This window comes from Sminthopsis crassicaudata, chromosome 2, assembly GCF_048593235.1.
Source record: "Sminthopsis crassicaudata isolate SCR6 chromosome 2, ASM4859323v1, whole genome shotgun sequence".
NCBI classification, from domain to species: domain Eukaryota; kingdom Metazoa; phylum Chordata; class Mammalia; order Dasyuromorphia; family Dasyuridae; genus Sminthopsis; species Sminthopsis crassicaudata.
In genome coordinates, this window is record NC_133618.1 from 451,803,212 (window position 1) to 451,923,011 (window position 119,800).

A 119,800-nucleotide genomic window follows, 5' to 3' on the forward strand; every position below is an offset into this window, starting at 1 on the left:
ACTCTTTTTGTCATTGCTTGCATTTTATTTTCTTTCTCAATTTTTCCCTTTTTGATTTGATTTTTCTTGTGCAGCAAGATGATTGCATAAATATGTACACATATATTGGATTTAACATATATTGGATTACTAGCCATCTAGGGGAGGAGGTAGGGGAAAAGGGGAATTGGAACCTAAGTTTTGCAAAAAATCAAGCCAATTTCTAAAGTGTAAATGGTTACACCTTGAGCTGGCCCCAGTATAACACTAAGCATTTCACCCTCTGTCCCAAAAGTCTTTCAGGTCACTGTAGTAATTCTCCCTAAAGTAGCTGATCAGTGTTAGTAAAATTTTCCAATTCTAATTCCTGAAACATCTAGGGAAAGCTGGGATTTGAGATACACACTCCCCACATGTATTTCAAGTACTAGGAAGAGAAAATTTTATTTTCACTGCTATATAAACAAGGTTTTATTTTAATTTTATCCATTTAATTTAATTTAATTTTTAGCTTTGGTTTCCCTTCCTTCACTCACCCATTGAGGAAGCAAGAAATACAAAAGACATTACAAATAGTCACCATGGGAAACAAATGTCCACATTAGGCATGTTCCAGGGGAAAAAACACAGAGAAAGAAAGAAAGAAAGAGAAAAGAAAATATACTTCAATATGTAGTCTGACAACATCAGTTCTCTATCTGGTGGTTGACAGATGAATTTTTTTTATCATGAGTATTTTGGTCATTGTATTGATCAGAGTTATTAAAAGTCATTCATACTTGATTATCTTTATAAAATTGCTATCACTGTGTAAATGGTTCTCTTGATTCTACTTATTTCATAATGTATCAGTTCCTACAAATCTTCTGAGATTTCTATGATACCATCATTTTTTGCAGCACAATATTATTCCATCATATTCATATAATACAACTTGTTTAGCATAAATTAGCAACTTGTTTAGCATAAATACTTATGTACATATGAGCTGAACAAACTTGAAAATAAAGAATTACACAATCTACAAAGATTTAAAGTTGAAGGTCACCCTATGTACAATGGAGAGGTACATGATGAACTTGAGCAGACTGAAAAACCAGTAAGGAATAATTCAGGAGAAGAAATAGAAATGATATCATTAGAGAGATCATTTTCTAGGGTTAGAAAAAAAGAATTAGGTCATATTTAGGGAGGGAAAGATAATCTTTGCACAACCTGTGGACTTCATTACTACCCATGCAATATCAAGAGATATGGAAGAATGTCCCTAGCATGTTGGGCAGATCTCCTTTGGAAGATTTACAAATGGACCAGAGTCATACAGAATGAGCAGGGTGAATGATTTGCAATCTGTATTACTGAGGGAATGCTCACTTAGATGCCATCACAAATCCATCAAACTACTGAGGAAAGCATAGAAAGTAGTTTGGACTCAGATAAATGCCAAGTTAAGGAATTTGTGTTTTAAGCTAGAAACTATAGAGAAATACTGAAGGTTTTTTTTTTTTTTTTTTAAGAGTGACATGCTCAGATCTGTGTCTTAGGAAAATTATTTTGGCAGTTGTTTGAAGAAGTAATTGAAGAAGGGGAAATATAGGTGACAGGGAAATAAATTTAGTAGGTTTTTATAATGGTTCGGGTGAGAGATTATGCATGTCTGAATAAGAAGGATAGCAGAAGACAGAAGAGAATGAATTTGAGAAATGTTATGGAGATGAAATTGACAATTGATTGGATTTAGTAGGTTGAAGAAGTCAGCTGATGGTGGAAGGGAATGGTGGTGATGCTTGAATGTGTAGCTATTTTTGTGGTGGTTCAGTTTCAGTTGGGTCTTTGTGGCCCCATTTGGGATGTCTTTGGGATATCACTGATACAATGTAGAGTAAGTAGAATCAGGAGAACCATTGCAATAGCAATCTTATAAAAAGAAGTGCTTCTTCAACTCATTTTACAGATAAGGGATTGAGGCAAGCAGGATTAGGTGACTTGCCCAGGGTCACAGGGCTAGGAAATGTATAGGGCCAGATTTAAATTCATGAACATGAGTTTTCCTGACTTCAAGCCTGGCCATCTATCCACTGTACCAAACCCCTGAGACCCACCCTCGATAGGGGTCTTGAACTGTCTCACCTTGCCATGTCTTTTCAAAAATCCCAGTCATGTCCCTGAGGTTAAGTTTTCCCTATATAATCTACTTATGGGCCATGGCTTTGCTGCTGCCTTTGGGTCAGTCTGCCATAGCACTTTGCCTCGGAGTGTCTTTCCCTTTCCCCTTCTCCCATGCCATGTGGTATCTCCCCTAACTCCACTATGCTTCCCAACCCCATTTTTCTTTACAGCTAATTATTGTGGGGTGCTAAGTTTCTTTCAGGATTTAGCTTTCCAGTTAAGGGCATAGGGTGCTCCCTTTCTACTGGGTAATTGAGTTCCACTGAGGAATTTGTCTTTCACATGCTTTCCCACTCTGTTTCATATTTACCATTCTTGGTGTCTGTTGTATTCCTTCATTTTGTCTGTATCTATTGCCCTAAATAAATCTACCTTTTGCCAAAGAGAATGGCCATTGTGAATTTTTCACACGACTGAACCCCAACTTTTGGTGCCTTCCATCATCTGTGTCTATATTACCCACATTGCACAACCCCACTCTCACATCTCCCCCACACATACACATACCCCAGACACAATAATATATGTCTGTCCCATATATATGTTCTCTTCTAGAAAAAATCAATAGTCTTTGGATTTAGATGTGAAAAGACAGCAAATATTTATGTGAACTTGTTGCAAGTTAATCTCTCCAAGACTCAGTTTCTTCTTCTGTAAATTGAGGGAGCTGGGCTTGATGGCATCTGAGGTCTTTGCCAGCTCTATAGCTATCATCCTATGATCTGGTCTAGGATGAGAGAGAGGAGCTTAGCCCATGAACTTATAGCATTATGTCAAACAATGAGGAGCCAGGAGAAATTGTCCATCTTAAGAATATAAGATGAATGATGAACAAGTAGTTATTAAGGTAAATAAATAAATAAAACAGGAGAAACAGAACCAATCTTAAGAATTTAAGACCAAAGATGAACAAAGAATCATTTGGACAAATATATATATATATATATATATATACATACATGCTTATATAACTATATGAATTTTCTTTATATGTATACATATAAGTGCAGTGGATAGAATGCCTGGCCTGGAGTCAGAAAGATCTGTTCAGATATGGCCTTAGACACTTCCTAGCTGTGTGACCCTAGGCAAGTCACTTAACCCTGTTTGCTTCAGATTCCTAATCTATAAAATGAGCTGGAAAAGAAAATGGCAAACCTCTCCAGTATCCTTGCCAAGAAAACCCCAAATATGGTCACAAATAGTCAGACATGACTGAAAATGACTAAATAACAAGCATGTCCACATGTATAAAGGAAATATACACACAAATATATTCCAATCAGTCACTTTTATAATACTACAAAGTTCTAAATGCAGGATGTGACGAGTAACATACTGGCCTTGCACTGAGAGGACCTGAGTTCTCTTGTGATTTTGGAGAAAACGCTATAACTCTTTAAGCCTCAGTTTCCTCATCTATAGAAAGAAGGGTTTAGACTAGATGACCTCCAAGAGCCTTTTCACAATTAACAGGGTGTGATTTATAGCAGAAAAGCTATTCCAGAAAAACCTGGAAAGATTTACATAAACTGATGCTGAATGAAGAAAACATTGTACATGGTGGCAATAAGATTATGTGATGATCAACTGTGATGGATTTGGCTCTTTTCAACAATGAAATGATTTAAGGCAATTCTAATAGACTTGGGATGGAAAGAGCCATCCACATCCAGAGAGACAACTATGAAGACTGAATGTGGATCAAAATTCAGTATTTTCACTTTTGTTGTTGTTTGTTTACTTGGTTTTTTTTCCTCCTTTTGATCTGATTTTTTTTACACAGTATGACAAATATGGAAATGTGTTGAGAAAAATTGTACATCTTTAACCCCTATTGGATTACTTGCTGTCTAGGAGAAGTGGGAAAGAAGTGAGGGTGTAAAATTTGGAACATAAAGTTTTGCAAAGGTGAATGTTGAAAACTATCTTTGCATGTATTTGGAAAAATAAAAATACTAAAATACCAAAAAAGGGACAAGGAAAAGTCAAAGGCAGATCCAAGTTTGCAAATTAATCTAACATGGAAGATCAATTTCTGGAGTGAAGGGAAAAGGGAAGAAATGGTGAGATCATAGAATTCAGAACTTTAATATTCCTTATATCTTACTCTAATTCACTTATATGAGTGGATATCTAAATTACTCCAAAAATTACATTCTGTACCTCTCTTTCTTCACCCAATGTGGGGACATGGTTTCTCAATTATATTTATTAAGAACCAACTATGTGTCAGGCACTGTGCTAAGCACTGGGAATACAAAAAAAGGTGGGAAAAACGTGGAATCGTACATGCTAATGGGGGAGAGAGCATAAGTACCTGCAAGATATATATTGTATAAATGGAAGGCAATCTCAGAAGGGACGCACTAGAGGAATGAGAGACAGTGAGAGAAAGATAGGAAAATCCTCCTGAAGAAGACAGAATGTAAGCTGTGTCTTGGTGGAAGTCAGGAAATCTAGGAAATAGAAGTAAGGGGAAAGAATATTCCAGCATGGAGAAAAACCCAGATTAACAAAATTGATTATCATATATTAGGATTAGCAAACAGGTTATTGTAGCTACAATGGAGAATAAAGAAAAGGAAATAAATTATAAAAAGATTAAAAGCTAAGGGAGCAGGTCATTAAGAACTTTAAATTTCAAATGGGGTATTTTATTTTGATCCTGAAGTGAAGATCAACCTATGCTTTAGGAAAATGATTTGGCCATTGAATGGAGAATGGATTTGAGACAGGAAGAATAATGAAAAGGGTCTGCACCAGGATAGTGCTGTGTGAGTGGAGGGAAAGGGATATATATTTTTTTTAATTAAAGCTTTTTATTTACAAAGCATATGCATGGGTAATTTTTCAGCATTGACAGATGCAAAACCTTTTGTTCCAAATTTCCCCTCCTTCCCCCTCCCCCCTCCCCTAGCTGGCAGATAGTCCAATACATGTTAAGTATGTTGAAATACATGTTAAATCATATATATACATATATATGCATTTATATACATATTCATGTACATTTATGCATAATAAAAATCAGATCAAGAAGGAAGAAAAAAAACTGAGAAAAAAAAAAAAACAAAATGCAAGCAAATAACAACACAGAGAGTGAGAATACTATTTTGTGGTCCACACTCTGTTCCCATGGTTCTCTCTCTGGCTGTAGATAATAATTCTCTTCATCACTGCACAAGTGGAACTGGTTTGAATCATCTCAATGTTGAAAAGAGCCACGTCCACCAGAATTGATCGTTGTATAATCTTGTTGCCATGTACAGAGATCTCCTGGTTCTGTTCATTTCACTCAGCATCAGTTCCTGTAAGTCTCTCCAAGCCTCTCTGTATTCCTCCTGCTGGTCATTTTGGTGTGGGCGTAGCCCCTTTTAAGATTTCTTTTTTCTGATCTCCAACCCCCTCTGGGACTGACTGACCTTTGTTTGATTTACAAAATCTGGTCAAAACCACCCTTTTGTATTCCAAGGGGAGAGATCCGGATCTGAGCCAGTTTGGGCTGTACCCAGCCCCCGTTCTAATGATCTGCTCAGGTTTCCCAACTCCCATCTGGTGGGTTCTGGCCCTCCAGGAATCAACCTGGAACTCCACCCTAGGCCCCAAGCTGGAATCATCTCTGGGCAGAGGGTTGAAACATGTAAGCACCATGCTTTGCATCACAGACTCTCTGTCCGCCACTTCTGGTGTATTTTTTCCTCTATCTAACTCCTTTTACTAACCAGACTTTAACCTTACTTCCAAACCCTACAATAAACCTCTTTTATCAATCTAGGTTTTCGGTCCTGTAAATTCATTTACAGGGGACTCTTGCCGCTGCTAGAACTCATTTATCCTTGCGTGGAATCTAAAGGGGTTGCAGGGGAGCTCCATTTCACTCCCTGTACCTGGAACCTGCCACTAGGCCTCAATTAATCCTAATTTTATTTAGGTAACCCTTATCTAGACCTCAACATTTGGTTAGACCTCATCAATTTCTTACAAAACAGTAGTGTTCCATAACATTCATATACCACAGTTTATCCAGCCATTCTCCAACTGATGGGCACCCACTCAGTTTCAGTTCCTGGCCACCACAAAGAGGCTGCCACAAACATTCTTGCACATGTGGGTGAGAGAAAGGGATATTGACGAGGCTTTACAACAGATGGAGTATGTGTGCCAAGTATGAGCAGTGGTTCAGTGGAAAAAACTTTGGATTTATGGGTTGAGGGGAGGGTTGGAAGTGGGAATTGTTGCTGATCACTATTTTTCCAAGGCATAACTCAGAAGCCGAGTCCCTCCCCACCAAAAAAAAAAAAAAAAAAAAAAAAAAAAAAAAAAAAAAGACTTTTAAGAAGTGTGAAAAAATGTCTTTAGTTGAATCAAGAGAAGAACTTGGACAGTAGGCAAGAGATTAGTCCTGTCCTGAAGCACCCTTTAAAACAGTTCGGGCGTTAATCTGAGAGACCCACATAGTTGAGATGCATTTAACAGGGACGCACATGAAGACACCGTCTCCAGACAGACAGACTCAGGGAAGGAGACTAATCAAGAAACTTGTAACCAAAACAATCCCAGGAGCGAAGAAAAAACTCCACTATGGACTCAAAGGAAATAGCCTGACAATGAGTCAAGCTGTGAGAAAGGCGGCCTGTAGGAGCCCGTGTGGGTAACCTGCTCAGCAGGCGTGCTCCAAAGAGGAGCAGCCCGGGAGAGAGAGGACATCAAGGCCCTACATTGGCACTGCTGCTAGATCCGTGTTCACTCTCCCCACTGTCTCGTTGGTGGGAATGCACGTTCCCGGCTTGGGACGCAGTGTTGTAACGCTCCTTTTTTGTATGCCACCTCACTATTTTCACTTTGGATCAATTGTTAAGAAGATGCTCACCAGGGGGGTGAACAGATGCGGAAAGATCCCGCAGACCTGTGGGGATCATGGCGAAGATCTGAAGGCTGAAAGAGCAACCTGCACATGGCTACTTGGATAAGTCACATAATCTACCAAACTGTTTGCACAGAAAAACGGCTAAAGCAGTGGAAATTTTATATAGGGCTTTAGCTTTGCAAAGTGCTCTGTGCGGTTCTCTCAGCCCCGGGGGGTGCCCATTTTACAGATGAAACGGGGCAGGCCCCAAACTCATCCCTTCGGAGTCTAAATCTAACCTGAAAGCGGCCGTACCACCCAGCTGCAGAAATTAACCGGAGATTATCTCTGGAGAGCTTTATTTTTCGCACAGTTTACAGAGATAACGGTAACCAGGGTGGAGGTGAGGAAGCCCCACTCTTCGCTGCAACCCTCCCCAGTTGCTGATGCCGCATTGGGCACGAGGGGCAAAGTACTTAACCGGGGCTCTGGGTGAGTCCCGGCCGTCCCGGAGGAGGAGACCCGAAGACAGCCATTTTCGCACCGGAGAATTTCAGCCGGATGGGGGCGCCGACGTACCGGACTTTTTCCAGCTTACCCTCCTACGAGCCCAGAAGGCGTCACGTGGTCCCGAAGGCCGTCCCACATTAGTTCCCACCGCCCCGCCCCCAGCGTGCGACCTAGCTTACGAGACCACGTGCGCTGCCGCGGTGGTGGCGCGTGCGCAGAGGGAAGCTGCCGGACCGCACCATCGCCGGTCATGTTGGGGCCCGATTCCGAGCGCGTGTTGCGTTACCTGAGCGAGGTGGAGGAGCTGGCCGAGGCGGTGTTGGCCGACAAGCAGCAGGTCCCTGATGGGCCCGAGAGCGAGGGGAATGGGCTTCTTAATCCCCGCCCCCCTCATTCCTGCACTTTCCCCTCCACGCTTTCCTTATCCCGACTCTGAGCCGGAACATTGGCCAAAGCTGCCCCCTGACCCTTTCCCCTCTCTGGGCTCCACCCTCACGTCTGGCTTTGGATTTTTTCCCTAGATAGTGGACTTGGACTTGAAGCGGAACCAGAACCGGGAAGCCCTGAGGGCTCTGCAGAGAGACCCTGGCCCGTCAGGTAAGTCGTGGCGTGGTGGGGGTCAGGGGTCACGGACGTCATTCCCTGACGTCAGCACGCCTTTCCAGGGGTGAGTCTGCAGTCCAGCTGGAGCCACCATTGCTCCAGTATCAAGTATAAGGTGCTTTCTCTTTAAAAAAAAAAAATTTTAATTAAATTAAATTTTTAAAAATTTAAAAGAGTAGCGAACAGGGAGGCCGTTTGTTGGAAGCAAAAGCCCGAAGGCCCTTATGTATAGTTATATGCTGTGATTCAGCGTTGTGTTAAGGACTGGCGGGGCTGTTGGAGGCGCTGTGCTTGGGAAACTTTAGCTTCTGTGGGACTCTCAATTCCCGAGCTTTTAGGAACACCGAGTAGGAGCAAGGCTGGCTTTTCTGTGACTTTGAGGGTCCATATCACTTAATTATCCTTAATTCCGCTTGTAGCAGTGTAGTGAGGAGGGGGGGGGAAGAACAAATCAAAGCAAAGGATATTTAGATCTAAAATTCACATCACTTCTTCACCGGGTCCAGAGCGTACTATCACAGATACAGGAAATACCTTTGAGGACACGGGTCCAGAGTCGCCTAACTTTTCTTTCCTGTATAGTTAAGATAGGAATTTGGGGTGTTTGTGTTTTGTTTTGTTTTGTTTTTATAAGTTTTTAAGCAACAATTCCATAGAAGAAGTTAGAGGTCTCCTTTCTTTGCTTGTTTGGCACCAAATTGGGTCTTATATTTTACCATCTTTCTCAGGAATTATGAATACCTGAAGTCTTAGAAGAATACTAATTAAAAAATAATAATAAATTACCTATGAATATGTACTGTCAAAGAAAATGTTATAATTATAAAAATTAAAATTAAAAAAATAAAAATAAAATAAAATAAAAGATGAGAAAGATTTTTAAAAAATACTAATAAATAATAGCTGGCACATAGCTCCTGAAGATTTGTTCAGCGCTCTGCATGTTATCTCACTCAGTTCTGATAACGACCCTGTAAGATATTATCTGAGTTAGAGATGAGGAAACCGGGGCTGGAAATAGCCTAGTTGACTTGGGAGGGTCAAACAGCCAGTAAATGTAGGATGAGGTCACGTCTTCCAGATGCAGAAATACTTGGTGATTTATCAAGCTGACCGTGGCATGTTTACCATTTCAGATAAAGTGATGGTTTGTTTTGGAAACATGTTCATCAAGCTTCCCCGACCACGGACGAAGGATATGATTCAGAAAGGTAAGGGACCCCAGATTGAACACTGTGGCGCTACCTCCCAAATCAATTTTTGCATAGTTTAGGCTTGGGGCTTAATTAAAACTTGTCACAAAGTCTCAGTTACAGAAGTTTAATAGCCTTGGTCCTAGAGATCCTTCTTTGGAGCATATACCTCAAAAGAGATTAAAGACAGAAATATACACCAAAATATTCAGAGTACATTTTTTTATAATAGCAAAAACTTGAAATGAAGCGGGTATGTGTTGGTTAAGGCATAGCTATAAGAAACAAGAGGAGGAATTCAGAGAAAGATAAGATTTGTTTGAATTGATGCAGAGTAGCAAGATAAACCAGTAAAATCATAAACACAGTGATTACAATGAAAAAAGTCTTAGCCCTCAAAACCTTCTTGGAACCAGTTTTGTTTTTTTTTGGAGGGGACATGGGGGGAAAGAAGTTGTAGGGTTTCAATGCAGAAAGATGAGGCCAAGAGTTGTATTCTTCACTGGAGAAGAAGGAATTGGACATCTACCATCCTGATACAATGGCTGATTTCTTTTCTTTTCTTTTTTTTTTTTCTGAGGCTGGGGTTAAGTGACTTGCCCAGGGTCACATATCCTGATACAATGGAAAGAGCACTGACTGAACAGTCAGGATCTGGGGTTCCAGGCCTACAAAATTCTGCCCGACTCCATAAAAAGATATTGCTTTCTGTGTGACCTTGGAGAAGACAATTTGTTGGGTCTCAATTTTTTCATTTAAAAAATAGACTAGATAATCTCTGATATTTCCTCCAATCCTGAATTTCTGATAACTACATAAAGGAATCGGAATTACCAAACAGGATAGAATAGTTTTGAAATTATTTGAAAACAAAGTAATTGACAGAATTCTTGGTGTGTAGTCCTAAAAAAGAAATTTCACAGCCTCCTCCAACTTCTCATCTCCTCGCTTGTGTACTATCCCTTCATTTTAGCTAGGTCCATTTCTTAGATGTGTCTGGCACACTACTCTGTTGAACTTGCTGGGTCCTTCTCCTGCATTGGTCTCTGTAAATTGTATATTAAGTTGTATTCTTAAAGGTTAACTCCAGTCCTTACTTCTGTATCTTCTCACTTGGTATGTTAATCTGTGCCACTCAATAGACATTTAAACATTTCCAGCCAGGTGCTCTTTGGACATTCTCATTTCTTTGGGTATTACATACATAGGCAGTGTTCTATAATTTTTTGTTAATGGTGAAGCTCTTGACATTTTGTCATAAGAAGACATCTCAAAGCTGCAAGGAATTTTATGTTGGTTTTTTTTTTGTTCAGTTTTTGTGAGGCAATTGGGTTTAAGTGACTTGCTCAGGGTTACACAGCTAGGAAATGTTAAGTATCTGAGGTAGGATTTGAACTCAGATCCTCCTGACTCCAGGGCTGGTGCTGTATCCACTTCACCATTTAACTCCCTCTCTTCTTCCCCCCCCCCAAGGGATTTTAGACACCATCTAGAACAATTTAATTGTTTTTCAAAGGTGGAGTCAGGGAAAGTCACTTGCCTGTGATCACCTAACAAGTTGTATGCAAGCTTTGTTTTATAAGTCTCTGGCTTCCTCCATGTTCCAGGCCAGTTGGCATTATGTTTATACATTCTTAAGTCTTAACTAACTCCTTTTCCTGTTACACAACAGTAAGCTTCATAAGGCTGGTTCCAGCAACATTGGACTGCTTCCCCTCCCGCTCCTCAAACACAACTGCCTTTTTTCTGCTATTCTTTGGGACCTTGGTAAAGGTCCTCCCATTCCCATTCCTCCAGAATATTCTGTTGATAGGCACTGTGGTGTTGTGTGAGGAGGTCACACAACTTGTTAGGACACCTGGAGTTGTCGTGACATTCCCTAGCTGTGTGACTAGTGGACAAGTCATTTGGTCCCAGCTTCAGTTTCTTCTTCTCTAAGGATAATGTTACTTGCACTGCCTGCTTCACAAAATTTGTGAAGAAAGTGTTTTTTAAATTGCAAAGTGCTCTGAAATTTTAGTTGCTATAATTTTTTTGTTGTTGTTTTTTCAGATCAGGAGCACCTGGATGAGGAAATAGAGAAACTCCGGAAACAGTTGAAAATGAAGGTCAACCGTCTCTTGGAAGCCCAAGGTAAATAGTTCCTTAGTGGGGACTGAAAAGTGGGAAAAGTCAAAACCTATATCCCAATTGAGCATGAATCTCAGAAGTTGAAGTAGAACAAAGGAATGTAGGCATCTGGAAAGTAAATAAGATGGGCATAGTGGACTGGAAAGTGCCAAAGACCTGGGCCCGTTGGAACTATTTACCTACCTTATTACCAATCATCTGTAGTTCCATTAAAATTTCCTCATAAAGTTGTATTCTCCATTGGTCACCAGTCACTTTGGTCACTTTGAATTAGCTCATGATAAAAATTGAATCTTGGAAAGAGAAAGTAGATGATATGACCCAGGGGAGATAGACCTTTATGACCTTGGGTGAGTCCCAAACTGGCTCCTCTTCCAAGGTAGTGATTGAAGTTTATGAGTAGCCAGGAAAGCCCCTGAGATAAATGATGAAATAAGAGTCTATGAACCCCCTAAGAATCCTTCCAAAACTCAAGCTGAGTGAGAGAATCACTGTTGCTTAGCGCAACAAAACTTTTTGCTTTGCTTTTCTTATTAGACCATCAGTCCTTCCCATGACAGTGTGTAGAAGCCAAGTAAGCTTTCTTTTGCCTAGCTAGAATGTGGTGGGACTATCCAGCACCTCCTTCATATCTCTCTTACACTCTCTCTGACTCATTGACTTGATTCTCCCCATAGGTAAACCAGAGTTGAGGGGATTTAACTTGAAGCCGTTGAGCCAAGAGGAGATGAGAGCCCTTAATGTCATCTTGAAAGGATGAAGTTCAGCAATCAAAGCCCAGCATGGGGACTTAAATCACTCACTCCTAAATGCCCACAGAACTGCTTTACCACTGTGTCAATAACGCATAGTAGGAACTAGCTTCAGAAATCTATCAGATTGCAGTTTGCTACTAAAGACTTTTTTGTTTACAAGATTTGGCTGCTCTAATAAGGCCAGAAACCTACAGCCTGTTATTATCCACCCAAGACACTACCAGGGTGGGCTGAAACACCAAGCCTATTGATAGTCTTTGGAGAAGATCCAAGATGAGAGGCTGGGGCAGCAGCAGTGGGAGCATTAGAATGACTGCCACAGGCACTTCCAACAATGTCCTGCTGTCTGGGAGGATGCGTTTTTCCTCTGCCTTAGACCCACAGCTTGACTATTGTTCTAGTTCTGGGGAAGGGAGTGGGAGAGTGTGAGCACTTCATTCCAGCATAACCCCTCCACTGTGGAGAAAGGATGAAGAAAGACTTCATAGGGCAATGACTGAGTTTATAGCAGGTATGAGTAGAACAGCAAAGCTCAATGGTGGTTTGTGATAGACAGGAAACCTTATTTGTGGTTCACCACACAGTTCATGCAACTAGTTCTAAAGACAGAGTTCACATTTCCCAACACAGCTCCCTCTTTTCAGTCCTTTTTGAGTTCTGATTACATCAGAGTTTCTAATAGATTCTTGTTAATACCTCATAGATCAAACTGAGGCTTTGTGTCAATCTTAGGCAAAAAGAATTGCTCCAGCAGTTGTTCCTTCAGTAATCTCCGGCTTAAGGAACATTTACTATTGAACATTTCTCTGTCTATAGTACTGTAGCTTCATGGAATTTCCCAGAACCTGTTCTTTGAAGTGGAAATACCTCATGATTATACCAAATTAATTTTTAAAGAGCCATAAAACAAACAAAAAAACCTGAGCAGAATAAAGGCCCCAAATGGAATTAATCTCCAGTGTCTGTGATGTGTTTGTTATGCTTGAAACAATTTCCAGTGTTTGCAAATGGTATACTCTTTTGCAGTCTTACTAGTCAGTGTGATCAGTGGTATCCCATTGTTAGAGATTATTTACTTTGCATGTGAACTATTGCACCTCAAATATGAGATCACTTTGAAAAAGAAAAATGTGTGCTATAATAATCATGTAGGAATGTACAATTAGAGAAGCTGAATTGTGGATTTCTATTAAGCCAGATTGGGAAGGTAGGAAGGAAAGACGCAAGGCCTGGAATGCAGCTAGTGGCTCTTGATACTGAATAATGCCATAGTTGCACTGATCTCTTATGACTCCTAGTTGGGACCTTACCCTTCTCACTTAGGCTCCATTTTCCCCACTCTAACATCATTATTGGCTGTGCTAGAGTGTGTGCCCCTGACCTTGAGTCAGATGCTTGGCCTTCTACTGGTAGGAGTGGGACTCTGAACCAGTCACTTCCTTTAATTTCCTTTTCTGTAAGATAGTGATACTTCAACTGTCTTCCTTACAAGGTTGTGAAGAAAGTGCTTTACAAACTTTAAAACTATATAAATGTATTTATGCCAGGATTTATAAAATGTATTCTGGAAAGCTGATGCTACAGTATTATCCATGAAGAAAGGAGATTAAAACTGGCCTTTAAAGTTAGCAAGTCCATTAGCATAGGTACATTGGATGACTTTGCTCTTTTATAGAGGAGAAGGAAACACTTTTCAGAAAGGGTAGGTGATACTTTGTTTTTGGATCATAAGCATGACCTCTATATGAAACCTTTCCTTATCTCTAGCAGTTTTGATATTTCTTTCATGGACTTTACTTAATTAGTCCTTTCTCAGCCCCTCAAAGCTTTTGGGTTCATGTTATATTGCAATCTACATTCTTGGATCTCCCTTTGGGCTATTAAAGAACTTGAGACAAGAGACTGATCTTATCCCTAACCCTTTGAACAATTTTTTTTCCTTTGGTCTGGATCTGTGATGATTGTAATGAAACAACTTTTGCAATAAAAATCAATTACTATTTTGTAACTTAACTCCTCAGGAGGGATTGTATCACTGATAGTACTTCAGTCCCCAACATGTATTAATCAGTGCTTCACATATGTAAGGGCATGAAGTGGTGATTGAATAAATGACATGCTCGGGGTCACATAGCCGGTATGTGTTATAAGTAGGACTGCTTTGCCTTAGAGTGTAATAAGTAGTTGATTGTTGACCTCACTGGGTAGATGTGAAAAGAAGTAGCCTAACATTAAATAAAGAGCTGACCTTAGAAGTTAGGAAAACCTGGGGTCCTGCTGCACTTCTAATCCATGACGGCTGAGACTGGGCAAGTCAGTTATTCTTTCAAGGTGCCAGGCAAACCCCTCAGACCATGAAGGAGCTGCCAGGTAGTCATGCTGTATTAGGAGAGGGACTTTCCTAAACAGATGGGAGTTGCTGACACCAGTGAAGTCACGTGTGGTCCATGTGTATGAGGAAATGAGTTTAAGTGGTTTATCTGAGTTCTTTTACCTAAAGCTGGACCTAGTCCTATAACTGAAGTCTTCTAACTCTGAATTCACACCTTGGCAACCTGATGGAAGCGGTGACTCCCTTGCCATCCCAGAGCGTTTCCCACTTTTCTAAAATGGGGGACATCTTGACTGTCTGCCTGGAACGGGGAAGAATGTCTTGTGAGTACATACAAGTGATGTCCAGCACATCAGCCAACAAATCCTAGCCAGATCAGAAACAAGTCAAATGACGATTTGTTTTTATTAAGAAAAGTTCTCTTTAAGGCTGTGAGGCTTGCTGAATTTCTCTCTATAGGTCAAATCCTTAGTTCCTGATCACAGACTAACCCCTGTCAAGGTCACAACCCATCCAGTTTCCCAGACTGGCACTTCTCCTAAGCACGCTTCACCGGCAGTGCTCCTTGGAGCCAGCAAGTCCAGAGGCTGATGGTCGGTGACATGCTGAGCCAGCAAAACTGTTGGCAGGCCTAAGAGAAACTGGAGGCACTGCTTCAAAGTTGGGAGGGGTCACTGGGCACCTGTTTGGGCTCAATTTCCGGTAACTTTCTTCCGGTTGTGAAATGAACGGAAGAGCTGTTTCAGCTGTTTCTTTCTATCGTTATTGCAGCCTGAAATAAAAGCAAAAATGGGCAAGACTTAAGAGTTGGTAAAGAGAAGAGCATGGCTGTGGGCAAGCCTCAGTGTTCTCTGTCAAATGGAAATATAGTACTTAAAAGTTTATAGGCACACTTCATAAACTCTCCAGGGTAGAGTGTAATCATTACCACGCACATCTGATTGATGAGCCAACAGGCCTAATGTGTCCTGGGACCAAGACCGATACTGTCCTCAAAAGGCAATTTCCAAGAAAGTGCATCGAAAAGTAAGGGTGAGCTGTTGACACCAAATCCAGTTCAAACTCTTACCTGGTTTTAAAGGTCCCTAGTGGGCCTTTTCTCACACTCCTTCCATCCAAGGGCCTGTGCTCCAGATCATTTACATTACCCTTTATTTCACGTTTGCCCCATCCCAGGCACAAAAGGAAACCCCACCCAGACCCAATGAACCAGTCTAAACATCTCCAAGAAGCCTTCGTTGGGTGTCCTAATCTTCATGATCTCTCCCTTTTTAGACTTCACCTGACTGGAAACACATGGAGACATTCCTACTTTAAAGAATTTAGAATGAAGAAAAAAGCTGGCAGTTTGATGTGGCCTTGGGTTTGGGAGGACTGCTACAAAGGGTCTCAGAGCAGGGCTAGATAGGGTCCCAGGACAAAGAACCTAGCGGAAGGGGAACTCAAGAAGAAAAGTACAAAATAAGAACATTTCTGGTCTTCACCAAATGTTTTCTAAAGACACACGTGTGTACAGAGAGCTCATGACTGATGGAGAAGAAATGCCCAAATCCAGTGGTTTGTCACACTCGCCTCCCCACTGTCCCCAGACCAGACCAGACTGGGAATACCACCCTCTGAGAAAGCCCCACGTACCCAGGTTGGTGTTGGCCACAAAGTACCCAGTCCCTGATATGTCGATGCCCTCTTCTCTGCTCACTGGTCCATCATTCCACATGAGGTCAAAGCCACCAACTCGCTTTTCTTTTCCCGTGAGCCTAGGGGACAGACGGTGTGGATGGGTAGCAAATCCTGGCATGGCAGCAGCCCCTGCAAGGGAAGCCGGCGGGGGGGGGGGGAGGGGAACACCAGCCACAGATCTCAAAGACCATTGCTGGCATAAACCACGGACCCGGAGGTCAGCAGTGTGAGGATCTTGACCCCATTTTAGAGAAGTCAGTCAAAGCTCAGACAATATGCTCATACTTAGAAAGCAACATTAGGACAAAGCAGAACTCAGGCCTAAGTTTTCCAACTCAAGTGTACATCCTCTTAGGAGGTGAAAGCTATAGAAAAGCTGTAGCAGGGTAGAGTTGAGGAGAAAGCACCAAGCTTGTAATTAACAGCCATTAACTGACATCTCTATAGCAGCTTAAGATTTCAAAGGCTCTCCATATCATCCCTTTTGGTCTTCTATGCAATAGGGATTAAAAACATTTTTTTCCAATGGCTGTGGAGTAGGGGCAGGAAGACCCCAACCTGGGATTCCATTGCTGTGTGACATAGGAAATTTACCATCTGAGAATTCTCTACTACCCTACCCTTATCTGTAACAAACAGCCTTAGAGAGCTACCTGGAAGCAGGATCGCACAGCCACTATGTCAGAAGCAGCTTTGGAATCCAGGCTTCCAGTTGCCCATTTTACAGATGGAAAAAAGAGGCTGAAGAAGTGACTTGCCTATACAGCTAGTATTTGACAAGAGTCCAGCCTCAAACCCAGTCCCTCTGATTCTAGATGCAGCGTTCTCTCACAGGGCCCACTGCTTTCACTGCTGGCTTTAAGTGCTCCACTCACCATCTGCCAGACATCACCTCTAAGACCTGTTTGCTCCATAAAGCCTGGAGAGGTGAGATGGCTGCTGTGTGTGTGGCAAGGAGCTCTGTAAAGTGCATGGGATCATTGGTTTTGAGCATTACAAAGACTGGTCTCCTTCCCCAAGGACCTTTCCTCCCAGCTTGCCAGCTTCCTTTTGTGTGTTGTCTGTCCCCCCAGTAGATTATAAGCTTCCTGAGAGCAGAAGCTGCCAGTGCTTGGCGCCCAAATTTCTCTGTGAAGCTATTCCTCCCCAACAATTACTCTTTCCCTAGTAGGAGGGAAAAAAGAGAGTATGGTTAGGTCAGCCTCAAGGGATCAAGTGCAAGGGCTTCCAACAACCTAGTTTAGCATCTGTTGAGAAGCAGTGAGAGAGCCTCCCTCAGAGTCAAGACCACCTTGGCTGGAGTATCCAATACTTGCTGTGTTGGTGTTAGGCAAGTCATTTAACCTTCCTCTCATCCTCCTCCCAAGTCTCTAAGACCATAAATTGCAGAGGAGGAGCTGTTCTTACCAAGAGTTCTCTATACCAATGAAATCACAGCTGGGTCTGGTTAAAAAAAAAATAGCTAAAATAATAGAAAAGAAAAATGACAAATGCTGGAGGGGCAATAAGAGGACAGGCCCACCTAACACACTGTTGGAAGAGCTGTAAACTGATCCAGAACAATCTGGAACTATATTCAAAAAGCTATTAGACTGTGTATACATTTTCAGTACTACTACTAGGTCTATACCCCAAAGAAATCGAAGAAAAAGGAAAAGGACCCATTTGTACAAAAATATTTTTAGCAACTTTTTGTGGTGGCAAAGAATTGGAAACTGAGGAAATCTCTGTCAACAGTGAAATGACTGAACAAGTTAAGGTATATGAATGAATGGAATACTATTGTGCTACTAATAAGAAGTGATGAAGGAGAGAGTTTCAGAGAAACTTGGGAAGATTTGTATGAAAGCACATAAAGTGAAGTGAGAAGAACCAGGAAAACAATGTACTTAATAATAGCAATATTTTAAGATAATCACCGTGAAAGATTTAGCAACCCCCGATCAACATAATGATCAAATAATTCCAAAGGACTCATGATGAAACATGTTGTCCACCTCGAAAGACAGACCTGATGGACTCAGAGGGCTGATGGAGGCATATTTTCTTTCTTTCTTTTTTTTTTTTTTTTGTTAGTGGTGGAGAGAGGGCTGGAAACATGGCTAATGGGAGAGGGTTTTTTGCAGGATTTTACATATTCTTAAGTTTTGTTTTTCTTTCCTCCCTAATGGATGAGTAATAGTGGGGAGGAAAAAAATTCAGAACTAAAAATCAAATAAAATTGAATTTTTTTTTTCTTTTTCTGAGGCTGGAGTTAAGTGACTTGCCCAGGGTCACACAGCTAGGAAGTATTAAGTGTCTGAGACCAAATTTGAACTCGGGTCCTCCTGAATTCAGGGCTGGTGCTCTATCCACTGTGCCACCTAACTGCCCCGTAAAATTGAATTTTTAAAAATCAAAATCATCAGGAAAAAATAATCATACATTTGTAGGCACTCTTTAGTAGAAAGGGCATTGGGTCGGGGGTGGGGGAGTCAGGAGAACTAGATAATGATCCTGTCTCCTAAGAATTAAGACATTATTTTGTGTAAATCAAGGTTTTCATATACTTAAAGGAGGACCCCCTAGGGGTCTTTAAGTTGACATCAGTGTCCCCACCTGCCCTCCATGTCTACAATGTGCAGTGTATCTTCCAGAAGGCAAGTCTTGAGCTGGTAGTCCTCCTGGCTGCTGGCAGCGAGGGATGGGGAAGCGTTGACTTCAAGAAGCCACCTGAATATTAGGTGAAAGGAGGTTTGGTGATCTCTCAGCCCTGGAGTAAGATGGCAGATAACCCCATTTGAACTCTTAGTTTATTCTCAACCTAGCCCACAAGAAGAAAATGAAAACCATTGCTTTGGGGAGAAATCAGCACCATTTGTCATGATGATAATAACAGACCTTTTTATGGCTCTTTTAGCACTTTCAGTATCTATGAACGTTTTATTCTCTGAATTCTTTGAAGCCCTGTGATCCTCATTTTAGTGAGAATTAAATTAAAGTGCATAGAAAGGAAAAGTACTCGTCTGAGATTACACAATAAATCAATGGCACATCCAAGGCTAGAACCTCCGCCCAAACCCCTTCCGCACTGTGTTGCCTCATGGTGCTCTGAGTTTCTAGATCTAAATTTTTAGATCTTTGAGATGTAGAATGCTGGTTGCCATATCTAGATGTTTTTGGTACCCCTTACTTAGCTCGTGACCCAAGCCAGCTGTTTGCTCACCCTCTCTTGCCTGTGTGAATGGAAAAGGTGGTATTGAGTGGGGAGTTGTTAGAGACTGGCCTTGGGGGTTCTCTGGGTTTGGGAATAATCCGAACATATTGAGGAGCTTTCTCCAAGCTGCATGACACATGCAGACACAGATTGGGATGGGACCAGACAGCTCTTACCTTTGTCTAGTAGTGATTAGACATGGGCATCCTGTAAGCTATAAAAGGGTCTGCCTTGTACACAGGCCATTCTATAGGAAGGACCAATCTGTGAAACATCACTTAGCTCAGACTGAACAATGGAACTGGCCATCCTCAGGAATGGCCCACTCTATGGACAGACTACTCTGAGCAAGAGCCAGCCCATGGGATGGGCCGTTGCATAGAATGGACTGTCCCTGCCCACACTAAGCCCCTTACGGTTTGAGGTTCTGGTCGATGAGAATGTCATAGCCATATAGCTCAAAGCAGTGCTTATCACTGATGATGACTTTCTGCACACTTTGCAGGCTTTTGATAAAGATGTTGTCCATGTCCTGGAAGAGCGCTTCCACAGCCTCAGGGCCATGCTTGGAAGTCAGGTACTGGCGAAATCGCTGGATCATCCATTTGCAGCCCTGCCACAGAATCACAGGCTCACAGGGATCAGGGAAGATAGAAAAGATTTCGACTTAATCCGACCCCATCCCACCCCTGTCATTTTATCGAGGCCCTGAGATGTAGAATGTTTGTCCTTTGTCAGATAAGTAACAATTAACAAAATATGGATTTGGACTTGGGGCCACTGACTCCCATTGTAGAGCTCTTTCCATTGAACCTTACTATCCTTTAATACCTGGGATGAGTTGGGGGTCCTGAATTATCAGGCAGAAGAGCCAAATGATTATGAAGTGAGCATATTAGGGTTTAACAAAACCAACTTTTAGGATGTATCCTTGCTTCAAATCACATTTAGTCCCACCTGCTAGTTCACGGTAACAGGGAAATCTCAGGGGTGGAGCTTCTGCTTAAGCCCTCAACTAACCAGAAAATTCCATTCCATTTCTGTTGTACTAAATCATCACTGTCTAGTTCTCAGACACAGGCCCTATCTTCTAGGAGGTTATAGTCAGGGACACTGGAACCTTCCTTTTTGGTTCCATGGCAGATGACGTCTCTTGGGCTCTCATTTATTGGACTAGATCATCTCCAGTCCTCCATCTCCACAGTCCTCATTCTTTTTCTCCTCTCAAGATTTGAGTAAGAAAAAAAGTCCATTAGCTCAGCATTTAACACCCTTGCCTGTCCATCACTGGTGAAACTATAAAGTTGTTTATAGAGTTTGTACAGACTCTGAAAAGAATAACCCAGAGCACAGAATCTTGAATCTAAAGAAGAATGAAGATCATCCATTGTTTGATTGATGAGGAAAAGCAGGTTAGGGGGATGAAGTACTCTGCTTAAACTCACACAGAAAGTTAGGAGTAGAAATGAGAAGTGAGCCCTTGCCTCTGAGACTCTTAACCTCTTCCTTTATTGTGGTAGAGAATTATATGGGCATATATCTTCATATGAGAATTGCTGGACATCACCATGGCTACATGGCACTGTGGCCTCCTGACATGTACCTGGTTGGCAGAGGGTTCCTAAAGCCTTGCCAGGGGGGAAGTCCTGTGTGGAAGGGCCCACATAGCTCTGAATGGGAAAAGTCTAAGTGCCTAGGTGGGGAGCAGCTTTGTGTTCTGCAAGGTGACTCGGCCTCCTGGGGCCATCTGCCAAGAAGCTGTAGCTCTAGGGTCACATGACAAGTGCCTATGTCAGATTCATGGCTCAGCCCCTCAGCAGTCAGAGGTATCTGTAAAACATCTATAGATGCTGGGGTTTTACTTCACTCCTTTCCAGTGCTGGTGAATTTTGGGGTTGAAGTGTGTGTGTGTGTGTGTGTGTGTGTGTGTGTGTGTGTGTGTGTATGTGTGTGTGAATGAACTAAAGAGAAGAAGCATGGTACAATGGGAAAAGAGAGAGAAGAAAAGAGAAAAGGAAGAGAGAGAGAGAGAGAGAGAGAGAGAGAGAGAGAGAGAGAGAGAGAGAGAGAGAGAGAGAGAGAAAGCGAGCGAGAGAGAGAGAGACAGAGAAAGAGAAAGAAAGAGAGAGAGAGAGAGAGAGAGAGAGAGAGAGAGAAAGAGAGAGAGAAAGCGAGCGAGCGAGAGACAGAGAGAGAGAAAGAGAGAGAGAGAAAGAAAGAGAGAGAAGGAGGGAGCGAGGGAAAGAAAAAGAGGGAGGGAGGGAGGGAAAGGGAGAGAAAAGGAGGGAGGGAGGGAGGGAGAGGGAGAGAAAAGGAGGGAGGGACTAGTCACAACTTCACTGGTCTTCAGTTTCCTCATTTGAAAAGTGAGAAGACTGGACTACACAGCCTTAGAAGTGCTTTTAATTTCAAAATTCATGATCTTTCAAATAAATAAATCAACTTTCACCAACCAGAGACCATCCAGTGGCAAAAGAGCGATAGAAGGTTTTTTCTTCAATAATTCTCTGGCCAGTCAAGAAAGGACAAGGAAGTGAGAGCAGAAAATAAGTGGGTCAAAACCCTTGATAGGTCAGGAATCTACCTTTCCTGTCTTTGGGCTCAGAGTCCATCCCAATCAAGCCCTCCAGGAGAATGGACTTCTGGGTAGAATAGGCTTTCTTCCTTGTGGGAAACTGTCCCTTGTCCCAAGTCCCCCAAGTCTTCAGATTCTGGTTATCAAGGATATAATGACTCAAGAAGCCTTGCTCCCAGGACCCTGACCTCCCAGGATGCTGTCTTTGGTCCATGCCCTTGGATAGGAGCGGCAGTTTCTGCTGCTCACTCACCTTCTCTGGATCATAATCAGGGGATGTCTTCTGCACAGCAACGTTGGTGAGGTGAACATCTGACAGAGATAAGCAGTCAAGGTCTAGGATTAGAAACTACAAAATCCTTCCCTCCACAACTGGGCAGGGAGCTAACCATGTCTCCCAACCTCCCACACTTATCTTAGTGGCAAGTTTTTCCATCCTCCCAAGATAATCTCAAGGGTCCTTCTAGTTCTAAATTCTTCCCATTTCAAAGTTAACAATCACTATTGTCTTTTGATGATTCATATGATAACTAATGATGTGACAAAAAAAGAACCTAGCATTGTCAATGATCCTAAAGTTCTATACTAAAAGCTGAAGGCTTTGTTGGTGCATAGGTAGGGTCTCCATTGCTATTGTCCGTCGGAGAATGGCAATTTATAAGAGAAAGAAAGATTCTGGACTTCTGGGCATGGCTTAAAATATAAGAATAGTGATAGAGCTGCTATCCAGGGATGGAACACACTGCCCAAAGGCCAGTTAAAAACATGGGGGAAAAAAACCTCATCAAGAAAGAATGGCAGGAAAGAAACTCAGCAAATCATAGACAAGAAGAGAACAAGCACAAGACTTCTGGATCAAAATATAGGTAGTTAACTTGGCCAACTAAAGATCCTTATGTAAAGAGGCAAATTTGATCTCACTGGTGTCAGTGAAACTTGATAGGACAAGACTATAACTGGTATATGACTCTAAAAAGGTTTACAGTCAAAAGGTAGTGAATCAATAAAATAAATAATAATAGTGTAATAGTAAATCAATAAAAAAAGAGGAGGAATTTAGTAGCATTACATATTAAGAAAATAGATATACTCATGAAATTCAAGAACCAGAGGGAATATATGCAAATCATTTGTGTTAGGATTAACTGCAGTGGAAGAAGAGCAATACTATTGTGACTTATAGGCCTCCTTTAAAGGAGGAATTAAAAAGGAGTTTGGGGACAGGTGAAATTCCAGACATGGTAATATAATATTACAGTTTTAAGGGACTTCAATATATGCAATATATGCTAAAACTCTTTCTCTGCCAAAAGCGAATAAATTTGTGATTTGTATTAATGATAATTTTATCCTTCAAAAGGTGAAGTAAGCAACGCTGTTCTGAACTTGATTCTGACCAACAAAAAGGAACCAATTGCTTAAGATGAACCTTGAGAACAAGAGATCATAACATAAGAAAGATGGTGATGGAGAAGAAAGCTGGCCACAACCTATAGACACCAGAGCGGATCCAAATGGGTCCAGGGAAAGGATGGCCTAAATGATATTGAAAGTAGTTGGCCTAAGAAGGATGGGAAATTCCCACGAATAAGCAGAAATTATTCCATCAAGGGGTTAAAATGGTGCCTTGATGTGGATACACAGGGAATTCATCAACTACCTCAGGTTACAAAAGGACAAGCACAGCAAATGAAAGCTATGGCAAGTAGTGAAGAATGAAAATAAAGCAGCAGGGTTCTATAAGAATCAGCAAGTGTGCTAAAACACTACAAGAAGTGCAAGTGGCAACCAAGGAGGACACAGTTATGTTGGAAGCAAAGGGAAGATCAAAGAAGAGTACAAAGGGTGAGTAGAAGGATGATGATTGATAACAGAGAAGGATGAACTTTTCAACTCTTATTTTGTTCCTTATTTTCTTCCAATGAGAAAAAATTTTGGATTGGTTTAATTAATGAAGAGTGTGGGTAAGCAGTAAGGAACTATCAGACAAGCAAGTCACTAGGCTGAGATGACCTACATATTGCAGTACTGAAAAAACTAGATGTGACTGATGAGCCATTGCTAGTGATTTTTAAAAGATCATGGGAGTCTACAACAGTACCTGGGACTTGAAGAAGAGCAAATATACCCATTTTAAAAAACGGGGATGGGGGCAGCTAGGGGGCAGCTAGGTGGCGCAATGGATAGAGCACCAGCCCTGAATTCAGGAGGACTAGAGTTCAAATCTGACCTCAGACACTTAACACTTCCTAGCTATGTGAGCCTGGGCAAGTCACTTAACCCCAGCCTCAGAAAAAAAAACAAAAAAAACGGGGATAGAGAACAGTGTTTTCCAACATAGATAAGTAAGCTTGACTCTAAGAAATTGTAGAACACACAATTAAATGCATTGAATGTGAACATTTAATTCAACACCAATTAAAATAGTTGAGGGTCAACTATATGCAAAGCATCCAAGAATTTAATTCTATTAAGGGAATAAAATACACAAATGCATAATAAGCAAATAAAATGTGCATGCATGGGAAGAAATTAAAAGGTAGGTTTAAGACAGAGAACACCAAGGAATGAATGTAAGCTCCTCTCACAGTAGAAACCTATTCATGCATTGCATTTGTATCTAACACAGTTAGCACATAGTAGGTGTTTTAATAATTAAGTCAACAAGCATTTCTTAATCTTAAGGCATTGTGGGTTAAGAGGAAAGGTAAAGGACATGCTTGTGAAGGTACTTGTGAGCTAAAAAGGAAACAATGGACAAGTGTGTATAATATATAAGATAAACTGGAAATATAGTTGATAGGTTGATAACTAAAAACCAACCTTGACTTCATCAAATCAAGCCACACCTAATTAAGTTCACTTCCTTTTTTGACAGAGCAACTTAACTGGTACTTCAAGAAAGTATCACATTTTGTCATTCATTTTGTTTTTTTTTATTTGTGCTATTTATGCTGTTAGACTGAGTGCCTTGAGAGTAGACCTATTTTACTTCTCTATTTGTTCCCCTAGTGCTTAGCACTGGTGTCATAAATAGTAAGCATGTGATACATTCTTAACTCATTCATTCCTTGATTTATACATTCATAATATAATTAGATTTTAGCAAAGTGTTTCACAAAGTATTTCAAGTTATGCTTGTGGACAAAATGGAAGATAATAGTACTGTTAGGAGTGTGAGATGGAGGTGATAGTACTATTAGAAGGAAGCAAAACTAATTGAATGATTGGGCTCCGGATCAATGTTGCCTGAGAAAGAATTAGTGGAAAAATTCATGGATTGTATGTAGAGCCACAGACAGTGGGAGAACTCTGGGTGAGGCAGAAGACCCTTCAGCCCAGAGGGAGGGAACCTGCTAACAACATCTGGTTCCGCTCCCATCTTCTCTAAGGGCTCTCGGACTTCCTGAGAAGTCAGGGGGCAGTGACCACCTGTGTTGTGATTGAAGCAGAATGATACCAGGTGGCAAACTACGTACAATAGCAAGTTGTTTATGTGGTCCCACGTGTGCAGTATATAGTGGGTATATGCCCAGTGTTTTTGTTAGTTAAGGGTATGAGGGTATAAAAAGGGGAAAGAACTGGGAATAAATGGACTCCATATTTTAACCATCCTCAGGAGTCCCACCTTATCACTTCTTCACTAGGACAGTACATTTTAATCACCCCAGCTTGGGGGCTCTAAAAAGCAGGACACAACATTTGTCTTTGGCCTTATTCTACTCATTATTTGTATCAATGACTTGGAGGAAGGCATCCACTTTGATTGTCAAATTTGCAGAATATGATAGCTAAAACGCTGTATGACAAAATACAAATTCCCCTATAGATTATTACAATGAACCAAATTAATTAATAGGGATAAATAAATGTGAAGTTCTACCCTTAAGTCCAAATAATCAACTTCAAGAGTACAGAATGAGGAGCTTTTGGCAAAACAACATTCTTATGGGAGAGATCTGGTGCTTTTAGTGAGCCACTAGATCAATACTCAACACTAGTGTGACAAAGCAGTCAAGAGAACAAATGCTATACTATATTTCACTTAAAAGGTAACAGAACAAGGAAGGTAATAATTCCCCATGTTGTCTCTTTTAGACTAGATTTAAACCTTGAGGGACATAAAAAATCTTTCCAGAGAAAAAATGGTAACTAACATAGGTGATAGGATTCTCAATGTTCCATACAAGAATGAAGAAGTAGAGGATGTCTAGCCTAAAAAAATATATAACTTGAAGACATAATCACTGTTTTGCATTAAAGGAAAGAACTAGGAACATCAAGCGGAAATTGCAGAGGCAGATTTGATTCAATTAGAGCTGGATGGGATGTGTAAGGAAATAGTGGTCTCTCTCAATCATTTCAATTCTACAAACATTAAATATGACAGGCATTGTTTTAGGTGCGAGAAGTCTCTAGGCAGAGACAGGACACTCTCAAAGATGTCACAGAACAGATTCTCGGTCTTGGATTAGATGGCTCCTGAGATCCATCTAGTAAATCCTGAGATACTCTGATTCAGTGATCTTGGGTCTGGAAAGAGGCTCATAGACTAGAATTTAAATGAGGAAAAGGAAAGAACACAGGCCAAGGAACACAGGGAGTAGCAGAAAGTTGTCTGGAGGAAATTCACCAGTCTACTATACCCAATTCTAATCTCTCTCCTGAACACCAAAGTTGCAACTCTAAAGGTCTGCTTCTACAGGCCTACCCCTGAGATTCCTCTGGCACCTCCAATTCAAGATGGCTAAAATAGAAATGATCATCTTTCCCCTTAAATTCTTCTTCCAAACTTCCCTATTTCTATTAAGGGCATTTTAATCTTCCCAATCACGTGGGTTCATAATCTCAGAGTTATCTGTGATTCTGCCATCTCTAATAGAGAATCTTTCATATACAATCAGTTGTTAAGATATTTCTTATTCTATACCTCCACAATATCTCTAGCATCCATCCCATTCTCTCTACTCATAGAGTCATCACCTTAATTTAGGCCATCATCTGGCCTTAGACTTGAACCACTGTAATGGAGTTTCCAGATAGTCTTCCTATTTCTAGTCTTCTCTCTCTAAGCCATTTTCCACATACTTGAAAAGATGAATTTCCCATGATACAGGTCTTGCAATATCTTCTATGCAAAAACAACAACAACAAAAAAAAAACCAAAAAACAAAAAACCTTCCATGGCTCTCTATTATTCCCATGATAAATACAACCTTCTCAAATCTGGTGTCTAAGGCCCTCCAGAAGCTGGTTGTAACCTACATTTCTAGCTTTATTTCATATCATTCCATCTCTATTCCAGCAAATCAGCTCCTGAGTAATGTCGAGTTCTCCAAACTCAGAATTTCATACCCAACCTCTGTGTAATTGCATAAGCCATTTCAGATGTATGGGTTCATTTGCACAAATCCGGCCTTTCCTACCTCCATGCCCAGAAAATATTCTCTCATTCTCTCTGTCTTCTCAGAATTTTTGAAGGTTCAGTTCATTATCATCTTCCCTATGAAACTTTTCTTCATTCCTTCTTCCTCTAGTTGTTAATATTCTCTCTTCAATTTTTGAATTTACTTGTTTGCATTCATATACCCATAGTAGAACATAAGCTTCTTGAGGACAAGGCCTCTGTCTTTGTCATAGTATTGCTGATACTCAGTGTTCCAACTAGGTACTTAACCAGTATTTGTTGAGGATACAGTGATCATCAATACTGCTCAGGGTGAAGCGGGTGTTGGAGAACCGAACAAAGCCATCTCGATACAACCATGCCCGAAGGGGGACGGTACTGTTGAAGAGAAGAGAAGTCAGAAAGAGGGAGGAAGACACAGGGAGACAGGAGGATTGAAGTAAGGGAGAGAAAAAAGAATGGAGAGACACAGAACAGATGAAGAGAAAAGACAGTAAGGAGAGATAGGAGAGGAAGAGACAGTGAAGGAAGGAGAGGAAAACAGTTGGGGTGAAGAGAATGGAAAGAGACAAGATAAAGAGAAATAGTGTAGAAGAGAGTATCAGAGAACGATGGAAAGTGGAAGAAGGAAGAAAGTGCGTGGCAGAAGAATGGAGAGGAGGAAGGAAAGATACCAGAGAAGAAAGCATGGAGGAAGAGACAGGGAGACTTAAGACAAATAGAGGCAAAGGTGAGGGAGTAATGAAAGGAGAACCAGGTTTCAGGTCAGAGAAAATTTTGTTCCCATTACCTGGAAAATTTAAGAATGTGCCTCCCTCCAGCTTTTCAACTTACTTCCTTAGTTTACAATAAAACTGGATAAGAAAGTTCATGCTGGTCACCAGGCCTGATCCCCAAACTCACACCACCTCCTACAGCAGCCAATGAATTCAGTTACTTACAGACATCACCAGGACATACACTCGCAGGTCAAATTTGCGCCCTATGGAGCAGAGAATTAATGTTAGGTATATATCACCTTTTTTATTCCATCCCCATCTCAAGCCAATTAGTGTCACACAGAGAGCTTGTTACGTTGTACCCCTAACCCAAGTCAGCTGGCTCACAAGTATGATGCCCTTCTCACAATGACACTGGAATAGCAGATATGGATGATTCAATATCCCCCTTGCCACTGCTAAAGACATGACTCAAAGCACAAGTACTACTTACACATGACTTCTCATTTCTATTTCTTTTAAAATTAGTTTCAATTATTAGTGCCATAATATATTATTCCTTGCCCAGTGGATGAAGTTAGGATCTCAGAAAAGAGAACCTCAGGCAGGAGTCAGGTCACCAACCAAGGTGTGCCTTGTGCTGCTATCACATAGGGTTGTACTATTGACTGGTTTGACTTAACTGTTTTTCTTGTTAGAAGGGAAGGGTCATTGGGAATGGGGGTGAGTATATCTGGAAAGAACTGCAATGAAAAAACAAAAGACCTTTTTTCAACCAATTTTAAAAATATCTTTTAAATTTAAATTTTAAAAAATCAGATAAATTGTATCTAGGGGAAAAAAGAAATCCGGCAACTTACTCCTGATACAATCAATGTAGAAGAGTACACAGACCTTCAGAAGCAACAAGAAAAAGTAATCCTACCCTCCAAGAAGACAAGATAATTGATTCTTCAAGAGGACAATTCAAGCATTGAGGTTTGTTCCACAGTAGGAGCTTAATAAAGTTTATTGTTGTTAGCACCAGGAGCTATCTCAGTGAAAGAGAAACACACACAGAACTCACACCTCCAATCAATTCCATTTAATTCAACAAACAATCCATCTGTGTGCTCCAAGCTGGCAAGACAAAGAGACAAAGACAAGCTGACCCAATCTCCTTCCTTAAAGAGCTTACTTTCTACTAGGATAAGACTGACAGACACTAGGAAGAGAAGGTGGGTTACTTCCTTGGGGCATACCAATAACGTGTTCCCAATATGCACCCAGCAAGAAACAATCTCTAAAAATAACTTGAGGATGGATTAGTGTAAACAGCCCATTAGAGCAAGGGTTCTTAACTAGAGGGCCATAGATCACTCTCAGGGAGACCTGTGAACTTGAATGAGAAAAAAAAAATCACACCTTTATTTTCTCTAACCTCTAACTGAACTTTGGAGTTTTCTCCAAATATTAATTCTGAATTGCTATTTAACTCCACATAGGCCTTTTAAATAGGGGGAAGGGGAAGGAAAGGGGAGAATCTTAAAGTCAAAATTTTTAAAAATGTTTTACATGTAATTGGGAAAAAATTATTTTCAAAAGAATTTCAATTGTTTATTTTTAAAAACCATCATTCTGAGAAGGGGTAAAAGACAAAAAAAGGTTAAGAACTACTCTCTCCACTGAGTGCTGTCTTTGTTTTTGGAAGCTTTGGGATTGAATCTTGGATGTGTATGCTATTTAGTGAGTGAGAGAGAGAGAGAGAGAGAGAGAGAGAGAGAGAGAGAGAGAGAGAGAGAGAGAGAGAGAGAGAGAGAGAGAGAGAGAGAGAATATTAAGTGTCATGTATGAAAAACATGTTAAAGTATATCTTAATACAATATATATATATACATATTTATACAGTTCTCTTGTTGCACAAGAAAAATTGGATTCAGAAAGGTAAAAATAACTTAGGAAGAAAAACAAAAATGCAAGTAGTTCACATTCATTTCCCAGTGTTCTTTCTCTGGGTGTAGCTGATTCTGTTCATCATTGATCAATTGGAACTGAATTGGATCTTCTTATTGTCTGGCTCTTATTTTCTTTAAAAAAATTTTATTGGTGTTATTTGTTTTAACATCATGTCATTCCTGGAAATAGACCTGCCACCCCCAATCTAAATCCTCCAAACCTGGAATTAAACCTCTATTGTAACAAAGAAAAAATAGTTAAAGGAAAACCTTTGCCACTATGACTTAGCTGGACCGTTAGGTAGCACTGGGGTTCCAGTAAAAAGAGAGAAAAAAAGAATAGCCCATTTCATAATGTTCTTCTGAAACCTTTGCGGGCTTCTGATCAGCTCAGCCTTGTCATCATTTAAAGTACTCTTTTCATTTACATTATTGTCATTGTGTGTATTATTTCCCTGGTTCTACTCTGATTTCACTCTGAATCGGTTAGTTCACATACATCTTCTAGAGTTCTCTGAATTCCTGCTATTCAGTACATTTTATTTTGCACAGTAACAATACATGATGTTTGTGATACCACAATTGGTTTAGCCACTGTACAAAATACTGCTATTAATATTTAGGCACATACTTCTGGTTCTTTGACTTTCTTGGGGTATATGTTCAAAAGGAGAATAGTCAAGTCAAAGTGCATGGATTGTTGGATCACTTTTCTTGCATAATTTCAAACTGATACCCAGAGCACCTGTATTCAGTCATCACTCTATCAATAGTAAACTACTGTGCCTGTCTTCTCATAGGTGCCCCAACTTTGGCTTCCGTTTTTTTTTTTTTGTCATCTTTGCCAGTTTGCAGGATGGAAGATAAAACTTCAGAGTGACTTTAATTTGCATATTTTTGGTAAATTATTTGAATTGTTCTCCTTTGGTCATATTTTGCATTTCTTCTTTTGAAAACTATTCATATTGACTCAAACTTATTAAGAATACAAATCATTCTCCAACTGATAAATGGTCAAAGAATATGAATCGACATTTTTCAGATGAAGAAATTAAAGCCATTTCTAGTCATATGAAGAGATGCTCTAAATAACCATTGATGAGAACAATGCAAATTAAGACAACTCTCAGATTGGCTAAAATGACAGGAAAAATTATGTATGTTGGAAGGGATGTGGGAAAACTTGGACATTGATGCATTGTTGATGGAATTGTGAATACATCCAGCCATTCTGGAGAGCCATCTGGAACTATGCCCAAAGGGCTATCAAACTGGGCATACCCTTTGATCCAGCAGTGTCACTCTCTGGGTTCCCAAAGAGATCATAAATGATGGAAAAGGACCTACATGTGCAAAAATGTTTGTGGCAGCCTTCTTTGTGGTGGCCAGAAACTGGAAACTGAGTGGATGCCAATCAATTGGAGAACGGCTGAATAAATTGTGGTATATGAATGTTATAGAATATTATTGTTCAATAAGAAACAATCAGCAGGAGGGAAAATTTGGAATAGAAGTGAGTGCAAGGGATAATGTAAAAAATTACCCATGCATATGTACTGTCAAAAAAAGTTATAATTTAAAAATTAATAAAAAAATGTTAAAAAAAAAAAAAAAAAAAAAGAAAAAGAATCAATCAGCAGGATGACTTTACAGAAGCCTGGAGAGACTTACATGAACTGATACTAGGTGAAATGAGTAGAACTAAGAGAATATTGTACACTGCAACAAGAAGTTTGTGATGATCAACTGTGATAAACATAGCTTGCTTGACTGCAAAGGATAAAAAGCCAATTCTGGCCCTCACCAGAGCTGTACAATTTCCTGTCTCTCGTTATGATAAAGCAAAGGCCAGATGATATCTTGGGGATATTCTAGAAGGAATCATGCATGATATAAGGAGCTGAACCACATAAAGTCTGAGGTCTCTTCCAGCTCCAAGATTCAGAGGCTAAGACTATGGCCAGCATATTCTTCCTCCATCTTTCCCTGAGTTTCATCCCACAAGAGACTTCTCCCTTCTCTGAGCTCCTATGGTCTTACTGTAAATCATCAATCTACTTGTTTTGCATAGAATTCTGGGAAACTTTGTGTGTCTGTCTGCACTTTCTCTTTCTAAGAGGGGACGGAAATACTAAGTTATTTGAGGGTAGAAACTAGGCTTTAAACCAGTCTGTCTTTCAGGGAAGTCCTGGTACCAGGCTGGACACAATGGGTTCCCAGTAAATGTCTGTTTCTTGACTAGTCAGAGAGAAGGGGGGGGGGGCCACAGGGAGCCACTCTACCTCCTATCAAATAAGGATTCTCGATGTAACGTTGGGCTACGTAGTTCTCCACCGGAATGTCATCTTTCTGGTCATCGGAGCGGCCCACATCCTGACAGACACAAAGCCCCAACTTCTGTTTTCTTCATGATCAGCACAAGCTAGAAGAGATATGACGGGGAGCTCCCTGTCCCAGCCCGGGCTTCCCTCTCCAGTCCACCTGCCCCCTGCCATTCTCCTTAAACACATGGCTTTCATGGGTTTACTGGCACTCCAGGCTGGCTACAGTGCTTGGCTAAGGGATTTCTTGGCAAGAGTGGCCTGTGTTGCCATGCTGGGAGTAAGGGGAACTCCCACACATATGGTGGCCCTCCTGTTTCTCTGTGCCTCTGGCAACTGCCCTGGGATGATAAGCCCTGTTTCCACTTTAGTTTTAGTTTTAGTTTCCACTGGTGCTCCCATATCCCACATCCATAGAAAAGGGCCAAGAGGGCAGGTTTTCCAATATTAAGTCACAGGGTGGGTACTTTTGGAACCATCCACTCTAACCCCTTCATTTTACAGAGGGGAGGACTGAAACCCCTACAGGTGACAAAGGTCACACAGGATGTCAATGGAAGAGTTGGGAACAATGGCGGTCCTCTGACCTACATCATATTGTCCCCAATAGCAAAAAATGAAGAATAAGCTGTCAGGGGCCCCAGAGATGAAGGAAAAAACTATAGACCAAAAGACATAGCGGGGTCATCTCAAAGCTAGGAACTAGGGGAGAAATGTCCTTTCATTTGTGGGGGGAGCAAAGTTGGTGATAGGGGAAAAAGGAAGAAGAAAACTGTACCTTCCTCCAGTCCATTATGTCCTTGAGCTTCCGGAAAAGGAAAATGCCTTTTCCCTGGGATCTGGCCACCTGGATCAGGGAAGAGGAGAGGAAAGCAAATAACAGAAAAGAGAATACTAGATTAAATCTTTTTTTTCCCCTGAGGCTGGGGTTAAGTGACTTGCCCAGGGTCACACAGCTAGGAAGTGTTAAGTGTCTGAGACCAGATTTGAACTCAGGAAGATGAATCTTCTAGACTCCAACCCTGGCACTCTAGCCATTGTACCACCTAGCTGCCACTGCATTCTACATCTTAACCATCTCCCCTTAAAGTCCAATGAAACTGACTCAAGACTAAGCCCAAGAGTCCCAAGAACAGTAATGTCATCCTAAACTACCAGTCTTGCTTCTAGCCTATCCCCTGTAGCCATTATTCAGGGAATCAATCCTTGTACATATGTGACCTGAAAGCTGTTTCTGCAACCCTTGACTCCTCAACAACCACAGCTTCTGAAGACCAAGAAAAGAAAGTTTTTGCCACCAAAGTCCTGGCATTGTCACATGGTTCCGCATCAGAAATGGATAAGATTTATCAGTGGAAATGACATCAAAGAAAAGATTAAGATACTTTTTACTATATGGGATAGCTCCTTGAGAAGAGAGAGAGAAGGATACTGGGGAAAACAATGATGTTAAAAACAGAAAACATCAACAAAAACATATATTAGAAAAGAATATATAGTACCATTTGCTTTGCTGCTAAGCCCTAAGGACCACAAGGCCTTTCAATTTGTAGCTGAAACTTTGAACATGAAATTCCTGAGAGCACATAGAAAGCACTTAAAAATGCCTTTTATTCATATGAATGTGAACATGTGTCTCAGTGCAAGTCAGTGTGTATGTATATATACATATATAGATAAACAGATAGATTATATAAATTTTTGTTCTGCCTAGTTGGGAAGAATCACTCATTTAGTCTTTAGTTAATTCCTCTCCTTCCTCTTCCCAATCTGAGTCCACCTGTCATGCTGATCAGGGGTCCCAAGAAACTGGGCCGTGGACAAGCCTAGGGTTCCTCACTTGAGTCAAATAAGCCTTCTGTCCTTGCTTCCCTCCTCTATACAATGCCATGCAGAAAGAGCCCCTGAAACAAAAGCTATGATTAGCAATCAATGCTCATTACCCAAACAATACTCAATTCACTTCTAATGTCTTTGAAATTCATGACATGACTATTTTTAGCAACAGATTTACTGAATAAATTTGTTTTTAAAATGTTCTTGCAAAATATTTGTAGTAGCCTTTTTTTGTAGTGGCAAAACCTGGAAACCAAGTGGATGCCCATTAGTTGGAGAATGGCTGATTAAGTTATGGGATATGAATGTTATGGAATATTATTGTTCTGTAAGAAATGGCCAGCAGGATGATTTCAGAGAGGCCTACAAAGACTGATGAACTGATGTTGAGTGAATTGAGTAAAACCAAGAGAACATTGTACACGGCAACAACAAGATTATGTGATGTTCAACTATGATGGACTTGGCTCTTTTCAACAATGAGATGATTCAGGCCAATTCCAATAGACTTGTGATGGGGAGAGCCATCTGCATCCAGAGAGAGGACTGTGGAAACTGAATGTGGATCACAACATAGTATTTTCACCTTTTTGATATTGTTTGCTTGCTTTTTTTTCTTTCTCATTTTCCTTTTTGATCTGATTTTTTTGTGCAGAATATTAAATATGAAAAGAAGAATTGCACATGTTTAATCTATATTGGATTACTTGTGGTCAGGGAAGGGAAGGGGAAGAAGGAAGGAAGAAATATTTGGAACATAAAGTTTTACAAGGGTGAATGTTGAAAATTACCTTTGAATGTATTTTGAAAATAAAAATCTATTATTAAAAATAATATCTAAAAAATAAAATAATATGTGCTTGTAATTCCTGAACTCAAATCAACTGACTGTGGTCAATGGGAGTGGGATGGAATAAGATGAAATCATTCAGGATGACAGCTGGATTTAAATAGCTATTCTGAAAAATTCACATCTGTGTCATTAACAGTAGCTAGAGCTGAGCTTTTCCAAGGCCCCAGATGTCATTTAATAATCACTAATAATCACTCACATGTGTAGAGTACTTTTCTGTTACACATTCCCATCCACTGTCTTATTTGATCCACATGATCAGGATGGATATTATCCCTATTTTAGAAAAAAAGGTTGAGGTTCCACATAATTTATTTGGGGAGGCCACATTGCTTGTAAATGTCAGAATCTGCACTCAAAGCCAGGGCTTCGAACTCCAATGCTGAAATCTAGGGTGGCCTTATCAAAGAGAGTTTTTCTGCTCTTTGGGGCAGGAAACAGGTACCATATAGTGGAATATGCTTTTAAAAATAGAGTAATACCCTGGACCACCATAACCGCACATTGGCCTATCAAGTCACTTATTAAGTTCCTACAATGTGCCAGACACTTGGACAGGTGCTGGAGATAAAAAGATAAATCATGAAATAGTCCCTGTCCTCAAGGGGCTTCTATTCTGACAAAGAATATAATTCGTATATATATGATTATATACAAAAAACATACAAAATGAAGACTTGTGGGACAGGAAAGTCAGGAAAACCTTCATGCTACCATCTAGGCAGCTGCGTCTGGAAGAGAACGGAATTCCAACAAGTGAAAGTTAGGATAGAGTATCAGAGCAAAGGAATATGAAGTGCACAAGTAACTGCAGGTAAGCCATGGCCTGATAAGTCAGGACGAATCAGGTGGTGGTAAAGAGATCCAAGTGTCCAACAGATACATTTCTATGTGATTCTAGAGATAAGAGGGCTTTACTTAATAGGGAAGCAACACCATTAGAGATATACATCAAGAAATTTGCTTTGACAAATCTACAGAGAGTGGATTCAAATGAGAGAAGACTTAAAGGTGGGACATTCATGAGGATGCTATTTTAATAACGATTCAGATGTGAGGTAATGAGGGCCTAAACTGGGAGGGGGATGTGTATGACTGGAGAGAAGAGGATACCCTGGGGAATTGTGGTGGAGAAAGAAATGACAAGATCAGGTAACTGATTTGGCATGTGGGAGTGAGGAAGTGAGAATGACACAGAGATTTTTGAACCTCGATGATGGAGAGGATGGTAATATCTTCAACAGCAACACAGAAGTTCACAAGATTGATGGGTTAGGGGGTGGAAAGGGGAAAGACAGTAAACTTTGTTTGGGGCAAGTTAAGTCTGAGATTCCATTTGAAATGTCCAACAAGTAGTGAATGATATGGGATTGGAGTTCAGGACAGAGAATCAGGCTGATGAACCAGTGTGAGATAACTGAACCTCTGGGAACTCATGAAGTCAATAATTCACAGAGTCTGGGGAGACAAAATAAGGGGGCTCAGGGCAAAGCCTTGGAGAGTACCCACAATGAGTGGACTTGGCATGGAGGATGATGGAGCAGGGGAGACTGAAAAGAAGTTGTTGGACACCAGGATAGAGCAGTGTGTCAAAAACTCCAGAGAAAAGAGTATCCTGGAGGAGAGGATGGTCAACAGTCACAATTTTAATTGCATGATGAAGTTAAAAGCCAGATTGCAAAGGAAACAGAAAATAGAAAGAGGAGAAGAAGTGAAGGCATAGAGAAGGAATAGCTTCTTCAAAAGTTTGGCTGAGGGTAGCCAGGTGGCACAGTAGATAGAGTACCAGTCTTGAAGTCAGGAGAATGCGAGTTCAAATCTGCTCTCAGACACTTAACACTTCCTAGCTGAGGGATCCTGAGCAAGTCACTTAACCCCGATTGCTTCAGCAAAAAAATAAATAAATAAATAAATAAATAAATAAATAAATAAATAAAAAGAGGCAGAGATTTAAAAATTGGCTGAAGAAAGGAGAGAAGATATAGAATAATGCTTGGGGGAATGGAAGACTATAGGAGGGGTTTTTTTTATTCTTAAGAAGATCTTGGTCTATTTGTATGACACAAAGAAAGGTTGTAATAGGGAGAAATTAAAATTACAGAGAGATGATGCTAGTAGGGAAAATTTGCTAGAGAAGATCAGAGAGGGTGAGATCAAAGACACCTCTTGAGAAGTTGGCCTTTTGAGCCTGGCCATCTCATCATTAGAGAATAAAGTAAGGAGGAAATTGGGACAGTGGCAGAATGATTTCAAGGAATGGCAAAATGAGTGAGATGAGAAGAGGGAGCTCTAGGCAAATGATCTAAGTTTTCTTGGTAAAAGATGAGGTGAGGTCCTCAGCTGAGAGGGTAGGTAGAGGTGTGCTGTAGGGAGAGAAAAGAGAAGGTTTGGGATAGTGATTGTGGAAAGTGGAATAAATAATCAATTATTTGAAAGGAATAAAAAGATAAAGGACCCAGTCACCATGGTTGCATGATTTTTATCAGTTTTGTTCAACAGCTTATGATTAGAAGAGAAACTGGATGAGGACTCTAGGTTTGGTGTTTGACAAGACACGAGCATTAATAAGACAAGGATACAAGGGATCCATGAATATGGATGGTGTAGAGTCGAGTTGGTTCCTTAATAGAGATCTGTCTTAAAAATGGAGATGTCCAAAGTAGGAGTGATGACATGGCACTGAGGGATGGAAGAACTGGTGATCCGAGTAAGGAACAGGGAGAGACAGATGATCAATTATGACCAAAGGAATTTCAGGTTCTTGAGGGGGTGTAAACACTCATGGGTGATGACAAGGTGACCACTCTGGACTGTGGCTGAGGTGAATCGAGTAGAGAAGCTGGTCAAGGCAGTTGAACAAACTGATTAATGGGAATGTCAGAGCACTTGAGGGAACATTGGCATGTATGCTGATAGCCTAATATGAAAGTAAGAGTTGAGATGGAGAGGAAAACAATGAGCCATATATCAAATTCATTAAGAAAAGGGGTGGGAGGAAAGGTTGTCCTGGGGGTTATCAGTTAATAACCACAATGGCCTGAATTGGGTGACAAATTTGGAGAGTGATCAGTAATGAATTCTGATCAGAATGAAATAGAATGGATGGAAGCAGCTCTGCTGATAAAGACAGGTGAGTGGAATGTTTCAGATCTCTGATCAAACTCTATAATTTGATAATATTTCATAAAAATTTAAAACATAGAATGTCAGAGAAACCCTAGAGATTGTCTAGAGCCAGTCTCTATTTTATGGGATGGGAATGGTTGTGGGGAAAGACAGAGGGAAGGGGGAGAGGGAGAGATTAGTACTATCCCCTCCTCTTGAAGAGGGAACCCCAAAACTCTGAAAAATCCTTAAAGGAGAAAACTTCCTTTGACTCTGCCTCAGTGAGGGAACTCCACCCCAAGGACAAACAGTTTCATCTTTGTTATCTGGGTGGGGATGGTTCAGTCCCAAAATCCATTGAATTCAATTCAAATTCTAACCCTGGCTGAAAGCTAGCCAGGAGCCAACCTGGGACTCCAGTAACAAGGCCCCTTCAGTTTGTAGCCAAAACTCCCTATTATAAAAGAGCCAGACTGGTGCCCTCTCTTTGCAGAGGTTCCAAACATGTTGGCACCATGCCTGGCACCCCAAGGATCTCTGCCCAATGCAATGTTTCCAGTGTCCTCCTCTCTTTATCCTCACCTATTTCCTTTAACTAGGCTTTAACCTTACTTCCAATCCCCATAATAAACCTCTTTTATCAATCTAAGTTTTCGGGTCTATAAATTCCTTTACAGAGAACTGCTTGTGCCGCCACTAAACCTCATTTTCATTTGATTTCATTAGATTTCACATCTAAACCTCATCACTCTCAACTGCGCTTTCCTATGTTCATTCATATTTATTCCCTTCTTAGATCTTCATAATAACCTGTGAGGTCAGAAGGATAGAGAGAATTGTTCCCATTTTGAAGATGAGAAAATAAATATCCAGAGAAAGAAATGTTTTGTCTAAGGTCACCTAGCTAATATGTAGTGGAGCTAGGATCAGAACTAAGTTCTTCTGTTTCTGAGCCAGTGTTTTTTTCCACTATTTGCCCCAGACTTGGTTGGAGGGAGGGAAGACAGCTTACCTCAGAGCTTGAGGTATGTCATTTACAAACCATAACTTTCTGGCTAAGAAGTGGAGGAAGGCTATACTACAAACCTCTTCTTACAGATTAACTCCTCCTCTTAATGATATTTTCTTTATTGTTGCTAATTGAGGTTCTAAGAATCAGTCTAATGCTGGGTTTCTACTTAACAATTAGCACAAATTACCCTTCGTCAATGTGGATAATAGCTAGTTGGAATCCTCCAAGCCCCAGATTCCAGTGCTCATTTGCATAATTGCCTACTGATTGTTCGGAATACAGAACCTTCCTTCTATTTCATTTCGGGAGGTCCAGTTTGAGGTCAAGCTCTCCCTCACTTTTCTTCTGACTAGTGCAGCTCATCACCCAATTCCCAATCTTTTCTAATCTGATCACTCTTCTCCCTCACTAACCCACCCAGCTGATAAGCTGCTTTTGTCACCTTTCTAACACACAAATTTGATCCTGATTCTTCAGAGTCTACAAGTTAAAGTCTAAATTCTTCAGAGTTTGACACTCTTTTACCTTTCAGCCAGAGGTTTTGTGAGGTTCAAATGAGATTATAGGTATAAAGCACTTTGCAAATCTTTATCAATGGCTAACAGGAGCAGTAGCAGCAGCCTCCAGCCATCAGGCCTCCCCTTTAGTGATGATTTCATTCTCTAATCCTTCTACTGCACTTTGCTTATTTTTTATTTTTATTTTTTTGAGGCTGGGGTTAAGTGACTCACCCAGGGTCACACAGCTAGGAAGTATTAAGTGTCTGAGTCCAAATTTGAACTCGGGTCCTCCTGAATTCAAGGCTGGTGCTCTATCCACTGCGCCACCTAGCTGCCCCTGCACTCTGTTTATTAAGAAATTCTGATTGGTGCTGATAAATGTTTACCTAGGGGGAGAGGAATGTATGCATTTTTGTTTAATTTGCAGTAACACTTTCTTATCTAGATAATAAACAAAACAATAAATGATGCCCTGATTTATAAATTTCAGATTTCTGAAGTATAAATGTTTACACTGAAAATTTAGCAATCTGGCTTTACAAAGTCAGTTAGATATGTTTTCATCATATTTCTGCTTCTAGTCCCCTCTCCCATTACAATATGTTCCATGCTCCTAAACAAACAAAACAGCTCAAGAGTTTTCTAAACAGTATAGGATTTCCTTTTTCCCTACCAGGTGTAACATTATTCCCTTCATTTGTCCAAATCCTACCTATCTCTAAAATACAGCATGGTCCCCAACTGAAGCTCTGGGTTTAAAAGGACTGGATATTATCCTAGGGCGTTTATCACAGAATTTCTGAATTAAAAGGGATCTTTCAGAGATCATTCAATTCAACTAATAACTAAAAAAGAATCTGGACTACCATCACCTGCAGTCATTTGGCCTTTTCTGGAAGATCTACACTGAGGGAAAATCCTCTATTTTTAGTCCATTCCTCTTTGGGACAGCTCTAATTATTTTGCTTTTTTTTTTTTTTTTAACTTTTTTTTTCTTTTAGTTTGAGTTCGAAAGTCTCTTTCTCGCTCCATTCTATTGAGAAGGCAAACACTATTAGATCCATTATACAAGTTAAGTCATACAAAACATATTTCCATATTAGACATGTTGTTTAAAAAATAAAGAAAAATAAGTAAATTTTTTTTAAAAGTTGCATCAGTTCTTAAAGTTCATCAGTTCTCTATCTGGATGTGGATAAAATTTTTCATCATGAGCTCTTTGCAACTGTCATAGATTATTGTGCTGACCAGAGTAGTAAGTCTTCCACAGATGATCATCCTTACAATGTTGCTGTTACTTTGTTATAGCACATGATGTTTTTGTGGTTCTGCTCATTTCATTTTGTATCAGTTCATATACATCTTCCCAAGTTTTTCTGAAACCATCCCTCTAAACATTTCTCATAGCCCAATAGCAGTATTTCATCATAATCATATACCACAACTTATTCAGCCATTACCTAATTGAAACGCATCCCCTCAATTTCCTATTCTTTGCCACCACAAAAAGAGTTGCTATAAATGGTTTTGTACATGTGCAAATTTTGTGTTTGTCTTTGATCTCTTTGGGACACACAGTCATTGCAGTGGTTTTGCTGTGTCTAAGAGTATGCACAGTTTTATAGCCCTTTAGGGGTAATTCCAAATTGCTCTCCAGAATGGTTGGAACAATTCATAATCCCACCAAAAGTGTATCAGTGTTTCCATTTTCCACATCCCCTCCAGTATTTGTCACTTTCCTCTTCAGACAGCTCTAACTGTGAAGAAGTTTTCCTTACATAAAGTCTAAATTTTCTTCTTTGCAACTCCCACCTGTCACTCCTACTTCTGTCTTCTGGGGCCAAGCAGAACAAGTCTAATCCCGCTTCCATATGACAATTTTTCAAGTAACTGAGACAGATATGTCCCAGCTGAGCTTTCTCTGGCTGATGCCCCGTTTCTTTAATAAATTCTCATATGGCACTGAATCTGGGTGGTTCATCATTCCAGATACCCTCCACTGGATGGCTTCCAGCTTATCAATACCTTTCCAGAAATAGAATGCCCCTACTTCTGCTGAGGGTACTCCCCCCCATCCAGCCACCTGGGATTGCAAGCATTCCTGACTTTCCCCCAACCACCTCCACATCCAATGAGTTATCAAGTCTTGCTGATTCCACCTCCACAACATCTCTTACATCCTTCTCTCCACTTACACAGCTTCCACCATAGTTCAGACCCTCACTACATCTTTCCTGGACTATTATAGTACCTTTCCAATTATTCTTTAGGCCTCTAGTCTCTCCCCTATCTAATCCATCATGTTTGTAAAGCACAGGTATAATCTCATCACTCTATTCAAGAAATTCCAGGGCCTCCCAAGTGTCTCTCTGATCAAATACAGATTTTTTGGTTTGGCATTAAATCTGTCACAATCTGGCTCCAGATGACTTTCCAGCCCTGCTGAACAATGCTCCCTTTCACAGACTCTCCCTCCTAGCCAAACCGGCCGGGTTATTGTTCCTTATGTTCCACCTGCCAGATATCTCTATGCCTTTGGATGGAATTCACTCCTTCTTCCTAGGTTGCTCACAGAACCCTCAGCTTCCTCTGGTGCTAATTCTAATACAAGGACCAATAGCTGGTCCCCACCAATCCCTCTGTATGGCAGTTACTCTGTCCAGGCATTTCATCATGGATGATCTCTGATTAGGAAGACCTAGGGTCAAGTCCTATCTCCGGCATATACTGGCTTTGCCAGTCTGGTGCCGCCCTGCAGAAGTATAGGGAGTTTCTTCATCTGGGAATTTTTTTATACAAATGAAATCACAAATCCAGTCCCTCTGCCTAATTCCTTTGTATAGATTTTATACTTATCTGCTTTCATGTTATTTCTCCCAACAGAAGCAAGCTCCTGAAGGACAGGGATGGGTTTTGGTTTGTAGCCCTAGCACCCAGAATACTGCCTGATACCATTGTTGTGAAGCCAGTTGTGGATTTATGTGAGATGTTTTCTTTTCTATATTTCATTTTTTTCAAATTACAACTCTTCATGACCCCATTTGGGTTTTTCTTGGCAAAGATCCTGATGTAGTTTGCCATTTCCTTCACAGCTCATTTTATGGATAAGGAAATTGAGGAAAATTTGGGCAAGTTGACTTGCCCAGAGTTACCCAGCTAGGAAGTATCTGAGATCTGAATGCCTGAGGCATTTAGTGATGTTTATGGAAAATTGGCTCTGGCTAAGTTCTGCACAGGGTAGACTTTGATAAACCTCTCACCTCTTCCTGAAAGTTCAATCTCTCAATGTAATTCACATTACATTTCCTGGCTGGCCTATCATTGATGACTTCTATTGAGCTTGCAGTCATAAAGCATTCTATCAGGCTTAAGTCTTCACCCAGGCTTTCCCATGAGAAAATCAGAATTTTTCTGCTTTTGCTCAGGTATCTCACGGGAACATCAAAATATGTAGGTCCTGTCTAAAGCATTTTAATCCAGCCAAAACAATTCTTTCCTCACTAATAAATCCTGTCAACCACAGAATCCTAATACAGTTCTTCAGACTTAAAAGATTTGTGGGTCTAAATCTCCCCAAAGGAAAAAATAATGGGGATGCCTAGAGAACTGATTTTCCTTTCCTCATACCTGTTTAGTTCACCGAATTCAGAGTGCTCAAATGAGGGGCAAGATCTGGGTGTTCTCTCCACAATATGGTTCTATCTCTTGCTATTTCTTGCCTGGCTCCTGCTTGGTAAAGGCACTTAAGTGTACCACTGACCTCCTTTTCTTTCAGGGGAGCTTGAACCAACTGTGCAGGGATCATCTGAGTCTAGGAATTCCTCCTCTTCACTCCAGGAGGTTTCTTCCAGGAATCCTTGCCTCTTTGCCGCTGCTTCTGGCTACTGCCATTTCTGAGACCAAGGGGTCATTGGGATATATGCTCTAAAGTGGTTTCTCTCTAACCATCTCTAGTTGTCTTCATTCTCTCCTGACCTGTCTCTGCTCTCAAGTCAGTTAAACTATCAGCCCAATCAATCATATTTCCTATGACATGATTTAGTCACCATTAATTGAAAGTCAATATTCTCAGAGAAGGGGTTGAACAATGTCCCAAATTGTGGACTTTATGTGAGATATTTTCTTTTTTTATTATATTTCATTTTTCCAAATACACGTGAAAATAGTTCTCAACATTGATTTCTTTTTTTAAATAACTTTTTTTATTGACAGAACATATGCATGGGTGATTTTTTTACAACATTATCCCTTGCACTCACTTCTGTTCTGACTTTTCCCTTCCCTCCCTCCACCCCCTCCCCTAGATGGCAGGCAATCTTATACATGTTAAATATCAAAGCTGATTTCTGCAAAACTCTGTGTTCCAAATTTTTCTCCCTTTTTCTTCCTCTCCTCCCTCCCCAAGACAGCAAGCACTCTGATATAGGTTAAAAATGTGTAATTCTAAACTTATTTCTATATGTGCCATGCTATGCAAGGGAAAAAAACAGACCAAAAGAGAAAAAAGCACAAGGATGAACAAAACAAAAGTGAAAATAATGTGCTTCAATATACTTTCAGTCTCCAAAGTTCTCACTCTGTATTCTGATAGCCTTCTCCAATACAAGTCTATAGGAATTAGCTTAAATCACCTCATTGTTGAAAAGAACCAAGTCCATCTATGTGAGATATTTTCAACACAGTCCCCCCTTCTTCAACCTTATTAGCTTTTACCAAGTTCCCTTTGGCCACTGCCTTTATAGAAAATTTTGCTGATATAGTTAGGTTGAAGTGCTCTCCTTTCCTCTGCACAGACTCACACTGCCAAAGCTAGAAAGGCATCTTAGAATACAAAAATATAGAATATCAGAGCTGAATGGAAAATCTTAGGGGCCATTGAGTTCAATCCTTTATTTTGTAGAGAAATAAACTAAGATCCAGAGAGGGGCACTTTCCTACATGATTTGGGAGCAGGACCAGGATAATCAATTGGCCCATACCACACTGTTTTACATATCTTGGTTTAACAACCAGATGGCAATAATGGCCACTATCCTGGTCCTGTTTAATAAGATAGCTCTGGTACTTAGTTGGTGTCCCAAGCTTACCCAGTAGTTACCTCCCTCTATCTCATTGCAAATAGTACCAAAATCTTTGTATTTTTACAGAACCTCTGAGCTTTTCTCTTGTAGTTCTATACCTCACTATATGCCAATTTGTCATCTAAGTGGCAAACTTTAGTGTGCATTTGGTCAATTAAAAAACCTCCATCCCACTGTAAAACCCTACCTCCTTCAGTTCAAAACTATTTCATCGAATGCTAGTAATGTGTCTTGGTAAAATGGATTTATCTCTCAACAGGAACAAACAAAACATGATGAGCAATATAATGTGAATTACTCTTGGCATGGAACCAATAAAAACCAAGAAACAATAGATAATAAAACACCACCTTTTTTGCTGCACCCATGTAGCAGCCTCTCCCATACTAGATCAAAGGCTATTCTAACCATAGAAGTTCTAATAAGTGCACAATTCACTTTGCTTGGCCTCCATGGGCACTCCTGTTATTAGCAGGCAATAAAGACAATATAGTTTACAACGGATGTTAAATTCATCTATTCAGTGGGGCCAATCTTGATATAAAAACTTAGGAATTATGGACCTAGAAGTTGAATCTCAACTCCTCCTTTGGTTTTTGTAGTTGCATACCCCTGACCAAATATATATATATATATATATATATATATATATATATATATATATATATATATATATATATATATATATATATATTTGAGAATGTATTTGCTATTTAGGAGTTTTGCAACTGCAAATGCCAACTTTCCATCCTGAATGTAAAAGAGTTTCTATTTCTTGCCAGAGAACATGTATAGTTAAACAAAACAAATTCCCATATTAGCCATGTCAAAAAGGGAAGGAAGAAAAGAATAAAGGAAAAGAGGAAAGAAAGAGAAGAAAGAAAGGGAAAGAAAGGGAAGGGGAAGGGGAAAGGGAAGGGGAAGAAGGGGACGGGGAAGGAGAAGAAGAAGGGGAAGGGGAAGGAAAGGAAAGGAAATGAGAGGAGAGGAAAGGAAAGGAAAAAGGAGAGGAGAGGAGAGGAGAGGAGAGGAAAGGAAAGGACAGGAAAAAGGAGAGGGGAGAAGAGGAGAGAAGGGGAGAGGAGAGGAGAGGAGAGGAGGGGAGAGGAAAGGAAAAAGGAGAGGAGAGGAGAGGAAGGAAGAAAAAAGGAAGGAAGAAAGAGAGGGAGAGAGGAAGAAGAGAAGAAGAGGAAGGGAGGAAGAAAAAGAGGAAGAAAGGAAGGGGAGGGAGGGAAGGTGAGAGAGAGAGGAAGGGAGGAGAGGGAAAGAAGGAGGAAAAGAAGAAAGGGGGAAAGAAGGTAGAGAGAGAGGGAGGGAAAGAAGGAAGAGATGAAGGAATAAAGGAAGGGAGGAGGGAGGGAGGGATTCTGAGTTTATGGTCTTAAGCAGCTCTCTCCCAATCCCACTCACTCCATTCCAACCCCTTCCAATACCCAAATAGTCATCTATAACTGAGCATCTGAAGTCTCTGGGGGGTTACAAGTCTCTCCTTCCTCACTAATTTATTGCTGATCTACTCCCCCCCTTCCTCTTAAGCTAACTACTTTCTTCTCCTGGACAATATGAGCCTTGCTATCTCAAACAGCTGGTGGCACTCCAACTCAAAGCAGGTCTGAGGAGCCTGTCACCTGAGACCATCCTGAGAACACTATAAATTACAAATAATACCCTTCATGAAAGATTTATGCGTGTAGCCTTCCTCTTTCTTGGCTGGCAGTGGCCATTATTTTATCACAAATCATTCATGTATGGATAAATTAATATAGGAATATTTTATCCTCCTATAGGAGAGTCAAATAGGAGTGTTTGATAAATCTTTTTATTTTCTTTGAACCTTAAGAGTAACCCTGATTCTTGGAAGGAAAATAAGCATCCCCACCCCAGGCAGAATGCCTCTGCTCTGTGTAGCAAGGGAATGAAGGGGGAGGATGGGAAAGGACAGAGAGAAGGAAGGTACATTGTTCCTCTCTGCACCCTCCAGGTCATACATGATCCTTCATGGCTGTCTTTGTGCTGCTGCAATGGCTGCCCACCTTCACCTACCCCATGCTTGGAATGTAGTCCCTCCCCATCTCCAGCTCTTGCAAATCCATGGTTTTCTTCAAGACCCAGCACAAGCAACACCTCCTCCATAAGCCCTTTCTTGCTCTTCTGGTTGCCAGTGCCTCCCCCTCTCCCATTAACTTCATATTTATTTTATGTCTCTATATATGTATGCCTCTGCTAGATCCCCATAGCATATATTCATGGTGTCTCCCAATAGAATGGAAGCTCTTTGAGGATGGGGACTGTTTTATTTTATGTCCACCTAGCACAATGCCCAGCACAAATGGAGCACTTAATCATTCTCTCTTTAACTCTGAGGCTTTCTCATTGTCTCTCATCTCTCCCTATCTACTGGCTCCTTCCCTACTGCCTTCAAACTTGCTCAAGTTTCCTCCATTATCACATCCCTCTACCAACCCGTCCCTTCAACCTATATCACCTACTGCTTATTGGGAATTTTGAAAGGGATGTCCAAAAGAGAAGTGATTGCCTTCTCTCTAAAACCCAATCCCATTCAAAACTTCCCTCCATGTGCTGGAAGCACCACTGTTCTTCCAGTCTCTCAACTTTATAATTTTGGTCTCACCCTCAACTCCTTACTCACTCATGGATCAGCCTGCATGGCCAATCAATTGTCACTTACCATTTCTATCTTCACAATGTTTCTCATATCCAACCCCTCCCACTCAGCAGCATTTCGCCTAGGCTGCTGCACTGGTCTCCTCTGCTTCACATCTTCCCACTCTAATCCATTCTCTTCATAGCTGCCAAAGTGATCGTGAGTGATTTTCCTTAAACACAGATTTATGTTATTTCACTTTACAATGTAGACTCTTATTGCCTCTTATGTCCCCTTCTACCAAAATCAGCTGGACCCTTGTAGGTCTTGACCAAATCAAATACTTCCAACCATATTCAAACTGAATCCATATTCCCCTGATTTCCAGTTATCTTTTATGTGTTGCTCTTCCTAGTATAAATCTAAGATTCTTGAGGGCAAGGTCTTTTTTGTTTGCTTGGATTTATACTTCAATATTTAGCAAAGTGTCTAGCCATTAATAAGCCTGTAGTAATGTTTAATCATTCATCCACTCACTCATTCATTCATTATTGTCTAGTTGAAGCAACAAGGTAGCCTGAGGGAGAGAGAGTAGGTACATGTGCCAATTGAGTCAAACCAATACCACCGCTTCAACTACCACCTTCCTCCCTGCAGCCTGACGGAGACAAGATATCTAAGACCCTGCACTCAAGAACTCCAAGAATAGCAATAATATCCCCTTTCCTTCCCCCAGGTCACAGGCTCTGCTTCTAGCCCACCCCTCAAATAAATCAGAGGAACCAACCCCTGTAAAGATATGTACTGGCAAATATCTCTGCAGGTGTTAAAAGTCTGACTTGCTGATACTCAGGAAAGGAAGTTCTCAACATCAAAGTACTTGATGCTGTAACAGGATTAAAAATCAAAAACTGATAAGATTTTATTAGTGGAAGCAACATTAGAGAAGATGTATTTGCCATCTGTTTTGCTGTTGCACCCTTCCCAGATGAAACCTGCAGTTTGAACTACAGTTGAAACCTCCTGTGTAATATCTCTCCCTCTAAAATAGGAGCTCTCTGTGAGCAAAGATCTGTCTGAGCTTTTCTATTTGTAACCTGAGCACTTATCACAGTGCTTTGCATATGTATCTAATAACTTATTTATACTTTACTCCCTTTCCCACATTTCTAGTCTAGAGAATCCTCTATCTTGCCCTCCATTCCCATCTATCTCCCTGCTGCTGTATTAACTACGCCCATTCCTACAATCCACTCTCTTCTGACCTCTGTCTTGAGAGAATATTTCACTTCCTTTGAGACTCCACTAAAGCATCAACTTCTTTTAGGATGGTTTTATTGATCCCTCTCAACTGCTGGTGTCCTTTTCCCTCCATGAGTATGTTAACTATCTAGTATTTATTTTATATTTGTACTCCTCCCATAGAACTCCCATAAGCTCCTTAATAATAGAAATAACTTCATTTTGTTGTTGTTTTTATATCCTTATCTACTAGCTCAGTGGCTGGCACATAATTAGGAACTTATAAAGTTTGTTAGTGACTAGCTTTTGATTAGAATGATTAAGAGACTCATTCAGTATAGCCTGCATTTTATTCAATTCTGTACTCAATTAAACTATTGGATTTAACATGAGTTATATAGGATTCAAACATTTAATAAGAACCACCAAAATTAGCAGAGGAGCTGCTAGAGAGGAGTTTCTCTGCAAACATACACTACAAGGTGAAGGTGGATGGATTAAAGTCCTCTCACCAACCTGGGAGATAATCTCTGACTTTCTATTTGGGATAAGATTATATAATAAGGTCTCTGGTATAGCCTGATGGAAGTTGGTAAGTTTCAGGTCCAAAATACCTGGATCTTCTAGCAGCATGTTTCCTGTTTTGAAAAACTAGACATTTCTTTCTCTTTTCCTACCAGGTTTCACGAATTGCTTAGACTTTAGTTTCTTGGATGCCATTTACTATAGCATTTGGCTGTGAAGTTTTCCCTCTTCCTCCCGCTCTCACTAGGCTAAAAGTCTTTTCACTTCTAATCAGAGTCTGCACCTCTTCAAAGTTAGTTGACCTCAATCCTTCTGTCTGCAGGCTATATCTGAGAAAAGGTCTTAGAACTACCTTTTGTCACATCCATTGTCTTCCAGCCCATTATTGTTTTCTCTGAACAATTAGGAGGCTGTCTTTGATACACTGATAGCATCATAGTTGCTATACAACTATACAACAGCTTTACAACAGATGATTTTTACCATGATTACTGTGGTTACACCAAGCAAATTGGCAAAAATGACTAAAGATGGAAAGAAAGCTACAAAAAGATATGCACACACAAAAAAAATTCTGTCAATAGAGCTGTGAATTAATCCTAAAATTCTGGAAACAATTTGAAGTTATGCTAAAAACAAGTGACTAAAATGTCCGTAATCTTTCAGCCCAGAGATTCCATTGCTAATCATATAATCTAAGGAGGTCAAAACCAATAAGATCCCATAGACACCAAATATTCATAGCAGTACTTCTTTTGGTACCAAAGAACTAGAAACAAAGTAGATGCTTATTGATTTGGAAATGGCTAAACAAACTGTAATATATGAATGTAATGAATTTATGCAAAGTGAAGTAAGCAAACCCAGAAAAATAAAATACACAACGATTACATCTATGTAAATAAAGAATTATAAAACAAAACTAAATGCTGTAGTCATGATGAGGTAATAGGGAACCTCAAAATGATGAGGTAACTTGAACCAAATCATGAGATAAATACCTAATAATGAAGTATATACCTCAATAGGATTAAGTGAGGTCTAGTGGCAGGATTCTGGGTACAGGGAGTCACATGGAGCTCCCTTGCAACCCCCTTAGGATTTGGCGTAAGGATACAAAGTTAAATCAGGTCTAGTGGCGGCGAGAGTCCCCTGTAAATGAATTTACAGGCCCGAAAACCTAGATGGGTAAAAGATGTTTATTGCAGGGTTTGGAAGTAAAGTTAAGGTCTGGTTAGCAAAAGGCATTAGATAGACGAAGATATACGCCGAAAGCGGCGGAGACAGAGAATCTCTGATGCAAGCATCTTGGCTGGCATCTTTCAAATCTCTGAACCCAAGATGGTTCTAGCTTTGCTCTTTTTATCTGCTTGAAGAAGTAATGGGCGGAGCTCAGGTTAATTCCTAGAAGGCCAGATCTTTGGCGGGCTTTATCCAAGCCAACTAGATCCAGTGGGGGGCTGGATACAAGCCCAGACTAGTTTGACCAGATCTTGTATCAAAGATCCAAGTCCCAAAGAAAGTTGGAGATCAAACAAAGAATACCAAAGGGGCTACCGCCCTCAACAGTCATATTGATCAAGCTTGGTCCCAGAGAACAGATGAGAAAATGCAATCTCTTCTTTGTAGAGCTGTATTACAGGGGGTGTGGCACAGAGGTGTGCTGCAGCTTCAACCAGCTTGAAAGAGTTGGTCATTAAATTTTCTGCCTGAGAATTTAAACCTCAAAAATTACCAAATGCTAGAAATCAAGCATGATCTATTGTTTTGTTAATTTCTAGACTTTAGAAAGTGATGGACTAGCTACATATTGCTGGTTAAGTTAAAGATCTTTGAATTTTTTTCAATGCTATGGAGATAATTAGGCAAATAATTATGCATTAAGTTTGTGAAGCTAGACTATTCTGTTACCTAATTTGAGAACTGTATGTTAAGGAAAAGAATATATATCTTGTAGGAGATGTAACATATTTCTGTTAAGAAACCTATTCATTTGAACAGAGCTGGAAGTTAAATGGTTTTAATGTAAATAATAATACGCATTGCTTTAAACTTTAAACTGGAATTACTTTAAATTGTTACTCAGTATATTTATCTCTCCACCCCAGAATCTTTTGTTAACTTTAGATAAATCTGGCAATTTTAGATAAATTCATTTTTGTATTGGAATATATTTTATAATATTAGCTTCTGATTTCTGTTGACAGAAATAGGTAATATAGATGATGGATATAGGTGATAGGTAAAACTGTGAATCTCCTAGTCTAATACAAAAAAATAAGGTGTGAGCTGACTCTCACTATTTACCTATTTATTGGCAAAGTGAACTGGAAGTTTGTTTTGAGATCAATTTTACAGGAAATTTCTACAAGTGACCTGAGATGGAGAAGAACAGACCAGAGCCACAGGACTGCATTAGATGCTTCTAGAGAAGGAAAGACATCTACTTTTTCCTTTGCACCTTTTATCTGTAAGGTCTACATGTATATAATGAAGTATTTCTCCCTATTTCTAATATTTGATTACATGTCTAATATTTGACATGAACCGTTATGTCACTGTCTCATCACCGCCCATGGTGATCCATGGAACTAGGAACTTCCAGAGGAAAAGACACCTTCTTTCTGTCTCCCTTCCAGAGTTAAGCAAAGGGCTGGGCAAATAGGAAGGACAAACTAAGACTGCTGAAAAAGACCTTAGGGACCAAGTATATACCTTCATTTTACATAAGATTAAACTGAGGTCAGAGAACTTCGGAGGTAGTGAGCAACAGAGCCTGCTTCAAACTAGGTACTCTTAACTCCTCCAAATCTAAGGCTCTCTCTTGATGAATTCCAAAGAAAATCAAATGAAAAAGAACAGGGAGCCCATTCATTATCTTTGAGTCCCACAGACTGATTTTTCTGTCCCCCTAGAACCATGGCCTCCCACTACCTGTGTATTGGGAATGGGGGGGAGGGGAGAAGGGAGGAATGACTCCCTTGGACTCACTGGTTTCATGATCCAGGTAATACCGGGAGTTTTTCTAAACTCTTCCACAAAGAGATGATAATCGGAAGGCAGTTCAAAGGTCTTAGGGAAGAAGTCACACTTAGCTGCTTCTAGTTTGCCCATCTCTCTCTCCAGCTGCTTTCGAAAGCGTTTCAAATTCTTCACCATGTAGTTCTTCCTTGTTAGCTGAGGGACCACATAGGAACAGGGTCAGCCAGATCCCTCTTCAGACTCACTTCTAGCCCCCAAAGCTATCCAAACCCTTGTGCCTAAGGGCCAGGCTAAGGTTCTGCCCCTGTTCAGCTTATCTTGCTGCCTGGAGAAAGCAATTCCCTTCAGCCTGGATATCCCAGAAATTCAAACAAGCTGGGAAGAGGAGACTTCCCAAAGACAACTCTAACCCTTCCAAGGGAGACCTGGGTCCTATTCATGGGGTACCTGTTACACTTCTTGGCCCTAGCCCCCAAATGCTTTACCTCGTAGTGATTTCGGAAGTGGCTGATTCGGACGTGTTCATCCATGTAAGTGTGGTCAAAATTTTCCCGAAGCCAGCTGACATCACACCAGTAGAAGTCCCATTCCCCCTCACTGTGGGGAACACAAGTTTTGTCACCAAGAGACTCTGAAAGACTCTGGTCACTACAATTAAGAGTGGGTGGGGAAAAGCCGGCAGCCCATCTTCCTTCTCTCTGATTACAAGGGGGCAGGGTCAGAGGCCCAGAGAAGGTCAAAAGTAGCAGAGAAAGACACCTCTGGACAAGCAATCAGGGAAACTGGACTTGGGTACTTTCCTAGGATTCAAACACAGATCCTCTCTCCAAAGCCAGTCCTCTCTCCACTTTGGAACACTGCCTAATTTGTGCATTAGTATAGATAATGGAGAGTTAGCTGGGAAAGGAAACCCCCATTCCTTAACAATGGGAGAGAAAACAGGAAAAGGAAAATGGTCTGGAATTCAGTGAAAAAGTCTCTCACAAATGAGTAGTTTCTCTGATGAGTGAATACTTAGACCTATATTCAAATGAGTTAGTGCTACAGGATCCAAAAAAGGTCCCTTCTGTCTCTATACAGAGGCAGGGCTAAGATTTTCCATCCAGATTTACTTTTGGCTTGGAGGGGCAACAGAGACGGGAGTTAGGGAATGGTAGGGAGGTGGGCTCTTGGCTTTTTCCTATCTACTCTCAATAGGGAAATCACTGGTGACTCGGAAAAGAGATTACAGTATGTAGGCACTTCAGCCACTAAAATGGGATCACACAGGGAGCTTAAACAAAAAGACCCTTAAGCACAGTTGGGTTTGAGCAAATTGCTTTCTTCATGGTGAATTCCAAGGTGTGAATGATCAAGAGCTGCCCCCTCCTCTCCTTAACCAAGGAAAAAGTGGGAACCCTGAGAGTGGAGAGGAGAGGGTAGTGCCGTCTTACTCCTTCACTTCCACCCATCCAGGCCGGCAGCGGAGGACGTCCAGAAGAGTGTTCATGACTGCGCACTTGAAACGGATACATACTTTCTGGTCTCTAAGAGACAAATGCACATCAAAAGTATCAGAAAGTCAATAGTTTTCCAAGGAAATGCAGAGTAAGGATATGAAAAGAAGGTTCTAAGTCTCTTCACTAGGACTCTACTTCCTTCCCTTGCCTACTCCAGAAAAAAACCCTTTTTTCAACCCCTTTCTAACTTCAGGATTTGGAATCCCAAGGCCTCAAGTTTAGGACCCCACAATTTTTTTAAAGTTAGGAGTGAACAACTAGGCTAAATGGGGGGAACTATGAATTAAGAAGATAATAAAACACACAACAAAGTTTATTTCACACACACTTAAGAATCCTAGACTTTTAGGGATAAAAGGGAATTTCTATGCTATCTAGTCCAATCCCTTCATTTTACATATGGGGGGAAAAAACAAAAGAGGCCCTGGTCAGGGAAATGGAATGTATTCTAGATCACCGGCTCACAGCTGGAAAGGCCCTTGGAGATCATCTAGTTGTCTGACCACGTCATTTTACAAACGAGAAATTTAAGGCCCAAAGCATTTAAGCCACATGCCCAATCACAGAGATAAGAAGGGCACAGACAAGATTTGAACCCAGTCTTTCTACTCTACCGCCAATCTTTCTTCCACCACTGTCAGCTGGAATGACAGAATATATATATATATATATATATATATATATATATATATATATATATATATATATATATATATATAAAAAGAACCCAAACATTTTTCCCTTCTAGTCTCCCAGTAACCTGAGAGTGAACACTTTTGAGCCCGGGCTTCCCATTTGGTGGGAAATGAGATTATAGAAAAGGAACAGCTTTACAAATGTGTGGAGCCATGTATTATAGAACTGCTCCTGGAGCTGGAACCGGAAAACCAAAGTCCTTTCCTTCTCGCCTTCCTCCAAGGCCAGTCCACTCACCGCTCTTTCACCTTTGATACACCATGGCCCTTAGAACAGTGATTCTGGAATTTAAAAAAAAAGGCAGCAGGAAATCAGCAATTTCACCAGCAGCAGGAGCTTTCTACAGAGAACCCTTTTCTTAGAGCTGTTCTAAAGGTCAGGAATGAACCCCACATATTCTACCAAAGATCAGCTAGGAGGCTGGTCTCTGCACCTGCAAGGATATGGGACCATTTTGTTCCTGGATCATAAACCTTGCTCTCTCTCTACCTCAATTTCTCCCCCTTTAAAATTGGAGACGTTTTAGAAGTCCCAGATTTAGATTAAACCAAATCAACCAATCAACAAGCATTTATTAATGATTTTCTGTGTCCCCACTCTCCAGGAGTTTATATTGTCAGTGAAACATGTACACAAATAAGCAGAGGATACACAAAATAAAATACAAAGTAATTTGGGGCACGGAGAGGAAAAGCCTCTAGGAAGAAGTAGTTCTTGAGCTAAACTTTAAAAGGCAGCTGGGAAGAATACGGATTAGAGGTGAGGAAGGAAGGTTTCCCAGATATGGGGGGGAAAAGGGAGAGGGAACAACCAAGGGGCCAGTTTGGGTGTAACAAATAGTGCCGAGACAGGTAGGCTGGAGCCAGATGGTGAGGGATTTAAGCACCAGAGGAGCTGTGTTTCAACCTGGGCCCACAGGGAGCCGCAGGAACTTTCTAACTAGGCCGCGGGCTGGGCAGAGCTAGCTAGGAGAATGAGCCGGGCATTGTGGGGACTGGAGAGGAGAGGAGAGTGAAGGGTTGAAGATGGCTTCTAAACTGCAAACTTAAGTGAGCCGAAGGATTATGGCATTATCGCGAGAAGTAGGGGAGTTGGGAAGAAGGTTTGGGGGAGAAAGGCAATGAGATCTATTTGGAGTGGGAGGTTTCAGCAGTGGTTTAGTGACGGGGGTCTGGGACTCTGTCACTACATCTCCACAACAGTGGAACTCAAGGGAGTAGCTACAGCCACGGAGAGGTGCAGAGAAGAAAATTTGGGACGGAGCCTTTGGGGAAATACGCGCGCGCACACACAAGCTTAGGGGGTGCGCTACATACAAGGATCCAGCAAGGGAAACGGAAAAGTAGCAGCCAGAGCCCCGTAACATTAATTTAGATGGGAAATGACTCCCAATTTAACAAGAACGATTTTTGTTATTGTTTAGTGTTTCCCTCTCATGAGTCCTCTGGGGTTTTCTTGGCAAAGACACCGCCCTTCCCTCCTCCAGCTCATTTGACAGGTGAGGAAACTGAGGCAAACAGAGTTAAGTGACTTGCCCAGGGTCACACAAGTGTTACGTGTCTGAGGCTAAAATGTAAGTTTTTGAAAAGAACGATTAAAAAATTAGTGAAAGAATTCTATTAAACAATTTTGGGGACCCTTCCCTGTCTGGTAATATCTAAGACTACACTGAAGGACACCGGGCCTAATCTTTAGCCAGCCCAGGAACTGAAATGGGACTGGTCAGGCAGCCCCCCCCACCCCCCCCACCCCCCCCAGGAGGAGCCGGAGCTGACCTCCACTAGCCCTAACTCTCCCTCCCCACACCGCCCCACGTGGTCTGGCTACCCAGGCCACAAACAAGGCACGCCTTTGACCCGGCAGCTCGGATGCAAAGGGGGAGGGGGGCAAAAAGGTTCCTAGAAAGTGATGGAAGCCCGGGAGTGAAGGTAGTACTATAAATCCTCCCCCTTTCTGTGAGGGACACTCCCACAGCCACTGGAAGAAAGCCTGTTTCCCCCCTCCCCCTCCCCCTCTTTAGCGGATCAGTGCATGCCGGGACTTGTAGTCTCTTGCCTTCTGCTTCTCTTCCCTCAGGGCGTTCAGAAACAGACGCAGTCTAGGAGGAGCTCTTCTCCTCCATCCCCTACCCGGAGCTGATGCTGGCGTTCGCGGTCCTTCAGCAGCTCCGTCCTCCTCATTGGGGAGAACGGCAACGCTGCTTTTGGCCCGGTCTTTTCTTACCTTCGATTTGGACATTGCATTGCTTTCCGGGCTTGTGGGGAACCCCCCAGCCTGCCCCAAAACGACCACCGCGTTCTTCTCCCCCCTGTGCGTCGCGTTGCCGAAGCAACGTCGCGGCCACTTCCTCCCTCTTCCTCTCCCCCCACCCCCCTGCCCTGTCCATCAGGGACTAAGCGGTAACGCGATAGGCGGAGCCCGGGGCGGGGGCGGGACACGTGTTTGCCCGATGTTCTCCCGCTCACCCCCGAGCATCCTCAGGCTAGTGGAGTGCTCTGCTTTGTCCTGGGACGGAGTTTACTTTCCGTAGGACTGGGACTACCCCGCACGAGAGGGAAAGGCTCTCTCTAAAGACACTCAGCAGGAGAATGGCGGAGGCGGGCTTTATTGCCACCGGAGTCTGGGGAACCTCTCCTAACGCGGCTTCCAGCTGCATGCTGAGGGTGACGTAACTTCCCGCGCCCCTCTTCTGCTGTGTGTGTGTCTCCCTCCCTCAGGCCGACCCCGGCGCCCTGGAAGCGGCTCCTGGGCCACTGTCTGCCCTAGAAAACACCTCCCGGAGCAACTGCTGTGTGTGAGGCCCGCGCCTCTGTCTGCTTATATGGAACACTACGTTCCTGGCTGTCTGCACTCGCGGACCGGCTGGGAAAAGAGCGGGAACATCCTCCCTAAATCCACTGATCCTGGGAAAAGAGCGGGAACGTCCTCCCTAAACCCACTGATCCTGGGGAAAGAGCTGGAACGTCCTCCCTAAATCCACTGATCCTGGGAAAAGAGCGGGAACATCCTCCCTAAATCCACTGATCCTGGGAAAAGAGCGGGAACGTCCTCCCTAAACCCACTGATCCTGGGGAAAGAGCTGGAACGTCCTCCCTAAATCCACTGATCCTGGGAAAAGAGCGGGAACGTCCTCCCTAAATCCACTGATCCTGGGAAAAGAGCGGGAACGTCCTCCCTAAATCCACTGATCCTGGGAAAAGAGCAGGAACGTCCTCCCTAAACCCACTGATCCTGGGAAAAGAGCTGGAACGTCCTCCCTAAACCCACTGATCCTGGGAAAAGAGCTGGAACGTCCTCCCTAAATTCACTGATCCTAGGAAAAGAGCGGGAACGTCCTCCCTAAACCCATTGATCCTGGGAAAAGAGCGGGAGTGTCCTCCCCTAAGTCCACTGATCCTGGGAGAAGAGTCTCATTATTTCCTCTGCAACTAGAGTGCTCTTGTTCAGGAGTCAGGAGACCTGGGCTCTAGCTAAGGGTCTATCATCAACTCAGTGTGTGCCCTTGAATAAATTACACTTATTGTCTCTGTAAAACAGTCCCTTCCAGCGCCGACATTCCTTGAGTCTGCCTCTAAAACAAGTATCCTCTCATCCCCTCACTTAACATCTCCCCCCCAAGTAGTGGGGCTTGTGTATGTTTAACAAGCGCAGCAGTGACAGGGGTCCCACTCCAGAATCAGTCCTTCCCCCCTCCCCTCCGCTTCTCCCCCGCCTCACTTAACATCCCCCCTCCCAGGTACGGGGGCTGTGTATGTTTAACAAGCGCAGCAGTGACAGGGGTCCCACTCCAGAATCAGTCCTTCCCCCCTCCCTTCCGCTTCTCTCCCCGCCTCACTTAACATCCCCCCCCCAGGTACGGGGGCTGTGCATCTTTAACAAGCGCAGCAGTGACAGGGGTCCCACTCCAGAATCAGTCCTTCCCCCCTCCCCTCCGCTTCTCCCCCGCCTCACTTAACATCCCCCCTCCCAGGTACGGGGGGCTGTGCATCTTTAACAAGCGCAGCAGTGACAGGGGTCCCACTCCAGAATCAGTCCTTCCCCCCTCCCTTCCGCTTCTCCCCCGCCTCACTTAACATCCCCCCCCCAGGTACGGGGGCTGTGCATCTTTAACAAGCGCAGCAGTGACAGGGGTCCCACTCCAGAATCAGTCCTTCCCCCCTCCCCTCCGCTTCTCCCCCGCCTCACTTAACATCCCCCCCCAGGTACGGGGGCTGTGCATCTTTAACAAGCGCAGCAGTGACAGGGGTCCCACTCCAGAATCAGTCCTTCCCCCCTCCCCTCCGCTTCTCCCCCAGCATGTCTGGCTTCCCACAGTCCCACGCATGGTGCCTGCTTGAGACGGCCCTGCCGGGGTTTGCCCGCCCCTCAAAGGTGCTCACGTCCCTGGGCACGGCCCGGGGGCCCGGCGGGGGCCCGCCTCCCACTGCAAGGTTGAAACAATTTCTCCTTGTCCCAGCGGGGGCACAGCAGGCAGCCCTTGGGGGTGAGGGACACTGGGGCTTTGTTCACTTGGCTGAGCCGGGCCTCCAGTCAGCAGCCCCGCAGCCTGCACATGATTAGGGAATAGGTGGAGCCTCCCGCTCTGCCATTGTCTCCAGCCCGGAGCTGCCCGGACCAGCTCGGGAGGGAGTGACACCTTTGCACACTGGCCGGATCCTCAGAGCCGGACGAGGAGAGAGAGCCCCGCGCCTGCGCCTGGATCGGACCTCCCAGGCTGCCGGGGGCCCCGTCGGGCTGGAGCCTGACTGGGAACTGGAGGCAGGGGCAGCCGGCTGGCCCACAAGGACCATGGGGAATGGCATGAACAAGGTGAGGAGTCAGTGGAGATGGAGGGTGGGTTGGGCCTCAATGCAGACCCCCGCGACTGGCCAATCCCTCCATCCCCCACCCCCCAGAGGAATTAGACCAAATTGACTCAAATCTCTTGGTCTGCTGCAGAGGGACCGCTGTGTGTGTGTGTGTGTGTGCTCTCTTTCTCCGGCCTTCCCCCGTTTCTGTTCTGTCCTTCATCTCTGTCATCGCATCTGCTCCTCACTGGTGTGTGCTACCTCCCTTTTGGGGCTACTTACCGTCTCTGTCCCCTCTCCCTCCCTTGGATTCCACCCTTGGATCCCTCTACACGTCTCTTTTTGTCCTGTCAGTCCCTTTTCTCCCTGCTCTCCTTCCTCTCTGCATCTCTGGATTTCTGCCTTTATCTCCTGTTCTCCCGCACTCTCCATCCCTCAAGGCCTTTTCAGTATTTCTCTCTCTGGGTTTTATTCCTCTCCACCCTTCCCATCCTCCTGTCACCATCCAGCCTTCCTTGCATCCTCTGTTTTTCTTTTTGGCTTATCTGTCTCTCTCCCTCCCCGTTTCTCCATCTCCCCATTCCTTTTTTGCAAGTCTGTCTGTCCTTGTTTCATCTCTGCCTCTCTGTATAATTCTCCCTTTGTCCATTTCCTTCTTTCCATTCGCGAATCTGCCTGTCTGTTTTTCTCAATGACTTTGCCTCTGTATTTCTGTCTCATCTGACCCTGTCCTGTCCCTACTGACTTTCAAAGATCTTTTTAAGTCAGAGCCAGGGTTTTAGTGTTTCCTTGAGTACTGCATGTCTTTCATCAGTATCCTGGGCTCTGAACCCCGTCCCCTGGAGCCACACCATGCTGCTGACCCAGGAAGGATCATTGAGATACCAGCCCGACTGACAGGATGCTGGACTTTGCTCCGACAATCAGGATTCTTGGGTTCCCTGATTCGGGTTGGCCCCCCATTTCCTGGGGACAGATTGGGTCGTTCAGAAAAAAGAAAGAGTGAGTCAGGTGTGAGAGAGGTATCATGGGGACAGTTGCAGGGTGGGGATAGGGCCTAGGGGTGAGAGGAAGATGGAGAGAAGCTGGTTACCTTCAGCCAAGCACAGGGCCCTCCTTGGGGAGTGTTTAGAGCCCAGGATGTTTCTGATGTTAGAATGAATGGAAAGCCGATTTGGTGGCAGAGAGACCTGCGTTTGCATCCCTCTTCTGCCCCTTATTCCTCCATAAGCTCTTAGCTCTCCACTCTTTAGGTTTCATTTTCTTTACCTACAAAGTTGAGGGGATTTGGGATCCCTAGCTCTAAACTCTATGATCCTGTAATCATAACCCAGCAGCATCAAGGGTTTGAGAAGCATGGGCAGTAAGGGCAAGAAGACCTCTCTGTTTCAACATGTGAACAGCCCAGTGAGGGGAAAATGTGCATTGTAGCCCAAATCTGACCTTCCTCTTTTCCATGCTCCTACAGGTTCTTCCTGGACTCTATCTGGGAAACTTCATTGGTAAGCAGTGCCTTCTCCCATATCCCCAAAGTCCAAACACGGCCTAGCCCAAGCCCAGCCCTGCCACCCACTCTATAATTCTATAGACCTAGCCCCTGGATGAATCCCAGAGCTCTCCACCCCAACTGGGGGCCTGGATTTGGTCCCCAAGTCCTTGGCTACTAGCTGGATATCTTGGTTTTCTTCAATAGAGCAAATTCCTCTGCCTCAGGAAAAGGCCATAGCTCTGAAATTCATTTATGAATTATGAAAGGCAGCTTTACCTTCCCTTCTTCAGAAAGAAATGAAGGTGAGGTGAGGAGAAAAACTAACAAATAATTAAGATGAGACAGATTTCCCTTTGGCTTAGGTTGCATTTTCTCAAAAAAGAGAATTCCAATCCTGAGGGGGCTATTGGCTCAGTGTGTGACCTTGGGAAAGATATTTTCCCTCACTAGTCCTGTCCTAGGGACAGTGGTGTGTGATGGGTCCTATGTAGTTATAGGACCTGGCTCTGAACCCAAGTTTTACCACTTAGTAATGAGTAATAGCCTTTCTGAGCCTCAGTTTCCTCCTTTGTAAATTGAGGGGGAGTAGGTGAACTCCATAATGTCCAATGTCTCTTCTGATACTGCCACTCTGTATTTCTAACATCCTAAGCATAGACTGCTCAAGGTAGGGGAGGAAGAAGACTTTAAGGGGAAGGAATAAGACCCCCAAGAGCAAGGCTGTTAGCCGACAGACACTGCACCAGCTAGCTTCCAGGAAGGCATCCTGCAAACCCTTTATCCTAGGGGCTAGAAGGACACTCTTTTAGTATCTCCTTTTGTTGGTGATGGAGGTGTGCAGGAAAGTATCTGCAGGATACTGAACTCCAGGGCTTTAGCCACAGACAGTGTGGTTTTAGGAATGGGAGGAACCTGGGTTCTGCTTCTGCCTCTGCTGTTAATTGGTGGCCTGACCTTGAGCAAACCCCTGCCTTTTCTTGGGTGAAAAAAATAAGGTTAACAGATGGGATCCAGTTTGAAAATCTAAAGCTCTCGAGAGGAAAGTGATCATGTTACTGCAACTGGCTTGGGCTGCTGATGCTGCTTCTAATCTGTCCTACTCTGGACCTGGTCCAGCACATGGAGGCACAGACATTGGGAAAGCAATTCCCAGGAGAGCACTATGGGGCACCTTTTTTAACCTACTGTAAAAACTTGCAAATTCTTCAAGGACCTCCCTTTATTACAAGGTTGTTGGAGAGTCATGCTGCATAAATCTTAAAACACTCTAAAATAGAGATGTAAGTTGTTGCTATTATCAGTGGATAGGAGACAGTCCTATTATGCAGGGCTCACAGAGAGCAATATTGGCCAATCCAAGCTTAGGTTATAATGAGAAGGGCAGAGGTACAGGAGAAATAACGCAGCATTTGGAGTCAGGCAATGAAGATCCACATCCTGACTGGGCCATAGTAACTGTGGGATCTTGGGCAAATAACTTCAGAGCTGTCTCTGGCCTTGGCCCATTTTCACTTGCTGCTAGGCAACTCAAAAGGTCTTTTGCCCTGTCCCAAACTGCTAAGTTTACCCACATGCTGTACCCAGCACAGACCTGTCTCCTGTGGCAGACAATGGGCTGTCTATATTGAACTATGAAATCTCCCACCCTTATTCTTTCACACACACACACACACACACACACACACACACACACACACACACACACACACACAGACTTGCACTCACATACCCACACATACTCACATAATCCAGGAAATGGAATTAATTTTCAATGCTTACTGATGGGGAAGAGGGAGGGGTCCTTATGTGATTGAGGCAAAGCAAACTTTTAAAAAAATGTTTTATTAATGTCTTTTTTCTTTTCATCACAATTATTCCTGGAAGCTATTTTCCCTGCTCCATCCATCTTCTCCTCCGTTGTTAGGAAGAAAAACAATTAAGCAAAAACACCCAACATACTGATTGTATCTGACTATGTCTATAACATGCTAGGAAAGACTTTGAGTTTTGGGCCATAAATTGTATGTCCTTTACCACCCATGGCCATACACATTCTCCTTCCCCACCATCTAGGGGGATGGAATTTAGGAAATTTTCTTTTCATTCCTTACCCTAGAGCACCCTACCATGGCCCAGAGCTCCATCATCCCCTTTTCTATCACTTCTCAATCTTTTTCCAGTGCTTTCTCTTTATCCTAACCCTTCCTACTCCTCAACCCCAAAGAGCTAGTATCCTTTTTCCTTTCCTTCAAGTTCCTTCTCTGGAAGGGCTTTCTATCCTAAAATATATCCCTATCATAGAACCATGAGCAAAGTCATCTTAGAGAACACAGAACATTAGCTCTAATAATGATCATGGATCACCAGATAATAGAAGCTGAAAGGAACCAAAGGACATAAAATGAAAGAGCTAGATATGACTTTCAGATTTAAGACTATCAAAGTTGGAAGGGACCATATTGACCATCTAGAACTAGGGATTTGTCTTAGATATATTTTCAAGGTATCATGAGCTTGGATGGTGAAAAAACTTACCTCTTTATCTTCTGGTTTCCTTTGAAATCCCACACATTTAACCAATATTGAATTGTTTGCTGTCTTGGGAGGAGGGAGAGGAGATAAGGGAGGCAGGGAGAAAAAATTTGGAACTCAAAAATCTCCTAAAAATGAATGTTGGAAATTATCTTTACATTAATTGGTAAAATAAAATCCTATTGAGAAAAAAAAAAAAAGAAATCTTATACATTTAAAAACATTCTTCTCAGAAAGGGTCCATTGTCCACCAGACTGCTCAAGGTCTGTACAAAAAAAGGTTAAAAATCCCTGGTCTGGACTAACTTCTTCATTTTACAGAGGGGAAAACTAGTTGACCAAGGCCACACAGGTGGGTCTGGCAGAATAAGACCTGTTCCTCCTGATTCCAAATTCTGTGCTTTTTCTACTGCTGCTTCTGGGTGCCTGATATTCCCAGATTCACTTCTTCCTTCCTTTTTTTGAGGTTTGACGTTCTTGGTTAAAATGTAAATATGTCCCAGGGAAAAGTGACCCTTAAAGACACAAACAGCTTTTATACCTTAGCAAAAATTAGTTTATTTAAAGCCTAGTAGACATAGCCTTGGAGTGATAATTAAGAAACCTGCCTGGAAGTTTTGGCCCTTGCTAAGTTATATGGCCCCCCCCCCCACGTCTGACCTATGGTGGAGAGAGGAAGAAAGGGGAGGGAAGGGGCCTCTTAGCCTGCACAGCCAGGCTCTAAGGGCTATAAATAAACCCACCAAATCAGCACTGGATTTTTCCTCCTTCTCAGATGCCAAAGACCCAGACCAGCTGAGCAGGAATAAAATCACGCACATCATCTCTATCCACGAGTCTCCCCAGCCCTTGCTGCAGGTATTGCCGTCCCCCCCCCAAAGCTCCACAACCCCACTGACACCTCCTGTAGCCAGTGCCCTGCCTGAGAATGTGGCCAAAGTGGCCTCCAGCCCGGGATCACACTCAGGGCAAGGGTAAAAGGGAATCTATTGTTGCCCTGTTGAGAACTCCTTGGGGCTTGGGGAGGGGGGGGAGTGGTGCTAAATCCAGGGTGGAAATTGGTTGAAAAGCTTAAAATGGAAGTCAAGAGACAGAGGTTCTAGTCTCAGGCTTAACTTATTTGGGAGCGGGTAGGGTAAGAAAGACAAATCCATGACCTGTGATTTTATCAGTGAGGGGAATTTCCAGTATGGGAATTCCTTCCATGGATACATAGTTTACACTAAGGAACTTGCTATAGTCACACAGCTAGTAGCCATCAAAGACAAGATTTGCATCCTAACTTCAAGCCCAACTATATCTTGTTCCATCATCTCTCATCTTGATGCTGAATAAGTAAATGCCTTTGTCTGTACCTTAATTTATTTCCTGTAAAATGAGGGGATTAGAATTAAATGGTCTCTAAGGTCCTTGCTAAATCTAACATCTATGTTTTAAGGTCCCCTTATAACTCTGATATGCTGTGTCCTATGTTCTAAGCTCCCTTTATAGCTCTAATATCCTTGGTTCTAAGGTATCTTCTAGCTGACATTCAGCATTCTATATTCTAAAATCCATTTCAGGTCTTATATTTTAGGTGAGCTGAGAACTCTAAAAATCCTTTGCTCTATTGATGTGATCTGTTCCCAACCTGATTTTCCCCCTTCTCCCCAAAGTTAGGACTGAACGTGGCCAAAGTAGGCAGCTACCTAGGGCATATCTATTTTTTTTAGGCAAAAGGACATGTTTTAATATGACTTCTTATAAATGTATATATTTTTAATGCCAGAAAATCCTGTTCTCAGGACACAGGGAGATTTATTTTGAGATGTCAATTTTGTTACAATGAATGCCAGAGACTGAGGTCCACAAGAAGCCATATCTCTCTTAGCTTTGCTGGCTATCAATTCCCATGATTTTCCTTTTATCCTCATAGTTGTAACCTACAAAGAATTCAGAACTGGAAGTCACTCAACCACAGGTCTAAGCTTTTACTCTGTAACTAATTCGTGGTGTGACTTTCCCCCCTCTGGATCTCAGTTCCATTGACTCACAAAATAACAAAGCTGAGAAAGACCTTAGAAGCCATGTGGTCTTAAGGTTTGCAAAACAGAGGCCTAAAGTGGAGAAATGACTTTGACCCAGAAATGAATTTGCCACTGAGCATTGGGGCTGGAAGGCAAAAGCTGGCATTTGGACATTTCCTAACTTTCTGAGCTTGTATTCTTCTTTTAGGATATTACCTATCTTCGGATCCCAGTGCCTGACACCCCTGAAGTCCCTATGTAAGTATTATACTAATGTTATTGCAGGGGTAGGGGGCTTGGAAGGCAGGGGTAGTAAAGAATCTCTACTACAAGGGAGCCCTCAGACCTCTATTTGGATCAGTCATGTGTGAAATGGCATGAGCCACACTAAAAGGTAACCCTAAACATGTTAGAAGGCATGGGAATTATTGAATAATTTGTTCAAGAAATTATATTTCAGCATCAAATTTTTAGAGCCAAAAGAGGTCATTTAAACTAACTTTTTTGTATTTATTTAAAAATTTCATTGATTCTTTTTGCTTTTATATCACATTTATTTTCTAATATAAGCTCCATACTCACCCTACCAAATGAGCTTTCCTTTGCAACATAAAGAAGTTGTTGTTATTGGAGGAGTCAAGTCCTGTCTGACTCTTCATGGCCCCATTTGGAGTCTCCTTGGGGAAATCACTGGAGTGATTTGCCATTTCCTTCTCCAGCTTATTTTACAGATGAGGAAACTGAGTCAAACAGGGTGAAGTGACTTGCTCAGGGTCACACAGCTAGGAAGTGTCTGAGACCAGATTTGAACTCAGGGAGATGAATCCCCCTAACTCCTGTAAAGAAGAGTACAGTTCAATAAAACTAACCAACACAGGAACCTTGAGTGACAGTATGTACGTACAACATTCCATACCTCTTTAGGGAGAGGTTCCTCATCTCTCCTTTGTGGCAAAACTTAGTCATTAAAATTATACATTGTTAGGTTTTATTATCCTTTCCATTTCTATTGTATTCACTATGGAGATTGTTTTCTTGATTTTGCTTTTCCATGTTTCTGAATTCTTCATAATCATTGTTTCCTATAGCATATTAATGTTCCATTACATATATATTGACCCCTTTGGACTCTCTTCAGAGAGAATTATTACTACTCTCAAGTTCAAGGGTATAATACACTCCTAAAATTATATATAAGCCTCCATCAGTGAGCATATCTTCAAAAAATAAAAGCAAAGACATTTATCAAAATGGCATGGTAAGGACAGTAACTAAAAAACCCCCCAAAAAACAAAAACCAACTCATAACCCTGGGGCACATTTTCCTGATAATTCATATAAGAGTCTTTGGGGGAAATGGGCATAAACTTATAGTACATTGGTGTGAGTCACAGGAAGGGAATACACATGACCAAGGCAACTCACACCCCTGGTATTATCAGCTCTGGGGTCCTGTAGGATCAGCATCTCTGTTGATAGTCATTCACCTGGGTACTCAAGGTACCCTCTCAGAAACTCAACTCTTGGTTGACAGGGCTAGTTCTCACTTTTGTTCGGTGTCTGCTCTTTTTGCTTCCAGCTTTCACTGCTCACAGGCTCTTCCTTCCTCAAGTTTTTTGACCTGATTATATATATATATATATATATTCCATGGGGTAGAGAAAAGATATCTCCTATTTATACCTGCTCCTGGCTTTTACTGCACATCTCTTTGAACTGGGCAAGTCCTTCCATTTTCATGCATATAATTGATGGGAAGTCAAGTATGGAAAAGGGAGAAATCTTTCTCCCCACTAAGAAGTTCCATCTCAGGTTAGATTCTTCTTTAACTGCTGGCCTGGGATATCTGCAGAGGTAGCAAGCTAACTCTTTCCCCCTTCTTCCCCAAGTGATTGAGATTAGCTGACTTTCCCAGTTTACACAGTAAGTTGATCAAGTACCTGAGGATGGATTTAAATTCAGGTCCTCCTGACTATGGAGCTGATGCTCTACCTAGCTGCCCTGCAAGCTAACTTTTTAAGAGCTAGCCAGGGCAAAGCCAGTATTTTCCCAGCCAATGGAGGGGCTCTCCTTCCAATTAAATCAGGGGGTTCCCCATCCCCACCCCTAGCCCAGTATTTCTTAGGGGGATGACAAGATATAGTCATGTCTTTATTCTAAATTTAATATACCACTACTTTTTTTCATTATAAGCTGGAAATTTTCTATACCATAGGTTGTTGTTGTTTTTTTTAATCCAGTCTTCAATCAATGGACATTCACTTTGTTTCCAGTTTTTTGCTACCAGAAAAGTGCTACCAAAACGCTCGATTTACAGAATTGTTTTTCTAGCATCGTGGTGGTATATTGCTAGACTAGAGTCAAGACACCTGGGTCCTAATCTCAGCTACACCACTAACTCGTTGTGTAACTTTTGTCTTTCTTCCTTCATTAAATGGGAAAGTTGTAATAAATCAGGCATTTTTAACATTTTTTGTACCATGAACTCTTTATCAGGCTGGATTCAGAATAGTGTTTTTAAATGCATAAAATAAAATTCATAAGCATGATAATTGTGGAAATATGTATAAAAGAATTACACTTGTTTAGCATATGTATTGGATTACTTGCTGTTTAGGGGAGGGAGTGGGGAGAAGGAAGGGAGAAAAATTTGGAACACAAAGTTTTGCAAGGGTGAATGTGGAAAACTATTTTTGCATTTATTTGGAAAGTAAAAAGCTATTATTTAAAAATAATAATAAAATGCATAGGATTACAAAGGAAATAATTATGTTGTAAAAGAGTAGATCCTGGCTAAAAAAAAAATCTGACCTGGATGATTCCCATAATACCTTCTAGCTCTATCATGCTATAGTACACACATATGTGTGTATGTATGCATGTATGTATCTATATGTGCTATACCATATTTCCTATTTCTGTCATGACATAATGTTTGCAGAGCACTTTCCCCACCAACATAACTTGCTTTATATAATTAGTAAGTGTTGGAGCCAAGACTCAAATGTGAAAAATCTAATTTAAAATCCAGCTCTCTTTCTACTTCAGTCCCTGTTTTCTGTGTTCTAAAATCCCTTTCAGCCCTTATATTTTGTGTTTATAGATTATAATTTAGGATATAGGAGACTTTAAAGGATCTCTAATCTTATTTTATAGATGGGGAAACTGAGTTTCAATGACTTACCCAATGTCACAAAGATAGAATTCCAACCCACGTTCTATGGATATAGCTGTAATGTTTTTTCATTTAAAGAAAAAAATCTTGATCTCCTTTTTTTCTACATCACTTTTTTTCTGAATATATCCCTTCTCTGGGGCACCTACATGGTGCAGTGGAGAAAACACTAGTCTTGAAATCAAGAGAACCTCAATTCAAATGTAACCTCAGACAGTTAACTAGCTGGGTATATCATTTAACTCGGATTGCCTTCAAACAGCAACAGCAAATATATCCCTTCTCTTCTCCTCCAAAGAAAGTCATTCTCCATGACAAAGAATTTTTTTTTAAAGAGAGGGAAAAAAGCAACCTGTCAGCCTGACTAATGAACCTATCAGCAGTGTGACAGGGTAGGCAATCTGTAATGCTCTCTGCAAAGGGAGGAAGGAGGGAATTGCATTCTCTCGTTTCTTGTGGGGTGACTAAGCTTGGTCAGGGTCCAGAATTCAATCTTGGGGCTTGTTATTTTATTCTTTCCCCTTACCCAGTTATAGTCATTGTGTGTTTTTCCTGATATGTCTGGTGCTCTTTCCATCACATCACAGATGGTTTCTTCCAAGGCTCCTCCCTGCTCTGACATTTTAAATTCCAAGATCCATTACAGCTCCAGCAACCTGTGATTCATCTTACCCCAGCACTTCTAAGTGCTTTATTCAACGAATAAGGAAAGAAAAAGGGTGTGTAATAAACACAGGCACAAACGAACTTTTTCTTTCTTTCTTTCTTTCTTTCTTTCTTTCTTTCTTTCTTTCTTTCTTTCTTTCTTTCTTTCTTTCTTTCTTTCTTTCTTTCTTTCTTTCTTTCTTTCTTTCTTCTTTCTCTTTCTTTCTTTCTTTCTTTCTTTCTTTCTTTCTTTCTTTCTTCCTTTCTTCCTTCCTTCCTTCCTTCCTTCCTTCCTTCCTTCCTTCCTTCCTTCCTTCCTTCCTTCCTTCCTTCCTTCCTTCCTTCTTTCTTTCTTTCTTTCTTTCTTTCTTTCTTTCTTTCTTTCTTTCTTTCTTTCTTTCTTTCTTTCTTTCTTTCTTTCTTTCTTTCTTTCTTTCTTTCTTTCTTTCTTTCTTTCTTTCTTTCTTTCTTTCTTTCTTTCTTTCTTTCTTTCTTTCTTTCTTTCTTTCTTTCTTTCTTTCTTTCTTTCTTTTTTTTTTTTTTTCCCAGGCAGTTGGGTTTAGGTGCCCAGGGTCATGCAGCTAGGAAGTGTGTGAGGCTAATTTGAACTCAGGTCCTCCTGACTGCAGTGTCAGTGCTCTAACCACCTAGATACCCCACCCCAGGCACAAAACGGAGAAGCAGCTGGACCACAGCCTCAGTCAGGTCAAGGCAGCCTGAAGCAGAGAGCTCAGGAGCCCCTCTCTCTGCTGTGTTAGCCATTCGCCTGTGTCTCTTTCTCTCCTAGTAAGAAGCACTTCAAAGAATGCATCAACTTCATCCACTACTGTCGCCTCAGTGGAGGGACCTGCCTTGTACACTGGTGAGCCACCCACTACCCAGAATCCTGGCCCCTGGAGTTCCAAGTGGCATTTTTAGCTCAGTAAAATACCCTCCTCTTTCCCTGCCCCATCCTTCTACCCCCTTGTTCAAAGGACACTTTCCTGAAGGATCTTTTCAGAGATCTGGAATTCCATCCTTTCTGACTCATTCCTTTGGAGATAGCAGAACAGAGTGGAAACAGCACTGGGCTGAGAATGAGGGGAACCCTAGGTTCTACTCCTTGGTCTGACAATGATTGATTATAAGCCCTTTTCCTTTTTGACACCTGGCTCCCTCATTTGTGAAATGAAAGGGTTGGGCTAGATGTTTTCCACTCTGTTAAAACCTCACGTTTCTTTGGGAGTATAATATCATTAATACCTAAGGAGGGGTTTATTTATTCCTTAGACTTCCACCACTACTCAGGAGCTCCCTACTTGGAAATTTTGTTGGAGGATATGTAGAAGGGAAACTCTTCAGCTTTAAGTCCTGCCAGGGGAGAGTCAGCCTGGTTGAGGGATCATGGTTAGCAAGAGATCTGAGAGTTATACAAGGTGCCTTTAAGGAGAAAAGAAATATTGCAGAAATACAGAAATGTTACCAACCTCACCACTGGACTGAGCTCTAGCTCGCCCTACCTCTTCTCCTCCCACCCCGCTTAGGGGCCCTAGGGAGCCGCCAAGATGACTGCTGAGTGCCAAGGATGATGGGGTCCAGTGAACTGCCCCAGTGGGCAGATACAAAATCATGCAATCATAGAGCATCCAAATTGGAAGGGACCTTAGCGCAGAAGATGTGGGAAGTCAGAGTAGAAGAGATCTTTGCAGATCTTGTCAAATTCTCCCACTTTATAGATGGGAAAACTGAGACTCAGAGAAAGGAGGAAGGGGGTCACCCAGAAAACTATTAGTGGAACTCAGATTTCATGACTCTCCTTCCTGTGTCCTCTCCACTAAGCCACAGTTCTAGATGAAGGGGATCAGGGACCAGAGGGCAAGAGCCACTTAACTACTTCAGTTCCTGGGAACAAGAAGAAAAATCCCCAGGCTGAAATCTAGCCAGAAAGACTTGCTCTTCAAAGGGGAAGATCGGCTCCAGAAGAGGCTCAGAATACAGTAAACTCTTGGGTTCTGTTATCATAAGTTCTATTATCGGTGAGCTACCCCTGGCCCAGTGACTCCCCTCCTCCCCAAGCCTTTCTTTGGTCTGAGCCCTTCTAGGTGGCCTTTAGGGGACTGGCCAGGAGAGGAGTGCAGTGGGGGTGGATCTCGTTGCCCAGGCAGCAATGCCAGTAACAAAAAGGTTGGGCATCCTCAGCTTTGCGGGCATCTCCCGAAGTGCCACCATTGTGACAGCCTACGTGATGACGGTGACAGGACTGGGCTGGCGAGAGGTCCTGGAGGCAGTCAAAGCAGTCCGACCCATCGCCAACCCCAACCCAGGCTTCAAGCAGCAGCTGGAAGAATATGGCTGGGGCAATGCCCGGAAGGTATGGGCCAGGAGCTTCCCCCTAAGAGCAGGCAGGGCTGGGGAAGGGGTGGGAGACTCCAAGCATCAGGCTCCAACTGGAGGTCTCCAGGGAGGAGAGAAGGAGCTGTGTGCCAGGAGCTAGGCCAAGCGCTTTTACAGATATTATCTCATTTGAGCACAATCTACCAGCTTCCCAGCCTGGTGAATCAGATCCAGCCCCTGATCTTACCCTTCAGGGCCCTCCCAAACCCCTCCCTGTTGTCCATCCTGGAGCACAAAGTCAGGGGCTGTCTCATGGGGGAGGGACCTCCCTGTGCAGATGTCAATGAGGTCAGAGACAAGCCCCTCAGGTGAGATCTCTTAACCTCCTGCAGGGTCAGAGGCCTGAGAGGGGAGATTCCTGGGTGAGGTCCATCAGGTGCTCTGTCCCTGCCCATATCAGAAGTCTCCAAGGGAGAAGGGGGCCACACTGAGTATGAACCAGGGTCCCTAGAGCCCCTCAGCAATGAGGAGACCATGATCCTAACTTTAGGAGTTTCAGACATTTGCTATAGTACCTTGCACTAATGTGGACTGTGCCATTCTCATAAGTATTGTCCCTGTCAGGTTTGGGGATGCCCTGCCTGTGAGTCCTTTCTAAGAGGGGAGGGGCAGCAAGGGTTTGAGCTACCATTCCAAGGGCTCTGGAGTTGGAAGAGCATTTAGAGGTGCTCTCATTTTATTACCTGTCCCTCCCCTCCCTGACCCCAAGCTTCAGTGCAGGGGCTAAGGCCCCTGGGGTAGAGATGGGGTGGGGAGGAAGGACTGGGCTGCCTTGGTTTTGTGCCTCTGTCTTTGATTCCTCAAATCCTTTCCCCATTTCCCATTTACACTCTTCTCTGACCCTTCCTTCCCCTCACCCCCCTTCCACCCTCTGGCCCGCAGCTGCGCAGGCAACTAGAGGAGAAGTATGGAGAGAGTCCATTCAACGATGAAGAGGAGATCCGGGCCTTGCTACCCCTGTGCAAGCGCTGCCGGGAGGCGTCTCCCTCGGGCAGCGCTGAGGGTACCCTGCAGAGACTGGTCCCCCGGCCCCCCAGGGAGGTCCGGAGACCTCTCCCTCTCCTCACCCGAGTCAAGCAGACTTTCTCCTGCATCCCCAGATGTCTGTCCCGGAAAGGGGGGAAGTGATGGCTGTGAGTTACATCCAGGCCCTTGTTTGCAAAGCTGAGTTGGGTGGGAGTCAGGCTCAGGATCCAGGAGCACAAGGCAGATGATTGGAAGGACGGACAAGATGAGGCTGCAGCAGAGGCACACCGGCTGGGAGCAGCCTGATGGTTGGGGTGGTGCAGGTACCCTGCCTGCCCTGAAGAAGAACAGAACCCTTCCTGGGCTGGAACTGTCTGGGCTTCTCCCTGCTGATGGGTTATCCTTCCCACCTGTTTGTGTCTCTCCCTTGTCTTGTCTCCCTCCTGTCTCCATGTCTCTGTTGGTTGCCTCGGTACTAGAGGGTCAAAGGAAGGGCCTAGTCTCCTCACCCCATAAAAGATGGCCCCAGATCTGAGGTTCTGGGCCATGGCGCCTGATTCCCTGGGTCCCGCCCGTCTGGGTCTGGTGTCTGTGAGTCTGTCTGCTGTCTGCGTCTGTCTCTGTGTCTAGTCTGATGAGGTCCTGCTGCAGTAACTGGTGCCTTAGCCCTTGGGGACCCCCAGTCTCCCCAGACTGACTGAGCCCCTGCCTTACTGAGGAAAGGAGCTCCCAGGATGTGGAGCTGATCTCGCCTGGCAGATGGGTCATCCAGCCCCCCCTCCTTATTTTACAAATAGGGAGCCTGAATCCCAGAGAAGAAAAACCAGATGTCCAAAGAGTAAGGGCAGAGGCAAATTCTAATGCAGCCCCCGACTCCAGATTTAGATCTTGGAGACAAAGTCCCTGGGGGAGGTGGAGGAGGGAGGACTTGGTCTAAGGGCCCAGGGGAGCCAAGGAGGATGGGCCGAGAGAGACTGAACCTGGGGGGTGTGAGGAGGTGGTAAGGTGAAAAATAAGACTGAAAATGTACAGGCCTTTGCTTGGTATTGTAGGCATTATTCCCATGATATATTGGAGAAAATATACTAAAAGAGGTTCAGTTACTCATCGATAAGTAGCCAGTGTCAGCGGTGAGACTTGAGTATTCCCCTCACTGGGCTCCAAGTCTGACACTCTTACTACTACCCTGCCTCATTTCACAGAAGGGGAAACTGAGGCCAGAAAAAAGGAAGGGACTTACCTGAAGTTGAATCCTTTTTCTGACTTCAGATTTAGAGCCCTGGAGACTTCCAAAAACACCAATCTGGTCTCCAACCTCTTTGTAACCTCAGCTGGAAGCTGGGATCCTAGATAATGCTTGAACAAATTAGATCTTGTTGGGACTCTTTTAGAGAGAAGATTTCCTACAGCCACGGCTGAACTAGCAACCAATGGAGCCCCAGATCATGCCCCAGAGTGCTCTTAGATTCTTGGACAGCCCCCCCCACTGAAACTAGGCCCATTCATGATAGTGAGCCCCAACACCCTCATAAGCCCTCATTCCCCTGAGCAATCACCCTCATTGAACCTCATTCTTAGTCACAGAGTCACTTTTCCCCACTCAAAAACCTTATCATTTCACCACACACCTTAATTTATTTAATTTTTAAAAATAAGGTTGGCTGATGCTTTTGACATCACAGTCATTTTGCTCTATCATAGCCTTCTTCATTTCTTCCTACCTTCTCATTGAATATGTTCTCTCATATGAAAAAGAAACAGATAAACAAACAACCAATACAGTGACCTTGTCTGGCAGTGTATGCAGCATTCTTCCTGGAGAGTCCCCTTTGTCTCTACAGAAAAGAGGGAGTTGCTGGCTCATCTATTCTGGAGACCAAGATTGGTCATTACAATTACATAGAATTGCTGAGGATTTTGTTTGTTTGTTTACATGGGTATAGTCATTGTGTATTATTTTCCTGTTATTTCTTTCTGCATCAAATCGCACAAGTCATCCTATGTTCTCCAAATTCTTCAAATTGGTTTTTTACATTTCAATAATATTTATTACTTTACACACATGTACCACAATTGGTTTATCCCTTCCCCAATGCCAACACATTTACTTCTAGTTTGGTTTTTTTATACCACAATATGGTTTAAATTTTTGGCATCTATAGGGACTTTATGAATTTGATCTCCTTGGAGTATATGCCAAGTAATGGAATGTTTGGGTCAAAGAGTATGAAGAATTTAGGGACTTTTCTCACATAATTGTAAATTATTTTCCATAATGACCAATGCATAATTCCATCAATAGTGTATTAATATGCCTAACCTCTCCCAATCCCTCCAATATTGACTTTCTATCTTTTGTCATCTTTGGCAATTTCCTGGGTGTGAGATAAAACCTCAGAGTTGTTTTGATTTACATTTTTCTTATTGGTGAGTTGGAACAATATTTTATATGGTTGTTATTAGTTTGCAATCCTCTTGAAAATTTTCTTCATATCCTTTGGTCACCTGTCTATTGGAAAATGGCTCTTTGAGCACTTTTGTTTAGCTACTGTTCTCCTCACAGAATTCCCCAGCCCCTCAAGAAACCTGTGCTCCTCTCACCAAGTCTTCATTACTCTAGTAATTTGGGCCCCATTCCCCCATGGAGCCTTCATCTCCCTTCTCAAACCCCACACCGAATCCCTCTCCCCCTTTCTAAGTACCTCATCCTCTTAACTCCCATCCCCACTCACTGAGCCTCTAATCCTCCACCTCAGAATCACACCCTCTCAGAAGTCATAACTAAACAAGAATCCTCTGCCCAGTAGGGTAGTGTTCAGCCTTTGGATGGAGATTTTTACTGACATAGAGACAATCCACTATTTCCTGAAAGCCCATTCCATTTTTGGATAGTTCTAATTGTTAGGAAAGTTTTTTTTTTCTTATATCCACTGAGTCTCCCATCCCCCTCACTCAGCTTCCCATCTTTTTTCTCATCCCTAAGCCCTTCTCCCACTCAGTCCATTGTCCAGTCCCACTCCATCTCTTCACTCAGGCTTTGTTCTCTTTACTGAGTTCCCTGTTCCTTAATCAAGTTATGTGTTCTTTCACAAGCACCCCTCTCATGAACTATCATTCCCTCACCAAGTCTCCATCCTGTCAGTGAGGCTTTGCCTCCCATTCATCAATCCCCTGCATTAATCCCTAAATCTCCATTCTCTTAATGAGCCCCCATCCCACTTCTGAAGCCTTAATTACCCTCTGAGCCTACCATCACTGTTTCCTCATCCTCCATGCCAGCCCCTCCTCCCTGTCCATTTAAATCATCTTTGAAATCCCTCTAGATGCCACAAGGAAGACTTGTAAGAAGTCCCCAGCCCCTCATGTACCCTGGGACTGTGGTCACATCTACCTCAGCTTCTTCACATTCCTGTCCCTTCTGTATACAGTAGCCTGTGGGTTTTCTTATAGCCTTGGCATTGGACCACTTCCCAAGAGGAAGGACCTGTCAGGATTCACTGGTTCACTCACAACATCCACTACCTCATACCCCTCCTGAGCTTTTAGGATAAACCAAATGGGGAGACTACATCCACTGAGCCACTCTCCCTGCTTTCCCTAACTGTCCTTAATATGGGGAAATCACTTCCCCATTGAACCTCTATCTCTCAGCCACCACTGATTGTGGGGGCTCAAAAAGGGGAATTATGGACCCTCACAAAGACGCAGCCAACATGAATATCCCCACAACTCAAAGGTGACTAATCCCAATGGTCATAAAATTCATGGGTGAGATAAGGAAGTAGCCTTTCTAAATCCACTGAAGAATAATAAGAGAAGTAATTACAATTCCTTCTCTGGGCATTAAGACTCATAATTTTTCAAAGAAGCATTTACCTCCCTATTATAGAGAAAGATGTCAAATGTTGTTCATGTTTACAAAGGAGATTGAGATGCCAGCAGTAGAAAAATGCTCACTCAAGGTCACAAAGATAGTAGTTGTAGGAACTAGAATTCCGGTTTCTGAACTTCCATTGAAGCTCTTCCCCCCCCCCCACCATTTTCTGGGTTGGAAAGGATCATCATTTTGTAGCTGAAGATTCGAGAGACTAATTAGTCCAATGCCTCATTTTACACTGAAAACCAAGGAATCACATGGCAGCAGGCAGCCCAAGTAGGATTTGAAACCCAGTTCTCTTGACCACAGAGGCAGTGCTTTTTCACTGTGTCAAGCAATGAGCACTTCCTAGGCACCTACAGTAAGCCCATCATTCATTCAACAAACATTTCCTGAGCATCTCCTGTGTGCAAGCTGGCAGTTAGTAAAATAGGTGAAAACAATATAATCTCAGAGGGTCCTTAGTAAGCTGCATGGGAGGATGGAACATCCTTAGCTAAAAACTATCCTTGGTGGCCTCTTACCTAGTAATGTATAAAATGATCCACAATCTGGTTCCAAATCACTCTTCTAGCCTCATCTACCCCATATTTTAGCCAAATTAGACTGCTGTCCTATGCCATTCTCTCCCATTTCCTATCCTAGAATGCTTTCTCCTCCATACCAACTCTTCCACCTCCATCTGTTGGAATCCCTCTCTTTGAAACTAGCTCGTGTGCCTGGTACTCCTCTCCCTCTGCTCCAGATGGAAGGGATCTCTCCCTCTTAAACTTCTTACAGCACTTTGCCTGGATTTCTCCATTGCATTTATCTCATAGGAATTTATAGTTGGAAAGGAAGCCAGAAGGTATCTCGCTTAAACTTTATCTAAACTACATCAGAGGTAACCTGGAATTCTTGAATAGTACGCCACTGAAGTACAAGATCTGCTGCATACTACTATAAAATCTAGTATGGTCCTGGCTACAGACTCTTTCCCAAGGATTAACAGCAGTTCAGTGCGGGAGACTCAGTGGTAGCAGCTGATGCTTGGGGAGCTTTGGACTACTGAATGGGTTGGAATAGTGGGCAGAGAGACCACCTAATTAGAAGATTATTGCAACTGTCTGAACAAAACTTGACAAGGATCTTTGCAAAACTAGTGGCCATGTGAGTGGAGAGAAGAGGATGTGCACAAGAGATATTGTGGAGATAAAAAAAATCACAAGATTTGGCAACAGATTTGATAATAGGATGAGTGTGAGCCAAGGATAAACCAAGCCTGTGGGAATGGAAGGATGGTGGTGATCTCAAAAGGAACAGTGAAGTTGGAAAAAGGAATAGGTTGAGGAAAAAGAAAGTGGAGGAAGTATCCTTATCTACCATGAGGATAACTACAGTTTAAAGTAATAGTTGACAGTCATGTAACACTAAAGTTTATAAAGTGGTTTATGTACATTGTTTCCTTTGAGTCAAATAATAGAAGAAAGAAAGGAAGAAAAGCATTTGTTTAGCACTTCCAATGTACTGGGCAATGTACTATAGAGATATAAATAACAAGCAGAATGGCAATCCCTGCCTTCCAAAAGCTTATGTTCTAATAGGTCAAGATAATTCCCAAAAGGGGACTAAAAAAGGGGGTGGGCTGGGGTGGAGGGTGGGAAAGAAGGAAGGGCTGGAAACTAAAGAACCCAATATAGGGAGTGTGGGTTTTTTTTTGGGGGGGGGGAGTTAAATTCAGAAAATCAATAACAAGGCCCAGGAGTGTATGAAAGCTGGCTGGTTGGGGATGAATTATGTAAATGGAGGCTTTAGGAAGAATTCATCTTTGGGAGAAAGGAGCCAGGCTTTGGGATATATGGGGATGTAGAGGCCACAAGGAAAAGGAAATCCAGGCATTGAGGGAATTTCTTGTATGAGTCAGCCATAGATGGAACATGGTTTTGAAGTTCAGAAAAAAATTAGAAACAGAATCGAGAAGGTAATTAAAGGTAGATTGGGGGATAATTTTTGTACAAATTTGTGATTTATAGTAGAGAATACCACATGAGGGATATTCCCAATGCAAATCAGCAACTGTATTGCAATCTATAACAGTTGCCTGGAATTCCCCAGAGTTACGTGACTTGTCCATGATTACTTAGTATATCTCAGAATCAGAACTTTAACTCCAACAATAAATAGGCATTATCTATTGTACCATAGTATCTTCTGGTTTATGAGCCAACATCTACCACAGAAGATAAGGTAGAAAAATTCTATAAAGATTTGAGTAAAAACCTCTGGATTAATTCAACATAACTTTTTAAAATTAATATTTTTTCAATTACATGTAAAATAATTTTTAACATTTGATTTAAAATTTTTTGAATTCCAAATATTCTCCTTTTCTCCCTTTTCCCTCATTAAGAGGGGGAATTATCAAAATCAATATCAAATTGTTTATTTGATATAGGTTTATATATCAAAATATACTTCAATGTGAGGCGACTTCAGGGCAAAGGCAGACATGAGAAATATAGTGAAAAATATGTTGATGGTATGCCTCAGGAGTAAAAATGAAAGAACTCAAAATCTTATATATCATGAGTACTTTCTCAGGAGGAGAGGACACTTTTTTCATGGTGAATTTCAAATTATTTACCAAAAAAACAGTAAAATTTAAAGTTAGGGAATTTATCAATTTCTTACCAATTTCTGAATCACCTACCTGGGTACTTGTTAGGATACCAATCAAAATAAAAACTAAGTTTAAAAAAATGAGAAAGCATGGTGAACAATTTTTAAAGTTCCAAACTATCCCATTTAAACAAGCTATTGATGCCCCCAAATAAGGAGAGGGAACAGATAATGAAAGAAAAAGAAAAGCTGTCATTACTGACTAACCATTCTTTAAGAAGTTTCAACAATATAAACCAGTCTCCAAGTGAAAACAATCTGGATACTGTTTCAACTAACAGATCCTCGATTTTCTTACCCACTGGGAAGGCATGGCAGCCAGTGATAACAAGAGTTTAATGATGTAACAGATTATTTGTAAAATCTTATATCAGAGGATGTTGGAGGATCACGAGCTACATTCTCTTATAAAAGAATAAAAAGCTTCATAGGAGGGAAAAAATATTGTTTACAAAAAGCTTAGCAAGAAACCCAATTAAGACAGAGTAACTTGAGTTACTCTGAGTTGTAACTGTATTGTAACTGTATTCTGATTTACAATTAAGTTGCAAGACTGAAACTGGAACGAGAACAAAGGAAAAAGATCTGCCATGATATTTATAGTTACAGTGGAGTCTCCATATTGAATTATGATGTCACAAATCTCAATGTGCATAGAAGTCATAGAAAAGGCAAAATTAAGGTGGGAATTCCAATTAGCTGGCTCGGACTATGCATACATAAAAGTCCATTTTATAGGCAAAAATTCTGAGGCCATTAAGGGATCAAGTCTTATGAATTTGAAAGAGAGAAAAGTATTAAAATGCTTGGGGAAAAAAATCTTTGGAAAAATATTACTATCAACAAAAGCAATCAAGAAAATATTAGTAACTATTCAAATGCCTACTTTTTCATCTCTGCTAAGTTTTTTTCCTTACTAAATACTGATGCAAATATGTGTATCAAAGATATCATTGATGAAGTTATAAGAAGGGAATGAGCAGATTTTCATAAATGTTATTCTACTGTTGATCACATCTTTACAGTCATACTGTTAACTGAACCCCATTGTGCTTATTCTTTTTGTTAACTATTATAACACATTTGATCTGGGAGACCAAGTTGCTACCTTAAAGGCTTTCTTCCAACAAAGTGTTTCCATATATCAAAAACCCTGTAAGAATCCTTGAAAGAGTCAACAGAGATAACTTTACATAAGACAGGTAGATCCCAATTAGTACAAAGAATGAATCCCATGAAGTGGTTACATTATTCTAATTAGCAACACATTCTAATGAAATGGAATTAATATCTATAGTTTACAAAAACCCACAAATGTGCATATATGTGATTACTTTAGAGGATTCATTATTTACACTAATCTGGACCAAACTGTAATATGATCTAAAAATGCAACAAGAAATCATCAGTAAACAACTTTTGGGTTCCATTAGTATCTACTAATTGTCAAGTGATTTAATTAAGTGAAGTGTCTTTAGCACAACAGATGAATATTTTGTGAGGATAAAGTTTGCAATCTACACCACTGAAGATAACAGATTGTTGAGATAACAGATTCATTAAGGCAGCAATAATATCAAAAGTACATGTGAATAGTTTACAAAGTACTTTATATAGATTATAATATTTGATTCTCTTTATACTATAGACAAAGGATCATTGATTTACCCCAAATCTTTCTAATGATGGGGGACTCATTCTTTCCTGAAGTAGCGAGTTCCATCTTTGGAATTGGATACCTGTTTGGACAATTCAAATTATTAGGCAGTTTTTTTCTTACCTGAATCCAGAAATTTTCCCCTTTGCTCCTACTTCTGGTCATTAAAACTAAGCAGAGCAAGCTTATGTGTAAGGGTCCTGAAAAAAACAGCTACTATTTATGGCATCTTAAAGACTGCAGAAAATAGGAGAGGTGCTGCAGGACTGAAGAAGGGCATGAAATATTTTCCTTATCTTTGTTTAAAAAGGAAGAAAGTAAAGCCTGAAAACTATAGTCCAGGGAACTAGACAAATTCTACAACGATACTGGTTTTCTGGAAAAAGCAAGCAGTGATCATCAAGAGCCAGCAAGGCTTCCCCAAAAATAGATTCTGGTCATAGATTATTAATGATTTAAGGTCAACTTGGAAGATCTCCATTGGAGTACCCAGTGGTTTGGGGTTGGCTCTGGTTGTGTATTATTTTTGCCAATGTCCTGGTTTGCCTAGATGGCAAATAGCTAGTTTGTAGGTAACAAAAAGCTGGGAAGCATTTCTAATATATTGGATGATAGAATCATGATGCAAAAAGAGCTTGATGTGCTAATAAGTATTGTAATAATGTAAACTTTAATACAAATAAACACGAAATCTTACATTTGAGCTAAGAATATCCAAATGCAGAAATCCAAGATGGAAGGAGACATGTAGAGACAGCAGTTCATCTAAAAAAAAAAAAAAATTTATGATTTAGTGTACTGCAAATTGATGTCAGATAACAGGATGGAATACAAAAAAGGAAGCAGGTAATACAATGGAAAGAGTACTGGGCCTGGAATCACAAAGACCTCTTCTTGGGTTCAAATCCATTCTTGGGTTCAAATCCATTCTTGGGTTCAAATCCAGCCTCAGACACTTATTATATGTGACCGTGGACAAGTCACTTAATCCTGTTTGTTTTAGTTTTCTTGCCTATAAAATAAACTGGAGAAGTATATTCCAGGATTTTTACCAAGAAGGACCAAAATGAGGTCACAAAGAATTAGATATAACAGAACACTATACAACTAGCACAGTGCCTGGCACATAGTGGGCATTATAAAAATGCTAGCTATCATCATCATAATCATCATTCATCGTTATTTTAAAAGCCAATAAGTTCTTAAAGGACATTAAGAGAAGCATGGTATTCAGTTCTAAAGAGGGGAGAGAACTACTCTGACCTAACCACTTCTGGATTCTTGTGTTCAGTTCTGGGTAGCACATTTCAGGACAAACATTCCTAAGTTAGAAAGCACTCAAAGCAAAGTGCCTCGGATGGTTGTAAGCTTAGAAGTCATTCCACACAAAGATCAGTTGAATGGCTAGGATATGCAGCCTATACAATAAAAGAGCCATGGGAACATTATAGCTGTGATCAAGTATTTGAAGGGATGAAATGTGGAAGAGGAATTAACCTTGCCCTGTGCAGCCCTAGAACCAGAAGCAGAGGGTAGAAGTTACAGAGGAACCGATTTAAACTTGTTCAGAAAAACTTTGGAATAGAGCGATCCAGAAGTGGAGAGGGAGTAAAGGGAGATAGAGAGCACCTACTATGTGCCAGGCACTGTGCTAAGCACTTTATAACTATCTCATTTGATCATCACATCACCCTGAAATGTAGATGCTATTATCATTTCCATTTTCGGTTGAGGAAACGAAGTTGATTGACTTGCCTAGAATCACACAGTAAGTGTCTGAGGCTGGATTTGAATTCAGGACTTCCTGATTCCAGCCCAGTACTCTATCCACATCACCAGGCAGTTAATTGCCTAGACTCTGAAGTCACTTCTAATTTTGAGATTCTCTGATTCTATTTTATTAGGTCATAGATTTAGAACTGAATGGAGCCTTAGTGACCATCTATCTAACCTCATTCCCTTGTTTTATAAAAGAAGAAACAGGGAGGGGCAGCTAGGTGGTACAGTGGATAGAGTACCAGCCCTGAAGTCAGGAGGACCTGGTTTCAAATCTGGCCTTAGACACTTAACACTTCCTAGATGTGTGACTCTGGGAAAGTCACTTAACCCCAATTGCCTCAGGGGAAAAAAAAAAGGAAGAAGAAGAAACAGGTGAAAGAAGTTTAGGGCTGAGATTAGAGGGGAAGTATTGTATGTGACTCCTATTAGGTATCTGAGATGGAATTTGAACACTGGACTTTCTGACTCTGGGCCCAGCCCCTTCTTTTTTTTAATTGAAGCTTTTTATTTTAAAAACATATGCAAGGATAATTTTTCACCATTGATCCTTGTGTTCCAATTCCCCCCTTCCCCCTACTCCCTCCCCTAGATGACAAGTAATACAATATATGTTAAACAAGATAAATATATATATATATATGCAAATCTAATATAGGCATACATATTTATACAATTATCATGCTGCACAAGAAAAATCAGATCAAAAAGGAAAAAAATGAGAAAGAAAATAAAGTGCAAGCAAACAACTACAAAAAGAGTGAAAATGCTGTGTTGTGATCCATCCTCAGTCCCCGCAGTCCTCTTTCTGGGTGTAGCTGGCTCTTGTCATCACTAGCTCATTGGAACTGCCCAGTCCCTTCTTGATCTGAATCTATCTACTACACCATGCTCTTCTATAACTATCATGTTCCTCACTAAGCCTATCCTTCTCCAGGCTAAATATCAACATCTTTTTTTAATTAAAGTTTTTTATTTTCAAAATATATGCACAGATAATTTTTCAATATTGACCCTTGTGTTCCAAATTTTCTCCTCCTTCCCCCACCCCTCCCCAGATGGCAAATAATTCAATATATGTTATACATGTTAAAATATATGTAAACACATTTATACAATTCTCTTGCTGAACAAGAAAAATCAGATCAAAAAAGGAAAGAAAATGAGTAAGAAAACAAAATGCAAGCAAACAACAAGAAAAAGATTGAAAATGTTATGTTGTGATCCACACTCAGTTCCCACAGTCCTCTCTCTGGGTGTATATGGTGTTCTTCATCACAAGATTATTGAAACGGACCTCAATCATCTCATTGTTGGAAAGACTCACATTGATCAGAATTAATCATTGTATAATATTTCTGTTGCTGTGTACAATGATCTCATTCTGCTCATTTCACTTAGCATCAGTTCATGGAAGTCTCTCCAAGCCTCTCTAAAATCATGCTGCTGATCGTTTTTTATAGAACAATAATATTCCATAACCTTCATATACCATAATTTATTCAGCCATCCTCCAACTGATGGGCAACCACTCAGTTTCCAGATTTTTGCCACTATGAAAGGATTGCCACAAACATTTTTGCACATGTGAGTCCCTTTCCCTCCTTTAAGATCTCCAGTAGAAACACTGCTAGATCAAAGCATAAGTATAATTTGATAACTTTTTGATCATAGTTCCAAATTGCTCTCCATAATGGTTGGATCCATTCACAGTTCCATCATGTATCATGCATCATGTATCAGAGTCCCAGTTTTCCCACATCCCCTCCAAGATTTGTCATTATTTTTTCGTCATATTAGCCAATCTGAGAGGCATGTAATGGTACCTCAGAATTGTCTTAATTTGCATTTCTCTGATCAATAGTGATTTAGAGCACCTTTCTATATGATAAGAAATGGTTTTAATTTCTTCATCTGAAAATTGTCTTCAACAACATTTTCAACAGACTCTCCTTTTACCTGGCCTCCAGGTCTCTCATTCTCCTGCTTGTCTTCTTCTGCACATACTTATGCTGCCCAGTGTCCTTCCTAAATTGTGGTGCTCACAGGCTCCAGATGAAGCCTGGTGATAGGGCAGATGACAGTGGAGTGGGCCCTCAGCTCCCTTGTTGTGGACTCTGGTCTCCCAGCTTTTGCAGGGACTTCTTCCTTTTCTGGATGCTGACTCATGCAGGGAATAAGACTTTATGGTGTGAGGGGGGAGGGAATAAGGGTGAGGATGATAATTGTAATGATAGTAAAATGTATATACCACTTAAAAATTTATACAAAGTATTACAAAAGTCTTAGTTCAATTTTATACCATTAAAGCTACACAAAGAATTTTGGGACACTCTGCATACATGGTTTCATTAAAGTCCTGTGAGGCAAGTACCATAGGTATTATTATCCCCATTTTGCAGATGAGGAAAAGCAAGACTATATAAAGATTAACTCATTTGCCTCTACTGTTGAATGCAAACTCAAGTCTCTCAATTCCAAATCTAGCATTCTATCTACTATGTCACACTGATTTTATTTGTCCTGATTATGTTTCATCTAAGTAGATTAAACTTCTCATTCCAGACTGTTGAGATACTTTTGGATCCTGACTTAATGTATTAACTATCCCTCCCAAGTCGTCTATGCCTTTAACCAAATACTGATTAGGCCATGGACACAAGCCAAGCCCTTGAACACTCCACTAGCAATCTTGCTTCAATTCTCCAAACATTTTTTAATTGCCAGATATGCATAAGGCATATATATGAAAACCAGTCTCTACTTTCAAAGAGCTTGCATGGTAGGCGAAGGAGTGGGCTACCACATGGAAATAGAAAATGGAGTAAATGCATATTTGAGAATAGAGAGCTCTGGGGGGAGCAATAAAGGCAGCTGTAAGAGCTGGCAGCTTAGCTGAGCCTCGAAGATAAACTAAGATGTTAAAGAAGCAGGGATAGGAGGAGGAGAAAGTCAAAGAAATAGGAAATGGAATGTCAGGTTTGGGGTATAAAGTTGTCTGGTTTCTCTGAAAAGGATTTCCCTGAAAAGGATGTGAAATAAATTTGGAAAAATAGAAGATGAAGAAACTAGTGGGTACAAGGCTGTAAATGCCACAATGAGGAGGTTGTACTTTTAATCACAAAAGCTGCTAAAGATTGACTAGATGACATGGATATATTAATACCTGACCTTGGAGGTTAGTCATGCATCAGAAATATGTTGACCCAAATTTTTCAAACACTATTCTCCCTCTCTTGTAGCATAGTTATTTGAGAATTTGTCCTTTCTATTTGAGTTTATTACTTTCTGAAGGCAGAGGCTGGAATTATTTTTTTATATTTCACTCCCAGCAACTGCCTAGCACAATTACCTGCCCATGGTTTTTTAACTTGATTAATTTATTGGAAAAAAAAATTCTGATAAATTAATGCAAATTTAGTTCAGGAGAAGGAAAATAGATAGCATTTATGGATGTTATTAGAGGATTTCATGAATGTTAAAGTTAGAGACAAACTTTAAAAGTCACTTAGTCAACACTTTCATTTTTGAGGATGGGAAACTAAAGCAACTTAAAGAACTTAATTGCATGGAATTAAGATGGTATTTGAATCTATTATTTCTTTCTACTGCATCAGGTAAGATGTGTACAAAGTGAGTGGAGGGAGCCATCCCTGTGGAATAAAGTAGGGACAGGAGTTAGGAGACCTGGATTGTAGCTCTTGGCTCTGCCACCAATTCTTTGTGTGACCTCGAGTGTGACCATTTCCTTTTCTAGGTTTCAGTTTCCCCTTGTGGGAAATAAAGGGGTTGGACTGTATGTTCTTTCAGCTTCTATCTTGAAGGAGGGAAGGGATTGGAGATGTGATTTACCCAGAGGAGCCGTTCACATTTGAACTTCCAAATTTCCTTGGCATCTGGATTCAGGTGGGGATAGGGATCATGGAGTCTGACTCATTGGGGACCAGATAAAGTTACAGGCAGTCTCCCTTCAGTCTTCTGGGATCCCAAGAACAAGGTACCTTCAGGGATATGAGAGGAAAAAAAAAAAAAGAAAGCAGGAGGAAGGGAAGTAAGAGGAAAGAAGGAGGGAAGGTAGAAAGAGGGAAGAGAGAACAAGAAGGAGGGTGACAGGACTACAAACACTTAAACTCCCACTGTGTGCTGTGCAATGGTAAAGACAAAGTTTAGATAAGATACCTTCCCTTCCCTCAACAAGTTCACTGTTCAGGAAGGGAGTAAGATACAAAATCTGATAAACCATATTATGTGATAAGTTACAGCAATGAATCAAAGCAACAAATATTTATTAAGCCTTTACAATGTGCCAGGCACTGTGCTAAGCCCTGGAACTACCGAAAAAAATTAGCTGCCTTTAAAGAGTTTGCATTGTGCATGAGGCAAAAATGGGTATTATTTGAGGGACAGGGAAGACTGTTATTGGGTATAAGGAAAGAGAGGGAAGAAAGAGGGATAGAAGAAGAAAAAGATGGTGGAAAAGAGATGGAAGACAGAGGAAGAGGAGGGAAGGGGAAAAGAAAAGGGGGGAGAGGATAAGGGGGGGCCAGGGACTTGAGGAGAGAAAGACAGAAAGGTTGGAAGAGAAAGAAAAAGGAGGCGAAGTCAGGAAGAGAGGGAGGGGAAAGGAGGAGAGTGGGAGAGAGAAGGTAATAGGAGGGACAAAGGATGGGAGCCGGGTGCACATCTCGTGGCAGAAAGGGAAAGCGAAAGCTCCCTGACACTTTCGCTTTCTTTACCTCTGCAGAACCTCCGAGCCCCCCGAAACCCTAGACAGCCCTTCCCATCCGGTGCAATTTCATCGCCCCGCTCCTGGTCCTTGCTAGACTGCTCGGCCCCCGCGGATGTAGCGCTGGGCCGTGTGCGTTGTGCCGGGAGCTGTCCCGGGAACCGCGCTTGGCTCGCTCCCGGGGTGCTGAATCCCGAAGGTGCAAGGCCATGGCAGAGCCAGGCGGCCCCTTGCGTTTGAGGGACTGGCTGGTGGCTCAGATTGAAAGCGGTAGCTACCCCGGACTCCGCTGGGAAAACCGGGAGAAGACTATGTTCCGCATCCCCTGGAAGCACGCGGCCAAGCAGGACTACAGGGAGCAGCAGGACGCCGCGCTCTTTCGGGTAAAGCGGCCGCCACAAGGGAGTCTCGGGAGCCGTGGAGCCGGGACAGCTTAACCTGCTTTGAGGCCACCCACGTGGGGAGAAGTGGGGCGAGGGCTGGCATAGGGCGGGGCGGGGGGCAGCCGTCGAGTTCCACTCTAGTCAGCCTAGCCCCCCTCCCTAGGCGGCAGACAAGGTGAGGCAGGGGCACGGAGAGCGAGAGACCCGAGTTCCAGTCCCTCTCTAATACTGGGAACCTCAATCCCGGGTTTCGGTTTCGCTGGGATTGGACCGCATGATTTCTGGAATCCTCTCTGGCTCTCTTTGTCTATTAAAGCATCGTAGGTTCATAATTTTTGAACTGGAAGAGACCTTACAGGCCACCTAATAGAGTCTGGTCATCCATTTTACAGATGAGGAAATTGAGTCTCAGAGTTAAGTGACTTGACCAGGGATCCACACAGTTATTGAGTGTCAAAGGTGGGATCTTCCCACATCGTCCAGACAGTAAATCCAGACCTGTTTCAGAGACGTGGTTCCTGCTCTCAGGAGGCCTCACGCAAAATGAAGAGGCGCGTTTACCAGGAGACTTAGGGGTACAGACAGTATAGCGTGGAAACAGGTCCTATGTACAGACCCTGAGAGCATTAGGTCCTTTGAGGTAGAGGAGAGATTAATATGGTTTGAACCAGCCAGGTGGTACAGTAGCAGCAAAGTGACACAGTGGACTTCAGTTTAAATATGCCTCAAACACTGGCTGTATGACCACTGGCAAGTAATTTATCCTTTTTTTTTTTTTTTTATTTTAAAATTTATTTTAAACTTAAATATGTAAAGACTAAAAAAAGAGAACATTTCCATAGACACAGCACAACACAGAAGACTGACTATAAAACCATAAATTTCCACTTCACGTTTTCTTTAAAAAAAAAAAAAAAAACTGTAATAAGTACTACACATTTGCCAAAACTACCCTGCTTTTCTGTGTTTCCTTTTAAGTTTTTTTTTTGTTTTGTTTTGTTTTTTGTCTTCTGGTGTGCACTTTTTATCTCCCTCTTTCCCCACCCCTCCCTAGAGAAGGCTACCATTAGACACAAATAGTTATGCATATATGTGCATATTCTATTTATCAGTTCTTTCTGGAGGTGGAAAGTATCTTTCTTCATGGGTCCTTTTTAGTTGATTTAATATTCAAAATCTATAATATTCAAAATGACTTAGTCATTCAAAGATATTCTTAGAATAATGTTGATACTGCATACAATACTCTCTTGGTTCTGCTTATTTCGCTTTTCATTACTTCATACAAGTCTGTCCATGGTTTTTTTAATCAACCAGCTCATCATTTCTTCGAACAGTAGTATTCCATCTGATTATACACCACAATTTGTTTAGCTTTTCCCCAATTGATGGGCATTCCTTCAATTTCCAGTTCTTTGACACGACAAAGTTCTTTTCTTTTTTTCCCCAGTACTTGGGAAGTAGACCAAATAGTGGTATTGCTGGATCAGAGGGTTTTATAAATCTTTGGTCATAATTCTAAATTGCTCTCCAAAATGGTTAAGTTCAGAGTTTCACCAACAGTGAATTGGTGTCCCAATCATCTCCTCCAACATTTATTGTTTTATTGCTTTCCTCTTCTATCATTTTAGCCAATCTGGCAAGTACAAAAAGATATCTCAAAGTTGTTTTAATTTGCATTTCTCTTATCAATAATGATTTAGAGCATTTTTATATGATTATATAGAGTTTTTATTACTTCCCTGAAAAATTGCCTGTTCATATCCTTTGACTACAATTGGGGAATGATTTGACAAAAATTTTTATTTATTTGAGATATAAGACCTTCATCTGAGAAATTGTCTATAAAATTTCCACTCCCTCCCAATGTTCTGCTTTTCTTCTGATCCCATCTACATTAGTTTTACTTGCACAAAAACTTTTGAAAATTTAACTTAATCAAAATTATCCATTTTACACTTCACAATGCTTTTATGACGCTCTAAGTTATTCATAAAATGTTCCACTATGCATGAGTCTAGTAGTTATTATTTCTACATTCTTCTAATTTTAATTTCTTTTTATCTAGCTCATGTATCCATTTTGACCTTTTCTTGGTAAATGGCATAAAATATTGGTCTAAGCCCAATTTTTGCCAACTGCTTTCCTGTTTTCCCAATAAATTTCTTTTTTTTTAGTCAAATAATGAATTGTTATCCCCAAAATTTAAATCAAACACAAGGTTATAATAATCATTTGCTACAACATCCTAGACTCTGCCAGAAGATTCCAGTGAAAGTTTTCAGAGGGATGCTGGATGCTAAAATTTAATGCCTCTCTCTCTCTCTCTCTCTCTCTCTCTCTCTCTCTCTCTCTCTCTCTCTCTCTCTCTCTCTCTCTCTCTCTCTCTCTCTCTCTCTTCTCTCTCTCTCTCTCTCTCTCCTCTCTCTCTCTTTCCTTCTTTCCTCCCCTCTTTTTCTTTCCCTTCCTCCTTCCTTCCTTCTTCCCTCCCCCATCCTCCTCCTCTCTTCCTTTCCTTCTTATTTCTTCCTTCCTTCCTCCTTTCTTCTTTCCTTCATTTCTTCCCTCCTCCTTCCTTCTTTCTGGTCTTCTTTCCTTCTCTTTCCTTCCTTTCCACCTTCCTTTCTTTCTCCTTCCTTCCATCCCTCCCCCTTCTTTCCTTTCCTTTTTTCTTTCCCTCTTTCTTTTCTTCCCTCCTTCCTTCCCTCCTTCCTCCCTTCCTTCCCTCCCTTTTCCCTTCTTTCCTTCCCAACTCCTAGATTTAAATCTATATCTAGCAACTTATTAGCTGTGTGACTGTCACTGTGTCACTTAGGTCACTGTATCACTTTGTCACATAAGTAACAATTCACTTAATCTCTGTGCTTCAAGTTCCTTATGTAAAATGTAGCATTTTGCAAAATGACTCATATGACCTTTTCCAACTCTACATCCTAAATATTTATGTGTATATATTAGATTATTAAGGCAATATATGCAAGATGAATTGGAAAGGGAGAAACTGTAGATGAAGAGACCAGAGATGAAGGTTTTCTAAAAGTTCAGGGAAAGGGGGAAAATACCATGATGGAGAGAATGGAAAGGAGGGAATAAATGGGATTGGCAGAATTTGGTGACTGTTTCATGGTAGGAAGTGAGAAAAGAATTACAGACAACTTTAGCCTCCTGCTTAGGTGATTGAAAGACCACTAAAAAATGAGGTAGACTTAAGGAGGAGTTAGGGGTTTTGTTTGTTTGTTTTTTGTTTTGCTGAGGCAATTGGGGTTAAAAGACTTGCCCAGGGTCACACAGCTAAGAAATATTATGTATCTGAAGCTGGATTTGAACTCAGGTCCTCCTGATTTCAGGGCCAGCACTCTATCCACTATATCATCTAGTTGCCCCAGGAGTTAGTTTTTCAAGAGAAGATTCTTTCCATCATCACATCCCTTACCCTGTGATCTCCCACAATATCCTTCATTAGAATTTCCTGACCAGGGTGCCTTCAATTTTCCTCCCCACATAGCGAGGGTGCTCAGAGCTAAATTCCAGAAGAATTGAGAGAATTCCACAGAGCTCAGAGGTTTGAGACCTGAGCCTTATTCTTTTCCCCTAGGCTTGGGCCATTTACAAAGGTAAGTACCAAGAAGGCACAGACAAAGCTGATCCATCTGTCTGGAAGACCCGTCTGCGCTGTGCCCTCAACAAGAGTACATCCTTCCAAGAAGTGATTGATCGCAGCCAACTGTACATCTCTGAACCCTACAAGGTCTATCAGATCACCTGCAAGGAAACCTGCAACCTGGGTATTGACACATTTAAAGCATGGGTTTAGGGGTTGGAGATCCAAGTTTTGGTCCTCAGGGCATCAAACATCCTTAGCCTCACTGCTGAGGAGCTTTAGAGGACTTTGGGGACTACTAGAGGCAGAAGGGAACAGGGATTTCCCAGAGCTTTAAATCAGAACTTAATGTACTCGCTTTCCCTGCAGAGGATGAGGGGCAGAAGGGCCATCTGAAAACCCCCAAAGATCTATCAACTGAGCCTCTCCAGCCCCCAGACCAGGTCAGTGTAATGGCACTCACTCTACCTCGATCCCTGACCCTCAAGTCTCTTTTACCTCCCTCATCCCTCCATACTTGCCAGACCTATCCCTTCTAGCCCCGCAGCCCTATCCGCCTCCTATCCTGGGATACTGAGAGTTGGGAGTTGGGAAACTGCCCTTTTTATAGCATATTCACATCTGATTTTATTCCCTCCCACTTTGGGTTGTGCTGTCCATGGTGCAAGTGTGTGATTATGTGATTGGTCGGTGAGCCCATCTGTTTAACAATGATTTTTCTCCATCTTCTTTCCCCACTGAGACTTTATTTCATCCTGGAAGGCCACAGTAAACCAGTGGCTAGGCTCTAGTCTCATCCGCCCCCCCCCCCCAAGCCCTGAGCCCTCATAAGCCCTCTCTCCCACTACCTAGGCTGGCTCAGACTCAGATGAGGAAACTGGCAAAGAAAGGATTTCCAAGGGCTGCCATCAGGTTTCCCCAACCCCCTGCTTCACCAGCCCAAAGGCTGAGTCTGGTAAGGAAGGGGCCTCTATGGGCTTGGGTCTTTCTATGCTCTTCTGCCCTCCTTACCTTTTAATTCTTCCCTCTCTTTCCACTCCCTGTTCTCTTGTTTCCCAGAGGTGTGCTCACCTCTGAACCTTGAAGGGAGGGAGCTGATCAGGAAGATGGCTCTACACACTTGGGTACACCAGTGCCTTTTCTATTTCCCTCTCCCCCTGTCCAGATTATCAAGTGACAGGAACGTTTTACAGTTGGGACCCTTCGCAGAGTCACCTTCCTCTAAGCCTGACCTCCTATGAGAATGTCAGCACTTCTGGTAAGGATTATCAGCTTGTAAGGTTTCTCTGATCTTTTTTTCTCTCAGTAGTATTTTATTTTTCCAGATACATAGTTTTCAACATTCCTATTTGTAAGATTTTGTTTTCCAGATTTTTTCTTTCTCCCTCCTTTACCTTCCCCCTCCCCAAGACAACAAGCAATCTGATATAGATTATAGATGTACAATACTTTTGAACATATTCCATATTTGTAATATTGTACAAGAAAAAATCAGACCAAAAAGGAAAAAAAACAGAGAAAGAAAAAGCAAGCAAACAAAAAAGATGAAAATTTGGTGCCTCTATCCACATTCAGTCTCCAAAGTTCTCTCTTTAGATGCAGATGGCATTTTCCATCTCAAGCGTGAGCTTTTATTTCATTTTGCATACCTAAAAATGTTTTTTTCTGAGGAGTCCAAGGATCAGATTGCTAAAGGGGACCGTGATATGAAAAAGATTAAGAACCCCTAGCCTAGCCACAACTATCCAGCCATTCCTACATGTGCTCAGAGACGCACAAAAAAACTCATAAGTACATGTACCTGTTGGCTGGATACACCAAGGCCACAATTAACACAGGTGCTCATGTGAGCATCATACATTCAAAGCATCCATATGTGCATAGACCCACATTCATACTCACTGTGCTGGCACCATACTTAGGTTATCCTTCTCCTTTCCTAATGAGTTCAGTGTCTGGTTTACTTTTTCTCAACTCTAACTCCTAGCCTCACAATAGGGAACTTGAATGTGCATATTGCTATTCTCTAAAATACTCTAATTCCCACTTCTTCGATGTACTCAGTTCAAATAATCTATTTCTCCACTTGACCTCAGATATACACAAAGATGATTTTATCTTTAATCTTGCCAGAATCCATATGTATTATTTCTATGTTACTAGTAGCTAGCATCGATATAATAGTTTAGGATTTTCCAGACACTTTGCAAATATTATGTCATTAAATTCTTGATATAAAAAGCTATTATAAAAATGACTATTAAGTTGCAGAGAAACTGCTGCCCTTCACTGATAAAAGTTTCTTTATATGAGAGTTTCCTATACTTATGAAATCCCAAGTCCATTTACTATTCCTATTTCTGTCTTTTCCTATGCCTTAAAACTGCTAGCCCTATTCTTTGTCCCTGGAACTTCCAATCATTCCCCTCATCACTTTTCCCAGGCTGTACTCCAACACTTGTTTTCCCCATTTCAAACTACTGACAAACCAATTCAGTGCTTCTCTATCTCTGCTCCTGAATTCCTTGCTCCTTTTGTCTTACCATCTTGCCATTTGACTTCCCAAAGCAATTCTCCTAAAGCACAGATCTGACCAGAGACTCTCTATTACCTCCACAATCAAAGACAAAATCTTTTGTTCGGCATTTTAAGCTCTTCATAATCTGGTCTTTTCCTAGTTTTCCAATCATTTTATACTTTATTTCCTTTTGGAAACTCTATGACCCAGCTTCAGTGATCTATATATTTGTTGCTCTTCACTCCTCCATTTCCTGGCTCTTCTTGGTAATTCTGCCTCAATACTCATCTCAAATGTGGCCTTTTTATATCACCCCAAACATAGGTTTCTTTCTATCTGTTTTGTATGTATCTTGTACCTATATATTTACATATTGTGTCACCATTAGGACACAAGCCTCTTGAGGACAAGAATTATTTTTTGCTTTTCTTATATACCCAGTGCTTGGTATGTTGTCTGTCATATAGCACATTCTTAAGAAATACTTATTGAGGGGTAGCTAGATGTGCAGTGGATATAGCATTGACCTTTGAGTCAGGAGTACCTGAGTTCAAATTCAGCCTCAGACACTTAATACTTACTAGCTATGTAACTCCAACAAGTCACTTAATCCTTAATGCCTCACCAAAAAAAAAAAAAAATAAAAAATAAAAAAAAGGAAAGGAAAGAAATGCTTGTTGACTGACTGCTCTATGTCTTTTCACTTTTTATTCACACAATAAATATATGCCTAATCCTGTGTTCAACTATTTTGTGACAGAGCACACAGGTATGAAACACCCACTGCCTTCTTGGGGTTCTCTATCTAGTCAGGGAGGCAAGAAGAGTATGAAATGAGGGACTAGCTCTAATCCTATTTCCTTCAGGAGTGTTTCCCAACTCCTCTCAGCTCAGAAGGGGCAATTTTCTCTCTCTTCTACAACCTTGTCTGTCCCACTCATTGGGCCCTGACCAGTTTGCCTGTGTTTATCACCTAGACATTTCCTAGGAATGAGTCCTGTGTATTACTTGAGGACTTGACCTAGCATCTATCAACTTTATCTTCATCTTCTCCTCAGTACCCTGGAAAGGGCTGGGAGTTTAGCCAATGCTCAGGAAATGATTATAGATGATTTGATGTATCACCCACTTCAGACTGCTGGCTCCACATCCGTCTGTACTACCGAGATATCCTGGTGAAGGAGGCCATTGTTCACACTGCTGAGGGCTGCCGCTTGACAACCCAGCCTGTGCCCATGGACAGTCCACATCTCTATGGTCCTGCCAGACTGGAGCAGATCCAGTTCCCATCACCTAAAGCTCTGCCAGGGACCAGCCCACTTGTCACCCAGATTCTGGAACGCCTTTTGCCTCACCTGGACAGGGGAGTCCTGCTATGGGTAGCTCCTGAGGGGGTGTTTGCTAAGAGGCAGTGCCAGGGTCGTGTTTACTGGCGAGGTCCCCTGGCACCTCATTGTAACCAGCCCAACAAATTGGAAAGAGAGAAGACCTATAAGCTGTTGGATACTCAGCAGTTCCTGGATCGTAAGCACCTGGGGGAGAGGGGACTGGCAAGGTCCAGTTTGGGAGGTAAAGGAGGGTTACTGGTGTGGACAGGAGTACAAGAAGTTGAGGACACCCTCTTGGTGAAGTAAGATCAGTATTCAGTTAAGAGGCATGGGTTTGAGTACTAGTCTGGCATTTACTACCTGTATGTCTCCTGGGTAAGTATTTCCCTGAATTTCAGTTTCCCCATCTATAAAAAAGGACATCACATTTCCACTTCCTACTGAATAGTGCCATTATGAAGGAAGCATCTTATAAAACTCAAAGTGATATAAAAGTGTAATCTGTTAATGTCATATAACCCACAAAATTTCAGAGGCATCATGTCATAATGGGGAGAGGGAGAGAGAGAAAGAGAGATATAGAGACAGAGAGAGGCAGAGGGAGAGAGAGGAGGAGGAAGGAAGGGAGAAAGGGCAAATGGGAAGAGGAAGGAAAGATAGAGAAAGTAAGGGGTAGAAAGAGTAAGGAAAGAAGAAAGGAAAAGAGGGAGGGAAAGGAAGGAAGGAAGGAAGGAAGGAAGGAAGGAAGGAAGGAAGGAAGGAAGGAAGGAAGGAAGGAAGGAAGGAGGAAGGAAGGAAGGAAGGAAGGAGGAAGGAAGGAAGGAAGGGGAGAGGGGAAAGGAGGGGAAGAGAAAGGAAAAGAAAGGAAAAAGGAAAGGAAATGAAAAAAGAAAAAAGGAAAGGAAGAAAAAGAAAGGAAAGGAAAAGGAAAGGGAAAAGGGAAGGGGGAAATATATTACTCTGGTTGCCAACCTTATCTTAATGAGCTGCTTCACACTTAGATTAGTCAGTAAAAGGCAAACACAATCTTTCTAGACTCATATTTAAAGCCTTTTTAGTTGGCAGAACCTTCCAGTGCTTGTGTGCTGTTTGCAGGACCTTTAAGAACACAAGATTCTGTTCTCTTCCTGCCACAGCAGGGAATGGAAAGAGAAGGGAATAAGCATTTGTGTCCTATGTGTTAAGCACTGCACTAAGTGCTTTACAGGTATCTCACTTGATCCTTACCCCAACTCTGGGAGATAGGTGCTTTTATCCCACTTTATAAAATAGGAAACTAAGACAAATAGAGGAAAAGTGACTTGCCTAGAATGGAAAGAAGGATTTAACAGAATAAAAAGAAGAAAGTGCATAAAGACTCAGCACTATTGAATGGTCAAGTCAGGATTCAAACCTGGGTCTATTGAGGTTGAAATGGAAACTGTTCTTTCACAGTCCTGAGCTATCTCAGTGGGTATAATATTCCTCCTTGGACCACCTCCATCTCTAGAAAGGTACTTTATAAACTGCTAAATTCTATAGAAATGTGAGCTGTTGTTACTATCATCAAAAATGAAGAATGAATATCTGAGGGCCTTAGTTAGGGCCAACTACAGGGGCTGGACATCCTTATTAGTAGCAGCAGCTGTAGGATAAAATGGCTTAAGACCACCTAAGCCCACTTTCCCCAAAAAAGCAGGCAGGGAAAGTGTTAAAGACCGTTAGTGCATTCCAATCGAACCATTACTGGAAGATAGGCAACATTCCTTCTTACTTGGGTTTGGGATCCTGACACAGACCAAGCATTAGCATTAGAGACCACCACCACTATCCCATTCCTTTGTGCCTTGCAGAGCTACGTCGACACCTATGTCTTGGGGAGCCTGCACCCCAGTACCAAATCCAACTGTGCTTTGGAGAGGAGTACCCAGGTCCAGCTGGCCAGTCCCAAGGAAGACTCATCATGGCTCACGTAAGTTTGGGGAGGAGGGAACAACTTAGATCCAGTGCTCTTCCCCTACCCTAGCCTGTGTTTGCTCAAGAGCTCTTCTTGCACTCTAAGTGTCAGTCCCCAAGATTCTCCACATTCCTAGCCCAATGCTCCAGAGAATGTGGCCCACATTCTGACCCAGCCTTACCAGCCCTGACTGCAGTCTCACTCCATCTTCAGAGCACTGCCCCATCTCCGGAGTACTGCTCCATTATAGCTGACCAAGCTGAGCCAAGGGGCTAAGGGTCTCCTCTCAGACTCATGTCATCTTTGCTTTAAAACATGACACAATCATATCCTCCGATCTTGGACAGGTGACTTCTCTTACGGCCTCAGTTTCTCCCTCTATAAGACCAGAAAATTAGACTAGGTCATCTCTAACATTCCTTCCAGTGTTCTGTGTTCTCAGATGGCCCCCTCCAGCTCTCTGCTTTCACTGACTTACCAAACTCTCTGCAAACCTTTGTTGAAGTCTTTCTTTCCAGCTTCCCTCCCTTTCAGTCTTTGCGAAGGACTTGTGGGAGCTCTTGAGCCAGGCCTAGCTTGGGAATAAGGAAGGTAGAAAGATTAGGGGATAACTGGGAGAAAGAGGGAGACAGATATACCCCCATCCTTGCATGGATTTACCCACGAAGGACTCAGGGTTCCCTCCTCCTGAAATATATAACTAGTATTTATAGAGAGCTTTAAGCTTTGCAAAGTGCTATACATATATTATTCTCATTTGATCCTCACAATAATCTAATTATACAGAAGCTACTACTCTGCTCTTTGCCTTTCTTCCCAGGTAGAGCCTGTGTTTGCCCGAGAACTCTTCTTGCGCTCTAGGCGTCTCAGTCCCCCCGATCCTCCAGGCTCCCAGCCCAGTACTCCAGAGAATGTGGCCCACATTCTGAACCAGCCAAGCCAACCCTGACCATAGCCTCATGCCATCGCCATTTCCGGAGCATCACCCTATTAGAGCACATCTTTGATCAACCTAAGCCAGTGTACTTGGGGCTAAGGGTCTTCACCTTGCCTTAGAACAGATTTTATGTCCTCCTGTTGAGTGGGTGGGGACACAATGTGTATGTATAAACTAAACTTCAGTGTGCTTTAGGAGTTATTTCTAAGAGGAACTCCCTAAGACATCTCAGGTAATTCTTTATCAGTCTGCTTTTTTTTTTTTTTTAAGGGATGTCCCATAGTGTGGAGAGCTGATGAGGAGCCATCCACATTCTTTCCTGCCCTTGAAATGTGTCAGAAGGAATCAGGGTTTGTCTGTGATGATGTGACAATATAATTTGCAAAGCATTTTTTAATCTATTTAGTGGGAAGAGCCTTGAATTTGGAGTCAGGAGAGATCATAGTTCCATGCTCACAGCCACATTCTGTGCATGTGGAAAAGTCACATAACCCCTGAGAATCCGTGAAATGGTGATTGGTTGGTCGTTGTCCTTCGTTCTCAAAGAGGACAAAGTGACACCCCTATGCTAGAGTTGAGGTGACGTATGTCTAACGGTGGCTGATCAGACTAACGTGGAGCTTGGAAGGCTCGGCCACAGGTCGGACACAAATACGAACTTTTGGGACGCTTCTCCAACTTTGTGCATCTCACGTTTCTTTTGAGCTGTCAGGTCTGCTTTGCTTATAGAGCACAGCACCCTCTCTGATGAGGGCACTCCATGCTGGGACATCCCGTGCCAGTGTCACCCCTGTCGTACAATCAAATTCTTAAAGAAAATGGTACCTACCTCACAGCGTTGTGGTGAAGATGAAATAATGTATATAAAGCATTTTGCAAATTTTAAAAGTATGAATGAATATCAGCTGTCGTTATTTCCTCATTTGAATTTCACATTTGAAATGGTGAATGGGTTCTAAGTGAACAAATTGAGGCTTGGACGAGGGAAGAGACTTCTCTATGATCACACAGTTGCAGGGCTAAGATTTGAAATCAGGTTGACTTCTGATCCCCAACCCAGGACTCCTATCCCTACATTCACTATTACCCTCCTTAGCATCCAGTCCAAAGGGCTTCGTTGACTGGGTCAAAAATCTCTCCTCTCCTGCCACTTACTTAGGATAGGGTCTTGAATGAGAGAAACTGAGTGGGGAGCTGCCCTGCCCTGTTCCTCCCCCTATTCCCTTCCTGCTCATCCCCCGGAGAAGACACTTGTGGTCATGAAGGATCCTGCCCCTCATTCTGTGGTGACCCAGAGGCTGACCCAGACACTGAGCATGGAGGGACCAGGAGGGGCTTCCTGGGGGGAGGAAAGGGGCTTGCCCAAGTTCACACAAGGCAGTAACAAAACTGAGACGCAGCCCAGATCCTCTGGCTTTCTTCTCTGCCCAATGATCCCTGTTTTCTGGATCTCAGAGCAGGAAGTCTGACTCAGAACCACTGGTCAGCCTTAAAGGTGAATAGGCCCTTCCTCTCCCTGCACTCCCCAACTAAGGTCTATAAAGGGCCAGGACAGGTTGAAAGGAGAAAATGTGACTCAGCCCAGCAAAACAGACTTTTCTTCAAAGCTCAGCAGAGGGAGCTAGGGGCAAGGAGCTACAGTACTTACTGAAGTCTCACCCCCACATCCTTCCTCTGCTAGGGCCAGGGGCTTCCCCATGCCCATCCCTTCTCCTGCTCCCTCCCATTCTCCTCTCCAGGCTCTCAGACCCCTTCTCCCTCCAATTCCCACCTCGCCTCCCTGGCTCTTGGCCCTCATTTACCCTTCTCCTTCCCCACCACCTTGTTCTCCCTTCTCAGCCTCATGGCCCCCATTTCTTCCTAATTCTTATTCTTTTTTCCTTCCCAACAACTCTCCCAGAGATCCTTCATCTCCTGTCCCCTGGGTTTACTTCACACTCTTGCCTTCTCCTCACAAGGGAGAACAATCTGATCCTTGTATGAAAAGGGGAAAAGAGGAGAATACAAAGAGAAAAGTGGGATGATTGGAAAAGAAGCATAAAGAGAAGGGAGAGGGTGAGGGAGTAGAAAAAAGGAAGATGAAAAGGAAGGGCTTAAGAGAGAAAAAAAGAGAGAAGAGACAGGGAAACAAATAGAGGAAGGGTAGATAATTATAGGAGAAAAAAAGAAGGGAAACAGGAGAGCACTGAGCAGAGCAAAAATTTAATGGCAAGAGAAACGCTGAGATATATATGGAGGTGGAGGAGAGGCTGGAGGAGAGCTCCAGGAAGGAGAGAAAGAATCTCTAGCCCGACTCGCCATTCTTTTTTCGGCTCTGCCCGGCCAATCCAACCTCTGCCTCATCCTCCGGCTCTCCTTCCCCGGGGACCCTCAGCCCTGAAGCTTGTTGGGGCTGGGCCAAAGCTTGGCCCCTCCCCAGGCCCCCACAAGCAGGACGGCCTCCAGCTGGGACTGGCAGCTGGGTGGGAAAGGGGTGGGGGTAGGGAGGCCTGATCCCTCCCCTCTAGCCGGTCCAAGCCACAGGGGCTGGGCTGGCCGAGGGCTTTTAACCAGCTGGAGGAGCCTCCTGACCGGCTTTTGGCGGTGAAGGCCTCTGGGAAAGGAAAGAGATGCAGCCTGGCTGTCCCACTCCACGGGGCCCTGGGAATGGCCAGGACCGGGACTCGGCTCCCAGCCGGCAGGGCCAGGACCCAGGCCCCAGCCGGCCTGGGGAGCTAGCCAAGCCCCCCTACAGCTACATCGCCCTCATCACCATGGCCATCCAGAGCTCCCCGGGCCAGAGAGCCACCCTCAGTGCCATCTACCACTACATCATGGGCCGCTTTGCCTTTTATCGAGACAACCGTCCTGGCTGGCAGAACAGCATCCGGCACAACTTGTCCCTCAACGAGTGCTTTGTCAAGGTGCCCCGGGATGACCGCAGACCTGGCAAGGGCAGCTACTGGACCCTGGATCCCGACAGCTACAACATGTTTGAAAACGGCAGCTTTCTGCGACGGAGGCGCCGCTTCACCCGCAAGAGGGGCTCTGAGCCTGAGACTCAGACCCAGAGGAAGGTCAAGAGCAGGGCCCGGGCTGGGTCAGCTCGTGGGGGCTACCGGGCCTCTGGGGTGCCAGACCCCCAGAGGGAAGCCCAAGAGCGGGAGGCGGGCCAGACCAAGGCTGCCACGGCATCCTGCCTAGCCCCTCCGCTGGAGCTGCCTGAGTCCCAGGGCCTCTGCCACGCTCATCCAGCCCCATCACCCAGCGAGAGCCTCTTTGGGGGACTTACAGAGGCCCTCCCTGCCACCCCAGCCGGCCTGTACCTTCCCACTTCCGAGCCACTGGCCCTGCCAGCCTCCCAGATGCTGATAGACCTGAAGGAACCTCCTGAGCCGGCCAGGTCTCCTGGACAGAGGGTGGACCCTCGAGAGCTGCCACTTTCCTCCTCCTCCTCCTCCTCCTCCTCCTCCTCCTCCTCCTCCTCCTCCTCCTCCTCCTCCTCCTCTTCTGCCTCTCCCTGCCCAGCATTCAGCCTGCCCCCAGTTTTCCCGGCCCCTCAGGGCCCTCAGCCCTCCCCAGCCCGATTCCCCGAGGCTGAGGCCTATGGCAAGACAGGGCTGCCCATCTTTGGCAGCTTTGGTGGGGCTGAAGCTCTGGGTGGCAGCTACCAGTGCCGTGTGCAAGCCCTGAGCTTCCGCATGGATGAGCGGGGCTGTGGCCCGACTATGGATCATTTGCTTGCACCCACTCCCGCTTCCCCAGCCACCCCGACTCAGTCACCCCCCTTCCAGTCCCCACTGCCACTTCGGGGGAACCAGAAGGAGCCCTGGAGCGGGGGGCCTTTCCCACTCCAGGGAGGAGGAAGCTACCAGCTAGGGCTGCCCCACTGCCTCTATCGGACCCCGGGAATGCTCTTCTTTGAATGAATATTCCCTTCTGGTCCTCCTCTTCTTCCCTTGTACCCAGATGGGCTCCCCCACCAATTCATTCAAAGACATGCTACAGAATGGACTCCTAACCTGAGGGCTGGAGCCATTTGATACTCTCTGGAGGAAGATGCTCTACTCAGCCTGTCCCAGCACACTGGGCCTCTGAGGGAAAGTGGGGGGGGCAGCGGTCAGGGCTCTCCCTTGATGGAAGACGGGTTACAGAAAAGTCCGGGCTAGAGAGAAGGAGGGTTCCCAAAGCCGGATGAAAAACTAAATCAGAGGCCATAAGAACTGGAAGGGACTGCTAAGTTCATCTAATGCCATACTCTCATTTTACAAAGAAGGAAACAGAGAGATTCCCAAGAAGGAAAGTGACTTTTCTAAGTTAATTCAGCTAGTAGTTAGGAGAGCCAGGCCCCCAAGCCACTGGACAGAACTGAAGAAAAAGCAGAAAGAGATCTTTGTCTTCCTTGAATGATCCAGTTTGGTGTAATGACCTCATGCCCTGGCCCCTCCATGGACAAATGTGGGGGATGTGGGGAAGGAGGTGTGAGGCTGGACCTATGTCAGATTTTACTCGACACTCTACTTAATAAAGCAAGTGAGTCTTGAAAGACACCATAAGCCTGGCCTGGTGGATGGGGTCCAGGACTCCTGGGTTCTTCTGGGGCTGCCTCTGGGTAGCTGTCTCCCCATGGGGATGGGGATGGGCAAGGGGTTGGGCTGAATTTCCTGGTCCCATGAGAATTTCTCTGCAAGGGGACTTTTGGTGGGAGTTTCCTGACACTCAGGGAAGGGATAGAGGAAGATTGGAGTGGGAGGAAACAAAACAGGAGGGAAAAAAGGGGAGAGTCCAGAGAGAATGCGGAATGAGGAAAAGGAGTCTATTCCTTGTCCTTTCCAGATGCTCTCCTTCTCCCCCTGCAATTCTCAGGGACTCCGAAGTGACCAAGACTCCTAGGGGATAGACAGTGAGGGAGATAGACTCCTTAGAACCCCCACCATCCTCTTCCTCCACTCCAATCTAGGAATTTGTCCCTTCTTCTTCTAGACGAGTCTTTACATAATCCTCATATCAGACACTCCCACCTCACCCCCACTCTGTTCTTCTTGCTGTTCGGGAGGTCAGACAGAGCTGGTGAGACCCAGGGGAGAGGCACTTGGTTAGAGATGAGGAGGAAAGAGACTTGTAGCACTGTAGCAGGCAGGTCTCAGGCAGGTCTCAGAACTGGAAGCACCTATAGACATTCCCTAACCTTGCTTTCTTATTTTATATAAGAGGGAGCTGGGAAGTGATTTGCCTCAAGTTCCACAGGGAGCTTAAGGGACCCACCAAGATTTGAACCCCAGTCTCCCGATTTTCAGGTCATCATTCTTTTCTACTAGAATAGTACTCTCTTCTGCCTTTGTTCCACCCAGCACCTCCAGCCACTGGGGAACAGGTTCCAGAGTCCAGCCCTTCCTGAAATATGGTTTTTCTGGCCTCCTGCACTTTTCCACATCCCTAGTCTGGGGACGAGTGAACTTGAGGCCCTGAGAGTTTGGTGCCCATTTCCTTCCCTCAGCCCCTTCCTCCTTTCTGGAAGTCATCTGGGTCTCCTTATGGCAATTAGGAGGTTAGGGCAGGGATCTTCCTTTAGGCCTGTGAAATCTGTAAGATTAGGATCCTTTGGAGCCCCCCCCCCTCCACAACTCCTCATTAACTCTTATGAATCAAGGAGAGGGTGTTTTGCAGACCATTGATGGTTAGAATATGGGATTTGGAAGCCGAAGGCGCTTGTCTCAAGGATAATGAATTAATTCTCCTAAAAACTCTTCCTTCTCCTGATCTCTGGAATGAAAAAGGACCACGGGGCTGAAGGCCAGGATTCCTGGGTTGTGTTTCCCCACACACACCCTATCCTACGGGGATGTCCTTAGCAAGTGAATGCCTTTTTCGGAGCCCTTAGTCTTCCCATCTGGACCCTGGGAAGCTGGAGGCTCGGGGCTGCTGGAGGAAGGGAGAGGGATGGTCACCTCTCACTAATCTGGCCCAGAGTCAGACAAGGAGGGACTCGATGTTGCTTCTGTAGCTTGGTCTCTGCCAGTGGTCCTGAATGATCTCTGTACATAGGTTTCCTGTCATTCTTTTAGAACAACGGACTGTCCAGTAAAGGCTGGTGACAGATTCTTGGGATAAATGCCCTGAGGCAGGGGCTGGCAGGGTCGGGGGCCTGGATGGCGGAGTAAGAAGGAGGAGAAAACACCAGTCCACTCCTGAGGCCATGGCCGGAGGGAGGAGGGAGAGACACTTTGAGGAGGATCCCTCCACATCAGGGGGCTGCGGAGAGAGTACCAGGCTCCTGCTCAGGCCGATTTGCCCCCCTTCCTCAGCCTCTCCTAACTCTTCATTCTTTCTTCTTGGGTTTTCTCTTTTCTTCTACTTCTCTCCTCTCTCATCCCCTCGCCTCCCGGAAGGCCCGGGGCTTACTGGCCCAGCTTTGAGTGTCTGGGCCGGCTGATCAACCTAACTGACCTCCGTCTCCTCCCTCCCTCCCTTCGCCTCGCAGACTCCCTCCCTCCCCTCCCGGGCTCCCCAGGGGCCGGGGAGGAAACGAGCCCGGGGAGCAGTGCCCTAAGCTGTCTGGTTCCCACAGACTCGCCCCTGCTGTGGGCAGCCCCTCACAGGGGCCCGGCTGGGTCTCAAAGACCGGGAGCTAAGCTGGGAAAGCGTTCCCAAGGCCAGCTGCCTTCCCTGCACACACCACACACACACACACACACACACACACACACACACACACACACACACTTCCCTCCTTTCTCTCCCCAGCTCCCCCTCTCAGAGAGGTCAGCCTCAGACTTTATGACTCTAGGACGGGGGAGGCAGAGTGGGGGTGGGGAGAGGGAACTGCAGGAAAGGGGGTTTCTTGTGACTGAGGCTGTGGCTGCGTGTGGGGGAGCAGGGACGGACTGTGCCGGGGAGGCAGGAGGAATGCACAGCGAATGCAGTGGTCCAGGGGGGTGGGAATGGTGGGACAGCAGGTTCAAACCCAGAGAGCGCCAATCAAAGGCTGCTTTAAAATAACAGACCTTAAAATGCTGTTTACGTTAGAATCACTGCTGCGAAGGTACGCATGTGTGTCTCAGAGAACTGTGTGTGTGTGAAGGCCGCACAAACACACCAAGGGCGTGCAGGCTGGCCGTACCAGGAACACACATGACACAAGTGCGTGTTTGACGGGGAGAATGGGAAGGTGCAGATTGGGGTCCGTGTTTCTGTGGGACATTTGGGGGAGGGGAGGCAATTAGGGTTATATGACTTGCCAGTAAGTGCCTGAGGCTGGATTTGCACTCAGCTCGGACTCCGAGACTTACACTCTATCCGCTGCACCGCCCAGCTTCTCCGGGGTTTGCATTTCTATAGGGATAGGCGGAGCGGTTCGTTACAAACTTCCTTGACATACTATTCCAACTGACTCACCACCCAAAAAGCCTACATTCCAACCCAGACTTACCCATTTATCACCTGCACAACTTGGGCAAGTCACTTAACCAGCTTGCCTCAGTTTCCACAACTGTAAAATGGGATAAAAAGTCCTTGTTTCCCAGGGATGTTTGAGGATCAATAAGGAGAGCACGTAGCACTCCTCTCAGGATTACGCGGTGTATGTGGAGCAGTGTGTGTGGGGATGTGTACGGGGATGACATCAGCATTGTCGGCTTGCACGGAGCATCTGTGTGCGTTAAGGGTGTTTGTGTGGGGAGGTGATCTGAGCACGGAGGCAGATCAGGGGGAGGTGTGCGGTGTGTGGGTGCATTAGTGTGTTCTTCATCTGGTGTGTGGCTCTGGCCATGCATGTGTACTGGGCTAAGTGTACACGGGAAATGTGTGTGCTTGGGGGGTTGTATGTTCTTTATCTGATGGCTCAGAGGGAGGACTTTCCTTCCCCGCCTGGAGCCCTTCCCAGGCTCATTCTTGCGGGGACCTTGTGACCCCAGTTCCTGTGCTCTCCCGTGCTGTCCCCTGAGCCCAAGCGGGGAGGGAACAGGGAAGGGAGGGACTAGCAGCAGACTTCAGATTAGGGGGATGGTGAAGGTCATCCAGCCTCTCACTCCTTCCTTCTGGAAGCCCCCAGCCCATGGCTCCCTCCCCAGGACGCTCGTTCCCGGCTCAGCCTCGGGCCTTCCCACATAGAGACAGGGCCCCTCTGCCAACCTCTCCTCCCCGGCTCCGTTCCCACCATCTCCCTGGGTGGTGTTGGGAATGCTGGGGCGGAGTGGGGAGAGGGGATCCAGGAACTGCAGGATTTATAGCTGGAGGGATCTTAGCAATCGTGCAGTCATTGGCTTGTAGAATGTGAGGTTTTACAGCTAGAGGAGAACTTAGAATGAAAAGTGTTATGGTGGCAATGGACCGTAGAGACCATTTGTTCCAATCTCATCCTAAAGGGATGGAAATCGAGCCCCAGGGGGACAAAAGGATTTGAAGAAAGGGAGAGATCCTTCACAGGCCATGGTCAACTGTGGGGAAACTGTCCCGTGGTCCCTTCCTGGGGGAAGGGGCAAAGGGCATCAGGATCAATATGCTCCCGAAATCCCCCACATCTCCTACCCGGGAGCAGACAGTCCTAAGCAGCCAACCTCTCCTGTCCTAAGCTTCCTCTTCACTCAGCCAAGGAGTTTCACCAAGTTATGGGAAATGGGCTAGCCTCAGAGTCAGGGCCTGGACTTTTGAATCACCATTCTGGTCCTGGGTAGCCAAGAGAGCCCAAACAAATCACTTTCCCTTCTGGGAATCATTTTCCCAAAGGTAAAAAGTTAAGAAGGTGGATAAAATGGTCCTTTCATTGCACGTTTAACTTACATCAGATTGCTCTGTCTTGGGAAGGGGGGAGGGTAAAGGAAAGAAGGAGAAATGATTCTGAAATGAAAGATTAAAGGGGAAAAAGGGAAAACTAGAATCCAAGGAAGTGCCCTTCAAATGAGGAATGCCGGGACAAACTGTAGTATGTGAAAACATTTTTAAATGCACAAAAGGGAACAGAAAAAGCACAAACAAGTGGGTTAGTTTTGAAAGAAAAACATGGAAATGCACACACACACGTATATATAGATAGGCCAGTCCCAAGCCGAGTCCTACTTGGTCATTGTTTGGGCTTTGACTGGCTCAGAGTGAAGGTAAATACACAGAGAGAGACAGAGACAGAGAGAGAGAAGGAGGAAGAGAGAGAGAGAGGAAAAGAAGGAGGGAGAAAGGGAAAGAGAGAGAGGAAGAGGGAGAGGGAGGGGGAAAGGCCTACCCATCTCAACTTGGATAGAAGTACAAAGTTCCCTCACTAGCCTATCCTATTACTTCTCATCAGCAAGGAAGCTCTGATTTGTTCCATCCGATCTGGAATTCACACCTCTTTGGGCAGCCTGGCTACCCTGCTCCGGAAAGAAAAGCAGTGTATTCACCATATTGGTTTGGATCCCTCCTGTCTCTTGGGACTTCTCGGACACACCTCTGTACTCTGTTCAGCTCCCTTCTGTCCCTCCCCTTCCCCATCACCCTTCCACTTTCAATTTTCTTTTGGTTTTTGTCTCCTCCCTCTAGATGATAAACTCCCTGAAAGCAGGAACTGTTTTTCTTTGGTCTTTTTTTGTATCCCCATAACTGACGCCCACTAAGTATTAAATATTTGTTGACTATTGACTACTGCAGCTCAGAATTTCTGAGCTTAGAATCTGAGTAGCTTCAGCCTCTCCCGTAGCGGGCCTTATAGGTATGCACCCCCACATCCAGCTGGATAGTATATGCTTTATTAAAAAAAAAAAAAAGTAAACGATATCGAATGAAGATTGACAGTTTCATATACAGTACCTTTTTTGTTCAGCTGAGTAGATGGAAATGTTCTTTCTTTTTTTGGTGTTTAAGTGCAGAATAAAAAGCTCAAACTTAAAATATCTTTCTTACAAAAGATGACTCTGTGGGTGGGAGAGGGGAGAGCAATATATTCAGAAATGGGGGAGATAATTTAAAAAGCTATCAGTAAATACATTTTTAAAAGATTGCTATGAGGAAATCACATTACAAACTTTTAAGTGCTGAGACTCTGAGTTTAACCCTAGACTCTCCTCACACTGATTTCCCCACCCCAGGGTCCTGGGCCTGAGAACTTAGGAGAACAGAGGCTTTCCTGCTTCAAAAGAGGAAACCCATCGTTCCAGACCCTTTATGGGGAGAAATCCATAGACAGAGGTCAGCTTCTGCAAGGCAGACATGCGAGAAAAGCCAGGACCGCACGAGGTCCCCGATTTCTATGCGGGGCCCGGGCTATCCTTGGGTCAACTTCACCTCTCACACCGGGAAAAGGCGTCCTGATCTCCTCCTATGGACAGAGTCTTGTGCAGACGATCCAGGTTTGAGCCTGGGCTCACAGTGCTGTAGAACTTGGAGTTGTTTTTGTTATTTTACATGTAGAGGCAAAAGTCGGAGGACGGAGTTGTAATTCTCTCTCTCGTTATATGGAGAGTTATAACTTACAGAGTTTTGTTTGTAAATGATGGTGTCTATTTATATAGTTGACATTATGCAACATGTATATAATGTTTTGCATCCAGTTTATAAATCACCCCCATGACCTAATATGATCCTCCTAACCAATGTGCGAAGTGGGTAAGATGGCCTGACTCTTCCTGATCCTATTTAGGGTTTTCTTTTTTTTTTTTTTTTTTTGGCTGAGGCAACTGGGGTTGTGACTCACCCAGGGTCACACAGCCAGGAAGTGTTAAGCGTCTCAGGTCCTCCTGATTTCAGGCTCTATCCATGAGCCACCGGCTGCCCCTAATTGGGGTTTTTCTGGCAAAGATGCTGGAGGCGTTTGCCATTTCCTTCTCCAGGTCATTTGACAGATGAGGAAACTAAGGCAAACAGGCTCAAGTGACTTGTCCAGGGCCACAAGCTGGGAAGTGTCTGAGACCAGATTTGAACTCAGTGGGCTGAGCCTTCCTGACCCCAGGCCTGGCACTATCTCCAACACTACTTAGCTGCCCCATAAGGCAAGTCTCATCCCCATTTGGGGGGGTTGGAGCCTGAGGTGCCAAAAGAAAAGTGACTTGTCCCAGATCACACAGGGTCAAGCCTAGAACCCCTGATTCCAAGCCGAAGACGCGTGCCGTGTAGCACACTGCCCTCATCCCTGACAGAAGGGTTGTATTTCTCTCAGGATGTTGAATATAAAGTACTGATACTCAAACAGATTCGCAGTGTAATTAACCTGGATTTTTCCTCCAATGACATAGTCGGAGCCCACTTATGCTGTAAAGCTTCCAGCACCATCGGCAGGCCCCTCCGGCAAATTTATGAAGCTTTCCCACGAATCCAACCTTCTCTTTGTAAGGAGAGGAAACTGAGGTCCAAGGTGGGGAAGATATACAAGGCTTCTTGCGAACAGTCAGCCCGTCTGGGGTCCAGGCAGGTCAAGGACAGGGTGAGGTGGAACAGCTGGTACGAGCCCAGCCCAGCCCAGCCTGAGGCACTGGCTGGGTGCTGAATCCCAGACGCTGTGATCTCATCTCCCACTCCACCTTAGTCTCCCCCACACTCCTGAGACCAGTGCCCCCGCCCAGGCCGGCTTCCTGCCCTCACATTCTTTCCATTCTGGACTCCCCACATGGCTGTTGGCAGCCCCCTGGGCCCCGGCCTTCCAGAGTCAGAAAGGGAGGAACAGGGAGACCGTCTTGGAACCGGCAGCCTCTCCAACCAGGTCTAGCTAAGTGTAATTACAACATTAATTCCAATCAGTGCGCACTTCCTAATAACGGCTACTTTGTTTTAAAGTTTGCAAAGTGCTCTGCTCCCAACGTGCTATGGTAGGTCTCACTAGGATTATTATCCTCATTTTACAGATAGAGAAGCTGAGATTTTCATTAAGTGATATATATGTTTGGTCATATAGCTACTAAGTCCCAGAGCTAAGAGTCTAACTAAGACACTGGCATGCTGGGAAATGTTTAACAACCGGCTCTCCAGACACAAAGTACTCAAGGTGCACTTCTAAATTTAATCTACCATATTAAACACTTCTCCATCACTTTTTAAAATCTAAACAATAAATCAAGGCCTGATTTGAAGCATGTGGAGTGTCAAGATGAAACTTAACAACCAGCTCTGGGGAGCTGGATCAAGCATAACCCTGATCTCAAGTTTCCCGACTCCTATCAGGCTGTCTTTCCACTGTACCAGCTTGCCCATCTAAATTTTTTTTAAAAGTCTCCAAAAGAAAACAGGTACAACCTGCACAGCAGAACCCAAGACCACTGTCACTAATTTGCTGTGTGACCCTAAAAACTGCTCTATCTCTGTGCCTCCACTCTATGTTCCATCAAGCATTCTTGGAGGTCTGGAGGGAGAGGGAAGATAGGTAGTGAATGAAAGATAACAGAGAAATCATAATAATAGAGGAAACTATAATTTCAAGATGGCATCTTCTCTCCAACTTCTTGTCTTTAGAGAGTGTCTATAGCTTTGAGAAGTTAAGTGACTTCACCCCGTTGGCATTTGTTAGACATGGGACTGAAATCCAGACCTTCCTGCATTCCCTCAAGCCTTGCTCTCTCTCCACTTCGCCTCCCAAAGCTTAATTGTGTGTACATACATTTTATAATATTGGCGTGTAATATGTATGGCGAGATGCACAGGTGATATACACATATTGTGTAAAGCCACGAGTGTGTGAGGGTTTTGTGTCCACCAAAAATTTTTTCTATACATTAATTTTTTAAGTGACATTGATGCCTTTTTTTTTTAAAGTGGACTCTGCTGCCCACCTGAGAGCCCACTTTGGTAACATAGAAATAAAACAATCAGCCAGAACAAATCAATGCAATGTCACTCTGTCTGACAATGTATGCTCCCTTCCATCATCTCTCTGATAAAAAAGAGGAAGGTATGCTTTCATGTGAGACCCATCAGGGAGTCCTCAGCATCTCCACCTAATTAGGGAAGCTGGGGGTACGGATCGCTTTTTAATCAATCCTACCAGACCCTCCCTCAACCCTGATTCCCCCAAATATTTTAGCTTGACAAAAAGCACGGTTTCTTCCTTGATCCCACTGGGGCACAATAGGGTTAAAAACTCAAAATCTTTTTTTAGCATATCATTAAGGGAATGAGTAACAGAGAAGGTACAGGCTTATCTGTTAAAATTTCAAAAGGTCAGGTAAATTGAATAAGTTCTGGACCGGAAGCCGTAGGGGCCAGATTCTAGTCCCAGACTCCAGATAACTGACTGTGTCACTTTACTCTTTTTTTTTTTTTTTTTTTTTTTCCTGAGGCTGGGGTTAAGTGACTTGCCCAGGGTCACACAGCTAGGAAGTGTTAAGTGTCTGAGACCAGATTTGAACTCGGGTCTTCCTGACTTAAGGGCTGGTGCTCTATCCACTGTGCCACCTAGCCGCCCCTCCTTTAAACAAATTAACCTACCTCTCTGGGCTTGGTTTCTTCCACTGTACTACGGACATAATTGCTCCCCTATTTACTTCCTTCAGAGGGGTGTAGTGGGAGGAAAAGGGAAGCACTTTGAAAAATTATAAGCCTTGTTCTGGGAGCAGTATTATGCACAAATATATAGCTTTGATAATTCACAATCCTGGAACCAACATCTCTTTCAACAATTTTCTTTTATTCCTTTTATATCCTAAGCACTTAGCATGGTGCCTGGCACAAAGAAGGCACTTAAAAGTCTGTTGATGGAATAACTGTTTTTTCTCCCAACTCATCCTCTCATCAGGATATGAGAACAAAACTGGATAGGCTCTGGGACAGTGGGGAGTTAGGTATTACACATAATAGCCCACATTTCTACAGCCCTTCACAATCTGCCATTTTCAAAATACTTGTACACCTGTGAAGGAAATGTAAGGAGATTCTATTGGGGAGGAAAGGAGACAGGATTTGGGCTTGACAGCGAGTCTTATGACTCAAGGCAAATGACTTTCCCTCTTTGAACTCCAGTGCCAACATGTCTACAAGATGATTCTCTGATGTTCTTTCTAAGCTTTAAAGTTGAGAGGGAAAAAGAGTAAAAAATTTAAAATAATCAGAAATGACCCTTGCAATGAAAATGAAAAGAACTACTAAGTTGCTCCAAGTAAACCTACAAACACTAAAGACGGAGCTTAGCTCCAAGGGAGAAAGAAGAGCAAACACCTTCAACCCCACAATCTCCCACTCCTCATTACTCCATTCCCTACTTGTCCCCAGCAGAGGAAACTCCATCAAGAAAAGAACATTGCCTGAAACCACAGACTTTTCTGGATAGATTAGTTAATTGGACAGGACTTTTTTTCTTCTCATTTTTAAAATTGTTCATTAAAAAAAAAAAAAAAAAAAAAAGTATGACTTTCCTGGGAGAGTGGGAGGAGAGGGATACAGCTGGAAATGTAGGTCATGTGAAAACAAAAGGTATCAGTAAAAATCTATTTTTAAAAAATGATTGTCGTAAAATTACAAAAAACAAATTTGTAAAGAAAAGATATGACACTTTCCCTCAATCCTTTGCAGAGGATTGTTGGGGGGGGGGGGAGGTGGAATGGGGGGAGGGAGAGAGGAGAGAAGGAGAGAGAGACAGAGAGAGAAAAGGAGGGAGGGAGAGAAAGAGACAAAGAGAGACTTGGGGGAGGGAGGAGAGAAGAGGAACAGATCCTATAAGATGCAACAATAAATAACAGTGCCACATTTTATCAATATATTCATTGATTTTTTCTTCTTCTTCTTTTTCTTTTTTTACAAATAATGAATTTATTTTTAGAAGAAGTGAGCCAGCAGAAGTGGGCAATCATGAAAAGTTTCACTTTGTGAAAGATAAAGACTTCCTCTTTTTCTTAAAAAATCTATTATACATATATTAGAATATTTGCTGTCTAAGGGAAGGGGGTAGAGAGAGAGATTTGGAACTCGAGGGTTTCATAGGGGTGAATGTTGAGGATGACCTTTGAATGTATTTTGGAGTCAAGAAGATCTGAGTTTGTCAGCCTCAGACACTTACTAGTTGCGTGACTCTTGGCAAATCACTTTACACTGTCGGCCTCAGTTTCTTCAACAGTGAAATAGGATAATAATCTTGAAGAGTGGTTGTGAGGGTACCACACTACGTGAATATCTGTTCCCCTTCTTTCCCCTCTTGTCATTGCGAGGTGGCTGCCGCTTTGAGCTCTAGGCTCTGCCAGCCTAGTGCAAACTGTGGCAGGTCTCAGAAATGGCTTCAGATGGGGACCAGGTGCCGACCTCTGGAGTTCAGTCGAGGTAAGTTTAAAGGTTCACCACCATACTGACTTCAGGTAAAGTGGTTTGTCCCCTACCATTCGTGCAACTGCCTAGCAAGGCAAAGAGAGGCTAAGGTATCTCCTGGCAAAAGGGCTTACAGGTTAAAACTATGGTGGGTATATTATCCTTGATAAAAAAAATCTCTCCGATTTCTTACCTGTGATCTCAGAGCACTTTTCCCCTGATCTCAGAGCACTTTCTACTTGCTTTCTGTTTTTTGTTTGTGTTTTTGGTAAAGCCGTTGGGGTTAAGTTGCTTGCCTACGTTTACACAGCTAGTATCAAGTGTTTGAGGTTGGATTTGAATTCAGATCTTCCTGACTCCTGTGCCCTGCTTCCACAGCAGCCCCTGCTTTTCTGTTCTTAAGAAGCAACCTAGTAGAATGGATTGAGTGCTGGTCCTGTAATCAGAAAGTCCGACCTGGGTTTGAATTTTCTAACTCTGTGACTCTAATCATTAACTTCTCTGAGCCTCAGTTTCCTTACCTGTAAAAGGGGGTGATAATGTCTAATAGATATAAGGTGCGATGGCACCTTTTCCTAGAGGCTTATTTTGCAGTTATATTGATGTCAACTGATTTCTTGGGAGGAAGGATGGTCCTGGATTAGAAATATCAAACCCGTCTGGACCATCCTTGCCCCCAAGGTCTCAGCTTACAGCAATATGTTTTAAGTACAAACTACTATTATGATTAATTACCTCAATCACTATGGAGACCCTACTGCCTACAAGTGTGGAAGTTTTCAAGTTGAGGAGATAAACCTATTTCTCTGGGTCACTGAAAGTAAATGAGGGGTGAGAATAGCTGCAGTCAGGGTGGGGACAGAGAGAACTTCTCCCAAGGGAGAGACAATGGGCCAGGGGGGTAGAGAGGAGGGACTGTAGAATACCCTAATTCTTAGGACATTCTGTCTTTTGGCCCAGCCTTTTGAGAGCATCCTAGTCAATGATGCAGGAGAAATGTCAGGCCCCTGTTTCCCTTCCTCTAATAGAAGGGTAGGGGCAGGGAAGGGAAATTCTAGCAGAGAGGAAAGGCTCAGGATCCTGCAGCTGGGGGAGCTGCTCTGAGTTCTCTTGGTATTCTTTCTCACCAGTGTAGGGTCCCTTTAGAGAAAGCCTTAAGATCAAAGGATCCAGAATTGAAAGGAACTTTGAAGGTCATTTAATGCAACTTTCTGCTTTACAGAGGAGGAAACTGAGGTCTGTAGAAAGTCATTTGCCCAAGGTCACACAGCTTCCTCCCCTCCTCTTCCTCCTTCTCTAGCAGTTTCCCCACCCAAACCTTATCTTCCCTTCCACCCAGCCTCTCCCCTGCACTCCACTTCCTGCCTTAATTTCTGACATTCCTTTTCCCCAGGATGGACTCCCCAGGAAGTCTTCTTCCTTTCCACCCACTTAGGCTCAGAGGAGGTAAATGGGGGCCCTAGACTTGCTTCTGTCTCCCTTTGCTGACTAAATCAGAATTCCCCCGAACAGAAAGGGCAAGTAGCCACAGCTCAAGCCTGATTCAGGCCCCACTCCTAAAGGGGATCTCAAGGTCCTCGAGCACAAAGCACCTTGGTCCGTGAAGATGTCAGATGCTTCTGTGCTGTAACTGGAGAACTGGATGCTCTGAGACAGGGCTGATTTAAGGGAACCCGAACCTCCCCATCTGACTCCCGTCAGAGACACATCAAGCCTGGAAGGGCCCGTAGAACAAAAGACTATTGAAGGTCATCATTTTATAGGTGAAAAAGCTGAGGTACAGGTGTGAAGCAATTTGTATTAAAGTCACACGGTTAATAAATTGCAGAGTTGAAAATCAAATTCAAGTTTTATGATTCCAAATCCCACTGTAGCATGTTCTTCAGGGGGCCGTGGAAGTGGGTCTTTGTCAGCCAGGACACAAGCATTTATCATTGCGTGCTTGGCTCACTGTATGGCAAAACACGGTCCCAGCCCTCAAGGAGTTCACATTAAAACTGTCAGTAATTAGGTATAAGATACATACTGATTTTCTTGGGCTGTAACTTGCTGTTGGCAACCTGAGAGTGATTCAGGAAAAAAGCCAGTGGGAGAAAAAGAAGCAAAGCCTGAGGCTCATGTTCACAGGGACCGTGAGCCTGAGCAAGACAAAGCTGGGACTCTTTTCTCTCTTGCTCTCCCTAACAGTTCACTTGCATCCACGGAGGGGAAGAAAAGGAGAAATCCATCAGACAAAAAAGTCTAACCATCTTTGAGAAGGGCTTGGGCCGCTTTCAGCAACGTAAGCAGACTTCTGTCCCTCAAAGGAACAGACTGAGGACTGTCCCATTCCTCGTATTGCCTAGAGACGGACAGAACTCTTTAAATCCCTCAAGGATGTTCCCAGATGAAAGCATACATGAGTGAAATGAGCAGAACCAAAAGAATAGTTTACACAGTGACAACGACGTTATAAAGATAAATAACTCTGAAGGGCTTAAGAACTCTGATCCCTGTAGTAAAAGACTCCAGAGAATGGATGATAGATGCTACCTGTCTCCTGATACCGAGATACAAAATGAGATGCACAATTTTTGTTTATAGCCAATGTGAGAATTTGTTTTGCTTTATTATGCATGGGCTTCCTCAATGGGGAAAGGGATTGGAGAGATTGTAAATACATTTTTTGTTCATTGAAAAAAATTAGAATTGATTCTGTGAAAGGATGAGCCTAGATTCTTCACACCTTTTGGGAAAACCCCTGAACTTCTATGTCCTCCAAAGTTGGAGGGGCCCTTTATATCTTCTAGAGATGACTCTGGCCCCCTCACAACCCCTAAGGGCATCTCTGATCTCTGAGAGGACTTGGCCTCTGGATCCCTCTTTGTCGGACTTTAGGGACATACCTCTCCCTCCTCCCAGGGCCAAAGGTGGCAGCTGGAATCAGAGGCTGCCGGACCCAGACAGGAAAGACAACGTCACTGACCCAGGCCTAATCCAGACCAGATGGGGCCTCTGTGGCTTCCAGACTCACAGGGGTGGTCACTGGAGGGAGCTGGGCCAAGGCCTGGTGACAGGAAATCATCTTGGAGGGAACCTCCCTGAGTTGAAGAGAGATTGGAGGGAGGCAGAGGAAGGCAGATGTTGGGTAGTTGTATCCACTGGCGGGGCAGGGCCCCCGTTGGAGCCAAAAAGACAGAAAAAGGCACTACAACTTGGAGTCAGAACATGATTTTAGCCTTGAGTCTGTTGGCTGCTGGTTGGTGCAATGGATAGAACACAGGGCCAGGGGTCTGGAAGAATTGAGTTCAGATTCAGTCTCACCCACTTACGGTATGACTCTGAGCAAGACACAACCACTGGCTGCCTCATTTTGCTCAACTGTAAAGTGGGGCTATAATAGCTTCTATCTTTTAAAGCTGTTCTAAGGATCAAATTAGTTAATATTTATGAAAGCACTAAACTCAGAACCTGGACACGGTAGGCTCTAAATAAATGCTTATTTCCTTCCTCCCTCTACTTAATACCTATGTGTCATATGGGAGGGGAAGAGGAATAAGCATTTATATGATTTAAGGCAAGCAAATCGATAAACATCTCTGGGCCTCAGTTTCCCTATCTGTACAATGAAGATGTCTAAGTTCCTTTCAGTTCTAACCCTATGGCTGCCCCTGGCTCTGCCACACTGTAAAGGGACCAGTGCCCATACAACTCTAATTTGCCCAACTGGAAACCGAAAAGTGGGGCGAGGTTATCCCTAAGCACCCTTCCACCCTACAAGCAGAGGGCATCCCAGGGAGAGTTCTGTGCAGAGGGCAGCTAATATCTTGGCTAGGCCAGCTTGTGCCCTCAGACCTTCCCCCGTCCCTCGGTGAGAGGCGGCAGGAAGCCAATCGTTTGGAATCTGCCTCCTCCCCCTCCCTCCTCCCCCTTCCCTCCTCCTGGCCGACGGGGCTGCTTGGGGAGACTGCCCAGGGCTGGGGCCACGCTGACTCACCCGCCTTAATCAGATGGTGGGAAAGAGCCTCCTTTACCGCCACCACCCCATTTCCCCCAGGCCCCACCTCCCTGGCAGGCCGGGAGATCTGGTGAGAGCGACACTTCTGGGGTCCCTGCCAGGGCTGGGCTGCTAGCGGCTGACGCCAGTGCGGGACGGGGGTGGGAGCGGGCCCCCCAGAAAACCTCAGCTCAGGTCCAGGAAGGGGAAGGGAGATGGAGGACACGAGTCCCAGAGTGCTTAGTTCCCTGCTCCCCACCCCGACCCCAATTCATGCCCTCAGCTCTAGATTGGGGGAGCCATATTATTCTACACATGGACTCTAGTCATCTCAACCCCCCCCCCCCATCATCATCCCCACTGCTGTTTCCTCATCTCCAATACTGATTTTACGCCGAGTTTCCTGGATAAATTATTTCCTCTGGTCCTCATTTACCCCGTCTGTAAAATGGGAAGAATACTTGTCCTGCCTCCCCCACAGCAGGGGTACAGGTGGGAATTCAAAAGAGCTGGGGCACAGGAAAGTGCTTTGAAAAGGACAAAGCTTTGCTCAGTAGAGAAGCAGGCTCCATCCCCCTGCCTTAGCCTCTTGTTTTCTAGTCTGTCAATATGAGAAGAGTAGCAGTCACATCACCTATTCTGGGACCTGGTGAGAAACTTCACAGTCATAGAAATGTATTATTAGTAATGATCACCAGCAGGATAAATTATCCTCAAAATCATCTGCATGGCTGTGGGAAAACCACAGTACATCTGTGACCCTCTTTTCATCTTCTGTAACAGTGGAACAATACTACCTGCCATAGGGGATTACTGTGAGGGAAACGTCATTCCCCGTCCAGATGAGATAGGGGGAGCAGTCCGGAGCACGGGAACGTGTGACTCCTGATTGACTGAGAGAATTGGGGGCCCAATCTTGCTTACCTGTGGAGGGGCGGGAGCTGCAGGTGCTTTGAGACAGGACTGCGGGAGGTGGCCAAGAGAAAGAAAAAAGAAATGGGAACTTTTGAAAAGCTACTGAGAGAATCCTTCACTTAGCTCAAATCAGAAGAGCGTGATCTCAGGCAGGGGAGTTCCCTGTTCCACCATCCATCTCAGAGATCACGCTCTTCTGACTTGAGCTAAGATTTTATCTGGCTTCCAGTGGAAGAGCTCATTTACTCTTGGGTATCCTTTGATATAGTCTGATCTTTAGAAATTAAATTTCTGTTCGCTGCTTTGTTTGAACAAGTGAGTTTACTCAGTATTTGCTAATCATGACGGTCTTTTGTATGACCAGCATTTGGTGGGAAGGAGCTAAGCTGGGAGGATGAGCCAAGGAAGCTGCCCATCCCCCTTGAGAGCCATCAGGGAAAGAACTTTCCTTCTGAACTCAGATTCATGCTCCTAAACTAGAGATGTTTAAGAGGTGGTAGATAGAGAGAATTCTGGCCTAATACCCTACTTGGGAATTGGAGGAGAGAGAGCACAGTTTTTGGCTCAATCCTGAGTCCTCTTTTCCCCTCCCTTCAACCCCCAGCTAGGCTGCTGGTATTACCAGCTTGGCTCTTCTATTCTCTGCAGAGTGGATCATACCTATCCATCTCTCTCTCCCCTCCCTCCTTCCCTCCCTCTCTCTTCTTCTTCTTCTTCTTCTTCTTCTTCTTCTTCTTCTTCTTCTTCTTCTTCTTCTTCTTCTTCTTCTTCTTCTTCTTCTTCTTCTTCTTCTTCTTCTTCTTCTTCTTCTTCTTCTTCTTCTTCTTTTCTCTCTCTCTCTCTCTCTCTCTCTCTCTCTCTCTCTCTCTCTCTCTCTCTCTCTCTCTCTCTCTCTCTCTCCTCCTCCTCCTCTCTCTCTTCCCCTCTTTCTCTCTCTCTCTCCTCCTCCTCTCTCTCTCTCTCTCTCTCTCTCTCTCTCTCTCCCCCCCCTCTCTCTCCCTCTGTCCCTCTCTCCCTCCCCCCCCTCTCCCTCTCTCCCTCTCTCCTTCCCCCCTCTCTCTCTCCCTCTCTCCCTCCCCCCCCTCTCTCTCTCTGTCTCTCTCTTTCTCTCTTTCTCTCTCATATACACATGAACTTACACATGTCTGTACCCATACCCACATGCATACAAATCTATATACATATACATGTGTGCATATATAAATATATGTAGATAGTCCCATGATACGTGTCTTATATATTATAGACACATAAGCTAATATTGTCATTACTGTTCCCTAGATGGATCAAACACATAGATTACATAGGATGGATGACATAAGCTCATAGGTCTCATAGAGACTTATGAGAAACTTTCCAAGAAAGAAATGGGGCCATATATCTGCGGATAACAAGAGGGAGAAATTCTTTTGGGGGTCCTTTCCTGGGAGATAGAGAGGGCAGATCACACTATCACAGTTTTCGGATTAGAAGACATCTTAGGAATCATCTAACTCCTTTATTTTACAACCGAAGGTTACTGAAATAAATCACTTAAATCTCCATGGGTCTCAATTTCCTCATCTGTAAAACTGTATTGGGTGGTTCTGACCCCTCTATTTTTATGGATCTGGGATCCGTGAGACCTAGGGAGCTTAAATGACTATCCTAATATCACATGGGCAGAAAGTAGCACAACCAATATTGCTCCATCACCATATTTTATACAGTTTGTATCATGCCTCATTGCCCCACAGGAAAGGGCTCAGAGAGGGCATCCATCCCCCTGGTTGGCTCCCAAGGCCTAAACCTTGGGCCTTTGCCTACCAGAAAACTGAACCACTCCCTGGCAGAGCCGGATGCCCCACCCCATTAACTCACTAGTCCTGGCCGGACCACCACACTCCCTTCTCTCTGTAGCAGACCCACGGCTGATCTCCCCACCCCAGCCTCCCCAAATGACTCATCCCACCCTCACTGGGTGGCGACTCTGCCTGGGTGGGGAATAAATAGGACCAGGGGAAGAGGAAGTGGTGGAGATGATCCAAATGGCAGGTGGAGTAAAAGGCTGGATTGGAGGCCAGGGAACTCCTGGGAGCTTTAAAGT

At 43.2% G+C, this 119,800-nt stretch overlaps 5 protein-coding genes across 10 annotated transcripts; 4 read left to right on the forward strand and 1 right to left on the reverse strand.

Moving 5' to 3' along the window:
- The first annotated feature begins 7,685 nt into the window (after window positions 1-7,685).
- PDRG1 (p53 and DNA damage regulated 1) lies at window positions 7,686-13,140 on the forward strand. Its single transcript, XM_074292781.1, has 5 exons — window positions 7,686-7,844; window positions 8,029-8,104; window positions 9,247-9,321; window positions 11,356-11,436; window positions 12,111-13,140. Exons 1-5 carry the CDS (start codon window positions 7,758-7,760, stop codon window positions 12,191-12,193), a joined length of 402 nt encoding a protein of 133 aa, XP_074148882.1. The 5' UTR covers window positions 7,686-7,757; the 3' UTR covers window positions 12,194-13,140.
- A 1,766-nt stretch (window positions 13,141-14,906) lies between these two features.
- On the reverse strand, window positions 14,907-56,656 carry TTLL9 (tubulin tyrosine ligase like 9). 4 transcript variants are annotated; one of them, XM_074292779.1, is made up of 15 exons: window positions 56,512-56,656; window positions 54,526-54,569; window positions 53,527-53,619; window positions 52,579-52,690; window positions 52,103-52,288; window positions 33,131-33,199; window positions 32,314-32,404; window positions 28,324-28,360; window positions 28,287-28,289; window positions 27,668-27,756; window positions 22,225-22,283; window positions 19,813-20,009; window positions 18,799-18,912; window positions 16,156-16,277; window positions 14,907-15,292 (listed from the first exon to the last, which is right to left on the reverse strand). In XM_074292779.1, the coding sequence occupies exons 1-15, from the start codon at window positions 56,524-56,526 to the stop codon at window positions 15,213-15,215; spliced, it is 1,311 nt and encodes a 436-aa protein (XP_074148880.1). In that variant the 5' UTR covers window positions 56,527-56,656; the 3' UTR covers window positions 14,907-15,212. The 4 variants fall into 4 exon arrangements, with proteins under 4 accessions (XP_074148880.1, XP_074148879.1, XP_074148877.1 ...); XM_074292778.1 differs by lacking the exons at window positions 22,225-22,283; window positions 27,668-27,756; window positions 28,287-28,289 and having other exon boundaries at window positions 28,320-28,360; XM_074292776.1 differs by lacking the exons at window positions 22,225-22,283; window positions 27,668-27,756; window positions 28,287-28,289 and having other exon boundaries at window positions 28,320-28,360; window positions 56,344-56,631.
- A 1,984-nt stretch (window positions 56,657-58,640) lies between these two features.
- DUSP15 (dual specificity phosphatase 15) lies at window positions 58,641-74,674 on the forward strand. Of its 2 annotated transcripts, XM_074292785.1 has the most exons (7): window positions 58,641-59,097; window positions 60,544-60,577; window positions 63,872-63,954; window positions 65,311-65,360; window positions 69,710-69,784; window positions 71,101-71,272; window positions 72,178-74,674. In XM_074292785.1, the coding sequence occupies exons 1-7, from the start codon at window positions 59,077-59,079 to the stop codon at window positions 72,421-72,423; spliced, it is 681 nt and encodes a 226-aa protein (XP_074148886.1). In that variant the 5' UTR covers window positions 58,641-59,076; the 3' UTR covers window positions 72,424-74,674. The 2 variants fall into 2 exon arrangements, with proteins under 2 accessions (XP_074148886.1, XP_074148887.1); XM_074292786.1 differs by lacking the exons at window positions 58,641-59,097; window positions 60,544-60,577; window positions 63,872-63,954; window positions 65,311-65,360 and adding an exon at window positions 68,928-68,996.
- Window positions 74,675-85,958: 11,284 nt separating this feature from the next.
- Window positions 85,959-98,547, forward strand: LOC141557309 (interferon regulatory factor 4-like). 2 transcript variants are annotated; one of them, XM_074292783.1, is made up of 9 exons: window positions 85,959-86,135; window positions 86,974-87,338; window positions 90,934-91,123; window positions 91,309-91,382; window positions 91,792-91,894; window positions 92,105-92,197; window positions 94,592-94,981; window positions 96,618-96,736; window positions 97,542-98,547. In XM_074292783.1, the coding sequence occupies exons 2-9, from the start codon at window positions 87,165-87,167 to the stop codon at window positions 97,668-97,670; spliced, it is 1,272 nt and encodes a 423-aa protein (XP_074148884.1). In that variant the 5' UTR covers window positions 85,959-86,135; window positions 86,974-87,164; the 3' UTR covers window positions 97,671-98,547. The 2 variants fall into 2 exon arrangements, with proteins under 2 accessions (XP_074148884.1, XP_074148885.1); XM_074292784.1 differs by having other exon boundaries at window positions 86,077-86,226.
- Window positions 98,548-100,179: 1,632 nt separating this feature from the next.
- FOXS1 (forkhead box S1) lies at window positions 100,180-102,193 on the forward strand. The gene has a single exon (XM_074292782.1). The coding sequence runs from the start codon at window positions 100,268-100,270 to the stop codon at window positions 101,564-101,566; it is 1,299 nt and encodes a 432-aa protein (XP_074148883.1). The 5' UTR covers window positions 100,180-100,267; the 3' UTR covers window positions 101,567-102,193.
- The last annotated feature ends 17,607 nt before the right edge of the window (window positions 102,194-119,800 follow it).

Coding starts and splice junctions, on each gene's coding strand:
- DUSP15 (XM_074292785.1), top strand. CDS start 59,077: ATGGGGAATGGCATGAACAAG. Junction 59,098..60,543: donor TGGGGAATGGCATGAACAAG/GTGAGGAGTCAG, acceptor ATGCTCCTACAG/GTTCTTCCTGGACTCTATCT. Junction 60,578..63,871: donor CTATCTGGGAAACTTCATTG/GTAAGCAGTGCC, acceptor CCTCCTTCTCAG/ATGCCAAAGACCCAGACCAG.
- PDRG1 (XM_074292781.1), top strand. CDS start 7,758: ATGTTGGGGCCCGATTCCGAGCGCGTGTTGCGTTACCTGAGCGAGGTG. Junction 8,105..9,246: donor GAGAGACCCTGGCCCGTCAG/GTAAGTCGTGGC, acceptor TTACCATTTCAG/ATAAAGTGATGGTTTGTTTT. Junction 9,322..11,355: donor GAAGGATATGATTCAGAAAG/GTAAGGGACCCC, acceptor TTGTTTTTTCAG/ATCAGGAGCACCTGGATGAG.
- LOC141557309 (XM_074292783.1), top strand. CDS start 87,165: ATGGCAGAGCCAGGCGGCCCCTTGCGTTTGAGGGACTGGCTGGTGGCT. Junction 87,339..90,933: donor AGGACGCCGCGCTCTTTCGG/GTAAAGCGGCCG, acceptor CTTTTCCCCTAG/GCTTGGGCCATTTACAAAGG. Junction 91,895..92,104: donor CAGCCCAAAGGCTGAGTCTG/GTAAGGAAGGGG, acceptor CCCCCTGTCCAG/ATTATCAAGTGACAGGAACG.
- TTLL9 (XM_074292776.1), bottom strand. CDS start 56,526: ATGTCCAAATCGAAGGTAAGAAAAGACCGGGCCAAAAGCAGCGTTGCC. Junction 54,570..56,343: donor TGAGGGAAGAGAAGCAGAAG/GCAAGAGACTAC, acceptor TTTAAATTCCAG/AATCACTGTTCTAAGGGCCA. Junction 32,405..33,130: donor ACATAATGGACTGGAGGAAG/GTACAGTTTTCT, acceptor TGTGTCTGTCAG/GATGTGGGCCGCTCCGATGA.
- FOXS1 (XM_074292782.1), top strand. CDS start 100,268: ATGCAGCCTGGCTGTCCCACTCCACGGGGCCCTGGGAATGGCCAGGAC.